Source organism: Fringilla coelebs (assembly GCF_963513975.1).
Source record: "Fringilla coelebs genome assembly, chromosome: 3".
In the NCBI taxonomy this organism is placed as follows: domain Eukaryota; kingdom Metazoa; phylum Chordata; class Aves; order Passeriformes; family Fringillidae; genus Fringilla; species Fringilla coelebs.
The window spans coordinates 60,279,503-60,423,681 of NC_140030.1; the positions used below are offsets into that span (position 1 = coordinate 60,279,503).

General features: G+C 38.8%; 1 protein-coding gene across 2 annotated transcripts; it reads left to right on the forward strand.

Moving 5' to 3' along the window:
• Positions 1 to 22,656: 22,656 nt before the first annotated feature.
• Positions 22,657 to 110,893, forward strand: SCAF8 (SR-related CTD associated factor 8). 2 transcript variants are annotated; one of them, XM_084203535.1, is made up of 21 exons: positions 22,657 to 22,820; positions 42,966 to 43,049; positions 44,538 to 44,582; positions 48,024 to 48,185; positions 50,892 to 51,048; positions 52,185 to 52,315; positions 55,192 to 55,368; positions 58,924 to 59,003; positions 59,415 to 59,532; positions 62,240 to 62,371; positions 62,497 to 62,609; positions 63,087 to 63,280; positions 65,470 to 65,570; positions 67,160 to 67,273; positions 67,903 to 68,059; positions 69,206 to 69,336; positions 70,309 to 70,453; positions 70,969 to 71,049; positions 71,641 to 71,862; positions 72,497 to 74,213; positions 109,911 to 110,893. In XM_084203535.1, exons 1-20 carry the CDS (start codon positions 22,791 to 22,793, stop codon positions 74,197 to 74,199), a joined length of 4,077 nt encoding a protein of 1,358 aa, XP_084059661.1. In that variant the 5' UTR covers positions 22,657 to 22,790; the 3' UTR covers positions 74,200 to 74,213; positions 109,911 to 110,893. The 2 variants fall into 2 exon arrangements, with proteins under 2 accessions (XP_084059661.1, XP_084059660.1); XM_084203534.1 differs by lacking the exon at positions 109,911 to 110,893 and having other exon boundaries at positions 72,497 to 74,830.
• Positions 110,894 to 144,179: the final 33,286 nt, after the last annotated feature.

Sequence of the window (144,179 nt, forward strand, 5' to 3'; positions counted from 1 at the left end):
GAATCCTCAAAAGCCGGTAACACCAACAGAAAATGTTTTTTCTACCACAGAAGTGCTCAAACTCACTTTTTTCTCAATGCTGAGGCTGAAGACAGCTATTCATTCACCTTTTTATGCAATCATATGGAGTCAAATGAGGGTAGCAAAGGCTGAAAAGCCAGAGCTAATGTTAGCACTGTATATTTTTATGACCTTTGGTATGTTTACAGAATACAGAAGCTATTGTCTGGAATACTTTCTCTCCATGCTGAGGAGGACGGAGCTAGGGAAGAGGATTATGAACAGTTCTCTGTTTGTACATAAATACATTTCCACAATGCTGGATTGCTTACCCCCAAACCAACTTAGCAGCAGACAAGAATTGTTAAATGCACACCAACATGTGATGATGAATGGGAAAGCAACATTACATTTACCAAAAAAAAAAAGGCAACAAAATAATTCTTAGCCTTCTACTTGAATTTTGACCACCATTTTAGAGCCCACACAATTCTATCTTCTCATATTCTGGACAACTCACGGTAAATGCAACATAAAACAACAGAAATAATAGTGCTTGTGCTGCTGCAACTCAGTTTTATAGTTTTTCTTTCTTCCTCATACAGTGAAAGATCCTGTAGAAGAGCCATTCCTATTCCTATTCCTTATCACCTTCATCAGCCATATCCAATGCTAACTGAATGAGGGAATGTTGCTTTTACAAGCTCTTTGGACACAGGTGCTGTAATTGAATGCTCACCCTAGTGCAGTGTGTTTTGATGGAAAAGTATTCTTAGGTCATAGAAAGGCCCCATAAACATGGAAAGGATAGATTTATACATGTTTATAGGTTCTGTATTTTTCTAGCCATTTAAGAGATAGATTGGTATATAGCTTAAACAAAGTGCTACATACAGCAATTCCAAGGCACTTCAATGACTGCCCTCCTTTCTGTCTTAGTTATTTGAACTGGAAACTTCTGAAGTCAGGGAAGGTCTTTCCCAGGGGGTTGAGGATTTTTTGGCAGAATGTTTGCACAGCAGATTTCCCACCTGGACCCCCACTAAACATCATACTTACAGACAGCAGCACTACATTATCACTATTGCTGCTACACAAAAAAAAAAAAAACCCACCTTTTTTTTCCCCCCATGCTGCAGTACTCTAGTCAAAACCATGAAAGAGAACATTTTTACAACCCAGAAAACCTCCTGACCATCAACTCAAACCCATGTTTCCATTTCCTGCCTTTTCAGCTTTTGTACAGCAGGCCGACAACGCTGCTTAAGGTCCTTAAAGCCAGAAATAGACTAACAGAATAGAACAACATATCAACCTTTGTTGTATTGATGAGTAGAACAACCAAAACTTCAAGAGAAAAAGGACAAGACTCTAATCCTATGCTGACTTATCTCGCAATAAAACATCACATTACAGGATGCTCAGAACAAGCACCTCCTGATGGACAAGAAGGCAGATTAGACTGGCCTAAAATAACATGAACATGAAGTGTCATAGGGCATACTGTCATCCCTGAAAAATTATTGCAGAGCTACAAAAAAGGGTAGAATAGAGGTAGATTAGAATTAGAATAGAGGTAGAATAAAGGGTAGCTAGAATACTGGAGAATGCTATGCTGAATCACAAGGGGAGGAGGGCAAGAAAAGTGGGATGCATCAGCACCTCAATGACAATCACCCTTGTTGTGACCTACTGGCACAAGATCAGAGGATGATGATGGAAGAAGAGAGATTTTTATTTCCAGTCTGACAGAGCAAGTCTGTTTTCTGATGTCCAAAGCAGGAGGTTTGATGTTTTGCAAGAAGCAGTTTCAGCATCACAAGGCACTTTTCTGCCCTTGTAGGTTCAAAGGGAAAATGTGACTGGCCAGGATCAAAAGCCCAGCTCAGCCATGGCTGATAAGCACGTGCCTTATGGCACCTGTCCTGTAAATAGGGTCTGTCACCTTTCAGAACACACTGTGGCTGAGGGACCACCTACAGCAGGGAGACATGGGACAGCCCATCTTCCTATTTACTATGGAAGAAAAGAACAATGAAAATATGGAACTGAAGGTACCTATAAAATGTATTTTAGTCTGAACTTTGTGTTCTTTAAATAGGCCAAGCTTGACAGGTTAGTTCTGTTAAGCCTACAAACCCTAAGAACAGGTTAGCTATAGCAATACAGTAACAGCAGTTTCACTTTTTTACTGCTATTTCTTCCTTCCTTTGCTTTAGAAACTCATCTCCAAGTCCTTCTTTTCCCCCATTACATAGAATTATCTTTAGCAAAATGTTTAAGTCAATTACTTTTCAAAAAGTGCAGATTGTTGTACTCTTTTTTTCAGCTAGTTGAAGCTACATTACATTCCAAATGCCTCTCACACAGTGCTTGACCTCCTCATTCCCAAGAAAATCCTTCCAGTTTTAGTGAAGGAGAGCCATTGTGCACAAAGCAGATGACTAGTACCGAGAATACTTGATTGTTTTCCAGCTTCTGCCATGTGCTTCTTGGGTGTTTTCCAGGAATTCATTTTACTTTGCTGTGCTCAGATCCCCATGTATGAAATGAAAATAATATTATCCAACAGCATGATATCAGAACCAGGTATTTTCATTATTGCTAAACCAAAAGAAACACTCACCGCTTGCTTTTGTGGTTTTAATGCCCTAAAAATAAACAAGGACTACGTCCCTCTTCCATCAGAAAATAAGTAAATGCACTTCATTCACAGCACCATTTTTCCACTTGGGGATAAGAACTACATTTAAAAACCTCAGAGGAGTGAGAGATGTTATTTATCATGCAAGATTTCCTACATTCAATGTAAGAAACCCACACAGAAATGGCTTGATCACAGCACTCAGCACTGTGAGCAATCTTTACACAGACAAATAAGTCCATAAGCAATCACCATGCTTTGTTAGGGAATAGAGGCTAAAGGAATCTGATTCCATAGGGCATTCTAGAGAAAGAAAGCATCAAGACAGCAGATAAGAAAAAATTATAATTTCCCACTGACCCAAAGCAAAGTCATCAATGAAGACAATCCTTGATAGAGACGATTTAAAAAAAATTATGGTGTTTCCTGAAGAATTGGAGCCTCCTCAGTGACAGAAAAAAAGCTGGACGCCATACACAGTTTTATAGAAGACATATACTACTGCCTGCTGTCCTCTTGTCCCAGGACAGCTAAAAAGTTTGTGTTAGGAGCAGCATTCATTAAATATTTAGCTTTTTTTAGAATGGACTTTCATTTCAGTGGTGATCAAGAATTTCCTTTATATGGGATGCATCTTCTGTCACTTTGGCTAATATTTCACATAGTCAGAGAAGAGCTGTAAGTTTCACTTAGAATTAATGGGAAAAAAATAGCAGCATGAGGGGAAAAAATATTTCCATGAGAGCATAATGTGCAGCTTCCTGTATTAGACTGCTCTTTCAAATCCAGCAGAAGGCAGTGGATCTCTTCAGCATTCACTGGGCTGCTAGACCTGTAAAGATGAAGCATGCAGAAACACAAAACTAATCACTGTATTCCTATAGATATGCAGGAACGACACATTTCCTATAAACAAGTGGACACAGACAATGATTTTACTGCCCGGGACAGCCAGACTTATCCCTCTAACTTTTCCTTTTCTGTGTGTGCAATCCGCACACTCCAGGCCTTCTAGGGAATGGACTGCTGTGATTCCACGGGTCCCAGCGTCTCCTGGCAGAGACATATCTGCAAAAATGGGCTGTGAAGACGGCTTGGCTCAGAACAGCTCATAGCCCGCTCCAGAGCTTACAAGCTCCCCCGCTCTGCTAACAGGTTAGAGCGCATGAGGGACGCGCACGGCAAACAGGATTACGCATTTACAACAAAAAAGAGAGTGAAGTGTGCAAGGCATCTGTCCAGGCTGCGTTTGCCTGCCCTGCAGATTCAGGGAGCCCCTCGGCGCGCTGTTGGCACTCCAAATCCAGGAGTTCTTCCAGCGCGGAGGTCCCAGCGGGGCAGCCGCGGGCCAGCGCTGCCCCCCAGCGCCGGGAGCCGCCTGCGCTCAGCCCCGGCTCAGCTGGCTCCCGGACCGTACACACCTTTCCTGGGAGCAGAGCCGCAGGAAGGATAGAGAGAGCTTCATGCTCACAGATCTACATCTGTTCTATTAATATACCTATAGAGCTATGTCCATATCACAGGACTATATGCATTCTATGAATATATCTACCGCAATATATATTTGTATTACATATAATATATTTTTATTACATATACACTCCCCTTCACAAGTAAATATTTACACTTGTTCCACACAAAAGCACCTTTACACACACAATGCTTTTGTACTTTTTTTGGTTGTAGATATCAGCACATGGGACAAACAGTACAGCAATTAATGTGTGAGGGTAGTGCTAGGTGTGATGAAGAAACATTGATAATTCAAAGAGTCCTCATATCTATAACAAATTAAGTTTCTTACGTGATAAAGGTGGTGTTTTACATCCCCATTTCATTTTCACATCTGAATTCCATATCATCAAGGAATATCTTGCTCTGTAAATACATGCTCTCTCCCTCTTCCCTCCCTTCTCCTAAGATTTTGCGATTATTTTTATTCCCAGCTTTCCATAAGATACAGATTGGCCTTTTGTACACAGCAAGAAAGTCATAATTAAGGCTTGACACTCCCTTTAGCTAGGAGTTTGTGTTCCTGAGTCACATTTTCCTCTGTAAAACCCTTGTGAGAATTTTAAATCATGCCTTAAACACTTCCCAAAAACAATTGTTAAAGCTCTGCTGAGAACAGCAAAAGCACACTGGAAATGCCTCCTGCCTTTGGCGTCCATAGGCACTCTCCAGAAAAGTCCCATTTAGGATCATAACTGGATGTGACACTGCTGCCTTGGAGTGAGTATATGGGCACTGGTGTGACTGTGTTAAGCTGACTAACATCAGCTTAACATGGTATTTCATATTGACCCTGACAACATTTACAGAGATTGCCATCTTGCTCAGGCCATGGAGGAAAGTGTTTTGCCTTCTGCCCTTCCCCAGGTCACCTCCATCCTACTGTGCAGAATCCTACAGTGGTGAGTAACTACAACCATTTTCCAAAGATATGACCTAAAGTTTTGAAAAACTTTAGGAGAACATAAAATGATTATGTTCAAAACACTTTCATTGTTTTGAACATAATCATTTTATGTTCTCCCCAAACAGGATTAACCAGAAATTTGCCATGTGTTGGCTGGGCTCCAGTGCCTCTGACACAAAACTGCATCCCCACCAGCTCTGCAAAAGGACATAGTCTGCCAGGATTTTCCCTGAGCCTTCAGAAAGATCTCACACCAGATCTTAAGGATGACTCAGCAAAGAATCCTTACCTCTCCTACATCCCCTCACAGAAGGGAAACTAGTCCAGAGGCCTAAATGAAGGCAAAAACCTCAGAAACCATGCAGTCATATAGCATCATGGAAAATCCAGACACTTGGGAAAAAAGGAAGAGCTGGAAGAGAAGGAGTAGTGCAAGGAGTTAGCTAAGTCACAGTGGGGAAAAAGATAAGCTGCTTCAGGAAGAAGACAGTGCTCTCCGTGAGCAGGCAGAGCAAATTTTACTTTCTCTGTAATTTAATTAGGGCAAAGAACAACTTCAGGGATCCCTCAGACTTGTTTCTTTAATTAGGAGATTAAATGACAAAGTATATGGACAATTGCTTTGATATCCTATAGTAATTTGGAGGTTCTGACATCACAAATTGCATTAAAACGAGGACATGTGGCACGGTGTGTGACATATTTTGAAATAAATATATTGGGGTTAGACCACTGTTTCTATGTATGCACTTCCTAATGCACTTATTAATTTTTGACTGTATTCCAATACGTGGACCAGAACATCTGATGTTTTAAGTTTATCCAAATAAGTAAAAAAATGTCCTGGTTTATGTATTGCCTGAATACAGTGAAAGAATTTTCCAAGTCAAGCTAAATATGCTGGTATACACTGTACCCTCACAAGGAACATGAGTCAACAGAAAAACTAGCTTCATTGCTTTTTTTATTACTTTATTATTTAAGTAAAATAATCTCCTAGTATTTTCTTAGCTGTTTAGGCACACTGGGTTCTGTAATAAAAAGCAAAAGCATTTTAAACTTTGAATGCTGCCTCTGTTACAGTAACAAACCAAAACCAACTTATCTAAAGCAGGATTTGGGATTTTGCTATTAAAAGACTGGAGTCCAGTCACACTAGAAACATAATGGTCTGCCACAGTTCAGTGAGACAATACCCGTATCCTTTGGACTTTCTTCAGTTAATTTTGGAAATCACTCTGCCATTCATAATGCAGCACTTTGTCTTCACGTATCCATTTTCTGCTACAGCCAGCAGTATTTAATACTTTTTGACACTCCATCCAGCTGTTTTATTTTGGTTTTGATACTGCCTGTGGAAAATTCAACATTTTAAACAAGGAGAGACTGCCTTGTGTGAAGGCAGCTCCACCAGCATGGAAATAGGTGGGCCAGCAGATGTGAAATAAGGGAGGCTTTCCGGTGTTTGCTGAATCATTTCTTCCTTTGTTATCGCTCCAGGCCTTCCCCTCAGCAAGTCAATAGTGCATTCAGAACACAGCTAAAAGGCCAGATCCTATTCACTGAGGAGCCCCAGTGAGCCATGTGATGTCAAGGGACCTTTTTGCATCTAACACAGTAACATTGTATCAAAATAATGGTTATCAACTTCCAAAGTTGGAGGAGGGAAAGCAAACTGGAGCACACCCATGCACTGCTACTGGGGCCTGTAACAGATTTTTACAGTGTGTATGTCAAGATTTGTTCTGTTCTCCCATTTTTCTCAATCAGATAAGCATTATTCAGCAGGATTTTTTCGGTTTAATTTTAAAGGAACAGAACACAGGTTACATGCAAGCCCTTGAAGAGAATAAATACACAAGTTTTACTGAGAGTAAGATGGACTGAATTTACAAGTGTAACAGCCACCCTCTCTTTGGGGTCATTGGATGAGGAGCTCCATATAACCAAGACTGAAAACCTATTCTGACCTGTTCTGTGTAAACTGCCTTAACTGACCCTCAGTAGCATAGACAGAAAAAGAGACGGGGGGGTGCTCTGGCTTAAGGGCTATAGAAAAAATTAGGCAGGCATTACATATAGAGTTTTCACTGGCAGCTGGACTTCGGCAAAAAACCCCAACTATTTGAGGGCTAACTAACTCAAGCATCCACCTCTGCTCCTTACCTGAGCACTGGTCCCTACCCCAGGGCAGCCTGAAGCTTACAACCCCAGAGGTCTGACAACCGCACCCAACACTGTCCAGGGAGCAGCTTGATCTCCATAAGAGACCAAAGAAAAAGTGCAGATTTGTAACTAAGTGTTCAACTCCTACTACTCTTAGAATGACTTTTGGTGACAGCTTACTCTCCATGAGAAAAAGAAACCAGCTCTCAAGACAACAAACCTGTCTATAAAAAATCTGCAGTGAAAAGGGAGTAACACTGGTTTTGCAAATTTCTGTACACAAAGCTCAAACTCTACAAGGAGTGCATCCATGTAATTCATCATATAGCTGCAGCTCTGTTCCAAAAGGAAGTAACTCAAACATGGACTGTATAGCTTTTTTTTTTTGTTATTAAAATCATATTTGATAACTAAACTATGACTGTATTTTAACAGATATCAAGTTTTGCTTGAATTAAGCTAGTTTCCTTAAACTTCTCCTATGTTGTAATGAACTAGATACATCTGTAGAAATATTAATAACTTTCTACATCACACTTTCACTATTTTAATTGAGATTTCAAATAAAAAGGACAAAACAACTCAAGAATCCAGGAAGTATTACCTCACGGGTAATAGAATTCAATAACACTCAGTTAGGTTAAAAACAATGCCACCTTTGAAAATAAGTTAATAATTTCACATGAGATGCTAAATTTTACATCAGGGAGAAATAGTTTTTCTCAGGTAATTTTTACTCCTCTTAACTTATAGGTTACTAAACATCAGGGCTTAAAGTTTCATTATGTATAACTCCAGACAGTCCCATCTCAGCTTTTAGAGATGACAGAACATGACAAGTACACAAAGCACATAGACAGCTTGAGCAGTGCAAGCTACCAAAAAAGCCTGAACCCTACAATAAAAGCCTACTCTTCTTTATCAAGTCCCTATAGGAATCTAAATTAAAAGTACTAATTAGAATTTTCTTTCCTTGTCACACAAGCCACATATTGATTAAACTACACAAGAGATGGCTCACTAAATAGCACAAGGTTTTTTTTTTTTTCTACCTTGAATACAAATTCTTTCCCTAGACAATCTTAGCACTTCCCTTTCCTTGTTCATTTTTCTAACATGCTCATTTTTGTAAGCCACTTCATTCATTTGTGTGAGGCTTTGAGAGAAAGCATCCACCTTGATCAGAGATGAGCAAGAAGCCCACGCAGCAGCACAGCATGGAAGACCACCAATAATACAATAGCTCTAGCCATTGCTGTCTTTTGTTTCTGTAAAAGACTTACAGAGTAACATATTTTTCAATACAGCTGCAGCATACTTTCCTCTATCCCATAACTAATTACACCTTTCAACTAGAAGTAGACATGCTATATCTTTTATTAACAGGAGCATGCACATCAACAACTCTTAGCTGCAAAACACCAGAATCAAGATTTTAATTTTTAGGGAAAGAGAAAAGATACAAACAAACAAATCTGCCCACCCCCACACTACAACAAACAAATCCCTCTAACCTCCTTACATATGGTAATAAAAACCTTTTTTAATAGCTTACCCTTTCAAATAAGTACACCCCATCTCAATAAACTACCTTAAGTGGGTTTCTCTCACCTGCATCTTATTCTCATCAAGAAGATGAAGTTAGCTATTTAAGGTGGGTTTTTTCACACTACCACCTAGAAACCAAGCCAAAAAACAAGGTGGTTTATGTACTTAATCTACTGCCTTATTCCTGCTATAATAAATACAATAAAGCTGTAAAATGTTAAGTATATATTTTCATTACAATTAAAAAAGAGCTGCTATTTTTAATTATTGTAAAATTATAATCTAAATATGCTAATAGTTTAAAGTGTTTCAATTTTAAAGAAGTTTTAAAGCATTGATACCTCTATTATAAGCTCTTTTTGCTGTTACAGAACTTGTAATTGGCTTAATTAGTTTACCATCCAATATAAAAGTACAAACTCAAGAAAACAAGGGGAACTGAAATGTAAAAGCAACTCAATTTTAGTCTTTTCTCTCTTCTGGCGGTTGCAACTCTTTGACAGGAAAAGCTGAAGCTTGTGTCAAGCCAGAGTCCAAGAGTTCTGACTCACAGTCTGCCACACTAAGGTCAAGAAGCATTTAATAGGCAGAGTTATAAACCACTACACCAAAAGGTGCTTACTTGTGGCTTGGTAGTACTTTCCAAGGCTGGGATTAATAATCAGGATGGAATTATTTTTCCTCATTTAAGTCTGCCCATGCTTATCAGTTAAGGAGGTATCTGACTGACATCACTGAATTAATTCAAATACCTCAGGTGTTTTCAGAGAAGCAATTATTAGCAACTCATGTGTCTGAGGCAAGAAAAGTGCTGCATCTGTTTTGGGTGTCAAGGTAGTGAGTTAAGTGGATTTTTTTTTTTCCTTGGTTCTCTTCTAAGAAGTAGCAGCAAGCATTTGTCTTCCATTAACACTGCTGTGCATATTAATTATGTAGAATGAAAAAAAGGTGGTTTTTTTCCTAATGGGCACTTAGGCAGAGTGTGAGCTCCTCTCTTGTTTCTTGTTCCTAAGGAACCTCTGACTCACTGTCACTTATTCTACCTTCTGCTGAGGAAGCCTTTGTACTATTGTGATAGACTGGATGAAGAAAGATGTAGCTGAAGATGTACTCAAAAAAACAGGGGGAAAAAGGCTGCCTTATTAAAGCTTTCAAATACAAAAGTAGTTCTGGAAAAGCTTTTCTACATGTTTTTTTAATTTTCTTTTTTTGTGTAAACTTTATTTATGATTATATGGCTGTGTTGCAATTTTTCTGGTGTCTGTCTCTAGGGCCAGGGTACTACAGCTCATCTGTATCAACCAGAGCACCATCTCCAATTTTCCATACTTCATCATAAATACTACTGTGCTCTAGGCTAAATCCCACTCCTTGTACCGTAGTCTAAATTTGCTAGTATTGGACATTAATTTTCTTACCAATTCTTGGAGAGGCTTTTCAGGTAAGTGCTCAGGCTTTGCAGGTAAGTATTTTTAGGAAACTGTCCAATAAGGGAATAGGAAAAAGGATAGACACCTAGCAGAAACAGAGTGATCGTCCTGTAGTGTGTTCTTTACATCTTAGGTGTAGCTTTTGTTAAAACAACAACACTAATTCTTAAAGCGGTATTTGCTCCATACCTTAATTTTGTCAGGCATTTTGCTCAGAAGGAAGAACTCTTCTTTACGTTCCTTATATATGGACAGATAAAATCCATCTCTTTTTTTCCCCCATGTAATCAATATGCCTCCTTGGAAAAACTGATATAGTATTTCTCTTTTCCACAAAACAAAGATTAACAGTATAGTTTAAAGTGAAGTGAGGACTTTTAACCTGGAAATGTAAGGTGTTACTTTATGGTTTTGAGAATCATGTTTTTGGAGAGAAAGTGCATTACTAGTAATGATGCCTTAAAAACTTGCACCACTCTTTCAAGATAATAGAATTTAGCCATGTTAATAATAACTGCAAAATGCATGCAAGCTATTTTTTTTCCTTTACTTGGTGGAGTAAAGCTTACCTAGAAGTGGTCTCTGGACAGAAATGATGCATAATTAGTGATCTAAATATCGTGATTTTTTTTTAACAGGTTTGGTTTGTTTGTATTTAACTACAGACTAATTAGTGTTAACCTGCTTTCTGAAGCTGTTTTTCTTCTGTAGCATTTTCTTCTTTCCACTTTTCTCCAGGTCATCCTCAAATCTCAAAGCTCATATGTTGTGTAGGTATTAGAACAACATGTGATAAGTCACAGCAGATGAAAACTCAATACTAATTTCTTGGTAGGTAACTCTGTGTGAAGGATGGCACTGGAAACTGACCAAAATTTTAAGGACTACATCTAAGTTGTGATAAAGAAACTGTGCACAATGGCATTTATTGTACCTTCCTTATTAGAGGAACAATAGTTGCTTGTTTTATTCTCACTAGTAACAGAAGCATGAAATTTGGCTTTGCTCATGACTGAATCCTTGTGTTCCAAGTCTAGCCAATCTTTTTTCAAATAGATTTGAAGAGAAATCCTAGGGAATTGTCAACATCAGTTACAGTCTTGCAGTCTGATCCTATAATTGGATGCCACTTTGTTCCTTTCTGTAAAACTTCAGGGGATTGCTCAGATCCACCAACTCAGACAGACGATTTGATGTTAGATTTGAGAATAATTACTGTAGTGACTTATTAGGACCAAATTTTTGTAATAAATGCTTTTTTAATTTGTTGTAGTTTGTTGGTTTTTTTTTTTTCCAGAGAGAATGTTAGTATAAGAATAGCATGTTGCATTAAGGATGTATTGTACTTCTTTTTCTCTTTCAAAAGTTAATTCCACCAGGAATTTAGGAATCAGGCTTATAGAAATTATCACCTACAGTTACTCAGCATGCTTAGAAGATCCAAATGCCATATATCACCTTTTTCCTAGTTCCTGAATGTGTAACTGTTAACTTAATTATTTTGGGAGTATTTTTGGAAACAAACATATGCTTGTTTCCTTTTTATTGCTGCCTGCCATAGCATTTGTTACTAAAAATTGTTATATTTTGATTATTGTTGTCAGTTTTCTAGCATCAACTTGGTTGATGAACAACTTGTTGGGTATTGAACATAGAGAGAAATGGAGTTTTGCTCTTTTGTTCATACTTAGATCATCATTTGCCACACTTTGAAGAGTACCTACCAGGCAGAAATGACTCGTGCCAGGGCTCCCTTTATTAGAACTAGTGTTTTAATTACAGGATTGTCAGACCTATTAAGCAAATACAGATGCTATAGCTGACAGACTTTATGCCTATGGTTATAGTGCACTTTACTCATGTATAGCTTCAGCCTAACTACATTGTATTACCAATATGCCCTACCTGACGCTAAATCAGGGTGTACAGAATTGTATAAAGAAGTCTGAAGATTCATCAGTGCTTAAAACCAGGAGCTTTGAGAGACAAAAATTAAGAATGGAGTCCCACCTCTGTGTGTTTTGTAAGAGGCAGTCATTTTCCTAGGCTTTAGGTAGCTTGTGACTGAACCATATTTACTCAGAATGCAACAAAAATTTAAAAAGAGACAACTGAGTCATTAAATTGAGAAAAATAATGAGTTTATAATGGTACTAATAAACTTCTAGGTTCCCATTTCATATCTACTTACAGTTTGCATCATTTCTCCATAAATGACCAGGAGGAGATAGTGCAGGATATCTCTAGGAAAGGTGATTCACCACTTGCATTTATTTCAGCAGAGCTCTGTATTAATGTGGTGATTGATGGGCAAAAGCTGAGTTCACAAGTTATGGTCTTCAGTATGCAAAGCGCACTGGGGGCAAGTACCTAAACTGAATAAAAATCAGCAAAAACTATAGCTGAAGTGCAAATCATATGCTAACAATCTGCCTTTGGTTTTGATGTGGCATATATAATTAGCATAGCATAGCAGCATGCAAGTAAATGGAATCTTTTATTAATATAGATTGTTAGCAGAATAGTGGGTTTTTTTTTGTTTGGTTTTTTTTTTTTTTTAATCACTTCCACCAGTGGGAAATGATAGAGTTAAAAAGATTGGGTAATGAACCAGCCCCTCTTTTCAGGTGGGTTGTTAAGGCCATGCTGTCGGGGAGGATGCGCTGATTTTTAGGAGAGCCGGGAGCGGAGGCCGCTCAGCAGCTGTGGGCGGGCAGGGACTCGCCTGCCCCCAGATTTGCGCTGCCAAGCGCTCGGAGCGAGCGCGGCGGGGAGCTGCCGGCTCCTGCCTGCGGCCGAACTGCCCTCAGTGCTACGCGTGAAGGGGGTTATGTGAGCAGGGAAACAAGGACTGCCGAGCGCAGGGAAGGGAACCGTATTTCGCTAAAATTTTTTTAAAAAATAGAGAGAGAGACATAGACGTGGAGACGGCCCGTCCTGCCCGAGGGAGGCGCTTTCCTCTTCCGCCCCGCCAGGTGGCGCCGTTGTGGCGCGGGAGTGGCGGAGCCGGCCCTGAGGGGCTGCGGGGCCGGGGCGCCCTCCTGCCGGGGAAGGCACGGGAAATGCCGGGGCGCCCTCCTGCCGGGAAAGGCACGGGAAATGCCGGGGCGCCCTCCTGCCGGGGAAGGCGCGGGCAATGCCGGGGCTCGGTCAGCCGGCTGGAAGCACCGGCCGGAGCGATGGGTGCTGGTACCGCCCGACGCGTGCCGCCGTTGAGGGCGCAAAAAGCTGAGCTCCTTGTCGGGGGCCGCAGGTCTGCCTCCACGGGGAGCCGGGACTGCATTGTAGGCTTTTGGGGCAGCAAGGGGAGGAAAAAACTTTCAGGACTGTAAATGTAGCGCGAAAACACAAGCACATCTTTCGCCACCGTCTTTTCCCCTTTTAGTGCTGCCCTCAGCGTTACTCAAGCTGCTCCTCTGCGGCTGGATGAGCGAGGCCAGGGCTCGAGATGAGGTATCTGGTCCTGATGGCTCATGACACTGTGGTCAAGCTCCAGAGAATTGCTTCTCCTCCATGTGGTTTTTGAACAAAAGTTTGAGTCATACTTTCCCAACCAAAGTTGCAAAGGGACTACAGGTCGTGTCCCCGAAAAGTCAGGAGCTAGAGCATTTTCAGACATTTAACCTGTGAAGTGTGACTGCTGGTCTAAATTTCCCTTTGGGGATGCGGTTGTAAAGATTTCAGTGAACATCGCCAGCGTGTCAGGAAAACTGTGGCTCAGAGAAAGCTTTCATCAGAAGCCACTTTCTCAGTATCTTTTATTTGAAAGACACAAGAATATGTCTCAGTATATCTTCTTATGTGGACTTTAGCACAATTAAACCAAGACAAGTTGCATTTAAAAACTTTTTTGAACTTGAGGAAAAGCTAATGCATTAATCCTTTTTATTTTTTTATGCTGGTTGTCTACTACATGCATTTGACTTATCTCTCTACCATCCTTACAGTGGTTTTATGCTGGACATTCAAGAGACTGATGTTTATGCAGATTGCAGGTTAGGTCTTCTCAATCTAATTATACCTGAATAGATACATATGAAGCTCAATACTCAGTTTGGTCAAGGTTTTCTGGCCAGCTGGCCAGCACATACCATGTTTCAGGTTGTGTAAGAGGTTTTGAATTATATAATCTTGTTCTGTGAATTTTGCAAGGTAAGCGTAAGACTGAGAAGTCTCACCTGGCTTATAACAGCAGCTGAGCTCTAGTCTGGAGAGATAAGCTTTACTATTTGCATTTTGTTCTGGGAGGATTTTGGGGAGATGTGTTTTTAAAGCACTGATGTCATTAACATCACTTTGCTGTTGAACTGCAAAGCTCCACGAACACATCCAAAGCTTGTCTCTCTGCTGTGCCCTACTGTGCTTCTGAATGTCTCATTTAGCATCTTTTGAGTTATTTGGAATTAATGGGAGCAATATTTCGACTAATGTTTTCACATCAAGAACAGATCTGATGATAACCAAATGTTCTTGGATGTTCACATTCTTGTAGTGGCAAAACAGTCTTTCAATTGAGACACAGTATAGCAGTGTTAATTTCTTAAGGCTTGCCTTTAAAGGCAGTGACCACTGTAAAACACATCAGACTGGACAGGATGATTTCTGCCAGACAAGGTGATTTCCTCTAAGAATCAACAATTCAGATCTTACAGCCACAAAGTCTTAAGAAAGCCAGTAAAGAGTTTTTGAATACCTCATGCCATAACTTCTGACCAATGTAAGACCTACCTGTTATTGCTTAGTAAATTTAAAAAAAAAATATTACACTGAGAGTCTTATAATAAGTGCATCTAAAGTTTCTTAGTGTTTCCATCCTTGTAGCATTAATTTTTCACCTGTATATCATAGTTCTATATGGAATTTATAGGCCACATACCTCTCATTATCTTACATTTTGGCTATAAATGCCCTTAGGAAGTCTACATTAGAAACCTGAAAGCTGAAGGTGGGGTATCACAGGTACATAGGGATATCAAGCATGGCAATGCAATATCTTGTTTGTAAAGGTATTTACTTAAAGAGGCCAGGTGGATTACAGGTTGTCCTGTAGCAAAGCTAAAGCAAAGAGGCATTTGGACTGTACTGTCCATACCAGTGTTCCTACAGAGACAACAGTGAACATTTTGCCCTCTATCCCCAGCAATTCCATTAGTTCAGGCACCAGCAACCACTGTGACAGTGTGCTGTTCCAAATATTATCTAATGCATCTTGGCTTTCATGCTCACAAGCAGGTGGTTATCAGGGTTAACCAGTGGGTGATTTCTGTACAGTTTCTGACTGGGCAAGCACAGTCTTTAGGAAACTGTAGCTTTAAAAGTGTTAAAATTAAGTATACTCAGATGCTGAGCATTTCCCTCCCTGGATGGAGTTTACAAATAATTTTGTTAGTTACTGTCTTGTGCTAGTTATAGGCCAAGAAATAACAGAGTGTATGTCTGTGGACTCTTGAATCTTTTGGATAGGTGAAGGATTAAGAGGTATTATTAAACAGTAGGATTTAGTGGACAAAGGATTCTGCCCACACAGGGGGTGTATTTCTTCCTGCCAAGCTCCATGTGTGCCATGCTGTCATCTGCTACACTGCCGATTCAGCTTGCTCTCTTCTGCCTATGCTTTCAACATGGTTGACCTTCATACCCTGTGATTTTATTGTTTTTTAATATCTTCTGTGCAGTTTTACTTATTAAATGTTTATATTTTCTTCGTGAGACTACACAGATAAGTCTCCTTCTTGGAGGAGGTAGAAATGGATTTGGCATCATTCCTTTTACTCAGCTCTGGTCAATAATTCTTGCAAATGGTCTAACTAATGGTTTACCTAAACTAGTGAACATGTGCCTAGCTTGAAGCATGCAGATAGTGTTGCCTAATAAGATTCAAGAAGGACAATTTTTCCTCTTGTAGAATTTGAGCATTACACTCAAGAGATCACTTTTTAAAACTTGTTTTATCCTAACCATAACTATCCTAACCTATAACTGAAAAGAGTAATTTTTTTCTAGGGCATCTGGAGAGAAATCTAATGGTTCATAGAAAAAGCTAACTGCCAGGTCAGGAACATATACTAATACAAAATAGAGTTAATAGTGTAAATAGCAAATATTGTCATTATAGTATCTATTTTCAGTAAACACTTTGAAGTGGGAACACACAAGTATACAGAAAGCATAGTTATGTAAGTTTCTCCTGCAACAGTTGTAAGTAGCTAATGATTTTAGTTTTTTTTTTTCCTGCTGGGCTTTTCCTTATCACCCCGGGTAAGGTGGTGGCTATTTAAAATTTCTTGGACTTTTGTGCTGGCCCGCACCTTCTGTGTGTATGTGCAATTAGCTCTGTTATGCTTGTTCCCATTTAATATTTCCAGTGCAAGGCTTTCATTGACTGAGCTATTCTTTTCTAAGTCATGAGCATGTTTTTAGAAAGAAAACAGGCTTTCTGTATAGTTTGTGCCACCATGGACTTCTGGTGTCTCTCCTGTTGCAGTGTAAATTGTGAATGAGCTGAGCCTCACTGTCCAAGATCTACGAGAAGAAAGTGTAAGGAAATTATTTACTTTTCTAACTGGAGTTACTCTTTATTGAAATGCAAAGGATAACACAAGAATTCAATTTCTTTAGACCACAAAAAAGTGTCAATGATATGACTGCAATAAGGTCATAACTTGACAGAAAAGAAGATCTGAAACTGGGAAAGTCAGGCTTAGCAGCTGAATGTGATGAAAGAACTGTCAGTGTGAGGGAGGCATATTTCAGCTCTGTGGAATATCTTCCTTGAAAGCCTTTTTTTATTAGTAGTTGATAAGACATTGAAGAAGTTTAGGTTTAACCAGTATGAAATAAACCCTGGCTACTCCTCCATTTCTGGGCTTCTGCAGACTGAGCCTTTGGTAGCTATCACAGTACGGGTGCATGTGGTGAGTCTGGACCAACCTCTGCAGAAAAATGTGTCCAGTTCCATATATACCTGTGGCAGAGGCCTCTGCCTAGGAGATCTGCCTATGATTGTATTGTTTTTGTTGTAGTATTTTTTGATTAAAAAAGTGATCTTAAGCATTGGCTAAAATTTTGACTTCAAGTCTTTGCAGATTTTTAATATAATGAATGTTCTAGATCTGAATTGTTGAGCTTAAAGCAAGGTAAAAAAGCTTGAACCAAAATTGCTTGTTTTAATATATTATTTGCTAGAAACAGTAAAGAGACATTATGTTAATCACTCTTAGTGTATTGTGCTCAGTTTTGTTATGCTGAATTAGCAGAAAGGGAGAAATAACTTTGCTTTTGCAGACTTATTGTTGCAAGTTGGATTTGTAAGCTGTATGGCAGGAGAGAAAAAGTAACAGTATGCAAAGGAATGGCTCAAATTGCTGGTTTTGATCTGCCCTCATTGCTGTTTGCCTGTATGTAAAAAGCCAGCTGGTAAACACTTTCTTTAAGTAAAATTGTTCTCATCTCTAATGTTCTTACTTCAGGTTTTTGACCCTACATTTGCTTGTTTCTCTACAAGCCGTATTCCAAATAAGGAGTCTTTTGATGTTTATAATGTCTGAAATTTATTAATGAATCATCCTTGAATTTTCCTTGAAATAGCTAAGTATATTTTAGAAAGTTTTAGTTTTTACTGAATTCATCAAGAATTGTTTAGATTGAATTCTTCAGATTGAATTCTTCAAGGCAATTTCAGTGCAAAAACATATATGTTTTTATAAGCATATCTACTGAAATTTTTTTTTCCTAATTTCAGCTTCCCTTAAATAATAAATGGATATGTTTGTAGTTGGAATTTACTATAAAACATTTCTTATGTCTTCTGTGATATTTGCATGCTAAAATCTAGTGGGTTTTCTATCCTTGTACTTCTGCTGTCACATTAAAATTATGCAAGCATGCTATAATTGCTACTGTAAAACCATTGTCTGGCCTTTATTTTAAAAGAAATGTCTTGTTAGGAGCAGAACGAAATGTAACTATGCAGCTGTAGGAAACAATGGTTGTTCTACCTTGTAATTGTACACTACAATCAATAAACAGGATGCCAGAGTTCAAGCTTCAGGATTAGAACCCCACACAGAATAAGAAAACATTAGTGAATGCTTTCTGGCTAAGCTTATTAGAAATGCCACGGTTGGTGTGACTTGTACTGCCAGCACGCTTTAGCATCAGGTTATCCAAACCTTCTGTGGGCAAGTCTGAGAAATGTTACTTGAAGGTAATTTCCAGGACTTTGTTCTCCTTTCCTGATTAAAGCAGTTTGCTTTGAAATCTCAACAGAGATTTATAGAGTGTGCCTCCAAGAGAAGTAGCTGGCCTGTAAATTAAAGCTCCAAATGCTTTTTACAATAAAGTTGTTTTGAGGTTGTTTCTGTGCTGTTGTGCTGAGAGAGTCTGACACCATCATGCTTGCGTAAGTGCAAGGGTCAGTCAAGCGTGACCAGAAGGAACTGCATAGTAGACTAACTGGAGCTCCAAACTGTCAGGTTATCATGAGTAACATGTGGTTACAAATGAATCAGAAGTTCTCTTTCAACCTCTGAAATTTTTAAAATTCAAAAAGGAGCTCCTTATGTGAACATATGTCTGTAACAAACTTAGCAAAAGTTCAACATAAGATTTATTTCCATACTTTTTTTGTCACAGTTTAAACTTTTAAAATGGTTATAGAGGTTAAGAGGACTGAAAATGCAAATGAAAGAGAAAGATGAGGTAGAGTTAGCAAAGAAGGACAGAGGGGAGAAATTAGTTCCATTTCAGTAAGAAAATGTAAGATTATCTTTGAAAATGCGCTGAAAAGTTAAGTAGACGGGGCAGAGGAAAAATAAGTAGAAATGGTGCATGGAGGATGACTTGTAGCTGTGCATTCAAAAAAAAATTGTGGCATTAGTACAAGGAAAACTGAGTGGCATTCTCTTACCTGAAGCTAAGTTACTAATAACAGATCTATTTTCCTCTGCTCTCTGTCAACTGGAACACCAGTTCTCCCTCCAGACACTTCTATGTGGTTTCCTCTGCTGAGAGGAAACAGGGAACTGCTTACTTGGATGACAGCTTTCTTAAGGGCATTTGCCAGTGTGACACTTGTTTGATCTATTTAGTCTCTATTTGGACTTGTATGAAATAGGAAAAAAGCAAGCATACCTATTTTACCTTCTCTTATGGTGGGGGGGGGAAGAACAGAAGACTAAAGATGTATTCAGTGCTGCTTTTCTTTCAGAATTGCAAACCTAGGTGTTTGTACCCACAGAGGAAGTGTGCCCATTGCAAATCCCACATATAATTCATTGACATATTGGGAAGCAAATGGGATTTCACCGGCAGAACTAATGTTTCTGGTATGATTTTGATCAGTTGTGCAGAGCACTGCAGAAACTTGTGCTGTGTAGGAAGCTGGCGCTTACTCTGCTGTGCAGCACAATGAGAACTCTCCTGGCTTTGGTATGTCAGGAGTGATACCGAGTCACTGAACTACAGAGCCCTGTGGGACAAGGCCACCTTGCCCCAAAATAAGCTAGTGTTTCTGCACTAACACTGTTTCAATGTTGCATGATTTGTATGTTTTCTTAATTAGACCATGCAAATATAATCTGAGATGTTTTACAGTATTCATTGTGTAGCCTATTTCTCATTCTTGGATGACAGCTGGCTCCTTTTGAGATCAGGGATGTAATGTGCTGCTCTTCTCCTTTCTACTGCTGGAATTAAAAAGGGCTGTTAAAAGGCTTTGCTACCTCAAGATTTTAAATGGTAAAAATACTTGTTTAAATGTTTATTACAGACCTACAGAAAGCAAGCTTAAAATGGGGGCAGGGGGAGGGGGGTAGAACCACTTAGTTTCAAATTCAGGCTCTGCTTGTAAGGTCAAGGCTTTGTGCATGTATCTGTAAGTGTAAATCCTACCCCTCATTCTCCTTCTTTGGTTTCTCCTTTATTGGAATAACTTCTGTGTTTCTGGAAAAAAATATTCCTGAAAAGCAACTGAGTGGGAGTTTGTGATCACTTTGAAGCCAATTTCAAAACTTTTAAAACAAAGTTTCTGCAGTGTGGAATTCCATCCATTTTGCTAGGGAAAACTAGGCTTGCTTCAATTTCACCTAAAAGGGAAGTTAGCAGATCCTGGAGGACTGTTTGTAACTGCAATACTTCAGTAAGCTTTCCAGAGGAGTACAAGATAAATAGTTACAGCAGTTACTCTTGTAGAACAATGAGTACCCTGTAAAGCTTTCACAAAAATTTGAACAGAGTTGTCTCTTCATATTTTATTTATTCTTAATTCCCACAGGAAAAAAATAAAAATAAATAATAATTAAACCAAACAGAAAAACAACCAAACCCCCCAAAAAATTAAAAAAGCCCCAAACAAAACAAAACCTTGTCACTTCTGGTAAACCTAGTGTACTTCTCCTGAATCACCTGTGAAGAGGGACTGACAGAAGGTTGCACTGAACTGTGCAGTTTGTAGAGTATCAGTGCCACTCAGTTTAGAAGGGACCTGGGGAGCTTGTCTAGTCCAGTCTCTGGCTCAAAGCAGAGTCAGGCTGTGACCTCTGAGTAGCTTACTAAGGTCCTTATCCCAAGGAACTTTATAAAGGGCTAGAGACTGCACAGTGTGTCTGGAACACCTACTCCACTGCTTGGCCATCTTCACAACCAAAAAGTTTTTTCTTGGGTTGTGTCAGGACCTCCCCTGCTGTAAGTGAAGACTACTACCTCTTGAGCTCCTGCTGTGTAGGAGGTCTGCAAAGAACTTAATTCAGTTGTTTAAAAACAATCAAATGCCATTGAGCCTTATTCAGTCATTTTACTTTGCAGGCATTGGGTGTCCTTCCTACTCCATGGCTGTCCAGGTTTTTTTCAGTCTGAACAGACACAGTCCTCTCATCCGAGCAGGGTATTTGTTCTTGTTTCCTGACCCTCATGGTGGCCTGATACTGCAACAAGGGTGGTTGCTAGAGATGGACATTTTCCTTAAGTAAGACTATTGAGGGGTAAGATGGGAGGAACTTCCAATTCCTTTTATAAAAAGACTTAGTAATTTCTCTTGTTCCTGTAAGAATGGAGCTGTAGGATTCCAGGTCTCCCTCCAGTGTTAGGTTTATCTCATGTTGCCTTTTTTTTGAATCAAGCCCACTTCAGTTTGAAGTCTCTGACTCAGGCCTGAAGAGGGATTTTCACTGTCCATGAAGAGCCTGTGTGGCTCAGGTCTGAGGGGCACTTTTGAGACCATCAAGGCACAGGCTATGTAGAGCCTGACCTAGAGCTGTGACTGGAAATAATGGAATGCAATTCAGATGGGAACTGTCATATCTCCACTGAGTCAGTAGAGTTGAAAGGACATAACCAAGAAGAGAAAAGCAGCAACTAAAGACAACCCTAAGTTTTCATCTTCAGTGCTTCTGAGACCCTTGAGGCTCTTCCTGGCAAAGGTGAGTCATGTGGTGTTATTGTGTTTGAGGGGAAAAAAAATCTATGCCCTGGAAGTAAGTCCTCCTGTTTGACAGAGCTGCTCCTGCTGGGATTTCTCAGCTGAGGAAAGTGTTTGTGCTTCAGGGAGAGGCAGGTGCTCTGCCGGTCTGCCATGGTGCTGGGGGCATGGGTAACAGCACCTATCTGAAACTTAACCTGGCAAGAAGCCCTGGGTAGTCAAACAGAAATGCCTTAACGCCTGGTGATGGGTTTGGAGACTTTTTGGCATAGAATTGTTGTAATATTCATGCCGTAAGTGCACTGAGGCTTGTGACAGATTTGATTACGATTGTCAGGGTTTTCTCCTTTCCTCTTAATAAATAGTACTGATTGTCTGTGGGCTTATCGAATTACGTTGTTTTTTGTTTTTTTTTTTGCCCTCTTACGCCTCGCTGGTTCGTTTTCCCGCTACCTTTTTTCAAGCCTGCACGCCGTTCCCAGTTTTGCCGGCGGGCCTTTGCTGCGGAGAGAGGGAGGCTCAGCGGCCCAGGCGTGAGGAGGGGACCGGTTCGGGGATCCGGAAACGGTGAAAAGGGTGCCTCAAGAACTCCTGGATTTGCCCCCGGTGACGAAACGCAGCGGCATTTAACACCTCGTTCCCGTAACCCTTTCCTTGCCGCCCGCTCCGGGAGGCGGAGAAGAGGGAGGAGAGCGGGCGGGGCGGACGCGGCGCCATCCCAGCAGCGCCCGTGCGGTGCGGCGCGGGCGGCGCTGCGGGCGCTGCCCGGCAGGGGGCGCTGTAGCCGCCTGCGCCGCTCCGGCGCTGCACTGCGAGGAGCCCCCGCGTGTCCGCCATATTGGCGCCCGCGCCGCAGCCGCCGCGCGTTGTTCCTCCATCTCCTGCCGGCGCGGCCGCCCGGAGCCGAGCGCGGGAGGGAGGGAAGGAGAGAGGGAAGGGAACGCCCGCGCCGCCGGGCGGGAAGCGGGGCGAGGAGGAGACGGAAACGAGCGGGGCCCGCGTCCCCCCGCGCCCGCCCCCTGCGCCACCCGCCATGGAGAGGAGGCCGGGCGGCCCCTGAGCGAGGAGCGCACGCACGCACGGACCGAGACTTGCCCCCGCCCGGCCCGGCCCGGCCCGGCCGCCATCAGCGGAGAGAAGCCGCCCGGCTCCTGCCTCCGCCGCGACATGGAGGCTGTGAAAGCCTTTAACAGCGAGGTGTGTAACCCCCTGCCGGCGGCCTCCCCTCGTCGGGGCCGGGGAGCGGGCGGGGCTCCGGGGCCCGCCGCCTTCCCTGCCCCCTCCTCGCAGTGGGGAAGCTGCGGGAATTGGGGGAGCTCCGGGGGGCCCAGGGGCGCGGGAGCGCTCCGGCAGGCCGGTCCGGGGCTCCCCCCCGCGTCGGGCGGGAAAGGGCCGTTGTCGCCGTCCCTGGGAAGCGGGAGGGTGGAGAGGGTAATGGAGACATCCCCCTCCCCCCCAGCTTCTTCCGCCGTGAAGCTGGGGGCGGCAGAAGGGGAAGAATAGATCTGGCGGCGGGCTGGAGGAAGAGGAGGACGCGTGAGGAGACCGAGGAAGAGGAGGAGAAAGAGGTCTCTTCCCTGCGCCTGGCCTGCGGTGGGGCGGGTGATGCCCGGCCAACTTCACGCAGCGGCCGAGGAGGCTGCGCTGGGCGGCGTAGGGGTCCAGGCTTGCCGGGCACGGGGACTGTGCCCTTCCACGCCTTCCCTCGTCGCTCCTGCCACCCTCTTCCTCCTCGCATGTGTGTCCGAACCCCGCCAGCGCGCACTTTTAACACCTCGTGCAGCTAAGCTTTAAATCTGGGGAAAGGAATACAAAGGCATTGGAGGTTCGTCTCCGTGTTTAAGAGTCATATATTCGCAGTGGTCTGGGTGGAAGCAGACATTCCCTACATGCTGCACAGAGCTCAGATCTTGCACTAAAGCACTGTGCAGAGAGCAGGCTACGGAGCCCAAGAATACATTCATACCTACCTACCTACCTACATACATACATACATACATACATACATACGTACAGGCTGAGGTGTTCATATTGCACCTGGCTTCTCTTTTGTGCTGAGAGCCAACGTTTATTTTATTGCAAGATGGTTCTTGTGGCACTCTGCTTTGTTTCTGTCATTGTCATTTGTATTTTGAAGTTAATGTCCAAGCAAGAAAAACAAATACGTATTTTTCTTACCAAGTCGTACATTTTACTAAGTAGTTTTTAGCTTATGTTGACCTTAGATAGTATCAGCACTCGTTACAATGTATACTTCTAGAGACTGCTCACATACTGAAGCTCCCACTTGCCCTCTCGCTATTCCCAGCAGGGATGTAGTACGGTTTTAATAGTTTTAAGTAATGCTGTTTCTTTTGACCTGTGATGGAACAGTGTGGCAACCATGTTGTTGTTTCTACAAGCACAGTAAGATAGATTTCTAAAATAAGCAGGTACTCTCCAGTAACACTTGTACAGCTCTAACCTAGATGTGCAGTTCTAGATGCTGCACTTAATGCAGTTTGAATTCTTAAGTAGAAATAAGCACATTGTGGCCACTAGAAGAAAACAAATACTATAAAATTTTATTCCTATGTTATTACTGGATTGGCACATGTGCTATATTGTTATGCAGGGAAAAGGAAGAATTGGGTGACAAAACCAGAAGAACATAAGTTGTTCAGAACATTTTCCTTCTATATACCTACCAGTAGGAACAGAAGTCTTCCTCTTCATGTTGAAAAACAGCTTCTGACTGACCTGCTGAGCACTTGGTTATAAGTGCTGTAAAAATAAGTCTGAGACTTAAGGTGGCAGCTGTGCTGAAGAGGAGAGCTTTAGATTATGCCTTAGATTTTCTAAATGCTTAAAAATGGTAGACAGTAGGTTGTTGGAAAAGAAAATGCAGAAGATCTGACAGTGTAATTTTAATCAACTTATCTGCTATGGTATAAACAGACAGTATGTCTGATTTAACCTCTGTATTTGAATGCTGGGCTACAATGTTGGGAAGGTTTTAAAGATGCCATGACTAAACAAACCCTGATCCTGAAAGTAAATAGTACCAGACTTGCTACAGTTAAAGAATTCTAAGTATCATTGCTAGCCACTCTTAAGGCCTCTGTACCCAGTGCAGAACTGAACTTTAATTTAACTTTGTCATTTTTTCTGGTTGAATTTTTCCTATACACACTTTGCAATTCAGAACTGTGAAATGATCACTAAGTATGTGAATTAACTAAAGTATGTGAGTCTATTTATTGCAGTTCTTAAATGGTTTTGATTCATTTACAAAATATTGGTTGTAAATATTACTTGTAAAATCCTGTTCTTTGTTTATATTATGTTTTAAGATCATGTTAAACTCCAGAACTGACGTCTGAGACCTGTTTTAGAGTTTTTTGGCTTAAAATAGATATAAATTAAATTTAGCAGCAGATGGGACAGAATAAATTGCATAAAAACTTTTACCATACTTTTTCTTATGCATTTAATGAGTTTTACAACAGTTTATGTAACTTACTGGTGACCAGATGATGCTTTAGAAGGAGCATTTCCATACATTTGAATACTCAAATTTGCAGGTTGTTTTTTTTTGTTTGGTTTTTTAAAAGGAAGGAGTTGTGTTTGGATTCTGCAGTGAAGCTAAAATAAAGGCAGCTATCCATCTGGGGAGCATAGGTAACTCCAGAATTGTATGTGAGTTGAGCAATATCTTGTATTGTGACTATCCTATATGGCAGTCAGGATTGAGGTGCTTAAGATAGGCTTCTCATTAATTTGATTAGAAAGAAGAATTTCGAGTTTATTTGAACAGTAACTACTGGAAATAATGGTGGCTGTTGTGGAAAGCTGTTCAATGTCTAGTGAAAATATGTAGTGCTGTCTGTGTGGTACCTGGTTGTATATAAAAAATTTGCCCTAACATTTTAAGTCTTGGGAAAGGTAAATTTAAAGCTGAGAAATAATCAAGCTCCTAAATAAAACATGCTCAGTATTGTTTTCATGTAATGGTTGACGTTTTCCTATTTGATTCAAACTGCTTGGCAACTGAAAATTGGAATAATATATGACTGACTTAGTATAGTGTTGAGGTAATTGGCAATGTTTTGTACCACAGAGTTTATAATTTGCTACAGTTAGCACCACGAAGGCTTACCACTGCAGAGCCATTTTCCTCCAGGCCTCAGTTTAGGCCCTGAGATTTTTCAGAAAAGCACAAAATCATATTCAAGAACAGGTCCTGACAGAAGAAAATGAATCAAGTATTTCAAATTCTCTATGTTCTATAAAATGTATTTTGTTAAAGAGGAATTGAAATGCACTAGAGGCAAGCATGTGTATCCTCACAGTTCAAGTGCTTAGATGACACGATTTAATTGCAGATGTATATCATTAAAATGCAGTATTTGTTACATAGTCGGCTCAGTGTTAAAGTCCTACTGTCATCATCAACTCTAGCTGGCCATTGTCACATTGCTTTCAGGTACTGGTCCTGAAGTTGATTTCAAGTGCTATTACTCCACAGAGTTTTCTTGCAATACTTGTCCTTTTTGCAGTGGCAAGCCAAATTATTTTTCACTTTGTAATGTGAAGACTCTGGAAAAAGAAGAGCAATGGATGTTTTAATTCTAAAACACATTTAATTATTTAAAAATTTATTTCGATGTTAACATGTAGAATAAATGTAAATAGTTTTACAGTCACATAAATAGTCACAGGATTGTAATTTATCTTAAAAGGAATGGAGATCACAAATTTTTAAGTACAACACAAACCGAATATTTGAAGTTATGCTTTGTTAGCCATACTAACTGCATCTGTAAGAATTAAATAATAGGAATCTTGAAAAGACAGAGCAAATTCAACTTAGATATTTATTTTTTTAAAAATTGCAATAGTAATTCACTGATCTGGTTCAATTAAATCTAATTGTTTAAAGTTTGTGAATCTTTACTCACATACAGGCACACATCTCATGTATGAGCTTCATCAAGTCTTGCTGTTCATTATGTTTGCTGATGTTTTTGGTTTTGCATTCTCTTTTTTAAAAAAAGCAAAAATAGCTCCTGCATAAGCTATGCATGCTTTAGTCAAATTATTGAATACTGTTTTCATTTTGAGTAGCTGAGACTGGTACTTGCATCTTTGATTTACAGCCATTTAGAAGGTTAGTAGTGGTAAAACCGATTCAGGAGAGTTAGATAGCATGTCTAGATTTGGAATTTACATTGTTGAATCTAATGCACAATAGTTGTTTTCATCCAGTGCCACAAATTTCAGGTGTATTTGTATTTGTCAGGCAATGCAGTGTATTATGGAATTGGAGAGACAATTGAGAAAAGGACAATTATATATTTTTTAAAAGGGTAAAATAGAATAAGGCGAAGTTGGTCCCTTGAAACTCAAGAACAAGAAAGTTTTGTGTCTTCTGATTCCTTTCACAAACACCTTGTTCACTTGTATGAAGAGCTCAATTTTTCTTGTCTGTACAGTTGGGTGCTGATACCTTCATTTACAAGGGAATTCAGTAGAAAACTTTAGTGTCATCACAGAGACCTGGAATATCTGCCATCTTAAAGTGCTGTAAGGTTAAGGTAGTGATTACTATTTGTTTAAAGAGCGGTGTGGGTTGCTGTGCCTTTTCTAGGGTGTGAGAGTCATAATTAAAACTTCTGCAGCATTGCTAGGTTGGTATTGAGCCGTTATTGACGATGAAAATGGTTCTCTTTACATAGTTCATCATAAAATATACTGAGCTTTTGGTGTGCATAATGCTTTTGAGCGTCAAGTAAGATGATGCATAAAGTGGCTATTGCTGCTTTTGGGTTCACTTGTCATTCTGAAATTGATCAGAGGCAGAGACGTGGCAGACACTGATCATTTACTGGTAATGCTGTTGTCTCTATACTTCATTTGCATTTCATTTTATGTTGTCCACCTTTATTACAATTCTTTGGAAGGTGTGTTTTGAAAGTCAGCAAGGAACAGTTCAGTGGTCTACAATTTCAGAAATGTGACCCTTGGAAATGACCCACATTTTAAATACTGAGCATTGGAATATGGGTGCATAAAAGTGTAGAAGGCTAAACTAAATATTCTATTTCAGACTAGTTTGTTTAAATGGCATATTCTAAGTCAACGAGGCTGGTTGTTCGTGAAGGAATGCCAGTTGATGCTAAAAAATGCTAAATGGTATGCCTCATGAAGATGCTAAATAGAGATTGATGCTGAATAGCTGGGGGAAGTGGGGAAAAAGGATTCTCTATAAAATGAGCAGCCAGGGCTTTGATTAGTAAAAGTAGATACTAGCAGTTATGTTGAGAAACAGTAAGAAGACACATAAGCTACTACCTGTCATGATATTTTTCTTGGATTCTGCTGCATGTTTCAGGTTGGCTGAAGCACGTGAAGCATCTACAGGGTTTTTTTCCTAGCTGCTGTGACAATAGCAAAACCTGTACTGTTTTCTCTGTCACTATATTTTACTAGCCATAAAAAAAGAGTACTGCCTTCTTTCATATCCTCTGCTGTTTGAAGGACTTTGCAGCTGTGATAAGTTTAAAACTTTCTTCTTTTTTGTTTATCTGCTGCCTCATTTATGGTCAGATATGTGTAAATTTTATTGTAGCAAATTGGGATGTGAACTTCTGGTTAGCTTTTGTCTTTTGTCAGAAGAAAAAGTGATATGTGCATCTGCATGCAGACATTCATACATCTGGAAAGTTGTTTCTGTGTTTCATTCTTAACCTCTGGGGTGGATGTGAAAAATTTCTTCCATTTTAGTTGGCTGTATAATCCTGTAGCAAAAAAAAAAGCATGGATATTTACATGAATACAGGAATATGTTGCAAACTAACAAGAATTTGTTCGTTTCCTGTTTACTGTCAGAAGCATTAGGGGCAATATTAGTGAAATGTAAGTATTTTGCTCTATTATTTCCCAGCAAGAATTGAACTTTGCTGGCTCTCAACAATTTTTTTAAAGAGTGTAGGGAAAGAAGTCCTTTTCTCTTCAAGATACAGTAAATATTAAATTGATGTTCACCTGATTAAATGTCTCCATGTGTGCTGAATAAATATTTGCAGTTTTAATATCACACTTTCAAAGACTGATCCGACCTTTGATTTTCATCCGCCACAGAACCTTGACTTCTGGCCTTGTAAAGACATGCTCGTGCAAGTATGTGTTAAAGGCCCAAAATGTTCATGTTAGGGTTTGGTTTTATTTTTGCGCATGTCTTGCTCAAGAACCTAATTTCTTTAGTGAAATAGTATAGGACAGACATTCATAGGTTTTCAGTCTTAGATAGATAGACTTTAAATAGATAGATAGAATTTAAATTTGTTCTTAAACTGTGATGTAGATCAGATCCTTGTGAGCTTGGAGCAGTTGTGTAGATCTCCAGATTCTGCAAACTCTCTGGAGCTGTAACTGGATAGTTACAAGTACTGATCCTACTTGCTACTAATTTTGAGAGCAGTGAGCCATTTTGCAGTTTAAAACAAATGCCCTTCTGAACTCTTATAACTTCAGATCCTTTGATTGTCACCTGCTTACCAAGACTGTACCTACAGCTGCAGTCTTTGACAGAGTACTTAAAATTATCTTAACAAGTTTTGTTTGAATTTGCCACTATTTGAGCCGTGCCCCATCCTTGGAAGTTGTATAGGCTAAGTTGGATGGGACTTAAAGCAACTTGGGCTAGTCGAAAGTGTCCCTGCCCATAGCAGGGAGGTTGGAACTAGATGACCTTTAAATTCTCTTCCAACCCAAACCATTCTATGACCAACAGTCTGTTTTGCTATGGTAGTTGTAGAAGTGGGGTCTGGTAATCCAGCTGGCTTTCTTACAGGAAAAAAGCTATTTAAGACAAAACCTTTTGGTAAGGCAGGTTTAAAAATACTTTAAGGTACTTAAATTATTCCCATAAGAATGTTTTTTCACCTAGGAAGAGGTCTTCTATTTTCTTGTCTGTGAAACTGATTCATCATTTTACCTCTGGACAGCCACCAAAAAAATTCATCCTGAGTGGCTCCTTCAGCCTTGGTTATAGCCCACATTCATGGCCTCAGCAGCCACTGGTGTAATTCCATTGTAAGGCCCAGGACAGAGGTGCATAATTGATTGGCTGTTCATATGTGTAGCCAGAGTTCAGTGAGCTTTGCTTTGAAAGTTCAAAAAAAACCCCAACATTTGAAAAAAGTTCCAAACAATATTAGTCCTTGTTCCTGTTTGGAACTTTTCGTAAGTTGCATGTGTATTTCTATTCTTCCATTTTTTCACTTCTTTGGAGCTACTTTCTGCAGTATTTCCCAGGGAGCACTGACAACAGCAGTAGTTGGGTAGGTAATTTTATTTACCTTATTCAGGGGCTGCTTCTTCACTTTAGGGTACATGTTCTTTGAGGCAAAAACACAGTGTCCAGTTACTGCTGTACTAGTACTTATTTTACCTGTTCTTGCCACATGTACTGATCAAAAGGAGACATTTTTATAAGTAGAATTTAAAATGTTAACATTCGGAGGAAGTAAGAAGAAATGAGTGCATTGTCACTGTGACCCTCTCTCTATCAGATTTACCCCTACTAGAAATGAATATTTCTTGTAATAGCCTGCTGTTTCTGCTGTTATGCTTTTGGGAAGTGAGCTGGCATTTGTACAAAGGTGATTACTATGGATATACAACAACTTATTTTGCTTCCACTTCTTTTTGCTAGAGTTTGCCTACATAACTTAGCTGGTTTTACTGGGTACAGTCTTTGATTGCGTGAGGTTCTTTTCTCCTATCCTTGGTTATATGAGTGGGTGGCTGATGCTTTGACATTCAGAAATATAATGTGTGTGTTTAATTTACTAAACCACATCTGTGGAAAATGAGGCTTGGCACCTTTGTTAATGTGTCTGCTGTTGATAGTTTTGAGTGTTGGCAGAGTGTGTTCTGGTTCCCATTTAAAATGAAGGCACAAAAGAAGGTGTGCCCCAAAGAATGGTGGCAGAGCTAAGATCCAGGAGCAAGGAGTGGTGGTTTGGGTGGATGGTGGTTGAGCAGTAAAAGAGTGGAGAGTAGCAACACCTGAGAGGTTGAAGCCACCTATTTTTGTAGCCTTGAGCTTCTTTATTATAAGATACTGTTTATAGCATTAGTTTTGAAAGATTGAAGTAAATAGTGCTTTATAAAAAAATGTAACAGCTGAACAAGGTGCACTGCCTTTATGCAAGGAAGTGAATAGCTGTTTTAAGTATTTGAATTGAAATTTATGATTGAAATAGCATGCATTTTTGGGAAAGGTAATTTAGAAGATCCATCATCTTGAGTGGTTCAGTCTGGAGCTCAGTGTTTCCAAATAATTAGTTTAGAGTTGAGTGATAAAGGTTTCCATACTTTTTTTTTTGTTCTCAATCTTCAGTATTTATTAGTTACTTTCAAAAACCTAAGTAGAATTAATTATGTGCATTCTTTGCTTTCCGCCCCTATTATTCTATAGTTTGTTTTTTCCTGTAAAGTACAAAATACTGTAAATTGCTCTCACTATAAAACTCGTGGTTTAAAAATGTTGGCCTTGTAACAGGACTTTATGGAGCTCTCAGTGCATAATTTAGAAATTAGTATGATAGACAAAAATACAATTCTAATATTTTGCTAGTGATGTGATTGAAGTTTTAAAAAGAGAAATAATCATACTTATAAATGTTTTTGGCTTTTTCAGAGGGTAAGAGCTTAGAATATATTAACCAGATTGTTGGAAACCAGTGGAAACACCTGACCAAATCAAATCAAAGTCTTTCAGAATACCAAATCTCCCATACATATTAAAAACCAAAGCTGGTTCACATGAAAATGTGTAGCTTCAGATAACAAGTTGGTCTTCATAACTTGTTACCAGATGTGTAGCAGTAACCACTTGCTTCTTAATTTTCACAAGAGTGAAGTGGAGCACTTAAGCACTTAACAGGAAATGAAGACCATTTATATGACAAGTGTATTGGTTGGAGAAATCCAATCCAGTACAAACTGTGATTACATTTAAAAAAAAATTTGAATAATTAAGTTTCATTGTGAATGCAGGGGTTTTAAACTATATCCAAGGAGATATTTTGAAATCAACACAACAAGACAGTTTTTGTCATGAGTTCTAAAAACAGTTGGCAGAAAAAATGTGTGAGTCTGATTTTCAAAATGTTTAAGATCTGTTCCTATATTTCATATCCCAGAATTGTAGAGGTATGATTGCAGTTAGGTTTCTCTAAGGCTTTTAACTCTGTGTTATGCCATACTTTACCAAACTGGTGCATTGTAACAAGGATAGAGGGTACTTCTCCAGTGTGAGCAGCCCCGAAGCTCGCATCTGGAAATCTGTGAAGACTGACATTGTGACAGGAGCTGATCCATTTTCCTCTTGATCTAGAATTAGCTATATAATAATGATAAAATGTTAGTGATGGAAATTAGCCATATGGCAGGAAAGGTGAGAAAATTGCTTGAAGTGAAATGCTCCTGTTATTTTCCTTGTTTTCTTGTGTGATACTCTTACCTGGATTTTTTGTCAATCCTTCCTTTCTGTTATTGGGAGTTCAGGCATTGGTGAAGTGCTCACTCTCACCTATTCATTCACTCTTACCTATTTCATTTGGTCCATTTAGGTCTTTCTAAGCTTTTTGTTCCCATGCAGCAAACACCCCAAGTTACTCTGAAGAGAAAAAGGGGAATTGTATTTGATGACTTAAAAATGGCTAAGAGCAAGTGGAGCATGTTCTAGAGACTATCTGAAGTAAGCATCTGTTTTGCAGTTGTGTGGAGTTCAGGAAAGTGGAGCCAAATCCAGGTGGTTTCTTTAAATTCCAGTTTTATGTTCATATTTGTACAAAGCAGACTGTACCAAGAGTACTTAGAACTCTCTTTGAATGGAGTAATGGTGAGGGTTTAAAGAAAATTGTAAATGGGCTGGTGGCTCAGATATGTAAAAACTAAAGTGGAACTTTGTAATTTCATCTCAAATTGTTTGGGTTCAGCAAACTTGAAAGTCATAATTGTTTTTCCTTAAGACAAAAGAGTAGGAGAAGCACTACACAAGTGCAGTGGTGGTAACACCTGACTTGATGTGCTGGTATCTGATGGGCTGGAGGGACTGCTGTATTACCTTTGCATCTTACTTCACTTAGTTGCGTGTGTAGTAATTGGCATGAATATTTAAATGTCCTCTTTAAACATAAACAGTGGTGTATAATGCAGCTGATGTGTAGGGAGAGGCTGAGTTTTTGACGTGAGTGTTGTTGGTTGCTTTCAAATTTTTTTTAAGGAACATGCACTTAGATATCAAGAAAATGCACTACTATTTTTATGTTTCCTAATTAAAACCATGTGTCATGCACTTTGTTTATGAAAACAGTTAGCTGTTTATGAAACAGGTAGCTGCTGTTGTCTTGGAACCCACTTGTTCTCTACTTTTTTAATGTTGAATTTTGGCAACTCATCTTGGTTGATAACTGAAATAATAGAATTTATTTTTTTTCTCTCCAAATTAAATACCGTATGCTAAAAGGAGCATCTGCCATTCTGGTCATCCTGCATGCACATCTATGGGATATATTTTAACATATATATTCTGCACTGAGGGTAACAAAGTGCTGACAGGTTTTCAGTAACAGTTCTCACAGGTAGGTCCTACTCAGCATCAAGTTAAAATCCTACTCACTGATAGATCAGCACTTCGAGTAACTTTTCCAAGAAATTTAATTTCAGGAGAGTGTTTAAATGTAACCTGATAGAAATTTGTTGATGTCTTTTTTTTTTTTAAGCAATAAATGACAATACTCTTTTCTTGTTCTCTACTGTGTGTTGATAGTAATATTAAGGAAACAATTCAATGACTATTTCTGTATTTGAAATTGGATTTGATTTATTTTAATATTATTGAAATATGAAAGAAATTAACCTGATTTATTAAGATAGTATGTATTGGCTTGACTTCTAAGTATTTATTTGGGTTTTCTGCATTGAAATTGCAGATACTTGTTAGTATATATGATGTCTGGTTAGTGTTATGTCATTACTTGATGTCTTTTTAATGTTGTGTCCTGGTAGCAGGCAGAGAAAACTTTAAAAATATTTCTGTAGAGAGATTTGTAACTGATATCCCTCACACTGATCATTATCTCATACTTAAGAGATGGGTTGAGCCCTGGTGTATCAGCATCAAAATGTTTATTCCCTTAGCTGCTGTATCAGTGTTACAGAGATTTGTCTCTGTTAATATCTGTTCCTTTGTGTCTCATGAGACTAGAGTTGTTCATAGCTTTCAAGCCTTTTAAAATTATATGGCAAAATTATATGAAGAATTATTTCCTAGCTGCTCTTCTTGTCTTTATAGGATGTGGAAGAGATATAAAAAAAGGATCTATTATTTATGAAGCTTTTTAAATTTTAATAAAGTTAGTACTGTTTTCTCTTTTTTATTCAAAATTTTGGTGCAGGAACAGCTGTCTGGCTCTTTTGCCTATTGAATAAGAGCACTGAAAGATGTTGGAATTAAGTGCTGGGCTTTGTAGAAGTGCAGTGTGCCATTGCTTCCACACATATGTGTAGTAACTTGCTGTGTAAGCAATTGCCCATCCTTGAGGGATGTTTCATGTGCATGATGTCTGGTCTTCACTTAAGAAGCTTTAAGCTGTAGTTTAGCAGCCTATAGTATGCCTTGTAAATGACAGCTGTGTGCAGTAGAATTTGCTTTTTATGGGTATTTACAGTAAGTTTCACTTCAAGTACTTCTTTAATTATGATTGTAATGATAAAAATATTGTTTGCAGTAGGGAATGATGAAAATTTGAAATATGCTGTTAAATTCCCTGTCTTTCAGTAGGGCTTCTCGTGAAGATTACTTTTCTTAATAGAATTAAAGAGAAAAATATGGAGCAGAAATTCACTGCTTCATTTATAGCATCAACCTGATCTTTTGCCTTTTCCCACGTGTAATCCCAGCATGTAATTCATATAGCTCATTAGATCTTCGAGCAAGCCTGTATTTTTTTTCCCAAAATTTGGAAGAGGACTTGGTTTATTTAAAATTATATTGGTGAAAATGAGTATTAACAATGCTATTAACCTTTATGTACACTGGAATATTGCATTGTATGTAGTGTTTCAGCTCTCCACATCATTACTTTTTGCTGTACAAATAATTATACTGTTTTATCAGATAGAGGAAAATACAGAATTGTGAATATAATTAACTGTCTTTAATTGCTGGCCTGGTCCTGATACATAGATGTGCATTTCTGTAGGAAAGAGATAGTCTTAGAAACCACTTTTAGCGCTATTACTTTGATGATATTAAGACTTCTAATGCTATCTGTATAATAAGCAGTTATGTGCTTTACATGGACATTTGGCTGTCATCTGATTCTTACTTTGCAAGAACATGACCCTCAGAATTGCTTTCCTTGACACAGATTAGGATTTGTAGCAAGTATATCTTTGTCAACTCACTTTATCCCTGAGGTGCCATTCAGATTGAAGTCTTCCCTGTACGGTTTTCCTGTGATTTATATTCAGCATTTAATTAAACATTCATATTTCTATCAAAGGTTTATTGATTGTCCCCCACCTAATTACGAAAATGCCAGCGTGTGTAGGACATGGTTGGGTGGAATCATCATAAAGGAAACCAGTGAAACAACTTCCCCCCACAAATTCACTGTAAATTTTATCTGGTGTTTTCCTTGGCTTAAATGGGTTGAGAAGATTAATGTTCATTTCTATTTTGTAGTTTCCTGTATTGTTGGCAGTGTGTTTGGAGATGAGTATGTTCAGTCATCTAGAATGCTTCATGCAGGCAGAATAGTCTTGTCCACAGGTTCCGAGAATAAAGTGATAGATCATTAAATGTTCATTGACATTGAAATCAAACGTATGCTACTGTTAAGTGTGCTGTCTTGAAAAAAAAAACAGTGGTATTTTTTACAGCAACTTGAAAGTATTCTCTTAACTTTGACTATGCTTTTTCTCCCAGAGGAAAATAAAATTAATCCCAAAAGGTCATACGGGAATCATTCATTAATGCTCTTTCTAACTTAGTTATTTAACACTTGTTTTTTCAAAACCTGAGCTAACAGTTTGAAAATGGTTTACCTTATCAGTCAGACTCCTTGTAACTTGTCATTGTGTAACTCTTTCCTCATCCCCTCTTGTTCCCCCCCCTCCTCCATTCTGTAGAATTTTAGTCATTGTTCCTTCCTTGTCCTTGTGTGATAATGCCATCTACCTTTAGACAGGAAATGTTTCATCTTTAATGTTCTGAGTAATGTGCCATAGTTCAAGAACAGACACTACAAAACAAAGCTTTGTGTAAAAATTTTAATGTATATTTGCAGTTTTGTTGTTGTTGTTGTTGTTTTGTTTTAAACCTTTCAGTTTATTTTAAGTCACTCCACCTTAACTGAAGCAGCTTTCTCCCAGGTGTTGTGTTTGTGTTGTGGTGACTGCTTAGGAGATTCTTTGTGTCAGAGTGACTCTTGGGTGAATAGGTAGGTCACTGGAGCAGTGCTCTTTTCTGGGCAAATATCAGGAGTCTGTTTCTTCTCTCGAGATGGTAGGGTAGATGAGAGATAAATTTTGGGTTGATTGAGATCAGCATATTCTCTTTTCTGCTGCAAAATCAGTTACTAAATGAATAGGAAAAATAAATTGATCCATCTGCTTGTAAGGTGGTTTTTAAATTAGGTTTTATTATGTATGTACATCATCAACAGGTGATAAGTGTTCAGTGTTTGCAAAGAAGTTCTCAATGCATATTTTAAAAAGAGGCTCCATACACTGTGGTGCTTTCCACAGCAATGCCTCAGATTTCAACAGCCAATGTCTGTATTTACTGGGTTTTCATATAAGAAATGGTGCAAATACTTTCACTCTGCAAATTACAACATAAAGCTTGGGAAGATAACTAGAAAAAACAGTTTAAGTCAGTATTCAAATATCTTTTAGTAGTAATCAGACATATAAAGATAATGATCAGTTTTTGCCTTTGAGCAATTGTTTCATATGAGTTGATGTATATCCAGAAAAGCAGTAAATGGCTAGTAAATGGAAGATTTTTTTTCGTAATGATATGGCAGTTAAGCTCTAAAGTGTTATTTTTAAGTTTACATGTGGGTTTCTGTCTGCTCCTTTCTTTGTTATTCCAGCTTGTAAATGTGAACTAGTCTGTTTCAAAACGTCTGAAACTTATGGTTTTACCTAGCACTTGAAGATAACAGTGTTTCACTTTCAACCCTCTGAAATTAATTGTATTTCTACTGTGAAAAAAGTGCAGCTGCTTGATGTGATAAGGCTGGAACTTCATTTGAATAAGACCTTTTAAATAGAGAGCTACATTTTATACTATCAGACAGATAGCTGACTGTAATTTATACAGTTATTTAAAATAGTGGGTGGGTTTCATTATGGTGTCAGGGCACAGACTTAGCAAGTTCATGGTGACAGTTAAGGTTCTGAGTCAATTCCCTGTGAGGCATGCCAGAGCTGCCCTTACAGGCTAAGGACAACCACGCTGGGCAGTTTGGAACTACATCCACCAACCAGACTCTTGCTTACTCCCTGCTCGTCTCATGTGTTGTGCTCCTTGGGTGAGGAAGGTCCTTCCCAGTTATCTTCAGTAGTGAGGTTGTATTGACATATGCCTCTCCTTAGTAATCCTGTTCACCAGCTGAAGAACCTTTGTTCTTCACTTAAAAGCTTCTCCGCAGTTTTAGTTATCCCTGATGATTTCATGCCAGCCTTGGAGATTGTACAGTTGAGACTGCCCTGTAAGTTAGTACTGTTGCCTAAATAATATAGATCTAAATGTCCATTTACTGCATTTACTACTGAGATTTTTCTGGTTTGCTCTTGAGTTGATATCTTTAATGCAATCTCTCATGGATCAGCAGATCTCTTTGCTGAATGGCAATAGCTAGCTTAAAAGCCAGTGTCCACTACTTCCTGTGTACTTACTACTTGGTAGTGTCACCAATGTTCCTCTCCAACTTTTGGCAATCTTTGTCCTCACCAGAATATAGGTGACAGTAGGCACAAGTGGGTTCTGTTGGGACTTCCCTTTGCCATGCACCAATTGACTGTTCATTCAGATTGTTTACTGGCTGTATTTAAGGAGTAATTGTTTGAGTTATTTGTCATGCACTATCCTGTTTAGGATGGCTTAGTTTCTTGGGAGGCTTTTGTGAGAGATCTTTGGTAAATGTGTTTTGGTGGTCCAGTTGGTTTTATATCAGTGATTTCTCACTGTGCTTCTGGAGTCTTTCAGAGAAGAACAGTATACTGGGATGTTGCCTTTCCTTACAACAACTGCATGGAATTATCTGTATCCCCACTAATACATTTATTTTAAGTAATATATGCAGTTTTTTTGGTACAAACATTTAACCTAACTGATCCATTGTTTCCTAATTCTCCCCTTGAACCCCTGTCAGAAATTCGTGTTCCTTTTCTTGTCTTTCAGAGCTATAAGTTTGAGGTTGTTTTAAATGAGAATTCATGAATCATAGCTATCAAGTCTTGCATTCTGGAGTTCTGTTCTAATACTTTGTTATTTTTCACATTGTATGCTTGTTATTTACCTTATTGTAAACACACTTCAGGAGGATTCTAATGTGGGATCAGTTTTTCCTTAGTATGTAGATTAAAAAAACCCCAAAAAAACTAAACAAAACTGGTGTGTGTATGTGTGTCTTTTTCTGTAGGGCTTTATCTCCTGTGAGTCCTCCTGTAAGTGCTGATTGTCCGGGACAAGCACTTGAGTAGATTTGCAATTCCTTCCCTCTTCTGAAAACCACTGATTTTCATGCTTTCTTCTGTTTGTTTCTCAAACTTGATTGCACTATCTCTTGTACATACATTGCCAGCCAGAGTTTATGGTCACTCCCACTCCTCCCCATCCCTTTGAATATTACTACTGATTTTCTCAAGTGTATCATTTTATTTCAGAGAATTTCCTTGACTTTACTATTTAACCATGTTGCTTTTTTTTTTTCTTCTGGTTTACTTAAAGACTTCTTTTATGTGAGGACAAGCAATTACCTTCTGCAGTGAGCATGAGTGTCTTAGAAAACTAAGACACTGGTCTTAGAGGGCAAACTGGTTTAGCTAAACATCTGTAGAAAAGGGCACACAGGAAAAATTAAGCTAGGATATAAACACAGATTTTTAAAATAATGCATGGGTCTTTAACTCCTCATTCTTCAAATTCCAAGTGTCTTAAAAGAATCATCTATCCTGGATGACAAACCAAAGTTTTCATTACTAGAGAGGCAGCAACCAAGTCTTGCTTCTCTAGTCAGCCTAGAAGTAAGAGAAAATGGGTTTGGTGGACAGACTGTTTGATGGATAAGGAGCTGGCTGGATGTCAGCATCCTGAGAGTTGTAGTTAATGGCTACAGTGTCCAAATGGAGACCACTATGAAGTGATGTCCTGCAGGTGTCCGCACTGGGATTGATATTATTTAGTATCTTTTTTGATTACATAGACAGTGGGATAGAATGCAACCTCAGCAGTAAGGTGCAATTGATACATTTTTCAGAATGCAATGTTTTATAGTAAATTAAAAGCTTCTTGAAGATAATTAAGGAAAAATAGATTTTGAAGAAATTTCTTTTCTTGGTGTTTTGCATGTACTAAATTTGGGATCTGTGTGTTTTTTAAATGGCTGTTAAAATCTGTAACAGATGTAACCATTGTCCAAAAAGTACTGTTTTACTCTTTTACTGATTCCTTTCCACCACCGCCTTTCCCCCTTGAATGATCAGTCCTTAATGCTAAATTTGCCTGTTTGCTACCTCGAATAAAGTATCGAGATGTTGGCAACAACCCAAGTTGTCCTGTTGGCTTTTGGCATATTCCTGATAAGTGCTGCTAAGATATCGACTGCACACAGGATGTCTCAGAGTCAGTTGTGTGCAACTCTTGCTTGTTTCCCAGTCCTGTGTGGTGGCTTCCTTGATACTTTGAACTGCCCCATTGGGGCCCAGATTATTTTGAAGCTGATGGCCTGGTCAGGTGTGGTCCCTGTGAGTATCTGTGTGTGTCAGTCGTTCTCCTTCCTTACAGCTGTGTGTGTTGTAGGTAAAGGAGCTCCTGTGCCAATCTCATCTGGGACTGTTTTTAGATTGACAAGGTTGGCTTCTTGAATCTAGGCTGATTTCACATTTGCTCATGTACTTGTAAATTGCTTTTACTGATTAGTATTTCAGGCTTGAGAATGCTGACCAGGAACTCCCAAAATGACACTGCTAAGAAACACTATACAAACAAAAAGTTTCTGATGCTGTAGTGTTCCCAGAAGTAGTTTAATTGTAGTTGCACAACATTCAGCCAAACAGTAGCCAGGATGAGTGATTACATTTTGGTAATTACCTGTGAGCAACTGGAAGCTGAACAGTGAGCTGCAAAACTCACTGTCTCCCACAGCACACTACTGGAAAAGCTGGCAGCCCACAGCTTGGACAGGAGCACTTTTTGCTGTGTTAGGAAATGGCTGGATGGCTGACCCCAGAGAGTAATGGTGAATGGTGCTGCATCCAGCTGGTGGCCAGTCACCAGTGGTGTCCCTCAGGGGTCTGTACTGTAGCCAGTTCTGTTCAGTATTTTTATTGATGACATGGATGAGGGTATTGAGTCTTTCAACAGTAAATTTGCAGATTATACTAAACTGGGAGTGTGTGTCGATCTGTTGGAAGGTAGGAGGACTCTGCAGAGAGACTTGGAATGGTTGGATGGATGGGCAGAGTCTAACAGGATGAAGTTTAATAAGTCCAAGTGCCGAGTCCTGCATTTTGGCCACAATGATCCCCTGTAATGTTGTAGGCTGGGGATGGTGTGGCTGGACAGTGCCCAGGCAGAAAGGGACCTGGGGGTACTGGTCGACAGCCAGCTGGACATGAACCAGCAGTGTGCCCTGGTGGCCAAGAAGGCCAATGGCATCCTGGCCTGTATCAGGAATAGTATGTGGCAAGCAGGAGCAGGGAGGTCATCCCTGTTCTTAGCACTGGTGAGGCCACACCTTGAGTGTCATGTCTGGTTCTGGGCCCCTCAATTTAGGATGGATGTTGAGATGCTTGAACACATCCAGAGGAGGGCAATGAGGCTGGTGACGAGCTTGGAACACAAGCCCTGTGAGGAACAGCTGAGGAAGCTGGGGTTGTTTAGCCTGGAGAAAAGGTGACTCAGAGGTGAGCTTATCACTCTCTACAACTTCCTAAAACATGGTTGTAGTCAGGTGGGGCTTGGTCTCTTTCACCAGGCAGCAACTGACAGAACAGAGGACTCTGTCTTAAGCTGTGCCAAGGGTTGGATATTAGGAAAAAGTTTTTTACAGAAAGAGTGATAAAGTACTGGAATTGTCTGCCCAGGGAGGTGGTGGTGTCACCATCACTGGATGTGTTTGAAAAGAAAAAAGACTGGACATGGTACTTGGTGCCATGGTTTAGTTGAGGTGTTAGGGCATGGGTTGGACTCGATCTTGAAGGTCTCTTCCAACCTTGTGATTCTGTGAAAACAGAGAAGAAACAGATTAGCAACTTGGGGTTTTGCCTCTCTTCTCTCTTTTCCCTGTGGTGGTGAAGAGCATTCATATACCTCCATTTTAGAAATGTATTGCTTTTGCCGTGTGAGCAGCAGTAAATAATTCAGAATATTTTGCAACAGCAATTAGCATTAGCATTAGTGAGAAGTAGTAACAGTTGTTTTAAAAGTGGATGTCTAGCTGTGAAGTGGTTTTAATTTCACAGTTTTAATGGAGATCCTTTCAAGCTGAGAAGACAGACACTTATGCTTGGACAAGCCTTTTTTTTTCATTTTGTGTTTTGACAGCTATAGGAGGTTTTGGTTAAAACTGGTTTTGACAGGGAAGGATAGAAAAAAGCATCTCATGTTTACAAGGAGAACAAATCCCTGTCTCTTGGAAACTCAAGTATGATGAAAGAATATCTACTTATTACCTTCAACGATAAATTATTATAAGCAACTTGGGGAGCATGACCTAAATTTAAGATTGTCTAATCCTTTCCACTGTGTGATCCTGTTCAGTTTTACAGTTTGCTTTATTAAATATAAACAATTCTGAAGTATGTTTTCTGAGCTAGCAGTTTGACACAAATTGAGAAAATATTAGGAAGTTAAAGATATTGTAAATATCTGTATGGATAATCTGGTTCATTATATTGCATTTCTCAGGCTGTATAGGAAGGGAGAGGGGTTTTTGGCTTTGTTTCTGTTTCAATTACTATTTTATGGAAGAACTGTAATTCTTCCTGTTTTCTAGGAAGGAAATAAAAATTTGGTTATGGATGATCATTCCTGTTACCAGAACTCCATTTTTGAACTGACATGCTTCTAAACATGTGTTATATACAAAAATAAAATATAAGTTAATAATGTCCTTAAATCTGGTTTGGCACTTTGTGTCTGATCTTTTTATGTCTGGAAGTAGCAAATATCAGCCAGTCCCTTCTCTTATAACACTTAGACCTGAAGGAGAAAATAACAGCATTTTGTTCAAAATCATATATTGTGGATAATCAGAGATTTTTCACAACAAGTAAACAGCTTTGGGGAGGAGTTACTTCTAATTACAACCCATCAGTCATAGCTGTGAATTTAGTTCGTGTAAAGTTTCACTGTGCAGCAAATTTCTGATGAATACCTGTCATGCTGGATTGTTTCTGCTGGGAGATGTATGTACCAGTCAAATGAACAGAGTTAATACTGCATCCAGGGAGAACATTGTTGCAAAACTATACTACCTGTGTGCTCTGTTTTTTTTGCTGGTTAGATATTAGTGAAGTTAAGATGTTCTGCTTGAAATTGAGAACACAGCTGGATTTTTGCTTAAACATTTGTAATACTTTCAATATATTACTTTCCTGGGTTAATGCGTGAATGAATTAAGTCTATTCTTTTTACAGTCTGTTTTACGTGCCAAATTGCTACATGCTCATGCTCACTGGGCTTGATTTTGTTGTTGTTCGTTTGTTTAATGGGAAATGAAAAGACCAGATTCAGCAGGCATATGATGACGAATATACTAAGTTCAAGTTTTGTTATGCTTCCGTAAAGGTATTCAAGTGTATCAGTGTCTTTACCCTGGAAAACTTAATAAGAGCTACCGTATTTGCATGTTTTAAGCATTTATTTTGTAACTTCACCTGAAATGCCTCCAGTATTTAGTGCTGGTAAAGCTAGGTGTGTATATAGGGACCATTGCAAAGAAGAACCTGCTCTCCTTTAAGCATTTTGAATCTTACATTATATGTTATATGCATTCTGCTTACAACTACAGATTATATTTCTGATAATGTTTTTTTCTTTTCTTGCAGTTGTACTCGCTAAATGATTATAAGCCACCCATTTCTAAAGCTAAAATGACACAGATCACCAAGGCAGCAATCAAGGCTATAAAGGTATGAAACCAGTTAAATTCTTTTGACCTCTTTTACATTTCTCATGTATGTCAAAATAATTTTGTGAAATAGTCTAAAGAATTTGCTTCAGAACTTTCCACCTCCCTTGTGCTTACGATTTCCAAGTTATGATCATACGTGATATCTGGGAATGCAGTAGAAGCCTAAAAGTGCTGTGTGACTCTCATTTGCTGGTTGTCATATGTGAGAAAGAATTAAACCAATTTGTCGCCATCTGAATTCCATCAGATCTGAAAGACAGGGTTTTTCCCTCAGTTTACAAAGTAAACACTGGCATGCCTGTTAGCAGATGAATAAATAGAAAATTACAATTCACCCTTCCTTCTCCTCTCTCTCCCTTCCTCCCTCCTCAAAATTTATGCATGCCTTTGGATCAATACAACTGTTCATTTTTCTGAATTCCTAGCATACCTTTTCATGGATATTGTTCATAGATTCCAGTTTTCTTGTTGCTTGGATACAAATTGTTTTTACTTTCAAGTCTTAGTGCACTCATTAAAGATTATTCCTGCCACAAAGTAAAACTAATTGCTAAACAACAGCACAGCAGAAAAAGTCACTGAAAAACGGTGACAGAAAGAAGTATGCCACTAGTGTTAAGCATTAAAACAAACGGAAACTCAGTGACAGCTAGAGAGGTAGAAAAGGCGACAGACCAAATTTATGCTTTTCCTATCTACATTCCTTTGCTGACAATGCAGATACGTTCTCAGATAATGAAATCCATATTGGTGTTTTGTGTAATTGGGAAAGAGTAATTTGGTGACTGAAGAGTGAAATTCAGTGGCTTCTTAAGTATGTCAATTTAAGTTAAAGCCTGTGTGTTGCTATATAATGGAAATGCTGAAAACTTGTATTGAACTTAAGTAGTAAATCATAATAGATGGTTCTATTAATTAAACGATTAAATTATACACAAATGTTTTATTATGTACTCAACTTGGAAATCCTACTTCCACTCTTACCATTTCAATGACAACATTTAATTGTGCAAGTGTTTATTTCAATTACTGACATGATTTAGAGCCATTGTGATTATATGTGAGATTTAAAAAAACAACTCCATGAAAGACAGGCCAACTTTAAAGAAAAAGTATGCAGTCGATGCTATATATTAATGAAATGCAGAGAAGTTGTATGTTTCGTAACATTAGGTGAACATCTTCAGTCATGTACAGTAAAATAACTATGTGTTTTGGTGGAACAATTATGTTATTCCCCTATTCTCAGTAAATAAGCTTGCTTTTCAAAAAATCCAGTGTAAAAAACCTTCAGGAAAAAGAAGAAACACTCTTTTATAGGCTATTAAGTATTTTAAGAAAAATTGCATGTTCATCTGTAGATATTTGATTGCCATTTAATAATCCAAAGTTTCTGTTTCTGGTTTTGCTATCAATATGGCAACATACTTGAACAAGTATATGCATTTTCATATTTTCTCTATTGAAATACTGCTGTATTTTTCAGTTCTACAAGCATGTCGTACAGAGTGTTGAGAAGTTCATTCAAAAGGTAAGTCAGCCAAGTGGGGGTTTAGGTTCACATATGGTTTAATATTTTTACACATATTAGTTGATCTCCATTTTTAGTCGCATTTAGTTTCTGCTAATAATCGGCAGCAGATCATATCCCATGATGCAGAACGACAAATACTTTGTTCTCATTTTATTCTTTGATCTGAATCACTGTGGATACTGTTTTAGGACTGCTTCTTGTGTATTTTTTTAATGTTCAGAGAGACTGTCAGTGAACAGCTAACAGCAAAACAATTAACAGTTTGGCTGGTGGCAGTTGCTTTTGCTTTTCTGCCAGGTTTTCCCATTGATTTTAAAGCTGACGGGAAGATGACCTTCAGCCTCATCTTTTTTTGTAGCAGGAGATGTAGCATTTCAGTTGGTGGTTCTTGCAAGCAAATGAAAACAAAAAAAAATTATATGGCTAGACTAGAATTACTTTTTGGGAAGATGGTAGTATTAATTTAAAGATTCTTTCTAGCAAAGAAATTTATAGCACTTTCTTTTCTAGCAACAGTTAATTATTCTTGGGTAAAAACTGCATTTTGCTTCCAGTTGGAAATGCATGGATTCAAATTTGTGAGTCTTCCCTGCTTCTCTGAGTAGTACCTAATTGTCAGTTGGTCATTTTGGTACTGAATTTCTTCTTTCTTTGTAAATAGCAGTAAATTATGATCAAATGGAAATTTAGTTTTGACAAGCTAGAGAAGTTAGGCTGTTAATGTTGCAATGTTGGATGCAATTTTCCTTCTCATACACTTCTTACAAAGCAGTCTGTATTGTTCTGTATTAGTAACCTGTCATACTCATTAACTTTTTTTTATTCTTTGTTGTCCAGTGTTTTCCACCACTCTGTGGTGCCTTTTGACAGTGGCTGGACAGTGTAAACAGGTTTCAGCTTCAGCCTGGTGTTTTTATCTGTCTTGGAACTAGTTATCAGTGAAATATTTAGGTACTAGTACATTGGTCTATGTGGAAAAAGTGTCACATATGTGTTTCAAAGCAGTAGTGAAGACCCGTAGTATACTTTATTAACACTGCTAGTTTTTTGTCAAGTAGTTGTCTTTTGGGTCCTTGACTCTGACTTCTTCCATCTCTGAGACAGGGATCACTATCCTCTGATCCCTGTTCAATGCTGCAGGTGAACACAGGAGTAGGAGAGCAAGAATACATCTTATCCATCTCTGACCAATAACACTTTGCAGTTCTACGTCCTGAAATTAGCTCAGAATTGTCTGAGTTCCAAACAGTGCTTTTTAGTTACAGTGGATGTGATTGGCAGTTCAGTGTTCATAGGCACAAGGGAAGTTATTCTCTCTGCATGACTGAATGGCAGTTTGTCAGGGTTGGGACTGGTTGTTCATGACCCTTCCACAAGCTACTCTGAGTTATCTTTACATGCCTTCAGTGTCCAGTACTGCTCGATGAGGAAGTTCTGCATTGTTCATTGCTGGTTAGAGAAGGCAGATACATGTTTTTATTGATAACCTTGTTAATGATTGCCCTGGATTAGATGATTCCCCTTGATCATCTTGCTGAGGGGTTTTTAATTATTTCATGAACAATTTACTGAAATGTACAACTTATTAATAACTTTAAATAATAACTTTTTGCTAAGCAGATGAAAGCTAGGTATTTGATATTAAAGGGCTTAAATTGTATGTTTGGAGACTAATTGGATGTTTTCTGCAAGCAGTCACTTGAAGTTAAAGCTCAAGATGACTGAATCTTCCATTAAAATCTGCTGTAGACTTGACCAGAATGATGTCAATGCCATCTCAGATAGTTTGCTCTTATCCTTCGCAGCTCCGGTATTTTCTTTTGTAATTTCATGATGTTTCTGAAACTTCATATAAAATAATTGCCTCTGACATTCTTAATTTTGTGCCACGTAACTCACTGGTCTATTGTTATTTTGGTCGACTGCTTTATTCTTTGGCAAATGATCACACTTCATATATGTAAGGTTATTCCATTGGAGAGACAGATTTAATTTCTTCGAGCAATCAAATTACATTACTGATTACTCACCCAGAAAATAAGTAAATATTTGTGTGCAAAGGCTGTTCCATCTGAGATTAGGGATATGCAGGTTAACTGCCCCAGTTTTAATTTTTATTTAATTTTTTACTTGTATTTTATTGCCTTTTCCATACAATCTCTATTATTACACTATTATCATACTTTGCTTTCTTTATGTGCCATGTTTTAAAATACTTCAGCTAATACATGTCCTGTGTTTTCTTTTTAAATTTCTGAGAGCTTTATTAATTTGAATATTGTGAAAAGTTATATACCTGTCTGTTCTGTATGCAGAATACTCTTGTTTAATAATTTAAATAAAATTTCAGAGGCTACAATACATTGAAGTGATTTTCTGAAGACAGTGTTTTAAATCCAATTTTGGCTTAATGATGCACATATATTCCTAAAACGATGTCACACACATTCTAAAAATAAAGAGTGCCATACTTAAATACATTGAAACATGTTTAGAACCTAAAGAAAGGTGGCTTTCTAAAGGTTGCAAGTATTAGTAAATCAACACTTTTCAAAACAGAACATTTGTATCTAGGGCATAGTAAAATTAATATTCTGAAGTGTTTGTTTGGCACTTTATTAAAGATTATTAACTTAGTTGCATAATATGTCTACAGGACCAGAGAGGAGAAGGGTGTCCTTTTCCATGTTTTCCATAATACCTTGTGTGATATGCGCCCAATATTTATTAAATGAATCCATAACATAATATGTTCTGATGATGACTTCGTTATACTTTTTGGATCATGTTTTGTTCTGTGTTAAAACTGGTTGTAGTAATGTGGTGTAATTACTTTGCAGTTAAAAGACAAAAATTTTACCATTAGTTGTTAAGGAAGTAAAATTACATAATTAATTAGTATTTTGTAAATTATGCAAGTTTTCCAGAGTTGTAAAATAGATATTGTTATATTCTCAACCAAACAGATGTCCCCATAAATGTGTTTTTCTGCTGCAGGGGAGGATATACCACACCCTAATTACAACAGTGTAAAATAAAGTAAACAAATTTTAACTTTGTTTGCTTTGATCATAGAGATCATAATTTGGTCATGCTTTATGCAGTACTTTTAAAATAGAGTGTACATTTTAAAAGGATGTGGTTTGTGTACTATTTTTTTTAATAGATAGATTTTTAAAAGTTAATTCTTTAGCAGTAAGAAATTGATTTTCTACCATTTACATCTCTTCATAATGCATATAGATGTGATAATTTAAACATTGGAGGTTAGATGTTACTTGAGAAAGCTTCATTTTCCAGGACAGTTTATAAAATAAAGAACATTTCAGTATACTTGGACCCACTTAAAAATTAGAGAGGATTGTTTATATTTGCTCTGCCATTAATGGTTTTGGTTATTTTTCACATATGTGCTTTTAAAATTACTGTTCTTCATAGTGCAAACCAGAGTACAAGGTGCCTGGTCTGTACGTCATTGACTCCATCGTGAGACAGTCCCGGCATCAATTTGGACAAGAAAAGGATGTATTTGCGCCAAGATTCAGCAATAACATCATCAGCACTTTCCAGAACTTGTACCGTTGTCCTGGTGATGACAAGGTAAACCACTTACAGATCTTTCTAGTTAAAACAATATTTAGCATATCATCTATAAAGAATAAAGATTTTCATCTGACTTTCTACTTACTGGAGGGGATCTACTTATAAACTTGCCCTGTGTATGTATTTCTTAATGATGCTTGTCTTAGTGTAGGGATTGGAAAAAATACATCCAGGGAGATTAATTAGAGTTTTGAAAAGGTTGTCTTTCTCTTGATTCCATGATTATCCAGCAGCTAAATAAGGTTTAACTTGTATAGTTTGACTCACTAGTTCAGCTGTTCCCTTGGACCACAATAGTTGAAATAGCCATGAGATTCTGGCTGGAAATAGCAGAGTGCAAGCAGTTTGACTTCCTTCATATTTGTCCCTTAGTTGTAAAATAGATAATGTTTCTTCTTATTGAATAACTGCAAAAAGGTGGAGGATTCTAGGGGTTTTGTCTTCAAAGAAATTTGTGTAACAGAATCATTAGGTAAAGTGGTAAGTGAGGCTGAATGCTAGAGGAAGAGTTGTATTTAGAATAGTTACATGCATTCCTAGAGCTGTATTTTTCAACCAGAGATACAAAAACCCAAGGCATCCATGGAAGGTGATTAAGGCACGTTTAGCCATTGTGCTATCTTAGGATTCCTGCCTTTATAGAGTAGTTAAGACCGCTGCAGGAAAATGTGTCAGGACCTGGAAATTTTGCTTGGTTGGATAAACTTGGCTAAGGATGTCTGTCTTCTCTTCTGCAACTCAGTTCTGAGGTGTTGCTGAACAGGTTATTTAAGTTAAATGACATTTTTCCAATCTGGTTTTAGATTATGTGTGTGATTAACTTGTGCTGCTTCAATTCCATAGTGTTTTACTATGGTGTTTTTTTTTTTTTTATAAATAGGCACAATTTTTTAACTTTTATTTTTTAGTGTGTTTTGTAAACTCATTTAGCTTGCTACTTTGGGAAATATACTAATACAGAAAGACCCTGATGTATTGAAGAAGGAGAGGTTGGAACAAGGATGGATGCAAATACTCAGTTTGTGTCTAGTTTAAAGAATACATAATAAATTTATTGGCTAAGAAATTGCACTATTTGCCTGTGATATTTCAATGCATGTCAATTCATATATTGCATTAGAGGTGTTTGATGTGAAGATAGTAAAACCTAGTCTATTTAGGGTCCACAAAAGCCCTGTCAGGTTCATTTCTAGGATATTTTTCACCTTAGCATAAAACTGTACTTTTCAATCCTAAGTCCTGCTGCTGTGCTGTGTATGAATTCAATATTATAGGAGGGTCTTTGTGCTGTGAAAGTAGTTATCCTGTACATTGCCTAGCAAAAAACGGAGCTGTCAGAGACCAAAATATGTACCAAGGTTTGTAACATTTTGATGTTTAATCTGATTGAAAGGCATAATGGAGAAACACAGCAGTTATCCTAAAATGAGCAAATGTAGAATTTGTTTTTAAATCAAACAGAAATGCAGTAACATTTCATTTAAAGTAACAACAAAAACACCTCACTGATTCCTTTGTCTGGCCCAGAGAAAGTCCAAGGTGTGGGTAGATACGGAGCCACAGTAACAGTTTTATATTCCTGTTCTGGAGAGATGAGGGAAGTTAGAGCCTCTGATGGACTTGACAAGGACTGCTGATAATACAGACTTTAAAGAAGAACGGCTCAGATACTGAAATGCTGAGTGGAAGCCGTCAGAAATTTCTTTAAGGGAACTCTAAATTGCACTTCCATGCAGTGAAAATTCAGCACTTCTTTATTATAGTTGAGGATCCTCTTTAGTTCTGGACAAATAGACTTCTTTTTCTTTGTTTTGAACACTGTGGCTAAGTGCTCTATGCTCTTGTTTTATAGAACTCAAGTAATTAAACCACCTTGTGACAGCAAACAACAGATCCTATGAAGAATTTCCTGCTCTTTGTAATGCAACTGATTTTTTTTCCCAAAATAAAGCAAAATCTTTCCTTTTGGTGAAAGTTAAGCTTATTGAAAAAAAGACTGGAAGCGGATCAAAATTATGATCTGTTTGTGATGTAATAGAATGCCTCTGTTGTAATAGAGAAAAAATGTAATAGAAATGTAAGCTGAACAATGAGTTACAGCTAATGGAATTGTATGAAGCCTTAATTTTGGGGTTTTTTTCCTTCCCCATGATCCACCTTTTTAAATATTGCTATGTATTTTCAATAGGCAGATAATTGTGTTCTAGTTTAATCTTTTAAATTCCTCACTTTGTCAAGAGAGCTTGCTTTTCTAATAAAAATATTTAGCAGTCTTCATAGTATATGCCCATTTTTCAGTGCACTTAAATGATTTTGGTTCACAGGCAGAACAGAATTGCATTTATAAATGTTAACTATAAAAAATGAGCAGACTAATAATTGATTATTTTAATTATTAGTAATGCTTTAAGATGCTTCCTTAAAATAATTTTCCTTCCATGTCATCCTCCAAAACGACAGTCACATTTTTGGTTGAGAGAACATTGTCACCTGTGTGTAGTAGCTCTTTGCTGTTGCCTAGGATCAGTTTCAGGTTCGTAGTTAAGACATCTCTGGTGCGAACTGATATAACTGTCCTTACTGTTTGCAGACTTAAAGGCTCTTTAGTCTAGACAGATTAAAGTTGCTAGCTAAGAATTCCATAATCAATAACAAGAAAAATGAGCATGACTCAGATCTTTTGCTGTCTTTTCTTTATTTTAGAGTAAAATTGTTAGAGTGCTAAATTTATGGCAGAAGAATAATGTGTTCAAGAGTGAAATTATTCAGCCTCTCTTGGATATGGCAGCAGGAATTCCTCCTCCCGTTGTGACCCCTGTCTTGCCCAGCACTACAGCTGCTATGAGCAACAATACGCCAGGTAAACAAAACCAGATGGAAGTCATACTTTGAATCAAAACACTTCTGTCAGCTTTGGTATGTTGCCTGTTAACATGCTGAAATATCTCACTCAGATGAATGCTAGAAAGAAGTATATTGCAAACACCATCAAGATCAGGGAAACAGGAAAACATTATTATAAAAGTGGGCTTGATCGTTTTGTGCTCTGAGCATCTGCCTTGCTTGTGTAGGTACATGGCAGGAAAATGGATTTTTAACTTTTCACTTCATCAAAATTTTTTCTTTTGAGGTTGGGATATATGGTAAATTGGCCAGATAGGAATCCTGCTTTTGAATCCTGCTTTTGTAGCCTACCTTTTGCTGATCTCATGCTGAAAAGGAATGAGACGGACAAATTCACCTTAGCTTTCATTGGCAAAGCAAATATGTGAGATTTTCAGATCTTAGATTGCATTTTCTGCATCTTCCAGCTCAGTATTTTTTATTTTTATATAGTATGACTACATTAAATTGACTACACTAAATCATAACTTTTAAATTCTGATGCAAATTGACTTTTAAAACAGTAATCTAGTCATATTTAGAGTTCATTGGTATACCTCTGTTTCTGAGCTATAAATACAAAAGTATTTGTGGCTATGGAGGATTCTTCTGGATTATGGCATGAAACTAATTATCAGAGTGCTGATTTAGTCTCAGGATTTCTGTTGAGAAAAAACAATAAAACAAGCAATCCTCATTAATCCAGCTGATGCAGGTTGAAATTTTTAGTAGAATCTTTAAGACTTTATTTTAAAGGGATAAAGTGCACATCCAGTGAGATTTGGGCTAGCTGACAAGTAGATGGCTAACAATTATCTTTTGGTATATGTAGTTTCCACTGAATATTTTGGAATACTGTGTGAAACCTATTTATTTGCCTTCATCAGCGTTTTTGTTAGTAGTCCCACAAGTCCCAACTGTCACTAAGTAATTCTGCTCCTTGAGGAATGTTGATGTGAGTCTGTATTGTTTCTGTGTACTCCCATGTATGTTAGAAAAATAGTTTCAATTTATCTTTTTCTCAGTGTTTAATAACAGCAGTTATTTCTTCTCTAACACTATTTTTATTTTCTGTGTAAAATATTTTGGCATATTGATTTTTCTCTTTTTTAGGTACACCTGTGACTCCAGTTACTCCAGCCAATGTGGCGCAGAGTTTGCCTGATCCTTGGGTATCACAGATTGCTAACACAGACACCCTTGCTGCTGTTGCACAGATTTTACAGAGTCCTCAAGGCCAACAGGTAATTTTGTGGACAGTTACACTGTAGGCACTGTAGACTGTCTGATACTTTGTGACTTTAAGGTACAGGTAAGGAATGCTTTCATGTCTTTATATCCGGTGTCCATGTTAACTTTCCCATGAGGTTGTTCATCACAAGTAAGTTCCAGGTCAATTAAAACTCCATATTACTTTTTGTAGGCAGCCCTGTTTAAAGCCAGGACTTTTAAAGATGTAAAGGTCTCAGAAGGTGATTTCAAATAAGATGGTGTGTAATACATGCTTGTCTATATAGATGACAAATACAGATCTATTGCAGATGACTAAATCAAGAGCAAAAATAGATATAGATGTAGACATGGATATAGATATGAAACAGAATGCCAGTTAAAGCATATGTCTCTGTTTGATGCCTGAAGAAAAGCTAAACATTGTACAGAATTACAGAATGGCAGCAAACTTCTTCAGGAAGTGTACTGTGTATTGATTCCATTTTTTATCTTTCCATCAGCTAAACATAGATTTTATTTTGTAGCATTCAAAAATAAGATTTTGGAAGTTGCTATGTTCTTCAATCTTTAAGTGCTCAACTCCAAAAATATCTTGATTTCCAGCATCACATGAACTGCTTGTCCTCATAACCTGTGGTTACATAAGTTAAGCACACACAATTGTCTTTCTGTAAAAATGTAGATAATTTTTCAGGCTGTTCTAGAGCTATGGCACCTGCATAACTTTGTCATTATGATTTTTATTTGGACTGAGGTTGTTTTACCTGCTGGCATACTAAACAAAAATCTCACGCAAATGAATAAGAAGCAGCGGCCAGTGAAAACTCTGGTCCTGGCAATAACAACTTTACTTAGGGAGAATGTTTTACAGTATTTAGCTAGCTAGAGTTGTCTGTAATTGTTCAGAAGTCAAGTGGAGGGAATATTTTTATCTGATTACACTGGAAGAAACTGAAAAGCAGAGCAAAATGAGTTTGTGGGATACTTTGAGAAATACGAAGGAAATATAGTGGATTAGCTCTTAAAAAAGCAAAGGATATGAAATGAGAATGGTAAATATGTGGAAAGTCAGTGAGGTAATTTTAAAGGTTGTTGCTTAGAGAATATAAAAAAAGGAAAGCAAGAGGAAAAAATGAAGATGAGAAGGGAATTAAAATTTTAAAGACAGCGGATCACAAAGAAATAACATTTGGATATTTAGCTCAAAATAGTCTTAAGCAGAAGAGAAGAGACAGACTGGGCACACAATAAATATGTACATGCAGATGTCTAGGATTGGTAGAGGAACTGTGATATTTACTTACATCCTGTCCGTCTCTTTTCTTCTTGTTCTCCAAACCAGTCCTTCTGCCACAGCCTCTCCCCAACTCCCCAGCTCCAAAGACCTTGATTTAATCCTACAGTTGTGTTTTATAGGTGAGAATGTGTGCAGGTAAATTGAGAGTCTAGACATAAGAGAGGGCTGACTAAGAAAGATGTGACCAGCAAGAATGTGAAAACAGCAAGAATGGTGCCCACCCAGGATTTTTCCATTCTAGGGCCTCCACCTCTGCCTCTTCAGTTTGATTCCTTCCTACTGAGAGCAATGCACAGGCTGGACCAGCTGTATGAGACAAAAGGGGATGAAGGGAGAACTCTTCAGCTTTGCCTATTGCAGTAATCAGGGAAAGCTCCTGCTGAGGTAGAGCAACAATTGAAGCCTTTTCAGAGGCTCTGCTGTATAAGAAATCTGTATAAATGTTTTTAAAAGAATAGGGAAAAGGGTTTCACATTATCAGAAAGTAACTCTAAAACTATCTTGAAAAAGGGTCACACATTTTTGATGCATCGTGGAAAAGAAATTCAGTTTCTGAAGTTTCTAGTGAGGCTAGTAAGAAGGGAGGGATTGAACACTTTAAGAGTTTAGTGGGGAAACTTATAAGGGGTTGGAATATTGAAGATAAGGGTAATCAGGGACTTATGTCAGCAAGTTTGAACTACCTGAATTTGCTCAGCCTTTTTTCCACAAATATCTAAAGATAAGACTTTAGAGATTTATCTTGAGGAATGTCAAAGAACTGCTTCCTCTAATTCCACAGTGGTTTAGGAGAGCTTCTTTCAATAGAGTTAATATTTTTTCTGAAGGCAAATTGCACCATTTTGTGGGAGCATCCCCATTCAACAGATAAATTGATCTCCACATGAGAAAGTCTTTTATTTCCTCATTAGGACAGCTTCTCTAAAAGATTATATACAGATGGGAATTTGAAGTAAGGACATCAAGATAGACCAAGTGATTGGTTTGTTCACTGGCTTTTGATGTTTTGTTAACATGGCAGGAGAATTGCTTCTATCAGACCACACCTGAGTTTCACACATGAGATTTCACTTGTGACTTTTGCAGAGACACGGGTGCAAGCTCTCCCTATGAGGGAGGTTGCACTGGCATAAAGTGGAGCTTGCCACAGTGCAGTTCTTTTCTCTGTACAAATGCTGTTACAGAACACAGATTATCCTAATATAGGTGGGCCCTTAGGAAGCTGGAATAGGCTAACAGATTTTTTTCAGGTCAAAAGGAATCAAACTGGAGAAACAGAAGAGGGGGAACACTAGAAAGCAGGAAATCCTGAGTGGTGACTGGCATCATCATGCAACCTGTCAGAGCAAGTTAGGAAGAAGAAGCATCTGCCTATCTTATCAGCCCCAGAAAACAAATTAGCCAGTAAGTGGGAACAAAATTTGCTGTAAATGAAAACAAATTAAAGACAAAATAATAGCCATAGGTTAGATGATACTTCATTCCTGGGAGTGTTTTTTTTAAGTGGAAGGGGAACAGTCTATTTTGTACTTTGTTTTCTTGTTTTTAAAAAAATCTTGTTCAATGTATTTTTTATCTTTTCTCTTTTAGCTTCAGCAGTTGATACAGACGCTGCAGATACAGCAGCAGAAACCTCAGCCTTCACTACTTCAAGCTCTGGATGCTGGTCTTGTCGTCCAGTTACAGGCCCTCACAGCACAACTCACAGCTGCAGCTGCTGCTGCTAACACACTTAATCCACTGGAACAGAGTGTCTCTTTTAATAAGGTAGAAGTAGAATAATTGAAAATTGAAGAAGTATTTTTTATTTAAGTATATGTGAGAAATTCTTTTGGATTTTATTGTTTGACTTTGGACATTTTAAAAATGCCTTAATATACTATAAAGTGATACAGCTTAAAAATAAAAAACAATGTCTAGACAGTAGTGTAAATGAAAATATTAGTTTTATATGAGTTTAGGGCTAAATAGCCTATTGTATAATATCTAGTGTTGGAAGAGACCCATAAAGGTTTTTGAATATGGTAATGGATTTGATTTATGATGTAGCAAAGTTAAGCCATATGTTTCCACACCCTTTGTTGCACACCAATGAAAATTGTTTCTTACAAGGTAATAAATGGAAAATATGCAGGAATTAATACTCTCAGAAGAGTAAAAAGTTGGAATTGTAATTTTCTTGCATTATAAAGTATGTGCCAAGAAAACTTTAATCTTTGCCACAAAGTGATGTAAGTGAATAAATAAGCCTTTAGGTAAAGTAACTTTCATTGCAAACAACCCAAAACCAACCAAGAAAAAACCAAACACCAACAACCCATCTGCCCCCTCCCCCCCCAAAAAAGAGGCTAAGACCCCCGAACCAAACTACAAACAAAATCAGAATGCAGGAATCTAAGAATACTGATATTATTGCATGTCAGGTAGCAACAACCATGCAGGCAATTGCAGTCATAATAGTATAATACCTATAATAAAGAAAAGGAAGAACTTCTGCTCAAAGAGTTATAACTAACTAACTAAAGAATTAAATAAATAAGCATTGTTCTATTGTCTTTGGAAGAAATAGTTTGTGTGTACATAATCTCTGTAGGATTGTCCTGGAGTGAATAAATAGTAAGAATAAGGAAGTTGAAAAAGAAAAAACCCCTTTTTTATTCTTCACTCAGATATTCTCTTTTTATTGAAAGTAATGCAGCTGTAAAAATAAGCCAGGAAAAGAATGGCCTGTACTCTGCTATACCACAGCTGTAACCATCAACTTGAGAAGGGCGTGATCCCAGGGAATGAATGCATCAGTTAATAGGGACTGCTGTAATATTTACATACAGAAAGTATTTTATAGTACGGCATTATTCTGCAACCTGAATTCCAGCATTTCCATGGATTGGTTTATTTGTAGGTGTGGATGTCTTGAATTCTGGACAACTTAAATTGAAGCAAATTGAAGGAATTCGCATCCTGATGAGGTGTTTGCATACAGACATAAAAGAAAGGGCAGCTTTTATGAAAAAAAAACCCAAACATTTATTAGTATTGTGATCCAAAGGAAACTGTGAAGCATAGTTTTCCCTCCATAACATCATGTTTGTGAATTGGATGACAAATAATAAATAGTGCAAGAAAATAATTTTGATGAATGCATAAGTATTTATCTTTTATTAAAAAAACTATTTGGCAGTTCCTCCAATCCTTTTTTCTCAGTCTCTTCAGTCTGTAGTATCTTGTGTTACTTAATCGTGCAAAATAATCTGCATTATGTGAAAAATTCTTTCGGCAACATCAAATGTGCATGTTTTCTGATCTTGCTATAGAACCAAATACTTGTATTACATTATTAAAAAAAAAATTATCAACATTACCTATGGATTTACCCTACTCCTTTTATTTTAATTTCCAAATAGAATATCCTGATTCTTACGAAAAAATTAGTTTCATTTCTAATAAAAACCTGTTTTCATGTCTTTATTCCTTTCTGTTGCTTTTTCTGAACACATTTTATTCTTACATAGTTAAAGTAACATGTAGCATAAGGGAAGGTTCTGCACCTTTTATATGCATGTGTGTGTAACATTAAACTTGGTATCCTAGTATTTAATTTGATTTAATTTCTATTACTTCACTGTAGAAAGTATTCTTCTATAAACTATGTAAAAATCAAGATATTTCAGTTCAGATTTTTTGCTTCAGTATGTACAATGTTACTTAAACCAAATGTAAGCAAAAATCATGCTGCACATTTACCTGTCTTGGCTGGAGGTTATCTTGTTTTCTCTGGCCTTGGCTAATCTAAATGTTTGTTTTGTTTGTCATGAACTGGTGACTAGTTTCTACTTATTTATTTTTTCAGCCATTTAAACAGTACATATTCTGTTATTTTCCCTTCTACTTTGTCATGATGGAAGATACATGATGATTAATAGTGTTTTAAGTTTGAGGTTGTTTTTCTGAAATGCACAGTTTTTTTCAGAGCAGCAGCATTTTATAAGTCACTCACTGGAAAATATTCTATAATACAAACAAAAAAGGTGGTCACCTTGCTGTAAATGGATTAGATATATATGGTGAAAGTTGTTCTGGGTTTTAACATCCCATCCCACATAAGCTGGATGGTCTGTGTTTCTACTGTGTTTTCTCAGAGACATATGCAGTCCTGCTTTCTCATAAATATCATATTGGGAAAAGTGGTTCTAAAATTTCTTGATTGATCAGTGATTGATCGATCTTCTAGTTAGCTTATGCTTTGTTCTTCTTACTGGACTCCAGTAATTGAGAGTAAATAGAGCATCTTGAGAAAGAAAATGGAGTACTGAATCATCATGGCTTTTTGGTGAAGATGTTTTTGCCTTAGTATTTCATAATTACTGCCATACATTCTCATCCTCTTGGTTTTTTTCTTCTGAGATTAAGGTTTGAGAGGAAGTTATGCTGATTAGTAGAATAGCATTAGCTCTGCTTTTCAGAAAACTTCCAAGGTGTGTAACGATGCATGGACATGGCTTTAATAGCATGGTTCTTTCATTAAACAGTGAAAAAAGGCAATCTCACTGATAAATAACATCAGTTGCATTTCTTTATGCTTGTTCCTTAGTTTTTCTCTTCAAAAGTAAGGTGCTGTTAAAATACTTCTGAATCTTTTAAAATTAAGAGGCAAACTTTTTTGTTTAAGCAGAACTCCATGTAGACATCTTCACAGATAACAGAGGAAGTTTATCCAAGTTTTTCTTCTTGTCATATATCTTTCTTTTTATCCATTAGAACGATTATTCCTCTTACATGAAAACTGCTTGCTTTGATTTTTTTTTGCAGTCTACTGAGAAGTTTTTTTCAACTTCAAGGAGCAGTATCTTTGAAGGAATTCAGGTTGTCTAAATGATGTGTGTGTGAAAATACAGTAATTCTTTGTGAAGTAATCAAGCTGTAGGTCTTCTCTTGATATGAGCAGATTGATATGATTGGTATGATTACCAAAGGATTGAATAGTAGGCCTCTTTGTAGTAATTTCTTCTAATTAAAGGTACCATTATAAAAAATTAATCTTTATGTAAGCTTTACTCCAAAGTAGCTCTAGTTACTGTGGAAAAGAACATGTGGTTGTACTTGTTGCAGCAGAACTCAGGAAAACTAGGCCAAAATTTGATGCAGTCAAGAGTTTGGTAACAATAGCAGTATGACACTTAATTTTCTATTCAGGTTATTTGCCAAGCAGTTGTTTTTTTTTTTTTAAAGTTGAGAAATGAGAGCATCTTCCTAAGGAAAAGGAAATATAGATAAAGGGACATATAAGGAGTGTTCAGTAATGGTTATTTTGTTTTCTCCTAGAAGCTGATGGACAGGTTTGACTTTGGGGAAGAATCTGAACAAAATGAAGAGCCTAAAAAGGAAACTCCCTCTTCCCAATTGTAAGACTAAGCTATGTTTCTTATGGAAAATGCTAAAATTTGCCTGATGCTAGTTGAAAATTAGGATTAAGTAAGGAAAATACTTATTTCAGAGCATAAGTACACTAAAACAGTAGGAAGAGAAAAGACAGTTTTTTGAATTAACATACACATTTTACTATAAGTCTGTATTCCAGAATATGTTTTGACTTTAGGATAAAGTTAGCATGTTCTTTGTTTTTTTATAGTTACATTTATACAGTTGATGGAATAGTGATGATATTAGAAGATGGAACTAACTCCATTGTCCTCATTATTTTACATTTTAGTTAAACTTGAAACCTAGTTGTGAAGATCTATTTACTAACTGTTTAAAAAAAACAGAAAAACTGTAGGCTTTTTTTTTTTTTAATTTAAGTTATTTCATTTTAGGCCATTAGTACCAGAATCTGTGAACAACTCACTTTTTCACCAACTAGCTGAACAGCTACAGCAGCAAAATTTAGAACATCTCAGACAACAGCTTCTGGAGCAGCAGCAGCCTCAAAAGGTAAGAACTCCACCTTGTGGCTATTGTAGTAATTTATGTTCTTCTCTGATTAAAAAAAGAATATTCCAGGATACAAAAATTGTGTTGTTACTGACAGTTTTCATATAATTAAAGTCTTTATCACCAGCTGACCATGTTACAGAAACTTGCCGAGTAAGTGGGGTAAATGCTTAAAGCAGAAGAAAACCCACAACCAAATGTGTGGGGAGTGCAGTTTGTTTCTCTTAGGAAAGAGTGCTCATTAGGTGAGTTAGCCATGACTGTGCTTTGGTTGTTCAGCTCTTTACATGGGGAAAAAAAAAGCTTTCCCATGCTTGCAGAAGGAATAAGGTGAGCAATTGAGTGATTATGCTCCTGTCTCTGAGGGGAGGACAGAATAGAGACTGTGGGTAGCTTTAATTTCCCCAGGTTTTATGTCTTGACTGATGAAATAATTCTGTTGAAGAATCTGAGCTAAAGTATAGTCACATATTTCCTGAGAAATTATTCATTAAGAACTAGTGCTTGAGATAACCCAAGGTTCCTCTTAACTATATGAATTGTGTCCTTTCTACACTGAAGTAACTGGGCTTATTTCTACTGAGATTAGTCCTCCATACTTAAATGTTCTTTTTCCCTCCTGATCCCATTTAAAAAAAAAAAACAAACCAAAACAAACAAAACTATTTTGCCTTGATGCTGGCCAGGTATGAAGCAGACTTCGTGTGCAGTATTTGGATCTAGTTTCACAGGAAAATAGAAATCTCAGATTGAAAGAAAAGACAAGGGATCACAAACTTAAGAAACATCTGTTGGAGACTTTAGTTCAAGCTGTGCACAGGCCAAGTCATAGAGCCATTGAGTAGTCAGGGTAGGAAGGGACCTTAAGATCATCAAGTCCAGCTGTCAACCAGCACTGCCACTGAACCATTAAACCACATCACCCAGCCAAGATCCAGATACCTCTTAAACTCCACCAGGGATAGTGACCTCACCACCTCCCTAAACAATCTATTTCACTGCCTGAGCCATTTGGCTCAGCTTTCAATCAAGAATGCCATTTAAGCTTTGAATTTCTGACTTTATTAATTTAATTTTTACTAGATACTGTTTCTTTACTGCTTTATTTTACTGATTTATTTTCATTTTTCATTGAAGTGTAGTAAATGGAAAAGAATATACAGCATAGCTGCAGACTAAATAGTTTTGAGTCTTGGTGGATATCTAGCCATTTCTGTTTCTAAGCACTAAAAATGTTGTAAAGGAATAAAACAAGGAATGATCTGTTCAAGGAGTTTTTGATGTATGAAAATAAAAATATTGAATGCCTACCTTGTGAAATCAGCAAAATCAAAGTTTACAATAGATTTATGGGTAGAACATTTACTTGACTCTCCTCTTACTATTTAATTTTCTATTACAAGACCTGATGAATTTTTCCCTTTAGATCCGGTATTCTTGTCTAGTCAGTATGGAAGAAAGGATTTTTTTTTCACTGTGATAACAGCTAAAAGATACAAACTGCTGCTGGAACTACTTTATCATGGCTATAATATGTTATGAGGAATATTTTCTTTGTTTCCCTGTGTAAGTTTCATTGAGAAAGATCAAAGGGAAAGAGAAGGAAAGATAAAGCACAAAACAAAATTATTAGGTATCTGATGAGGAGCAGAGGGAAAGGGAGGAGAGGACAGAAGATAAAAACAGAAGGAGCAACAAGAATTGTAGGCATTGAGACCAAGAAACAGATGGTTGAAGAATAATTAAATATAAGGAAAATGAGACAAAACATTCTGTCAGAAGGCAAATAAATTCACTGAATTATAGTAGAATATTGTTTTACAAACTTGTTGTAAGATGTTTAAAAAATATAAAGATAAAATTGTTACTACTAGTCATTCTGCTAACTTCCTGTCATTCTCTGGGCAGATAGAACATGTAGGATTTGTTTAATTAAAAACTAAAATATAGTGAGGATCACTGAAATGTTTACCTGCAGTAATGGATTATTGATTTTAAACTGCTTTTCAAAATCGTTCCTTATATGATTTCTGAATATTTTAATTTCATTTGTTCTAGTTCTTGAATATTTGTACCTTAGAGATATTTTTTCCAAACGTATACTTTCAGGCAATGCACAGGCTGTTATAGCTTTTTCTCTAGCAAATCATCAACACCTTGAGTATTCCACATTCATTAATTTTGGTGTTTTTTCAGATCTGCTTATTTTGTTAGATCTCTTGAAATTGCCATGTTGACACAAATGGTGCAGCTTCCTCTCTTATTTTTCAGTAATTGCTTGTCTGAAATCATTCACTGTAAAAAAGTTCAGGCCTAGTATAAATTTTTTAACTTGTTCAATTAGTATTACAAATATTTTTATTATGTTAGTATCAACATTTATTAATGCATATACATGGCAGACAAGTGGGTGTCTTTCGGTACGTTTCGCTATGTTTTTCCTGTGAATTTCTGTTTGGAAGCCGTAAATTTTTACTCTGTGTGTACTGCAGTTTTGTTATTTAGCAAATAGATAATAATCTTTTGTAATCAGAAATATTAGTTATTTCAAAGTTTTGTGTTTAAGGATGATGCCATAAAAAAGGAATGAAATAGATTGATACCCAGTACAGCTTTCATATTAATGAGAAATGGGAATATTATTTTCATATAGTATTACATTTGTAATTGCAAGGGGCTTTACGGTATATTATTAACTGTTATTTAGGCAAGTCCTGAGGAGAATCAAGAAGGAAATTTTGGTTCAGAGCACTCTGCATCGCCATCACAAGGGAGTAGTCAACAGCAGTTTTTAGAAGTGGAAGCAAATGTAGATGATTCCATGGATATTCAACAACAGGTAAAACTATTTAAAAATTTATTATAGAAATTGAAAAGAAAACACAAACTAACATGATTCCAAGTCATATGTATTGTGAGTAAATTTATTAAGTGTTATTGAACATCTTTTATGTCTGATCTCAGGACATGGATATAGATGAAGGTCAGGATATTGCTGAAGAAGAGATTTTTGAACAAGAAGAAAAGAAATCAGCTGTTCGTTCAAGATCAAGAACTCGTTCAAGATCTCGTTCAAGGTTTTGTAATTACCTTGCATTAAGTAAAGGGAGTTTTTCTGAAAAAAAGTTGCAATTTGTGATTGTCAGTCTTAATTCTGTGTTTTCCAAAATTATAATAAGCAGTTTTTGGCAATGAAAAGACATGTTCATTAAATATTTGTGTGTTAGATGCAGACTTTTGGTATGACAGTTCATTTGCCATGTGGGTGATTTAACTGAAAATTTTAAGATCTATTCAGGTTACAGAGATAGCTAACCAGCCAGCTGGACAGGCTTTCTGTGGCAGAGAATTAGGTACTGTAGATACAGAACATTTTGAATGTGTTTTGCTTTAGGGTGTATGTTCTGTTCCTCACCCAAATGGCACTATTTCCAGAAGCAGTTTTAGTGAATATAATGGAAATATCTGTGTAGTGCCTAAAGTTTATAGTTAAAAGACAACTAAATCAGAGTATTTTTTTTTAACTCAGCATACTAAAATTAGGTATTTTGTAGGTCACCAAGAAAACGAAGGTCTCGATCACGTTCTGGTTCTCGTAAGCGGAAACACAGAAAACGTTCGCGCTCAAGATCAAGAGAAAGGAAGAGAAAGTCATCTCGGTCATACTCCAGTGAAAGAAGGGCTAGGGAAAGGGAAAAAGAACGTCAGAAAAAGGGATTGCCTCCTGTACGGTCAAAAACACTAAGTGGTATGTAGCCCCTTTGTAGTGCTTTAATAATGTAGGATTAAATGGAAAAAAGACTTTGTTTTCATTGACAGAACAAGATTTATCTTGACTACTTATATATTTATAAGTTCAATTTCTGATGTTTCTTGCAGCTTAGGTACATCATGTCATCTTAGACAAGAAAAAGTATCATACTCTTCTACTAATGTTTTTAGTCACACTTGCATCACTGATTATGCTTCTTAACAGAGAGCAGCAAGGGCTGTCTCTAAGTTACAATCTTTTCTCTTTAATGCTGTCTTTAACTTGGCATTTGAACGTGTCCAGCAGTTAGTCTGATAATTGTTAAAACGTTAAAGTGTGTGGTGCACACTTCGAACACTTTGATGGAGATCTTAGAGGCCTGGGTTTTAAAACGTTTACATTGTTTTTTAAATAGATTTTCAGTGTAATGTAGCACCAAAGCAGGTGGAATTTGCTAGTGTAAGACAGACCATAATGGTGGTATCTTAAGAAATTATTCAAAAATCAAGTGTATTTCAGCCTCTGCAGAGTGCTGCTGTGTACTTCTTTCATTTCCACAGAGAATTTACATACTAAAAAAAGGAAGGTAGTAAGGAGAAAAATAACTTCCTCCACCCGGTTGCTTAAAGGGAATGTATTATGAGAATTTAATTTTGTTTCTGATATAGTTTTCCATTTATCTTGTGAACTATATGGTTTATCTGGCAAAAAAGCAGCTCACAACTCATTTTTGTAAAGGAAAGAATGTTCTGTTCTCGTCACATTAATATTTTATATCATTGCAAGGTGACTTTAAACTGGGGACTGTGTTACAGTTTAGATGCGCTTTTTTCCCCCTCTTCTTCTCTAGTTTTTCACATGAAAAGAGACAAATTGGTTTTATGGTATAGATTTCTCCCAGAAGTCTACAAGGCAGGGAGCCATAATCAGAATGGTTGGGAGCTGAGAAACAGAGATGTTAAGTAACCTAATGAACAGCAGCAGCATTTGAGGTCCTGTGAAATTTAAAGGAGATATTAAGTAGGCTAAGTGAAGTGTGGAAACTTTGGGGGCAGGTAAGTGATTAAATAAGTAATTCACCTGACAAGTGTTCTACTTCATGAAATTTGTTCAGTGACAGCCGCTATTACCTGTTGAGACGTGAAGAGTTGTTTCCTAGAGCCTAACACCATGAGATACAAAAGGGATCTCTACAAGCATGTGAGGAACAAGTTTTGTCCAAGAGAAATCTTACAGCTGGTCATTCTCAGCACTACAGAGTACTAATGTCAGTTAAAAATGTCAGTTGACAGAATGCACAGCTCTGGTTTCTATTTTGGTACACCAAGATTAGTACAGAAAGGAGATGTGATGTATCAAGATAATGATGAAGAAAGAACGTTTCCTTGGTAAAGGATAAGGCAGGCCAAGAAATCCAAGCTGCACATATAGATTAGGCAATATTTGGAAGACAGAGGAATTGGAACCATGTACATATGGGAGAAGGAAGTCTTAACTCATGTCCACTTAACTCAGCAAGTAGTTGTGTTTGGCGAGGAGGATGGGTGGACATTTGGAAGACCAGGATCTGGGCTTGTGTTGGAATTGACAAGAATCAGAAGTATCATGTGTGTCTTCAGCCTGATTGGCCTCAGATAAATTTCTTTACAGATTTTTGCCCATGGTAAATGAATAGTATTGTTGCTATTTTCAGATGAAAATGCAGTGCATAATACTGCTGCATTAAGTTCCTCTAATACACTTTTAGCCAGTAATCTGTAATACACTTTTAGCCAGTTAGAACTTAGTCTTACTTTGTTAAAATTGACATGAGTGCTAAAGGCATGGGTTTTTTAATGGAAAGTAGAAGAGAAATGTTTTTTTTCCAGAAGTAATTTATAATTCAGTTTGCCCTAGCTGCTAATCTATAGAATTTTACAGTTTTATTTAAATGAAAACAACTATTTTCTTTAAAAGAAAATGAAACAAGAAGAATAAATGCTTGTGGTGAATATGTTTGGTGTTGTTTAACCTTTTATCATTTCTGTTAATGTACTTACTCTCTATATAGTAAGTAATAGATTTACCATTCTTGGGTTTTCAACAGTGATTCCTCGGTAGTTTTAAAACCTTTTACATTCATGCTATAGAGTATTTCATAAGTTAACATTCAGTATTTTGACTGATGGAAATGTGTCTCTTGACAGTTTGCAGTACTACTCTTTGGGTAGGTCAAGTAGACAAGAAGGCTACACAGCAAGATTTAACAAACTTGTTTGAAGAATTTGGACAAATAGAGTCAATTAATGTAAGTAAGCCTGTTGCTATGCTTTTTCAGAAATGTTAGACTGGAAACTTAAGAATGCTTATGTCTTTGAATTCTTTACAGCTGCTTAAACTTGTATTTAGGAGACTTTTCTATCACACTTAAAAATTGTGGCCATGATATTTGCCACCTGGTTTTGATCTACTCTGTTTTGAAGCACTAAAGACAGTACACTTCAAGGTAAAAAGGCTCTTCCAAAGCTCTAGCACTTTACGCAGTTTTTAAACCAGGGTTTAACCAAAACGTTATGGTTGTTCTGGTTTAGTGATGTGTCATGGAGCAGGTGTCATTTTTCCTTGGCCTAAGGACACCTATGGACGTGTAGCCGCATTGTTCTTTGTTACTTTCCAAACAGAGGATTCCTTAAGTTGAATCCTTCTCGATAAAACATTTAGAAGAAAAGAAATTGTACTGTAAACAAACCTTTATTCTAAAATGGGGCAATTAAAAAGATGCCTATAATTTGGACATAGAATTCTCATTACTTATAGTAATTTAGAGTCAGGTGTTTAGAGTAGTACCTTAGTTCCCTATAATTCAGCTTCATAAGGAAGTATTTTTCTCCTAAAACAGCACATCTGCATGTGAGAAATCTGGGTTTTCCTCTTGCTTCAGTAGTTTCAAAATGCTCCTTGTGCAATTTCATTCATTTCAGATCAAACTTTTACTGTTTTTCTATTTTTGTGACTTTACAGAATCTTTTAAAAAGTTTCACAAGTGAAAAAGCCAGCCCCATAGCCAAACATTTTAACCTCATATTGATTTGCAGGGGCTATCAATTAAGGAAAGAAATGTAAGAACTATACGTGTCCCAGTGCCTGTTTGTTATACTTCAAAGGCAAACCATATTGTATATAGTTCATCCTACGCATTCCACAAAGCTTAAGTACCTAGAATAACAATGTATATCTTAATGCAGTTCTTAGAAAATATGTTTACAGTCTCTCATCTTACTTGTTTTTTATGTTACTATGTGCATTTAAACAGTGTAAAAGCACACCAAGATTTTGACTGAAACGGATGTAAGCAATTGTCATACGTGACAATTTAGCTAGCCTAAGCTTGCAAGGGTTATGTGCTATGTCATACAATAAATAAAACATGCTGTGCATACATAAATACAGTAAATCGTTAGAAAAAAAATCACATGCAGGAATGAGGAGTCTACCCTTTAAAAATGCAATATACTTTTAATCACTGTTTTTCTCTTCTGTGAGAGGTTATTGCTCAGCTCACAGAGAATCTGGAGCTTAAGAAGAGGTAGCAACCTTTGCTTTTCTGATGTTGTCGTAATGTAGCTCCCTGTCTGCTCCTTGTTCAAATTTTTCATTTTTTTATAACACTCATTCTTCAGCTTGCTGCTGCTTCTTGAAAATGTTGTAATTGAAGTAGCCTGCCAGTGTCACTCTTAAGTTTTCTCAATGCCCAAACTTGTTAATATGGCCAATTAAGGTAACAGTTGTTTACAGTGTAAGCCTTTCTTTCTATAGTATTAGTATACAATTAGTGTTCTTACATAATCTGAAGTACTGATTTTCCTACTTTTTAAAACCACTGCTGTTTTTCCATAGATGATTCCCCCAAGAGGATGTGCTTATGTCTGTATGGTACATAGACAAGATGCATATCGTGCTCTTCAGAAACTTAGTTCTGGGTCATATAAAATTGGATCTAAAATTATTAAGGTAAGGTGATTTCAATCTTAAGGATGCTGTCCATTTCAGAGTACAATTCAACTATGATGGTTTGTCTTTTAGCAGTTGTTCACTCAAATGTACAATGTGGAGAAGAAGAATGAAGCAATGAGGTGTAAACTGCTTTTTCTCTGTATAAAATGCAGCTTCTAACAAGCAATATGAAAGGTGGAAAAATTACTTGATCTTTAGGAAACAACTGGTCCATAGTTTATGTGCATACAGCCTAAGTCCTCTACCTGACCATTTGGGTCACTTAATATTAAATTTTATAATAGTCTTAGAGATAAGTATTTTGTTAAATGTTATAGGGGTTTCTTCTACCTGCTTGATACTTTAGGGTTAGTCCTTGAAATGCTGTATTTTTAATTTCCCCATATATGTGTTAGAATTGATGTAGAACAAATTTAAGCTTTCTCATGTAATTAATCATACATGTAACTGTTGTAGAGGCCAAGTAATCTTCTTGTAGGTCCATTTAAAATCAAAACAGTGTTAAAACTTTTAATTAATAGACGCTGAGGATTGATGTGCAGTGACAGAAACTTGAAGGAAATAATCTGAAATAGTCTGTTCCCAGGTTATACAATTTAACCAGACTGATTGGGTTTTATTTTCAGATTGCTTGGGCTTTGAATAAAGGTGTGAAAACAGAATACAAGCAATTCTGGGATGTGGATCTGGGAGTTTCCTATATTCCATGGGAGAAAGTGAAATTGGATGATTTGGAGGGCTTTGCTGAAGGTGGCATGATTGACCAGGAAACAGTAAATACAGGTACAAACATTAACAATTCTGATAGACAATGTGTTCATTTTGGTAATTGCAAATTCTCAGAAAAACTATTTTTAGGAAATACATAGTCTTTTTTTCATTTGCTTAGATTTTTCTAGCTCTTTGTTTACAATATAAATGGCACTGTAATAATGAAATCTAGATTTTATTTTTAGCTTAATCAACTAATTTTAGATTTAGTTGATTGTCATGACAATGAAGAACTGGTGACAGAGGATAATTAGTTTAGGCCAGTTAATAAAGGTTAGCACATTTTAAGAGGTTTGAACTTCTTGTGCACTGGTATGTGAAATATTAATTTGTGTAGAAATTGTTATCTTCTTGTGATTAGGAAAGTCTTATATTCTGGTAAAAGATTTAAGTTGAAATTAGAACTTGTCCTGATAGGCACAGCTTAGCAGAACCTTATTGTATTTTTTCCATAAAGTCAGAGAGAAAGGAAAACAAGTAGTGTTAGCCCTTAATCTGAAACCCAGTTGAACAGTTTGTTAGGTGTATGAAAGATTTACTTGTACTGTAATTTCTTGAAACAGATTATACTGAAATAAATAGTAGATTAAGACTTTCACAGTAGTGATAGTGATTCTTCAGGTCAAAATACAATCTTGCTTTGAGTGAAAATTGAGTATACATGACAAAAATTAAAACATGTAACATAACTGAAATACATTCACTATGTTACACTTAAAGTACAAAATTCTTGAAGAAATGACAGATGGAAGAAATGGAGGTTGTGGTGAGGTTTGTTTTACATCAGGATTCTTTCTCGTTGTACAGTTGCCAAGTGATAACATACATATATTGGCTACAGGAGTTTTTAGAAAACAGGAGCATACTCTATATTGCAAATTGTTAACAGAATGATTGGTAAAAAAAGGTGGCAAGTTTTGAAAAATCAGTTTGTATACAGGCAAAATTAAACAGCATTGCAGGTAGATAAAGATGTTTTGTTCTGTAGAATACACAATAATAAATAGTTGCACTCGTTCTTTTCAAAATAAGTTTGAGGGCTATTTGTAATGAATCTATGTAGATACTAGATTCAAATCTATTGTTTAAGAAGGAAGACATCTAAACAACAATAATACATTAATTATCTTTTTATAATAAAATACATCATTTTTAAAGAGTGGGAAACAGCCAGAAGCTCAGAAGCTGCTAAAGAAAATACTCAAACAACGCAGAGTGCTACAGTTGATAAGAGTACCGTTATTACAACACAGACAGAAGCTTACACACAACCAGTCACTATGCTGCAGGTTGGTATTGTCTGAGTTTGCCAAAGCCCCACAGAACTGGTGGGCAGACTTCTTATTCAATACAGGTAAACTTTAATGCTGAGTTTAAGTGATAAAATATTTTTGATTTAAGTCCTGCATCCATTAGTGTTCATCTCTGAAATATTTTAGAATAGTTGCCATTCATAATCTTTAGTTTCATGCAGTTGCTCAATAAGTTTTGTACTTATTAGTGTTTTGTTTTTCTAAATGTGTATAGACATTTCCAGTTGTTGAACTGACATAAAATTATATGAATATTAATATATTTGCACTTACTTGAATTGAATTCTGGGCTTTTTCTTCTTTGCAAAAATTGTCTTCAGTCTTCCTATCTCAGCCATCTCCTAATGTACACTGTGATCAGTATATGTTTAAATATACATTATAGATTGCATTTATACTGCTTCTAATTACATCTTTGTAAATACGATGCACTGTAACACAATGGCGTAACTGAAACAGAAATTCAAGAAATAAGAAATAATTTTCAGAATTTCATCAGTTTTATCAGCCTTATAATATGCACACTAAACTTAATTTTCCAGTACTATTCTAAAATACATAAGTTTCTCTAGACACTAGAATCACTGTTTTCAAAGTGCCCCCAAATTGCTACACTATTTATATTTTTCTTCCTTTTCTCTTTCTGCATTTCTGCATTCACCCCTCTGCGATAGGTATATTTTTATTCTTGAATAAACATAGTGCTAGACTGTATTTTTGGCTGTGTGAGAATGAAGTAAAGGTAAAATAGGATTCTTCCAGTGTTCTTGTTTGTTCATAGTGTACCATTTCAGAATGCAATCTAATTCTTCAGTGTTTGAAATATATACAAAGCCTTTGGTACATTTAGTGCTTGATGTCAATTGCAGTTAGATCAGTTTATCCCTTTTAATGTCCTTGAATACTCTTAAATATTGAAGCTGCTTGTTTTTCTTTCCATGAAAAAAGATTCCAGTAGCTCCAGCTGTGCCTGCTGTTAGCTTGGTTCCACCTGCGTTTCCGGTCACAATGTCTGTCCCTCCTCCTGGTTATAGCCCAATTCCTCCTCCACCCTTCTTGAGAGCAAGTTTCAACCCTTCACAGCCACCTCCAGGTAAGTCAGTAAAAATGAAATGCAGTGTGTAATGAGCATAGGCAGTTAGAGTGCCTCTGTGTACATCAAAGTTTTCTGTCAGCTACTGGTTACTGTCTGAGTGAGTTGGCCTTTGACTCCTAAATTATATACTAGATTAAAATTACTTCTATCTAACTTGGTATTATTTTTACCAATGTATTCTGCTGAGAATAAGGATCACAGCTTTCTAGCCCTGTGAAAAATTAAGATTTAAAATTACTTAAAATCAATCTCCTTTGTTTTGAAAGGTTTGAAACTCTTGATTTTCTTCTTTGGATACTACTGGTAGATATCACTTAAAGATGTACCTGCAGATCATCTGTAGTGAAGATGGGGTTGTTTTTAAAACAATAACCCCTGTTGCCTCTTCCTATTAATATGTTGTTTGCCAGTGTACAGTGGCACAACTTTTTGGGATAAATAATGTAGGCAATCTTTTACTGCAAAAGTCTATTTGCTTTTCATGTAATCGTTTGTCATTTTTTTCTGTATAGGTTATATGCCTCCTCCAGTTCCACCGGTTGTCCCACCACCTGTTGTCCCACCACCTGTTGTCCCACCAGTTGTTCCAACACGTAAGTTTGAGTGCTCTAACAATTGTTTGTCTGTGATGAAAAGTTTACTTTGTTTATATATTCCTTGTTATTTAATCAAAAGCAAGTTAAGTCTGTGTTATGGGAAATAGCAACACAGAAGTTGTTGTTTAGGTGGTTTAAGCAGGCATTGAAAAAGTCTTACTAAGGTTATAATGTAGACTGAAAAATTATACCTGACATGGAGTTAAGTTGCAAGTTGTTAAATATTTGTATGCATAGTTCAATATTTAGACCTTTCTAACGCATGTAGCTATTACTGGAATTATTTGGTCTTAGTCACTGAATAATATATAATAATTTATTTTAGTTTAGCATTCTAACAGTATTCATTTAACATTTAAAGATATGTTAGAGTACTGATTGCTTAGGTTTGCCTGTAGCTCATAATCTCTAGGAAAAAACCCTAAATATTACATTGCTGATTGAGGATAAAAAATTTATTATCAAAAAATGTACCAGTGAGGGTAATTAACTTCACTTCTTCTGATTTATCAGCCTGACTTCTACCAAACTAAATTTGAAGGTTTCACTGTATGATTACTGTGATACACTTCTGTTATATCTCTACAGCTTTAGTACAGCCTCCATTACCAATTGCACAAGAAACAATGAAGGATGTTCCTTTTACTGGCCTTGTTCTACCAGTTGGCACAGTTACTAGCAATCTAGCTACTCCAACATTATCTGCTGGAAGTGTTTTTAATCCCCTGCCAATCAACAAACCAGAATCAGATGACAAAGGACCACATCTTACAGAACTTCAGATTTCTTCCAGTGAAAACAATAGATCTGGTAAGAAATGTTTTTATTATATGATATGATCCTGTACACGAAGCATAATAGTCAGAGATTTTTGCAAATCATAGTCCATTGAGCTAGTAACTACAGAAGAGGAAGTTTTGTGTTGGGTAGGGTATCATTCTGAATTTAATTTGGGGAAGGAGTGAGAATCATCTTTGTCATCATCAGACCAATGACTTCTAGCAGCCTATGCTCAAGTATGTTTTTCTTAGAGTCCCAAGAAGTAAAGCTGAATCTGGGAACTCATCAGAAAACTTCTTAAAAATGCAGTTTGATTATACAAGTAGCAATGGGAAGGAGCAGGAGAGGGTGGGATAGTATAACATCTATAGAACTTCATCAAAGATCTTAATAGTTTTATTGCATAAATAAATTGGGTGATGGCTTTGGGGGTTGTTAATTTTAAGCTACTATACAGTCTTTACCATGTAGAGACATTCATTGCTGTGGCATACTGTCTATGTATCACCAATGTGATTGAAATAATATATATTAGTTGTAGAAACTAGGACAGACCTTGTCAGCAGTATCATCACTGCATGCATTACCTGAACATGGATTAAACTGCATTTTGTGTTAACACTGATATTTTTTGTTAATTGTTTTTCTTGTCACTGCATTTCAGTGCAAAGTGATGTCTCAAGTACCTCTGGACTTGTTGGAGGAGTGCCGCCACCCAGTGTCTCAAGCAATTCTGGGCTTACTGGAGAAGGGCCACCATCCACTGTCTCAAGTAGCTCTGGGCTTGCAGGGGGAGTACAGCCACCCAGTGTTTCAAGCAGCTCTGGACTTGTAGGAGGAGTGCAACCACCAACTGTTTCCAGCAATTCTGGTCTTGCAGGAGGAATGCAGCTACCTGCTGTCTCCAGTAGCTCTTCTCTTGCTGGCGGGATTCAGCCAACTAATGCCTCAAGTAGCTCTGGACTTATGGCTGGAGTGCCACCACCAAATGTCTCAAGTAGCTCAGGGCTTCTAGCTGGAGTTCATCCACCTGGTGTCTCAAGCAGCCCTGGCCTTCTGACAGGAATGCAGCCACCCAGTGTGCCCAGCAGCTCAGGAGTTCTGGCAGGAGTACAGCCACCAAGTGTTTCAAGCAACTCTGGGCTTCTCATAATGCCACCACCCAATGTTTCAACTAGTTCTGGACTTATAGGAGTGCCACCACCAAATATTTCAAGTAATTCTGGACTTCTGGCAATGCAGCATCCAGCTGTAGTTCCAAACATGCCTCATTTAAATATCAGTAATCAAAGAATGCCAGGAATGCCTCTTATAGATATCCGTCCAGGCCTAATGCCCCATTCACCTGGACCAAGGTTTCCTTTAATGCAGCCAGGCATGCCACCACAGCGTGCTATTCCTCCTCCTGCAATCCTTGATCCATCTCTTCACCCACCACCACCTCGAGGTCCTTTTCCTCCAGGAGATATTTTTAATCAAACAGAAAGACCTTTTGGAACACCAGGAAGACAAAATATCGATAACATTTCTAATCCAGAGAAAAGGCTACCACTTGGAGGTGATAACATTCAACAGGAGGGGGACAGAGATTATCGCTTTCCTCCGGTGGAAAACCGAGATAATCTTAACAGACCATCTCCAGTGGATGTCAGAGATTCTGTTGGACGACCACCAGTTGATCCAAGAGAAGGTATAGGAAGGCCTCCAGTAGATGGAAGAGAACACTTTGCTAGACCACATATAGACATGAGAGAAAATTTTGGAAGACCAGGTATAGATAACCTTGGCCGAAGAGAGCATTTTGGTTTCAATTCAGACAAGCACTGGGGACAGAGAGGAGATTATGATGAAAGAGAGCACCATGCCTTCCCTATTTATGGTGGCCCTAAAGGCTTCCATGAAGACAGAGAGCGGTTTCGGCATGTAAACTATAGGTTTGATAGTAGAAGTGGTCCCACTTGGAATAGAGGATTTGAACAAGATGCTCACAGAGATTTTGATGACCGCAGAAGACCCTGGGAAAGACAGAGGGATAGGGATGACAGAGATTTTAATTTTTGCAGAGAAATTAATGGAAACAGGTTTGGAAGAGACAGAATGTCAAACAACTGGATCCCGCCTCCACATCCACGGGTTTTTGAATATTTTGATGGGGCCACTTCTCAACGCAAAGCTGATAATATGCCCCAGGTAAATGGTGAAAATACAGAGACAGAAAGTCAGCCACCAACTGCACAGGTGCAGGATGATCCAGAACTTTATGAAAAACTGACGTCTTCTGTCGAGATAAACAAAGAGAAGAGTGACACAGAAGCTGATATAGAGAGTGAACCAGTGGTAGAAAGCACAGAAACTGAGGGGACATAATCATCACTCAGTAGGTAAAAGATACCTTTTGTAAAGTTGTCATCTCTCTGTAATAGATAAATGGCTGACTGGACCGTAGCAGTTCACTTTTGTCTGCCAGAATTAAGTTAATCTGATGTTCATGTTCATCTTTCACTTAAATAACTGTACAACTGACTTGTATAGAACACTGTTCTTAATTTGAACATGGTAGGTAAATGTTTTTTGCTTTTGGGTTTTTTTTTAAATTTTATTTTATTTCTTTGGTAAAGCATAAACTTGCCCCCAGTTGCTTTTAATTTCACAATGATAAATTAACAGCTTGTCAAACAAAGACTTCCTATGGAAGAAAATGGAATTTTTAGATACTACCCTTAGTTTGGCTATCAAAATTGTTATACTTGAAAACAGGTGCTGGTGTATCTTGTCCGTGTTTTTAGGCTGCTGCAGAATTTTAAAGTATAGATAAAGCTGTGATATTTTATGTTCCTACAATTCGGCAGAAAAAAAAATGGCCCATGTTACTTAAGGAGCATAACACAGAGATTAAAAGTGATTTTGTAAAATCTACACTATAGTCTCTGTTTTCTCTAAAGTAAGTGTTTGTGATTTGTTCCTCGTACTGCAGTGGGTTTAAAAATGAAAAAGTACATTTTAATGTTGGGTGCATTTTGTTTTTAGATGCCAATAAAGCATATTTGTTTGATAACAGTGTTTTAGGTATTGTATTTTTTTTAAAAACCTGCAAGCTCTAAAAACTTGGAATCAGCTATGATATATGCTTAGCCAGTTGTTGCAAAAGGTTTATATTACTTTTGTAAAACCAATGCAACAGTTACATGTGCAAGAAGCATATGATTTTTACATCAAAGATCATGCAGTCATACTAGTTTGTGTAAATAACATGTATGTAAATATCTGTGTAAACTGTTTGTAGATACCACTTTTTCTGTGCGTGCCTGTGTATGTGCAAGCACTCACAGAATACTGTAGGCACTTCAATAAAATTGAAATGAAACTAGGTTGTGAAAATTTGTCTTTCACCTTCTTAGGTAGTAAGATAAAACTTATTTCACTGCAGTGCTCTCAAGCTTCTATTTATCTGCTCATGCTCATTGTTACAATGTTCTTACTACTTCTAGAAGGTGGAATATATATACTATAAGAATATGCAGTAGTATTCCAGCTTACTTTTTAAAATGCAGATATGCATGAAGCGAAAACTTAAATGAGTATTTGCATTTTTTATTTTGTAATATATTTGGTGTTCTGGATAGATAGTGTTAGTGTTTGAGTACTCTGTGGTTAATTGATTTTAATGACTCAAAGCTCAGAAATGTTGCATTAAAAGTAAGCTGATGTTGGTCTAAAAACCCTACATGTTTTACAGAAATAAGAGTTGGGGGGTTGTGTTTTGATGGAATAACATTGAAGTTGAACCTCTTTTTAAATTGTTGAGATGAATTGGCTGCTTAGGTAAATTAGTACTGCTATTCTCTCCTTTTTCACCTACTTTGCTGCTTGTGTATCCTTTCAATTGGAAAGGTTAAGCTGTAGGATGATGTCAGATTTTCAGTTCCATTCAAGTGCATTTCACCAACTTCTTTCAAAGTAAGTTTTGTTAAAATTCTGTGTCTGAAAGCACCCTTTCACTCAGTTTTAAGAAAGTTGTTTTCCTCTTGCATAATAAGATAATAAGGGTAGATTCTCTTACATGAATGCCCCTTTGGTAAAAGAAACGTTTTTAGCTCAGATTAGACTTTTGATCTTTAACAATAATGCATCAGCATGCAAGTTTTATTTCCCCTTCTGCTTCCGTCAAAGGGGTGAAAGTATCAAAACATCACATGAGTGTACAGCATTAGCATGCCTTTGAACCTAGAAGCAAGTTATTAATGAGTGTAGTCCTCTTCCTCTGGATGGTGGGGTATTTTTTCATGCTGTGTCATGGTTCAATTTTTCAGTTTCAGGGACTTCTACTGTGGATAGTAAACAGACAGCTTAATGAAGGTAGCCCTTGGAAAGAGTGGACTTGAATGAATTATTATCTATTGTGCAAGTAGTAGTCATTAGGTATGCATTAAATAACCACTGCTTTGTAATGGACCTTGCTGATGTGTTTATTACCAGAACGTGTCTTGGGAATTGCGATGAACAATGTTGAAGGTAAATGTATTGTCACGGGCAGTCTCTGGCTCAAAGAGCTTGACTGATGCAGCTGCACCAGCTACCTGTAGTGTTCTGGTCAGGCAGATTTGATTGTGTGAGAGCCCAAAAGCACAAAATAGCTCTAAGGATATTTTATGAACTTAGGGGGTTTTATTTCATTTTAATATGTTAAGTTTGAAAAGGCTTCAGTCATAGGCCACAGAAATACTCAAAATCAAACACATATTGGCAGTAGCTTTACTTTTTAAACATTTTGTTAAAAACCTCCTGAAAACTAGAAGTTCATCTGTTGTTCTTCTAAACTGGGACTGGCAGTGTGCCAAGTTGTTCATAGTATGAAGATTTAGGTAAATTGCCAGGTGACAGTTGTTAAACAATTTGATTGGTAGTGGTATAGAACAATGCATTTAATGAATCTATTATCTTTGTTAATATCTTTCAAACATGAATAAATTGGCTACTGTACATATGTGTTACACCACCAATTTCTAAATGCTGTTTTTTTGTAGAATAAAAAGTTGTTGTACAGTCTTCAGTTGCATTATGTTTACAGCTAGAACTGTTCTATTTCTTATTTAAATAATGTAGCATGCAAATATGTATTACCAAAATATAGCCATATTTAGAAACTTGAAAGGACTTTATATAAAGTGAAACACTCTGATTTCTTTATCTTGCCAGTAGGAAGTTTTAAATGTTTCAGACCTGGAGTGAAGACTTTCCTTTTTTATTGTAGATTAAGCCATCATAAGCCAATGTGTGCACTGAAAGGAACTGTCCTGACACCCAGACCAATTCTTTGATGTGATTCATGGGAGTGACTCTTAATTTTTGCTTTTGCAAAGGAGACAGTGAGACTGGGACAGAAAGAAGATGGGGCCCAGGCATTGGAGTAGCAGTTCTGGCTTACGCCAGTTTAAAGCTTGCTGTAGTGATGAAAGGTTGTGGGTTCTAGCAACTGAAGAAGCTGATGTATGTTTCACGTAGGTAACAGATACATTGAAAAATATTTCAGGTAGCTTTGCAGGCAACACATTGTATTTAGTCTTTCACATTTACTTGAAAACCATATGCATCCATAAGATGTTTGATGTATTTGCCTTTTTAAATAGGCTGTGGTTTTTTCACTGTAGTGCATTTGAGTAGAGCACTATATCCATAAAGGTGACATGTAGCCTTTGTTTGCTATGAGGACATGATTTCTTTGCTGAAACCTTTTCCTGTGAAGTATTGGTGCTTTCTTTGCTTTCTTTGTATGTGTGGTACTTCCTTTTGTTACTCAGGGGAATGTATTCTGTTAGATTCCTTTGCTTCAGTAGAGCTCTATAACATACCTAGAGGCACTTAAGTGATTTAAACAACTTTATGAAGTTAAGGAACTTTTAGCCTGAGTAAGTCAAGATGGGAGTACTGTAATCAAACCTGTAGTGAGGCATGCATGGGCATTCCTTAAGCACAGTTGGAAAATTATAAAATAAACTTAGGTATAGAAGGTGTTTATAAGATAAGCCAGTTTATTACAGAAGTCTCTGAATATACAATTTGAGCAGTTTTGACCATGTGCAAGGATATTTTCTGCTGGTCAAACTAAAAGTACTCTTGACTTTTTTCCTCACATCTTTAACTCACATCTTTGGGTAATTTGGTTTGAAACTGATAAAAATGGATCCTAAATTTCATTCTCTGTCTTTTCAGTAATGGTGACTTTTTGTTGCTTGATAATGGAAGAGCTGAACAGTCAGAATCATCGAATGGTTTGGGTTGAAAGAGACCTTAAAGATCATCTAGTTCCAACTCCCATGCCATGGGCAGGGACGCTAGACCAGGCTGTTTAAAACTGCATCCAACCTGGCCTTGAACACTTCCAGGGATGGGGCATCCATAACTTCTCTGGTCAACCTGTTCTAGTGCCTCACTACTCTCACAGTGAAGAATTTCTATCTAATATAAGCATGCTGTACATCAGTTTAAAGCCATTGCCCCTTGTTCTTTGCTCTTGTAAAAAGTCATACTCAAGCTTTATAATTTTAAAACCTATTCAGAATATCAGGAGTCATCAAGAGTAACTGGACAAATATTTGTTATTAATTCATGTTATTAAAGAACCTTTCCCTTTTTTGTTGTTTTTGATTCAGGTAATTAAAGGATCTTTCTTCCCCTGTTGTGACATCTACTGCTCATTCTTTTGAATTTTGCAGTAGTCAGATTTTTTTTCAACTTCCTTTCCACAAGTAGGCATGCACTGCAAAACCATTTACTGGTGTAGATGAGAGATTGTTTTAAAAGGCATAAAGGCAGGATTTTTTTTTTTTATTCGAAGCTGCTTATTTGAATAAGAATGGCAAAAGTATTTTTCTTCAATTGTAACTAGTCTAACATTTTTCATTGAAGGGCTGTCACAGTGATGGTAACTTAATTGGTACAAGTTCTTTGGGTGCACAATAAACAAAATTCAAGTAGTGTATGTACTTGATATTTCATAGTCAAGAAAAGCCAAGTAGAACTACTAAAAAGAAAATTTATGACAGCTCTTTGAGTAATAATTCACATATAGGATCTGAAAAGTGATTCTTGTCAGTGATGAGAGTTTCTTAATAGGGTTCTTCTTGAAGTTGGTAAGCTGTAAAATTGTATTTGCCATTATTTTACTCCTGTCTTGAGAGAACTTGGTGAAAAAGGGTTGTCTTATTGAATATCCTACTCTTAATATCTTTTAGATGGTCTGCTACCAAACATTAGAGGAGGTAATTCTAGCAGTCTAAGCACTCTTACAAATGAAGAGGTTCTTAAGATATATTATACAGTTACAAATGAATGTGTTTTTTCTCTCCAGGAGTTTAAAGTGCACATTTCAGCACTTGCATAGTAACAGTGATATTAGTTGTATCACTGGTTTACTAATCTTATTCTGTATGCTGTTATTTTTCTTTTAAGCTAAGTCACTAGTGCTAATTTTAAATTTTCTTATCTAATGAAATTATACTAAATCCCTCAGACAAAGGACTATTTTGTGCTTTGTAAAGAACAGTATGGTCAGAGATCATTGTAACTTGTAAACGGGCTAGCTGAAAATTGTTTTAATGCTACAAAATTCCTCTTACATGATTTTCTGTATGCATATCTGTTTCATAATGGATATGTGTTCACATTAGTGTGTGTTAAGGTTTCTGTTGAAATGCAGATTCTGTAAAGCAGATGACTTGATGTGTTTCTGAAACACTTCACAGGTAACTTCACAGCCGTATCGATTTGCATACCAGAACATTACAATTGTGTGCAAGCCAGTGCAAGAAACCCTTGCTAGATGAATAGGTGAAGAGTGCTAAATGGATCTGGAATTGTTAACTCAGATGTAGGTCGGTAGGATTCATCTAAGCCGTAGTTGCAGAGACTTTGGATCTGAATGTCACTTCCACACCAAATAGAGATCATATTGGAAGTAAAGTAGCCTTTTCTTGACAACAGCAAGAATTAAGTAGAAATAAAGTGTATTTCAGTGTATAAAGTCCTCTCTAAAAATGCATTCCCCTTCATCTAGTCAATGAAAGCTCTGTTACTGCCACCTCAGTTGATCAAGGGAAAAAATATTTTGGATTTATGCTGTTTCTGAGGTAATCACATCTCATTCAGCAATGCAGTGAAATGCAGTTTTAAGTGTGCCTTAAGTTTGTCCTTTTGAAAAGGACACCTATTTCAAGCTTCAGACAAAAATGTAGAGAAAATCAATAAATTTTTTGTCTGTAGAATTTGAAATGTAATTTTGGTTTCAGTGATTTTCTTCCAGAAAATCTTTGTCATTTCAGTTGTGCAAATACATAAATAGTAAGTGTACACTCAACTTTTAAAATGTTTACTGAAAGTTGTGGTAGTTTGTCGAGTTCATTTTCATTTTTTTCCACATGCTTGCATTACATTATTTTGTCAAGTGGTTCTATAACAGAATTCCTGTTACAGTAAGTTAGAAATACCTTTGAAGTATGTCATTCAGTTGCATAACTGAGATGTTTAAATCTAGGACAACCATAAGTCATTATCTTGAACCTCATGGATCTTTTGTGCAGTATGGCTACCAATGCAGGTAATTCACTGTTGAGGACCCTAGTGGTAAAGCTGTCTGTGATTAAAATTAAAATACAGACAGCAAATTAAAATGCTTGCTGATTGTTTTGGGATTTTGCTATTTATTAAAAGCAAAATAATGGCATCTCTCAAATTCCATGTTGATTAGAAAACACTGTATTAAAACTATGAACTTGGAGAGCTGAAGTTCTATGAATTGATAAAATGAGTGAGGCACCCATTATTTTTGTTAGAATGTAAAACTTTCAAGTGATTAGGATAAAATGTTATTTTTACAAAATATTGAAGTGTAATTTTTAAGTTCTGTGTGCCTACTGCTGGTAGTTTCTGTGTGTGCACTTCGCACGTGCTTTGTTCCTGCAATCCTTATTTCATGATCAGAAGCACTGTGGAAAACAGGAAAGTGGCATGAAATAGCATATTCTGGCAGACACCGAAAATACTGTACAGAGCGGATCTATATGTAAACCACTGGACAGATGATGGTTTTTCAGCAGCAATAGCTTGTTAGCCCAATTTGAAATGAGAAAAAATACAGCTAGAAAGCATGAATAAACCTTTTTTTGTTTTTTTAGATTTAGTAGAAGTTAACGTGTGCATTCTGATTAAATATTTACTAATTAACAAGCAAGCAAGCATCCAAAGAGTTTAAGTACTCCTGAGCATTTTTATTAGTATTGCTCATACCTCAGTTAAAAATGAACACCTCCTTGCCCTGTCCAAACAACAAAGACCCCCCACAAAACTCAGGTAGGTGTAAATATTTGTAAGCTTACAAGGTTCTTGGAGGTACAACTTGACACAGATGTTAATATATTTGGGTATCTTTAAATAGTAAATACTCTAGAACCCACCCAAAAGCATGACGAAGAACTATATCACTTGCAGGGAATGCGCTAAGCTGAAGATCTGGTGCAAAATCCAAGATTATTTTGTTCCTCCTTTGTGTTATCTCCTATACTGCCTTTGTGTTATCTCCAAATACTGCCCTTGTTCAGGGTTCCACTCTGAATGCTGATTAGAGAATGTTCTGATTAACGCCTGTGTAACCTGTTCAATAAGTAATACATTCTGTGTATTGCATCACTGTGATACAGACACTAGTGAGAAGTTGGGAGTGATGCTGTTTAAGGCAAAGCTATCACAGAAGAAAAAGGGAGATTACCAAATTGTGTGAATCACCAATCTCAAACATCCCTATTGAGGAACGTCTACTTAGTAGAGAGATAATTACTGAATTCTTGTAATTATCTCAGTAGCTATAAGGGTCCATTTCACAATAGTATCCCAGTTTGACAAGTGCTAGCTGCAGCATCTCTTGCATTCTGCTATCTGCAGAAAAAAACCTTTTCTTGATTAAAGTTGTTACATTCTTTCATGTTATTGCAAGAGAATTTAAAATAATGCTGCTTTAGTCTAAATCAGTATGTGTTACACAGCCTCACTTGTTTACCAGTGGGACATGACTATTTCCAGGATTTCAAACTCTGTCTTGGGTGTCTCAGTTTCTTTTTCAGGGGCCTTTAGAAGAGCAGGTGATAGAAGATTGTATGGTTCTAATTTCTTTGATTTTTCTACTGCTTTTAAAACAAAGGCTTCTAGGGGAAAACTTTTTTTCCCTTTCTGATTCTCTTTCCTGTGCAAGTATTTATGAGCAGGCAACCCTAGTAAAGATTTTATTGGGATTCTAAGAGTATGATGAAATAGATTGTATAAAATGTTTGAAAAAAATTGCAAGCACTATACTTGTCTAGTCCTGTGCTAGGAAATTCATAGAGTTCATAGAGAAAGAAAGCAAGCAAATTAAAGCCACTTAAATGCATTGGTCTTATCTTCTGGCTCTCCCAAAATGATTGTACTTTCTAAGTAGATCTTTTCACTGTAGCATGTAGAGCATCCCTTTAATACATGGCCACTGTTCTCTGTTCAAAATCCATTATGTCCTCCAGCTTTCTTTTCTTCATCTGCATACTGCTTTTTTTTGAAAGCTTATGTTTTATTTAAATAACTTTTTTTCTTCAAAGGATTTTGAAAAATGAATGCACTAGGCTAATAAAGTTTTCTTATTTCATTTTAGAATGTGTTGCTTAACTCTCCTCAATAAATTTCCTTCTCCATGAAAAGTTCTTATATTTCTGTATTAACCAGAATAGAAGTAATGAATGACATGTAAAAAAAAAAAGAGAGAAATAAAAAATTTATTCAAAATTACATATATTTGTCATGATAGTCTGGTTCTAGCATGTTCAAGAATGTAACTAAAATGGCATTTTTCACACGTCCTAGCAGATTATCCTGTCTCTAATATGCAACTTGAAACAAGCTAGAGCAGCCTCAGGAGCTGTCCCACGCAACTTTTGCATAGTAGTGAATACCAAAGTCTTGATTTTTCCTTTTCCATTCCTCTCCTTGTCCCCAGATATTCTAAGTATTCTTACTCAGAGGGAAGAAATTTAAGCAACCAACAGATTGGCTGAAAGCTATGAAGAATTTCACTTTTCCAGCTTGGAGAATTAATTTGTTCTAAATGTCTCTCATCTTGATACATTAAAGTAGACAAACATAAGTCCAAAAGGAACAAATTGTGAAAGCAATTCTGTAAATATTTCTAGCATTTTTAGGGTTAAAAAGTGTGCTAAAGAACTGGAAAGATTGTAATTAATGGGCTGCTTTACTTAAAAATTACATTTTCTTAGTGGCCCTTCTTAAGAAATTTCAGAATTATTCTTTTGTCTCACCTTTTTTTTTTTTTTTTTCAAAACTGGGTCCTATTAAGCATCCTAGAATGCAGCTGTGAAATTACACATCTTGTCTTACAGTAACAGTCTAGCATTGACTTGAGCTACATACCCCAAAACATGCAATGCATTAAATTTATTATTGTGGAACTATCAGTGTATTTTTATGTATCCATCTTACAGAAGCTTATGGAAAGCTTAGCTGGAGAATTTACGGTCTACACTATGGAAGGAAACACAGACTTCAGTATTCACTCTTCCTTTTGACCCTGCATGCTACACTTAAGTTCTTCCTACAGCTGACACAGATTTGTTTTGTCTTCCATCTTTGTTGTGTCAAAGGAGTCAGAGTTAGACATGGGAGTGTTCACATACAGATTTAACTGCACATCAGCTCTGAAAATCAGTTGAATATTTAAAAATCTAAATATTTAGTTGGTATTCTAAATCTAGCTTGCTATGAAACATTTGGTTGGTTAGACCAGATATTTTACACTATTGGTGTCTTATTTATTTAAAGTAAAGCAAAACAAAATATTGTTGCATATACAAGAAAGGTTCAGTCTTGTTGGTGGTTGATTTTATTATGAGAGAATACAAGGTTCCCAGTCTTATACTATAGAAAATGATGTCCTGGTGAACTGTAAAAGGCAAAACCTTAAGTACCCTGACACTTGGCTAGAAAAATACCAACCACAACCTTTCATCTCAGGCTGTGAGGTAGCACAGGGAGTGCAAATATGTCCAGGCAAACTGCTGTGTTTTGCCAGGTGCACAGGCTTAGGAGTGGAATATTGAGCCATACAGACACAAGGCCTCTGCTCATCCAGAGATTAAGATTGTCTTTTCTACCTGAGCCAAAACAGTGGTATTACTACAGCAGTCTTTTTATACTGAACTTTGTCATGTGTTTAATATTTATAAATAGAAGTATTTAAAGTTAGGATGTTTTTCAAGATAATAATTACTGCCAAATCAGGTTTGTGAACCAGGGGCTCTTCTTGAAGGGAACCCAGTTACAAGCAAGAAAGATGATAAAACCACTGTAGGTGCTTGTTTGGATTGTTCTGGAGCAGAATTGTATCTGAAGATACTATAGGCAGGTGGTTCCTACTTCAAGGTCTCATTTGCTGGGAAAAAGCCAAAAGTTAATTCTGAAACTTTTTGTGGTTCTGACTTTCCAAAATACTCTTAGTAGGCTGATACCTCAAATGCACCTTACATCTGCATGTGTTTTCCCATTCCTCGTGTAATCTTGACCATGCTAGGTAACAGCCAGCACAAACATATTACATCTCATGATCATCACTGTTCCTAACAAGGATGTTCTTGGGTCTCCTCCTGTGCCCTTTTGAATCCTTCAGATGCCCTTGTTAGCCATTTCTAAAGACACTGAAATAGGAAATTTAGTGTTTTTCTTTAGGAACAAAATCTCTACTGGAGTGATGAAATACTTCCCCAATTTTTATTTTCACCCTTATTTCTTTGGCAAAAGCACTTCACAGTGACCATTTCAAAGCTGCTTATTATATTATGGTTTCCAGTGTCTTCAGTCTGAAAGTGAAGTTTTGATGGATTTTGAAGGAACATTTTCTATGTACTCTTGCCATTCCTCTATGATTTTCCTGCCTACACAGAGCAGTAGTGTCTAGCCAGCCACTGCATCCTATTTCCTCACCTTCTTAAGAGAGGAAGTCCAATGTGTCCCCAAAACATGCTGACACTTTCTGCAAAGGGCACGTTCTCAGGCTGTGTGCAGCAACAGGAGCATGCAAAAAGAATAATCCTGCCTTTCCAGGACACCTTATCCAATTTTTGAACCCTTCTTTACAACAAGTCTCTGGATTTAGGAAGATGAGAATAGCAGCTGGATGAGTTGCTCCCCTGGTTATTTATCATCTGTACTGGTGCTCAGGGGCCTTACATGAATTGCAGGGTGAGCAGCTGGTTGTGCCTTTTGTGAAGGGTGGCCACTTCTGCTGTGTTTGTTCTGAGCACTTGAAATACCAAGCGGAGCTCTGAACTCTACTGACACCTGTGCAGGACAGGAGTTGCTGGGTCTTGTCTGTGACATGTGGCAAATGCTCCCTTTCACGTGTGCCTTTTTCTGTTGCTTCTTTGAGAACAACACTATTGCTTCTCCACTATTTAATTCTCTCCTGCCTAAGGTAGAGCTTGATGAATGTCAAAGTGGTGAGAGGAGTTCATACCCCTGCTTATGGATATGTTGAGGATTCTATACTCTGCATCAGAGTTCCATTAAATTTGTTGCTTTCCAGTGGTGAAAAATTTAACAAATTTAACAAATATTTCTTGGATCATGCTGTTTCTATAAAACAGCATATATTTTCTGGCTGTATAGACTGCAGAACAAGAAATTTGAGCTGGTTTCTTTTTATTCTTTTATCTTTTATCTTTATACTTTGTATCCTGTGTACCTGTACATTGATTCTGTGTACAGTGTGCTCCTTGGCAAAATACATTAGTACTTTATTAACTTTCTTCTCTAAAAACTTATGTTTTTTCCATCTGAATATATCACAACCTAATGGACTTAAAGGAGGATGCAAAAATGAGCACCTAAACAGCACAGGAACTGGGAAATCTCTTCCAGTGGGACTGGGGAATGGATTGTGGGCAAAAAAAGGAGAGATCTTTGAAGCTCAGTCATCTTACCTGTGGTTATTGATATTTTATTCTGCATTCTAAAATGCTGAACACTTTTGTAACCAAATCCATAGGACATAGCAAGTTATCAAGTGTCCGAGTATCATAGGATTTTTCTTCTGAGAGAACCTCTTTTTGTGAAAATTAAGCTATATGGCAAGGGTGCCATACCTTCTCACAAGGGTTCAAATGTTGCATTTGAGAAATTTTCTAAGCACTTGCTGATTTTGTTACTGATGCAACAAACCTGAGATTTCATATTACTTTCTTTATTGCTTAGGTACTGATGAGAATGTTTTTAGAAGTGTCAGCAGTGACCAAAGGGAGATTACTGTGGTTTTGAAGAACTGTGAAACTGAAGGATTGGTGAGGGATGTTAAGTGAATTTACTGGGATTTACATATGTTTTCACTTGCTTATAATGTAGAATTGGTGCCTAAGTAGCTGGCTGCTGCTGAGGGTTTACACTGTTATACTTTGATATTTTGTTCTGCTTTTGGTAAATTCAAACGTGTAAGAGTTTTGTTTATGTCGGCTTTGCAGACCATGAAGTGTCACATGTAACCCTGTCAACACTCAGGCCTGAGTCTTGTAAACTAAGGACAAATTATTGCTAGCCATGATGTTGATAAAAGTTATGTTAAAGGGGAAAAAAGTGATTTTCAATGCAAGAAATGCTGAATGCTTTGTTTATGAGAGTAGGATGTCTTTCTTAGTTTGATAGAAACTGTAAGGGGAAACAGCTAAGATAGCTGAGTTAAAATCTAAAAAGTTCTGGAGGTGTTTATTTCTTTAAATTTTTTGAAGGACATTCTGATCCCTCTTTTTTTATTCTTGCTTGTAGTTAAGATGTTTTTTCTTCCCTGGATTTTGCTCACACGTCATTATATTTATTTCCTAAGCCTGGTGACTTGCTGCTCTGAAACCAGCAGAGGGTGCCCAGCACATGCATAGTAGTTGATGTTTCTTCCCAGCCCACTGTGGTGCGGCTCTATGGAAATCAGAGAGCTGCTTTCTTAAGCCCTGTACAGGTGAGGTGCCGTGTATCTTCAGTACAGTTCTCAGAGTCATTCAGTCTTGTGCCTCAGTGCACCGCTTTCTGTACAATTCCTGTGTGTACGTGCTCACTGGGGTAGTTTTCACCCTCTGGTGTACCCTCTGTTGTACACTAGTTGGATTTTGTATTTCAGTTTTTTCATGTTGATTTGTACTCAGTGCATTAAGAGGAAGCTAGAGGTTTGGTCTTAAAATGTTGAAATGTGAAAGGAAATCCCAGAAAGCTAGAGATTTTCATGTGATAACCTTCTTCATGAGTGACTAATTTCTTATTCATCTCTTTATTATGATCTTTCCTGGTTTGTCTCTGAAGTTTTAATTTTTTTTTTCTCCCCATACTACAGTAAATATCTTTTCCCTCTATTCAAGAACAATGTGATTGTAGTATTCTCTGCAGGTACAGAATATGGATTAAATTATTTTCTTTACTGTTATTTATAGGAAGGAAGTAAAGAAAAATCTGGTTTTATTTTGGGGCTTGTACAGTATAAATACCCTTTCAGTTTTTACATGGACATGAGGTTTTTCAAACACAGATTCAATAAGCTGTTTTTAAAAACCACTGCTTAAAAAGAAAACAAGCTAATAGATTTTTTTCATTGCATCTGATAACAGAAATTCTAATTTGTCCCAAACAGTAGGAAAGAGGCTTTTTTTGAGTTTTATTTATATCAGCAAAGAAAGAAACATCTGTAAGTCCTTTTTCTCATGTTAGAATCGGTTGTATGAACAAGGATCAAAGAGTGGTTTTCACATCTCAATACCCAGATTTGATCCCATAGAAGTTAAGCTGTTTGATTGCTGCTTGAATTACCTTTATTGGGGTAGCACAGTAGGTCCAGCACAAAACTCTGCACAGGTCTCCCTGTGTGTGGAGCCAAGGGCAGCATGTGTCATTCACAACCTCATGTTGTCCCTTGTCTGTCTTGGATTCTGTCACTCCTTTATCAACTGGCTGCCATCTTACAGAAGGCATGGCAGTAAGTCTCCTGTGGTCCTGTAAAGAGCTCCACTTGTGCATTCTTCTCCCAGCAGAGAAAAGGAAAAGTCTCCCAGCTTCCAGATTTCTAGCTCAGGCTATCCAGCTCCTGGTGAGATGAAAGAGAAGCTTCATTTGAATGTTCAATGAGTGGAAGGGTGGCAAGAGAGATGCCTTGGGTGGAGAAACACAGCAGGCACGTTTGTAATAGGAACATAAAGGCTGCTCTCCACAGCAGAGCCAGGGCAGGAAGGAGATGGATGGGCTTTTGTAGTGTCCCGCTGTTCCCATGGCAGATGAAGGAATACTTGTGAGTGTACCAAAGAAAACCATGTTGTACATATAAAGTAAAAGCCAAACTTCATTGTGTAAGTGACTGCAAAACAAAGGAAATATGATTAGGTCTTCAGATGTTATTTGCAAATTATGACTGCCTATAGACTCAAAAGGGTGAGAATTGAAGATAACTAAAAATTGTCACTTTGAAAATAAGATACATAATATCTATAATTCTGTTTATAAGAAATCAAGATCTGAATATATATTAAACTATATCATTGCTGAACAAATTTTTGTTGATATACTGTATTCTCTTATCCAAAAATGTAATGATTTTATTTAATTCTAGATCAGAATATTTAGGTGGTCATTTTAGTAAGGGTAAACCTAGCTACAGGGAGAAAAAAACCCCCAAAATTGCAAATGAAAAACTAGATTAAATGAATTATCATAATACTCTCCTTTTTTTTCTGGTTTAAACAACTTGAAAATAAAAATTAAAATGGTTTCCACCTAAACAGCTAAAGGTAATTTTAAGTTTTCATGTTTTGTGCTGCCACTGTAAATGCTGGACCGGTTCCCTGCTGGGTTTCCAGGCCCCTATGTCAGCCGCAGCACCATGAGGAGCTCCATGTGCCTGTGCTGTGGTTGTAGCTGCTCAGCAGCTGCCACCCTTGTTTGGTACAGGCACTGTCCCAGGAGAAGGCAGTTGGTTGGATCATGGTGCTGGTAACACCAAGGTTGGGGATTCAGTCCCTCTGTTGGCCATTTACTTTAGAGTTGGATTTGACCATCCTTGTGGGTCCCTTCCAACTCTGAATATTCTGTGAATCTGTGTGAAAGCTGCTGTAGCAATGAGGTGGGAAAGAATGAGGAAGCCTTCTGTCCACCTCTTTGCTGGCCAAGTAAATGCAGGTGCAGAAAGCTCTCAATTCCTGTCTGAGCAAAGTACAGGCTTTCCTTGGGATCTTCTAGGGGAGGATATTCTGCTGGGTGAATAGTATCTGTTTCCAAAGGTCAGCTTTATTAAAGATACTTCAAGTATTAAGAAAATAGTTTTTTTCACATGCTCATGTCATTAGGTTTGGGCCACCCACCCTACTGTTGCTCATCCCCAAGTGGGCATGCCTGTAGCAAGGCAAGGTGATGTCTCCCAGAGAAGTTGCTTGAAACAAAACCTTAGAGTCATTCTGCTGAGAAGCAGTTCCTTGGGCAGCTTAGCAAACCTTGAAAAAACTGCTGCTTCTCATTTGATTTTATTTTATAGCTCTTCTAGCTTTCTTTTAAGACGCTCATAAAAGTTTGAGAGACCTGGGAGAAATCGCAGCATCATTTGGAAGTAGTCAACAAAATTACTCATTGTATCCAATTCTCAACCTCCAACATGGCAAACCTTTCCCTGCCTAGAAATGGGATGAGATTTTGAGAGCAGAAGCTGTGTATGTATTCTATTAAATGTTCCGAATTTTCCTAATTTATTCTGAAAATTTATTTCTTTTCATTAATTTATTCTAATTTCACTTATTTTAACTAATTTATTCAGGATATTTGTGCTTTCATGTGAAAATATGAAAGGAATTGACACAGAAAAGGGTCTGCATTACTCAGGTTTTTATGGTTTTCAGGGCATTGCAGTTCCCCACTGTTGCTCCAAACATGCTCTATATCCTTAAATTTTGTTATTCTAATACTTATCTTCAATATTCAGTGCTGACACAGCCAGAGACACTAGCTTACATTAACTCAGAGACCACTGTGGAGTTATGAGAGAACCTGTTCCTAGACTGGCAAAATGTCTACCTCACCTTTTTTCTTAATTCCTGCCAGATGTCAAATGAAGCAGTTGGTGATTTCCTGTGACACATGGGATCATCAACTGTGATGTCAGGAGCAGATGCTTATCCTGTTCAGCAGCTCCCTGAGAGGGTGAGGAAGGCACCCTTCAAACTGACCAGAGAGCCAAGTCCAAGTGGTCACCTCTGACTCACAATCAGTACCCATCCATACTCATTTCAAAAGAATATAAAGTTAGTTTTAGTAATAAAAAAAAAAGTATGTTGCCCAAGCATATAAAGAGGTAGATAGGAAAACAACCTTGTGGTAGAATTTAGTAAAAATTAAGTATTTACAGTTAAATTAGATTCTCCTCTAGTACAGATAAATTAAAAATGTCAGGGGGGAGGTCAGTTTAAGAATGCTTATCACCAGTTCCTGACAGTTCAAATTATGCTACTATTACAGAGCAGATAGCATGTTTTTTTTCCTTTTGTCTCCTGTGTAAGTGGATGAGATGGGTTCCACTTTAGTAGCTATTGATCGCACATTGCTTTGTACATCTAAGGTCTCAGTAGTGACCATCTGAAAGCAATAATTAAACATACTTGAATGTGCTATGTATGTGGTATGTAAGCTCTCCTGCCTTCTTTTCTGCCTTTTTATTTCATTCTTGGCAGCCTTCAGGATCAAAACACATTTGAAGAGGTTGAAGGGCAACACTGCCAAAAAGATAAAGCATAAAAATAATCCACTGGAATATGTCTGTTGGAAACATGATCAGCTCCTGAGATGAGCGCAGTGGGTCAGAGTATGATGCTAATTACACCAGTGCCATGATCCAATGGGTTTGGTCCTTGTACAGACTATTCACGGAACAGTTGGACTCACTGATCCTTGTGGGTCCCTTCACAGCTCCGTGATAATCTCTGTGAAGCTGTGAGGGTGCTCATTTACACACTCAGCAGTGCTTTAACTGTTATAATTATAATGTTAGAATTATAAACACTTTTGATTTCTCATACTTTGAAAAGTGCATTGAATTGCTTCCCTTGTTGATTTTAGTCTCTTTTTTATTATTATTATTCTGAAATTTTAAAATCTAGATATTAATCCATCAAAGCACAAAAAATACAATTAGTCTGTTTAGAAAAACCAGATGTGCTTACATTTAAAGCGCATGTGGGAGCATCATTGCTTTAGTACCTAAAGGAAAAGGAACAAATGAGGCAAAAAAGGAGAAACAGAAAATAATATAACACTTACATGAACTTGACCATTTGCTTACTTGATTGTAAGCACATTTGATAAAACAGTGACAAGTTTTAAAGTCTAATATGTTAAAAAACACCTTTGGTTTGTCCTTTTGTTCAATTTCTATTTATGTTTCTTAGTTTTTTAATTTCATGTCATTGTGGTTCAAGGTAGATGAGCTTGTAAGATTATTCTGTTCTGTCTAATGAAACAATTTTTTTATCCTGGAATGTGAAATGTTATTCAAATATTTTTAAAAACCTGACATTTCTTGAAACTTGGCTGATTTCCCAAAGTTTTATATTAAGAGTTAGAGAAATATTACACAGAAACTGTCCTTCCACCAGCAAGCTCTTACTTGATGGTGTTAATTACCTTTAATGTATTTCAAAATAATTCACATAAAGGAGTTTAATTCTCTGAAATATTCTGTGTGATATCTTTAACAAATAATTTGAGATTCTCCTTCTTCCCATCTGCTTTCAGTGGTACTTCGCATTTTTGATAGGAGCAGGCAAGAGATTTTTCCTTAGCACTGTGAGATATGTTACCTTCTTTGGCTTTTAATTAGGTTTTCAAGAAGTAAGTGTGTTTGCCAGGGTGCAAGATTTTAACTGAGACACACTTTAGTGAAGTTTTACTGATTATTAAGCCATATTTTAATAACTACAAATGAGTGTCCATAAGCCCAGATATAAATAAATATCTTGCCACCAAGATCCTTGAAGTTTCAATTCTTCCAGATATCTGACTGCTTTTTAATGTTTAGCTTGACTTTTTAAAACAAACTAGAATTTACAGCACTATTAAGTCCCTGTTGGACACTCAGGATATAGATGTAAATAGCTTTGCATCCTTGATTTGTCTCCTTATCTGCTTTTATTTTACATGAATATTGAAGCTGTATTATTAAATTACTTGCACTGTTTAAACATAAGGCTCAAACAAAAATAGGTTTGTATGGAAATTGCCATATCAAATAAAGCTGTCTTGTAGTTATATTCAAAATTTGATGTGTCATCACATTAAAAGAGGTCTTGTCTCCCATAATAGATTATTTTTTGTTTTGCAGGAAGTGAGAGTGACAGGTTATTTGTGAAAAATCTTTTTTTTTTCATCACAGGAAACAAATGCTTCTAACTTTATTGAGTCTCTCTAGTTATATAATTGTATAACTATGGAAAGTAATCAATTAGAAGACACAGCAATCTGGCCTGAAAGTAAAATAACAATTTTAGTCTCAGAGGTTACCCAAGTCCATCATTCCCTTCCTTTGAGGCATCTGTTCATCCTGTGTGATACAGTGCTCTGCATAAAAGCACAAGTTGTCAAAGACACAAATATTGTTCCCCAGCAGGTGGGTGTAAATCCTGATGGAATTGCACCTGGAAAGTAAAAGTACATTTTGAATCCAAATGTTTGATGGTTCTTGGTAATTGTTCTGAAATCAACCTACCTAGGATTAGATTAACACAGAGTAAGAATTCTGTGGGTTATAAGTGCTTATAAATATGCACTTCCATAGTCATATAAATATGCTTATAAATATGCACTTCCATAGTCTTTCATGTTGGATTATCCTGTGTTTCCCCACTCAGTGTAATATCTCTTATGTTCAAGCTTCCCTTCTTTCTAGTACTGCCCAGCTCTTGCCCACACCATCACCTTATTTCTCAAGATACTTAAGCCAGGACTTAACTTTGTGTCCAAAGATTTTGACTTGGCACAGTTAAGTACAGTACTGAAAAAGGCTATATTCTTTGGAATCATGGTCAGTTGTAAAAATGTGCTACTTTTTCCTTCAAGCTGTCATGCTACGATGTTTGTAAAATAAACCAAGTCATGAAATATGAAATTTTATGGTGACAACTATTATGCCTGCAAATTGCCTGTAAATTCCTTCTTTCTTCTGCTTGTTTTGTGGAGATCAGAGGAAAGTATCATATTAACTTCCATAAACCTTGATGTCTCATTGCAGCTTTTTCTCCTTCTTATCATATCTAATTACCTGAGCATTTTGACTAGCATGCTCCCATTTCCATGCTATGCTTTCCTTGTTCCAGATGAGGTGTCCTTGCTTTATTACTTGTTGGAGAGGATCTGGAGCTCTCATACAAACACATCAATGGTAAAATTTGAGAAAAGTCAGAGGAATCAGGACTTTTTACCTCTGTTAATGCCCTATCTTATATAAATGACTAATTCATATGGAATATGATCCATTATGTTAATTGTAGTTTAATGAAAGTTGGATTGAGGGCTCTAAAGTAAAGTTCTCATGTGACTTACTGTACACCTATGTGATAGTGAACAAATTGCTTTATGTCTCAACATTTTGAGTTGTTGGGTTTGTTTTTTGCTAAAGGGATGAAGAAAGAATTTGCTTGCTTTTATTTTTTTTCCTCAATTCTTTGTTTTACTTGTTTTGAGTGTGATCTGTTGCCTGAGGAACATTCTTGCCTGTGTGTGTTAGGTTTCATAACAAAACAGATTAGGAACAGATTTGGGCCATGCTGGTACTGGTGGTAATGGGAAGTTTTGTGATGCCTTTTCCTTTAACAACCTGTATGCTTTCAGGGAGAGTTTGACTGAACTGTTTGACAAAGACAAGGATGCTTTCATGTAATTAGGAAGTTACAGACAACTCTTCTGTCCATGGAGGTTCACTATTATTTTCTGTATCCTCAGTCCCTAGTTGGCATAGTTTCTTCAGAGTCTATGCTACCATAAATGTCTGTAATAATTGTTCAACATGCAGGAACTTAAAGATGTCATGTTGCATAGCAGAAAAATAATATCTACTACATTCATAGCACTTAGCTGGTGCTGCCGTTCCATGGCAAGACCGAAGCAGATGCCCAATAGGGCAATCTTATAAAATGAAGGAAAGCAAGTATTTGCTGAAAATTGATGATATCCCATTTAGTTACACCATCTGATAGTAAAGTCACCTTCAGATTTACTTTACTTTATAAGTCATCCTTACCCATGCAAATATGGTCTGCAGAGGCTCTGGAATGACTGTGAAATCAAAGGAGGAAAGTGCTCCTTCCCACCCCCTCTCCTCCTCCTGAAGAAGTTAGAGGTGCAAACATCTACTAAATTTAAATGAATTTCAAAGGGCATTGGGCAATGAAATGTTAATGCTCCCTCAGTATATTTGGAAAATAAAACGGGAGTAATCAGGATGTTGCATTTCAAACATTTCTGTGTCAGTATTGTACTATTTCTTTTACTTTTTTTTTCCTTACAGAGATCATTAAAAAATTCAAATCTGGGTGTCTGTAAATTGTACAGTCTCCTTAGTTGTCTACATTTATAATTAAAAGCTAGTGTAATATGCAGTAATTTTGACACTGTACCAGGAAAATCATGGAAATCATAATTAAAAATGGTTGAAGCATGACCTTTACCTGCAGAAGTTTTTCAGAAAGCTATAAGGCTTATCAGGAAAGGAGAAAGAACAACTGAGTAATTGACAGGATCAGTTTAATGCCATTTGTCAATGATTTTGATTTTGCCAGGACAATAGTTATGGTCTGTGTTGTCATGTAAGAAGGAATTTCCAACATAGACAGTACATTATCCAGTCTTAACATGTGATTGAGCATAAGAACAGACCTTTCCCTGTGTTTGCCTTGCTCTCCATTTTATTATTGAAATGGAGAGTAGTTTGTTTTTATAGATAGTTTTGTTAAAGGTTAAGAGAAGAGAAGTGGGAATGTTTCGCTCTGCACTCTTTGCTCACTGTAGTTTGGAAGATGGATTTGCTCCATTAGAAAAAGCATCTTCAAGAAGAGGCAGGGCACCTTATGCCAGGGTTGCTATAATGAGGCACAGGGTGTTTGACAGTAGTACAGGGAAAACCCCATGGAGGGGCCTGGCAACAGTGTGCAAGACTCAGCACACCCAAACTGCTCCTGCTGGCCATGCAGCTTCTTCCTCTGTGAGTCAAGGAGCCCCACTTGCCAATTTACAAGAGAATTCTGTTTTTGAAAATTCCAGTTAATATAAATTAAATTCTATGCTTCTCAAAAAAAAAAAATTAATAATAGTAAGAGACGTGTTGTGAGTCCAGTAGTGTACAGGTGAAGCCACTTTAGGGTCTGCATGCTCAGGCTTGCCCTTCTGTGAGGGACAGGACCTTTTACAACCTTTCTCCCTAATCTCTACTCCTCAACTCTTCTAAAAGCAGCACAACTGGCAGGCCTCACTCCAGATGTTCCTACAATGGAGCCTGTCTTTCCCTCTCACTGTTATCCTGGGGTTTCAGATCCTATTTTCTCAACCAGCTGGGAACAGCAGTCCTGTTGGTGGCTGGGATGGTTGGCCCCTGCAATGCAGTGGCCTTGCACAGCTTGTCCTCCCTGGCAGAGATTTGGCACTGGTGGCTGCCAGCTGCCCCCATGGTGGGAATCTCTATGGTGCACCTTTTCCCCTGCATGCCATTTGCCTTGTCTAGGTACAGCCTTGGTGACCAGGCAGGCAGCCTCAGCCCTGCCTATTGCTTTTAGAGCTTGTTCAGCACATTCTAACTCATTCACTAACTCATTCCACCAGTGGCCCCACAGCAGTGTATACCTGAATCCTCTGGATAAACCACTCCTGTGATAATACTCCTGTAAACCTCTGGAAAGGGCTATGGAAAGCCAGAATGGGGTAAAGGTATGACTGAGCATGAGCACGTTAAACAAGTAGAAGAGCATCCAGTAGTGACTGAGTGGGTGCTCTCTGCTGCTTCCAGCCAATTGAATTAACCAGCTAAATGGATTTGAGAGATTTATCCCTTGTCCTGCAGGCTCCATCCTTCCTAGCAAACATCTTGAGACAAATGGCAGTCATTTGCATCATAGTATTCAGTCTCTGTGATGGAAAGCTCTGATCTGTGCCTGGTTTCTGTGGCTGAGCATGAGGCTGGACAGGTTCTTACAGGGGATTACTTGAGCTGTCTGCCTGCTTTCAGGGAGAACCAAGCACACTTCTCATCTCCACATGGGTTTGTCTCAGCCACTGCCAGCACTTCTTGTGACACCAGTACATGCAATACCTGTAGATAACCTGCTGCCAGGCTGACTGGCCTCGTATTAGAAAGCTTTTCTCCACAACTGCATACTAAGTCTTGTCTTCTGCATGATGAACATGGAGAACAATTAGTTGTCATCCTCCCCTATTAACAAACCTTTACATATTTTAAACATGTTGTCATGTCTTCCCTTAGTCTTCACTCTTTCTAGACTAGACAATCTATTTCATTCAACCTTCCATTCTTCTACACATGTTATCAATTTTTTTGTGGCTTTTACCTGGATTCCCTCCAACTGTCTCTTTCCTTCAACAGCTCAGTAGGCAGAGTTGGATATAGTAATGCAATCAAGGCCTCGCCTCTGGTAGTAGGGGAAAAATAATTGTTTGATTTGCTTACAGTATTACTCTGACTATATATCAGGCTCCTTTTTTCTGCAAGTGGATAGCATCCTGACTTAGGGTTTGCTTATAGACCACTATAATTCCCTTCAGATCTTTCTATGGAATTTGCCCTTCTCATTGTGGATCTAATGCATTAATTTCAGAACATTTATCCAAATTACTGCAGTTATGGTGAGTTCTAGTCCAATCTTGTAAACTGCTTGCAACCTCACTCAGTTTAATATATTGTGTCAGATGTTACAAATCTCCTTTCCACCAAAGTGTGAGGTTGTCAAATATAAAAGGCATCAGATTTACAACTAGCTTGTTTTGAGAAACCTCATGGAAGACCTTTGTATGATTGCTAACAAGCAGAAGTTATGTAATAGGATGGAGTCAGACTTTCCTCTGCCTGTTACTGTCACAGCGTATGATGACCTGAGGTCACTGGCATTTCAGCCACCAAAGGCAATGTCCAGGTGCTAAATTGATCTCTGCTGAACTGCAGGTGATGGCAGCAGTATTCTCACTGGCAAAGTTTATTTTGAACTAGCAAGATTATTCAATGCTGCATTTCCTTTTCTAACACTATTGCAGGATTTTTCTTGCATTCCTCTTTCTTTCTTTTCCCTGCATGTTTTCATGGTGAATTCTTTGCAGTTCTCCCAGCATGTGTACTTACTGATACCTCTTAAATTACTCCTATGGGGCTTTAAGGTAATTAATTATCTACTGGTATAGCACACTGCTCATTTACTGTGCACTGGGTTAATTTGCTGCTGTGCTTTAGAATTGCCCTTCTGTAAACTAGTCCCCTCTTTTGAACTCTTTCCCCCTCTAGATTGCCTTTGCCTGGGGGTGTCCTTGATTAGTCTCTCAAGCTGGCTGTGGCTGCATTCCCTGTGCTTCTCTAGCACTGGTCTTCTCTTTCCTTCCTAGGAATGATGAAATCTCTCATTTTATAATCACTTTGGTTTGATTTCCTTTTCATCACTAAATTCTAAAAAGTTCTACAAAACTAGCGTTAAAACTAGAACACCCTCCCATGTCTTTTATGGCCTGCCAAATCACTTCTTCAGCAAATACTTGAGTATGTTTTTCTTCAGGAGAAATAAGAGGTGTTTAATACCAAACTTTCTCCATATTCTAATTTTGAAAGTCTTCTGAGTTTTTGTATACTTCCATGGAGGAGTTCTTTCATCCGAGAAGCCAACAGAAGACTGTTTCAAAGGTTGTCTTCACTTCTTGACATAACCAGGGGCATACTCTTATGACCTACAATCAAATCCTTTCTACAAACAGTTGTAGCTGAAAAACACAGCCTGATCTCAGAAGCCAAATACTGTTTTAAAACATATTCTGCAGCTTTTTTAAATATTTCTGGAAAGTACTTCCTGAAGAAACTACAGGGGATTCTGTGCCTCATCAATATAATGGCAACCACAAAGTGATGAGATAGAACCAGCTGTTGTGTCGTGTATACATATATGTACATATGTATATATATATATCTCACACTACCCTGGGGACAGGTTGTCAACATGCAGCATAATACATATAATCTCTCCTGAGCAGTGACCAAAGCAGAGCTAGACTGGCAGGATCTTCTACAACCTATATAAATATTTTAAAAAGAGGTGAACAAGATCCATCTTATATTGGTACATCACACAGTGAGAGGATTGGTGTCAGAGTGAAGACTTTATGGTTATTCTGTCTCTTACAGGGTAGATTAAAATCCTGCATCTGCAGCCCTTTTTTCCTTTAGGGAAGGATCTCTGTGGTTCAGCTATTTGAGTATGTTTCTTATTTTCTTTGTTTAAAAAATATTCTGTAATAGTTATTTCAGACCTCTGCAAATGGATGACAAATAGCCACATTTTAGTTAAACCAGAATGTTCTTTAAAACCATTTCTTACCCTGCTTTCAGTGCTATTTTAGTAGCTCTGTGGGTAACAACAGCATATTTCTTTCTTTGGAAGTTCCAAATATTAGAAATACTTTAGGGGACTGATTTTGGTTCAGTTTGTATTCGTACAGATAGGTTATATATCATGGGTGTTATATAATGCCTGTAATTTAAGAGCCCACAATGAAAACAAAACATTTATTATATTCAGAGACATTTCCAGGGAGTGAATAACTATGATTAAGTGAATAGGCCATTAGCTACCACTATTACAGCTCAAATGCAGCTGAAATAGCATTTATTTAGTGGTAAAAAATATTTGGCAGTGCTGCACTTGCAAAAAAATCCCTAAAACTTTACATTTGGAAAGTCCTCTACATTCCAAATAATCTCCAAAGAAATGGTATTTAAAGGCACCAGACTCAATTTTCCTAGGCTGTAACTGTACAAGAAATATACTAAGTATATAATTTAGGGAATGTTGCATTTTAACAATCTCATACCAACATATGTAAGAATTCAATAATCAAAGTAGCTGTGGGCATGAAGTTTTCTGTTAATTGATTAAGCCTTCTCACACAATTATCTCCATTTTATTGTACACATTTACTTCTGGTCAGATGCATTTGTTCTCTGCAGTACTACCTTTTCACAAGTATTTGGATCACTGAGGAAATATGTTCTGCAATTAAAGAAAAAAATACATACCTCTTCATTTTAGCAATATTACTAATGAAATAATGATAGCAAGACTTTTCTGTTAGTGATATGAGCTAAAGAGCCCAACCTAACAGATACTAAGTTACTTACAGTATTTTACTTACTTTTTTTTTAATGCTGTCTTGGTATTGAAATAGATTGTTCTTTTTGTATATCTTAAAAGCCTTGTATTGCAAGGGCTACTGAAAGCTTTGCTTACAGTAAGAGAGTTTTCCTTTGTGATGAATTTGTGTTCAAAACAAGAAACAGAGTATTTCTTCAAGGTAGCATTAAGGATCTTTAATATTAAATTTAATATTCTTGGCAGTTGAATCTGATCAGAAACCAAAGATCCTCTGAAGTTTTTCTGTCTTCTCTGCCTCAAACAACTTTATTATTTCATTATTTCTATAATGTCAGATCTCTTCAGAAATGCTGGTGGTAGTTACAGTAACAAGATATTATGGTAATTTGGAGAATATTTCTGGTTTAAATCCTTTAGTGAACAAGAATTATATGAATTTGGCTGTGTTGCTCTCTGGAGATCCTTGGAATCCAGAACAGGCTACATTACCCAACTGACTGATTCTGATGGATAACTTTCTGTGGATTGAGTGGTCCGTGGTGGAGGGGCAGACTCTAGCTCTAGTGATTGTCTTTTTTTAGAAAAAAATACTGTCTCTTCACAACTGAAGTTGACTTTTTTTCCCTATTTCTTGGAAAAAAATAGTGTCTTTTGACAATCGTACGCTTGAAAAAGCTAAACATTTTGAAGGGTCTAATATCGAACTTCACAAGATTTTGGAAGTGGACATTTGCAAAAGAGATCATTTTAAAAGCAGAGGTATCAAGAGAATGCAAGTACCAGTCTTTAAAAACAGATCAGTCTTTGTCAGAGATAATGGAGAATTACGGTGATGGATATGTTTCTTGATATGGAGAGTTCAGAAACAAAAGATGGGATCAGGTAAAATCATAAGTTCTTGCTGATTGTGGTAATTGTTTATACAGAGCTATTCTCATAGTTTTTTGCTAAGAGGCGCATTACAATTTTTTTTTGAGACAGATTTAAGCACACCAAAAAGTCTAAAATGTAATATGAGAGAAAGTTAAAAAAAAGCAAAGAGTTCATCCAGTTAACCCGCCAGCATGGACTTAATAGTAATAAGTCATTGGGAGACCATTGCAGTCTGTAGTCTTCAACAGGTGAAGAGCCTTGGCAGTGCTCTGGAGCTCTGTCCCATAATGATTATCTGAGGTATTTTTAATGTGTTGTGGCATTTGGTTGGAATAACTGAAATGAATGAGCAGTAACTCAATGTAGGTTGAGCCAATGTTTTTAGAATTTGCAGAGAGGCAGCTGACTAGAAAATGGAGTTAATCATCTGAAACAAAATGACCCACAGGAAGATTATCCTCTGCTTATTTAATGCTGGACTGATCTACCATCAACACAGAGACATTTATAGAATAACAAGACTATGGAAGTAAGAGGCATTCTGCTTACATAATCTATAAATTTTAATTAAGTTGCCAAAATATTTTTAGTTCCAGGCCCAACAAGACAGAATCAGACTCGAATTACTGACTTTGTGATCAATAGCAGTTGTGGAACCACAAGTAATGGCAAATCATTACTTGGACCTAAAATAAGATTATTTAAGTCATTAATTTAAGCTAAATATGAATAATTTGCATTTAAATGTAGACTGATATTTTCAAGCCATTTTTAGGATCCTTAAGAGAAGCTCCATGTTGAAAGATTCGCCTTTACTGGCTATTCATGCATTTCTAATTCACCAGGGACATAATTCCTGTACTGCAGCAATTGGAAACAGTACTTCCACTGCAAAGTGAGAACTGTGAAGGGCAGGTGGGGAAGCAGGTCACCAGTACATGGCTGACACCGGGCAGAAGATGCAATTGTTAGACAGCAGAGTGCACAGAGGAAACGCATTCATTCTGCAGATTGACAAAACAGATGGGTGGGTACCTTTCATCCAAAGGGGATGCTGCAAGATTTGGATAAAATTTAGTAGTACAAGTATGAAGTTGGGTGTTCAATGAAGTAAAGTTTCTACAATTACTTTTTGGAGATGGAGACAGCAAAACTAGTGAGAATAAAAAGGTTATGTTTATTAGTTATGAGATATTTCTGAGCCATTGGTGCAGTTGCGTTTAAAAAAAAAAAGTGAAATGCTATCTTAGGACATATCAAGCAAGGTAACTCCAGCAGAGAAAGTGAAGTTATCTTAAAATAACTCAGGTTGCAAAAAGGCCTTTAAGTTCATCAAGTCCAACCATTAACCCAGCTCTGCCAAGTCTACTACTAAACCACGTCCCTAAGGACCAGTTCTTCATGTCTTTTTAAATATCTCCAGGGATGAGGACTCAACCACTTCACTGGGAAGCTTGTTCCAGTGCTTGACAACCCTTTTCATAAAGAAAATTTTCCTAAGATCTAATCTAAACCTTCCCTGGCACAACTTGAGGCCATTTCCTTTTGTCCTGTCGCTTGTTACTTGGGAGCAGAGACTCATTTGACCTGGCTACAACCTCCTTCCAGGAAGTTGAGAAGAGTGATGAGGTCCCCTCTGGGCCTCCTTTTCTCCAGGCTAAACAACCCCAGCTCCCTTAGCCACTCCTCACAGAACTTGTGCTCCAGACCCTTCACCAGCTGGACATGCTCCAGCACCTCAGTGTACTTCTTATATTGAGGGACCTGAAACCAAACGCAGGACTAGAGGTGCAGCCTCACCAGTGCCAAGAACAGAGGGACAATCCCTGCCTGATCCTTCTGGCCACACTATTGCTCATCCAGGCCAGGATGCCATTGGCCTTCTTGGCCACCAGCTGGCTCATGTTCATTTTCTGTTGACCAGCACACCCAGGTCCTTTTCTGACGGGCCACTTTCCAGCTTCTGTTCCCCAGCCTGTAGCCCTGCATGGTTCTGTTGTGACGCAAATGGAAGACCTGGCACTTGGCTTTGTTGAACTTCATACCACTGGCCTCAGCCCACTGGTCCAGCCTGTGAGACCATCCCTCTGTAGAGCCTTCCTGCCTTCCAGCAGATCAACATTCGCACCAAACCTGGTGTCATTACAAACTGACTGAGGATGTGCTTGATACCCTCCCCCAGAACATCAATAAAGATATTTAACAGAACTGGCTCCAACACTTAGTCCTGGGGAATCCCACTTGTGACTGGCCACCAGCTGGATGAACTCCATTCACCATCACTCTGGGCCCAGCCATCCAACCAGTTTTTAGCCCAGTGAATGGTGCAGGAACTCCTGTCCAAGCCAGAAGCAGCCAGTTGCTCCAGGAGAGTGCTGTGGGAAATGATGTCAAAGTCCAGGTAGACAACAAGGACCTTTCCTCGTCCACTAAACAGGCCATCTTGCCATGGGAGGAGACAAAATTGGTCAAGCAAGACCTGCCTTTCACAAAGCCACAGTGTCTGAGTCTAATCCCCTGGTTGTCCTGTATATGCCATATGGCATGTACAGGCACTCAAGATGACCTGGTCCATGACCTGCCCTGGGACCAAGGTCAGGCTGACAAACCTCTAGGTCCCTGGATTCTCCTTTTGATCCTTCTCAAAGTTGGACATCACATTTGCCAACTTCCAGCCATCTGGGACCTCACTGGTAAACCAGGACTAGTGATAAATGATGGGAAGTGGCTTGCTGAGCACTTCTGCCAGCGCTTTCAGTATCCTTGAATGGATCCCATCCAGCCCAAAGACTTGTGTCTGTCTAAGGGGTGTAACAATTTCCCCTTGGATTAAGAGGCTTCATTCTGCTCCCTATCCCTGTCTTGCAGCTCAGGAGTCTGGGTACCCTGAGAACCACTGGTCTTTCTATTAAAGACTGAGGCAAAGACATTAAGTACCTCAGCCTTTCCCTCTTACTTCGTGGCTCTATTTCACCCCACATCCAGAAAAAGATGGAGTTTCTCCTTAAGAAGCATTTTTGTTGTCTTTTATAGCTGTAGCCAGGTTAAGTTCTACTTGGGTTTGGGCCCTTCTAATTTTCTGTCCACATAACCTCACAAGATCCCTGTAGTGATCTGGACTTCTGTGCCCCTTCTAAGGATTATAGACTTTTCATTTTCTCCTGAATGCCAGCTGAAGCTCTCTGTTCAGCCAAGCCTGTCTTGTTTCCTTACAGCTTATCCTTTGAGATGTGGGGATGGCCTGCTCCTGCACCTTTAAGATGGTTTTGGTTTTTTTTTTTTTAAGAATGTTCAGCCTTCCTGGATGCCTCTGCCCTTCACAATTGCCTTCCAAGAGACTCTGTCAACGAGTCTCCTAAACAGAACTTTGTAGTATAAAATCTCATCACTCATCTTCCAGCAAGATTAAATCAAAAAGTGGAAGACACTGAGAAGCAAGCTAGGGAAAGAACAGGAAAGCCAAGAGGCAAGAGGATGTTAACAGATGTTGACTTAACCCTATAAAAGGAAATTTGGGAAAAAGATTACAGTCTCTCTAACCACTTCCAAGAAGAGCACACCCAAAAAAAGAGAAAATATCTTTATTGTAAACACAAACCTCACAATTATAAATTGATCATAAAAATGCAGGCTTCAAATCAGGAAAAAAATATTCTAGTCATCAGAGCAATGAACTTCAGGAACAGTAAGTAAAAAGATGTTAAAAAAAATTAGGATAGAGCTTGGCCAGTTAATGCAGTTAATAGAAATGAATGGGAGAGGCCTGCATGCTGAAACCTTTTGAAGTAGTACCCCTACTTTGTACCCCTCCTATTCCACATGGTAAAGGGCTTTGGAGACTGTTTTTGCATACTCCAGAGTTTGCTGTCAGGAACCAGAAGCTCATAGCTATTCAGTTAAAATTAAAGTTAAAAATATGAGGCTTCAGTTGTGAGAGAGAAGAAAAATCTTGGGGCTTTGGTTTGTCTCAGGATTGCCACAGGCCATCAGTGTGTTACACCCTGACAGACACCCAGAGAGGTGTAAGATCTTCCATTCCATTTCAGGGTAGAGTTACTGATTTGGCTTCAGTGGGCTTCAGCTCACTTCCTCTACGCTGCTGGAAGCCCAGCCAGGAGTCACTGCTTTGAGAACAGTACAGGGAATTGCTTTGTCCTGCTGGCATACAATTTATTAGCCAATTCCAGCTGATACTCAGTGATTGTGCAATGGCTTTTTATTTGCCCATTTATAGGAACGCACCAGCCCCACAACCAGGAGGCAGCGACATCCAACCCACCCAGCGACATCTTGGGTGAGAGAGGCGCTGGTGCCGAGCACTTCCCTCCCAGTGGCTCACACTGGGGCAAAACAGCACTTAGGGACACTGCTGTTCTCTGGGACCCACCCTGACAGCAAGCAGCTCCCTGAATCAGTCACAGGCACCTGCAGGCTGACCCAGCTCCTGCAAACTGAAGAGATCCCGGTTATTTTGAGGCTTCTCCTGCAGGACTGATGCAGCCTGGCTGCAGTCACACTGTCGGCTCCCAGTTCTCCCACGGAAGCTGTTGTGGCTGTTGTGGGGATGCTCTCTCCACGCCTGCCAGCTCTGGCACCAACCCACCCCGAGCTTGTCCTCACAGCTTCACAGCTTCAGCACATACCAAAAGGGTTTGCTTGAAGTGCCCCTGCTGTGTTTATGGACGTGCCTTTGCCTTGAAGCAAACCAGAAGCATTCCTGCAGTCGAGCTCAGCTGTGGGGAGATTAAGGCTGTTCTTCATTAACACCTTGAAGTGTTGTTTGCAGTTTCCAGCTCACACCATCTGCCATTCCGTAGCTGCACCCATGAACACCGTTTGGCTTGAATGTAGAAGTGCTCTAGCAAGTATGTCAAGAGTTGGCTCATGATCAAGTTTCAGTCATGTAAGTGTGTAGGCATACCCCCAAACAAACTTAAATCTTTCTCTCCATCGTGGCAAGGCAGAGCAGGATAACTGCGTCAGCCAGCAAAGCTGGAGGACAGTATATTTGGATGTTTCTTGTCATGCAAATGCCAAATATTCAAAAATTGTGCCCTCCAAGGTTATGAGATTGGCTTTAAAATAGTGTAATCTTAAAATAAAGGCTCTAGAGATCCCTTTCATCTTCTGCTTTTTTCAGATTCTTTTGAGACTATCAGCACCTAAAAATCACATTTTTTCACCTTTTCATCTATGAGCATAGAAAAATGAACTAAAATATGAAAACTCCTATTCATGCAGGAACAACTCTCTTCAGAAGAATAAGCTTTACAGAAAAACATCACATCATGGAGCTCACTCTCTGGAGCTGATAACACTGGATTTCATAAAGCCAGGGACTGAATTGGCCAAAGTTTGCACAGCTGTAAGAATTATATAGTTCAGATTACAGAAGATACATATGGAGTGAAAAACACCAGATACAGATTACCTGAAAGGAAGGGAAGAAAGTAAAAAGGCCAGAAGGAGCTACAGTTGTTGTCTTGTGCAGTGCAGTACAAGCATCCTCAGTCACACACCAGGGAAACTGCTTCAAGGCTGTGAAATTCTTCCTTCAGCCCAGAACTCACCCACTCCCATAAAAAGTTACTTGATGCCAGCCTGGATTTTGGAGGACTGGCAACTGGATTATCACTTGGTACCCTAATCAGGTTTTACCTACAGAATGCAGTGTGCCACTAGACTGTTTGTTTCTAACTGATATCACATACACCACCATATACAGTGTAGAAAATCTTTGAAAGTCCTTCAGATTTTTGAATTGTGTTAGGTAGGATTTTTTTCCAATGGTTTTAAATTGTTTTAAATGATACACTGCTTGTGTTTAAAGTATACACTACTTTTTAAAGCAGGTTCATGTGGTTATTAAACTAGCAAATTCTTGTTAGTTTAAAAATACACTTCTAAATAAATTCTCTGGAGTTTTAGAGACTTTGTTAACCATTGTAATTAAGTATAGTTTAAATATAACACGTTGTATCTTCACTTTAGTCTTTTATCTCCAATAACTTGATGATATCAAGACTCAAAGGTATATTCTAACACTTAATATTTGCCCTTTAATTTGTTCAAAAATTTAATTGTAAGAATCTTTTTGTATACAGATACAGAATAACAGCAGTTCAAATATTGAGCATTACTGCAATTTCTTCCCCTAATACTCCTTAGTCTGAGTCACAGAAAACACTCTGACAATTTTGAAGTTTCATACTGCCTCATCATAAATGATAGCCCAATATATACAAAACATCATGTGACATTCCAAATGTTATTATTATCTTGATAGAGGCTTCTCTAACATCAGGGACAAGGGCTTCATAATTTAATTCAAGTATTGCAATGATCAGCATTCCCATAGTGTAAAGCTTAAGACATCTGACCTCAAGGAACAAACAGATTGAGGTATGTCATTATCAGCAATCTAGTCTTTAACCCCAAACTTTCACTGAAATTTAAAGTCAGTTAAATTATGTAAGTTCTATGCTGCTTGCTAAAATGATGAAATTTTGCACTTTCTATTAATCTCTGTTTGATAACTGCAGTCTTAATTACACTGAGTGTTACTACTTTTCCCCCTGTCAGCCAACACAGGAACATTGCACTATTTAAAAACGGACTCCTGTTTTTCCTTTTGAGAAGAAGGCGTGGGACTCATCTCCCTTTACTCTTGCAGTACATCTACACTGCAAAGCTGACTGCTCTGTCTCTGTAGCGCAGAGTGAGCGCTGTGCAGTGCGAGTCACACACCCACACACCTCTCATGGCTGCTCCCGCCGCTTGTGTTGGGCACTCGGGCAAGCAGGGCACAAATTCTCCTGCCATAACTGACTGGCTCCAGGTAACTCTGGTTGGATGCTTTTGCTTGCCATGGATTACAAAGAGAAAAACAACAATCTTTTAAGACAGGAGTCACCATGACACATCTCTCCATGCCAACAAGCTATCAGCTCTTCTTGTCCTGAGCAAGCTTCTGCCTGGACTTTGAGTAATCCTTCTGACTGAACAGTTTGTCTCTCTTTCCCTGTCACTGTTAGAAAAGTCTTGACTCTCAAAGATCCTAGCCCTTTTGACAAAAAGACAAAAGTAATTCTGGTATCTGTATGTCTAAAATTCCTGATAAAATCCCCTAAATCTCTGTAATTTATAACCCCTGGAGCTATTCTCAGTAAGGAGCAGACATCTGCTTTGTCTCATATTCAGGAGTTTTGACTTCCGGTAAAAAGCAGTCTTTTTGTGGGGTTTCCTCTCTGCCTTGGCAGTCAGACAGCAGGCTGTACATCATGAGCAGTCAGGTTGTCTCACCTGTCCTTTATCCTATTTCCTTATTTTCCACTGCAGGAAGGTGGAAGTATTTGTGTGTACTCTTTATGCTGCTGTCTCTGTCACCACATATTTTTCAGAGGAAGTGAGGCTTACTTTTCTTTCACTGGAAATCCAGTGGGATATATCTCTAAATATAAAATCAAATTTTGTGTTAATTGAAGGTGGGCTTTGTGTGGTATTTCAGCTTCTGCTGGCCTCCAGTTCCTCCAGTCCGGAAGGAGCTGGAGACTGTTTCCACCCTGGGAGAGCAAGTTATTTATTTCACATTTCTGAGTAGCACAGATGGCACAAACAAAATATATCATAGAGTGAAAAGTAGAAGAGGTCTGCTAATAGTCCAAATTAGGTTAAGAAAAGTGATCTGTGCCTCCTGTATTTGTGGAATTGTCTTGTATCTTCATAAAGATTAATATAAATGATAACGTTTTCTTTGCAAAGCTCAATATGACTGCTCCTGTTGGTCTCAGCAGTCTTTTTCAGTATATATCTGATCAAGATATCTTTTGCAAGATAAACAGTAAACAGTAATTTTGTGGTCTAGAATTTTGTGAAGTTGTGCAACTGATTTGTTTCTAAACTGTAGTGTTTTTTATTTTCTCAGTGGAATTTTCATTGAACAAAATACAATTTTAAAAGGTTGTGAAACAATTCCATTAGTCTAAATAGAACAATATTTCAATAAAGCACATACTTCATAAAAGTAGCCATAGAGCTGTGAAATCAATTGTTAGGAAGACTGTGTTATCACTTGAAACCTTCTTTCCACAATGGTTCTATTTTTCTATTTTCAAAGTCTATATCATTCTTCTTAAAATATGTTTGCTAGATTAGCAGCTTTATTTAAACAAGACTGTATGGTAAAATATTTCAGTTATTATTATTCTTCTGTGCTAGGGAAACTGGGCTAGAATAAATTATCATTACGTGAGTACATAAATTTTTTGGAAACTGTATACAAAGAATAGTTCTCAATGATACTCCATTTAGTAGAGTTTTTCAAGTGTTTTCTCCTTGTTCCCGTAATATTCAGTATTTTCACTGATGGCTTGGATGAAAGGTTAGAATGTGCACTTTATAAATTCATAGAGCAAAACAAGCATTTTGGAAGTAAGGCTGTGGAAAATGACAAAGTAAAGATAAAATATGCTGATGGTTAAAAATAGGTTAGACAAACATCAGCAGGTATTCCATTCGTCAGGGGTGAGCAGAGATCTCTCACATCACCTGCTACCTCAATTCCTTTAGTGATTTCTATTTATGTGATAATTATAAGAATAATAATTATGCATAAAATAAGTATTTTGTGTAGCTCCAGAAAATTGCAGGGTATGTAACCAAAAACTTAGCACTGGTTCTGGAATTCATTACATGGCTTTTGTACTTTAGATTGAAGCAATTATACTTCTTATCATTCTGCCCATGTCAGTACTGATTGAAAATTACTAGGGTCTGATGGCTTTGTGAATGGCCTTTGTGAACATAACTATGTGAACATAGTCAAATGTCTGTGGTAGGATACAATGCATTCATATTTGTAAGAAATTTTGGCCTTCAGCCTACTCAGGGTCCATTGAAAAAGATGGACACCTTCTTGAGGTTACTGAGGGAGTGGGACAATCACCTTCCAGAGGCACCTCTGCCTCTCCTTCTACATTTTCTGCAACAAATGTATATTGGAGGCATATTCTTAGTTTTTCCTATCTTAGTCTGTGATACTAAAAGTTTGATTTTCTTTGGACTTCACTGAAAACTATCTGAAAAAATTGTAATTGTCAGAAAATCAGAATAGATAATGCAGAGGTCTGTTTTGACCCTTGGTTCTGTGAAGCCCATTCAGTGAGTCATTTATGAAGCTTTTATAGTTGTTACCAATAACGTAGAGGTCTGTTTTGACCCTTGGTTCTGTGAAGCCCATTCAGTGAATCATTTGTGAAGCTTTTATAGTTGTTACCAATACATAATGGACATGACTAATATGTGTAAGAAATAGTTCTACAACAAACTCTATAAGCCACTTATTAGCCTGTTGGATTCTTGCTCATTGTTTGCTAATCCTTTACTCTGTACCTCGTGTACAGTGTGTGAAAGAGACAATACAGGACTTTAATCCAGAAAATCTGCTATACAAAAATAATTTTTACAAGGATAATATTATACTGACATTTTAAAAGTACTAAGCTACTGGACATTTATTTTTTACATAATGGTATGTTTAATCCTGGATAATGTTTAAGGAACCATATAGTAGTATAAGGCCTTTCTCCCTCATAGGCATTGTGTGGCTAACAGAGACTGTAAACTTCATCCCAAATCATTTCCTAATGAAGCATTTACTATTGCATGGCTGAAAGAAATAACGAGTCTCATTTGTAGGACTTTTTAAAAATTGGAATTAAACTCCAGCAACCAGTGATGACTAGTTATTGTTCCTTTTGTCAACAGGCAAGATGAAGGAAGTTCTGGCAGCTTACTATGTCCCGGGCTCTGCAGAGCTAAGTGAGAAGTGCGCCCAGTTCTAGCACGCATCACATCCCATCGACCTTGGGTCTGGAGTGCCAGAAGGATCCCAGCGCTGCGCTCTGAGACGGCTCTGAGCACCTCAGTACCCCGTTCTTGACAGAACCCAGGGATGGCAATATTACACACCAGTATTACCTGTCTGGGGCAGGTTTAATTTTATAAATTAAAACAATAAACTCTATGAGTTTCTAGACCATATTTGTGCTGTAGAGGATGATCTGCTCAGATGAACAGTTTTGCATTCATCGAAGAGACAGGTTCTTCTGCTGGACCAGAAGATGACAGTGGATTGTATATTGTAACTAATATCATTTGTAGCATCTCCTAGTGCAAATAATTGAAGAACAGGTGGCAAGAAAATCCTGCGGGGAATAAGACATGCTTTGTTTTGAACTACAGATTTTTTAAAAAGTTTTGTTTTTTTTAAAGATAACCACTTTTAGATAACACTATGTGTGCAGTCTATGTGCAGCTCTTCACTGTGGCTATCTGTATTCCAGAGATGATGAATGCCTTGTAAGACACCTCAACCTTTTAAAATTTGTGATTAATCCTTAAATTATGAGATTATAATGAAAAACTAGAAGGGAAAACTTCTAGGGCTTTTATTTGACTGGATGTCTCCAATTACATCCCATTACTTCTCCTAAAAAGAGAGGGAAAAGGCAGGAAGTAGAAATTAAATACAAACCCCCCCATATTGCATTTCTTCTTTTGGCATATGCACCTATCTAAATGTGTGTTTGATCTAATATCCAATGAGAGAGAAACAGCTAAAAGTTAGCTGAGCCATCACACAAAAGGTCTGTGTTTTTGGGCAGTATTTGCTTATTTTGTCTCTTGAATAGCTATAGAAAAGAAGGAATATGTATATGCCCCAACATATGTGAAAAGGACATACTTGCCATTCCTTTATTTATTTTTGCTCTTTCAAAAATTAAAGTGTCAGTTATTTGGAATGCTGTAGTCTGTGGTCTCTTTACGTTTGTTTAGTGAGAGCCTTTCAGCAAAATCATTCCCATTACAGTGTAACTGCATGGTGACCACAGCTTTGGGCCTGTATAATAAAGATCTAAATTGAAATTTTTTTTTTCTCATCATTTTCTCTATTTTTATGTTGTATCTGCAAGTCTTTAATTGGAGTCCTGCTCATTGCTGTGCCTAGAAGATTTGGCAATATTTTTAGGAAGGAATGTATTTGTGTGGTTGAACCTTGTTCTCCTTTGTATTATTATTTACAACAGATTAGAGGGCAGATACAAAAAGTTAACAAATCAAAAGAGATGCTTAAATTCAATTTGCACATGGTCCCCCAGGATAATAATGAGATCAGGCTCTAAGCATCCTTGATTTAAGACCATGCTCAAGTATTTGGCATCTGGTCTCTATTAATTAGTAATCCTGTAAAGGTATTGGAGGAAAAAGCTGCAGAAAAGTTGAGTCTAAGCTGGCTTTGATTTGCTGTGTGTATTATATTGTGCTGAACACACAGCTGTTCTGTACAGCACAGTTCAAAAGCCAATCAGATTCTTTTTACTTCCTCCTTCCTATTTTCTTCTCCAAAGACAAAATTTTAAATTATAAAACTGTTCTTCATGTAGCAATGAAGTTTGTGTGAGCAAAAACTGTTCATGGCATTTCAAAAATGAATGTGGTCCTGACAAGGCAATCTTAGCCATGCTGCATTATAGCAGGGGTTTGCCCCACTATGGTTAGCTCATAGCAAATACCTGAACTCCTACCAACAGAACATCTCTGACCTTCAAAATCTTTTAGCTGGACATCACTATTATCCTGTATCTGAGATAGCTGCATATGGATGGTGGAGTGCTCACTGCAGTGGCATCCATACCAGTGCGTTTAAACAGAAATAGGGGCAGAGAGCAGCATCTCAGAGCTGCTGATCAATTTCAGCTCATCTAAGGCTGAGTTCCTGCTCACCTTCTGCCCTGCTCACACCTTGCCACGACCTCCCTCAAAGAGCTGCACACCTAAGAGGCTTCCTGGTGTGACTGAAAACATCCTTGTGTGAGAGTTTAGCTCATGTGCCAGCTCTGACACCAGGGAGAGGGTGGGAAGGAACACCTTTTAATCAGCAGTTTAGTTTTAGGTTGGCTTACACTGATAGAGGACCCATGTCCTCAGGTGCCCCTGTGAATTAACTGATCTTATTACCTAAACTTTCTGTTTCAGGACATTGCTTCCCTATGGGTAAAAGGTGTTCCTTGATTCAGTGACACCACAAGGAAAATAAAGTACTGGAAAATCCTTAGAAAATAATATTAATGGTGTTTTTAAAACTACTTGTGCAGTGGCAGTATTTGTGGTACCAGAAAAATACAGTGCCACAAAAGGAATATATTCTTGCCATTCAAATTACTTTGAATATCAAAATGTTTTCAGAAAAACAGAAGTGAAAGCTGTGGCCTGTAACAGTAAGAGGGCAGCACAAGCCTGCTCTGCTAGCAGACCCTGAGCTATTAATGAGGTTTATGCTCAGTATGTGGACAGCTGGACCCACCAAAACTGTACATGCTTGAGCTTGACCATGGCACCATTTGAATATGAATGACAAGAATGAATTGCCCCAAGAGCAGGGCCTTATTTTGGAGAAATGGCTTTTTGTCTGTGCCGGAGACTGCCGAAGTTTGACCATCCCGTTTAGTGAACTTTTCTGACGAGATGGTGACTGTTGCCCATCTGTTGAAGGAGCGATTGAAAAACAAAACACAACAAAACAGGCAAACCTCTTGGCACTCCAGTAAGGGCAAAGGTTGAAGCTTTTTGTTCTTTGGATGAATCCCCCTTTGAGATGCCTCTCCATGCTTTTCCTTGGCATCTGGACAAGCCCTTCTTTGTGAAGGGACATGAATATGCAGAGGCCTGCAGTGCACCCTCTCTTCAGTCTGCTTCAAAGGAAAGTTTCAAAAGTCATTATTTTCTGGCAACTTTAAACATCTGAATGGGGCTGTGCTATGTAAAGCAGTGCTGGCTTTACAAACAGTATTAGCTGATTTTGATGACTTGGAACAATTCAGTATTTGCTCAATTAGAATGGATACTAAATGTGGACTGTGTAGCTCACTTCTTCTCAAATGAAAACAGCAGCTTAGCAGACAAGAATGTTGGTTTTGCTGACTGAACGTAATGTGTGAATATGGACTTCACATTCAAATAAGATGAGCTTAAGTAATTTCCTTAGCAGAAAATAGTCCGTTCAAAGAATAAGAACATCTGTTCAGAGCCCAGACCTGAAATAAATTGTAGGTTTAGAGACAGGTCTTTTGTCCAGCATTGTTTGGGCACTAGACATGTAAGAAACAGTTGACTCTCCAGGTCACAGCTGGGGTTTCAGGGACATGTCTGCTACAGCTGAGCACACCAAATCTTACCTGTGGCTGCAGTTCTGTTCCTGCTGCCAGTCTGCACTGCTGTGATAGCACAGGCTTTTACAAACATCAGCTTGCTTTAGATTGCTTACAGTTACATTCCCTTGGGTTTGAACTATGTGTGTGTGTATATGCTACTGTTGATTCAGCCTGCACATAGACAGAAAACCAGAAGTAGTCATCAAATGATTATATTTGTTAGCTGTTACTCAAAAAAGCCCAAGTTTCTTAGAAACTATGATCATATTTCATAAGAAATAATGTTCCTTACTTTTTAAATTCTCTGTTGCAACCTTCATCTAGTAATCAAGGTTTAGCTTGGATATTAGGAGAAGGTTCTTTACTGTGAGGGAGGTGAGGCAGAGGAACAGGTTGCCCATTGAGGTTGGTGATGTCCCATTCCTGGAAGTGTTCAAGGCCAGGTTGGATGGAGGTCTGAGCAACCTGGTCCATTGAAAATTATCCTTGCCCATGCAGGGGATTGGAACTAGATGATTTTTAAGATCCCTTCTATCCCAGGCCATTCTATGATTCTGTGAAATCCTGTCAAATACTGACTAAGGGAGTCTCAAAGAAGTTTGCAGGCAGAGTATCATTTATTCTAACATGTAAGTAGATAAACCAAGTCACCAGAAAGCTAAGTAGCTTCATGGACATTTCACAAGGAGTTGCTTCACTGCAATCAACAATAAAAAAATAATGATCATGTAAGGAATCTTACTTAAGAAGTCATCACATGATTTTTGTCACTCCCTGCTGTGTTTGCCTTCACCCTAGGAAAGCTCCTCTGTCAACAGCATCACTTCACCTCAGCTGCTCTGAGAGTTCTGCACCCATGCCCTCTACATATTGCAAGAAATAATTAGGTTGCATTACTCTATATGATAACCTTAACTGCCCTCCAGGAATTGCTGTGAAGGGCCAGATTTTATCACTGTTTTCTTTATGTCAGAGCTGGAAGTTCCACTTTTCACCAAGGCTCCCTGTTGCCAGCACAGAACTTTAAAATATTTTGTACCTTTGTGCTACTACCACCAGAAATAAACAGAAAAATATTTGATCAACTTCAAAAGAAAAACCAGTCTGAAAAGAGCTTCCACCTTCCAACTCAGAAGGAAACAGGTCAAACTGTTCAGTGGAATGCTCCTGAATGTAGAAGCAGGAGGCAGTGGTTGCAGAGGGCTGTGGGATCTGTGCCCTGCCTGACCTGCCTGCAGGTTACATGCTGCCAGGGTTGCTGCGAGGCAGAAGGCACTGTCCTCCCATGGCCCCACAAGGCACATTTCATGGCAGATGAGCTTTGGCAGGAGAGGGGAAGCTTCTTCCAGCTCATCATTACTCCTGGGGACAGCAGAGCCATCACAGTGATAGCAGGTACTGAATGAGAACTGGGCTGAAGCTGTCTGCATTGGCAATATGCTGCATTTTCAAAGCAGTAGTTAATTATTGTACTGAGTTCCCAAGGCATGTGGTGGATTCACTGTCTGTGGGAATACTTTAATGGTCAAGCTTCTTGACCATTCAAAGGGTGGTGATGTCCTGGTGCAGGCAGAAGGGATGTGCTTGATGTGGAGCACTTGACCTGGAGCTCTCCGTTACCTAATCCCAGACTCCTTTCATAGCCACCACTCTTTTTTGACACCAATATTCACTTTGCCTTCAAACAAGAGAGTTTGTGCTCTGTCTCCATGGGGATCTGGCAGTGCAGGTCTCTAACCATCAGTGGGTGTCAGAAAAATAGCAATTTCAGTTGTATCTTGTAAAAGTCAGCCAAATAATGACATTTTCTTTAAAATCTCAACTGTGTAAGTTCAGGCTGAACAACAAAAAAACCTCCTTACTCTTTCTCAGGCACAAAGCTTCCTATTAAAACCATTTTTTTGAAAATTAGCAATTAGATATTCAAAATTGCTGAAACCTATTGCCCTCAGTAAAATTTTGGAAACTAGCCAAAACCAGGGGTGTGTTTGCTTGTTTGTTCACAAGAAGTTTTGTTTTGAAAAATGGCCAAAATTACATGTGATACCCAGATCAGATTCCTACCCCAGAAATCTTGCTTTTGCTGCAACACTGGAGTGTCGTGTACAATACAGATTTGGACACTTTCAGGAATTCTTTCCCCAGAGCTTTATGTATAGCAGATTTTGTCAGGTGAATTTCTTATCAAAAGCCTTCATGAGACCAAGGTTCTGCTCTTTGGTTTATTTTGGTTTTAGTTTTATTGATTGTCAACCAAAGAGCTGCAAAATAAACGTCAGAATGTAAAAGTGAGTCCAGGTAAGCTAAGGCAGAGAGCTGCATGCTTTCCAGCTGGGAGACCCTGTCTGATGTCACACAGCCCCTCCGACTCCCCAGCACATATTGTGTGTATTAAGCAACTCACAAGGGCTGTTCTGAAGTTTGTCTGTCAAAAGCCCTGCCCCAAATTGTGCTTGGTTCTCCATGGCTGATGTGAGGTGCAAATAGCTTGGCTTTCTGCAGCTTGGGTAAGAACTGAAGCACTAGCAGACCTGGAGAATAGGCTTTGTGAAGAAGTTGAGCCACAAGTTGGCAGAGATGGGACCAGTCATGTTTGTTTCCTGAAATCACTTCTTTCCTCAGCAGGGGAAGCAGGAATGGCCTCTAGTATAAGTAAAACCACCCCTGCAGAGTTTGAACAATAATTGTCATCTCTATCTGGAAGACACTCAAAGGAATCTTTTTTTGTTGTTTTTAGAGGGTATTCTTCTTTTTTGGAGTGCATGTTGTGTACATCAGCCAATTCTTTTTCCATGGGCATTCACACAGTGACACAGTAAGAGAAGGGCTTGTTAGCATAGCTTTGAAATTGTCATCTCTTCACTCACTAATGCAACTTAACTTCACATAGCTGATTTCAAGTGCTGTTACAATAAGAAAAGCATGACTTTTAGTTAGCTGTTAATGTGATGTCCAAAGAGAAGGGTATGCATTCCTATTCCAGCTCCACTTCTCGGGCTGTTTTACAGTCGGCTTCTACAGGGAATACCAGAGCAGTGATTCATCATTAAGGACAGTCCATCCCATCTCCAGGCCAGAACACTGGATTTCCCAAATGCCACAGTTTATAAAATACAGTCAGTGATGAGCTTCCATTTTCTGTGCTGTCAGTGTTCTGTGTGTGTTTTTAAGGATTTCCAACCCCGAGATGGTGATTATTTTTTTCTCGTTATCCATAGGCATAAATTCAGGAGCTCCAGAAGCACTAAACTAATATATTAGGTGATAAATCAAAGCAGTCTTGGAAAGCATCGTGTGCTGTGGCAGAGACAATCAATAGGAGAACTTGTACATAGCAAATTAGTTCTGTAATGAATTGCATTCCAGGCCCTGGGCCCTTCTTGTGTGCAATCACGGCATTATCTCTTCCTGTAATTGTACAGAGTATGTGCCTGCACTGATTTGTAGGATACACTTGTGCTAAGAATTGCACACTGAATTCCTGTAGTTGAATTGCCTCTTGAAGTTCATGGCAAAGCTTGCACAAACTGCAGTGGGACAATGATTCAGGATGATAAATACCTATCAGCGCCCAGCAGAGATACAAACTGCTATGCAGAAAAACATGGGTATTTGCCACACATGGAAAATCTCATCTCATCGTGATGGCATCCCTATGTAACTGAACTTGATGGGAGCCAGTGTAAACATAGAAATTCAAGGGACAAAATAATGTCCTGGATGGTGAAGATATCCATCTCCTGTGAGGGTGTACAGTTACATAGCAGGTTCTTTCCCTAGTTAAGTCAATAGGAATCAATTAGTCTTAAATATGCAATGCTATCAATATCTGAACCCAAGAGACACAAGAAGCAAACACGGAGATACAGAATGGCACTTTTCATTTTTTCTGCAATAATTGTATTTCTAATCTTTCTGTATCCCAAAAGGAAAATTCAGTTGTTACCTTAAATAAGTTTCCAGCAGCTCCTGGGGCACATCAGGCTTTGAGACCAAACAAAAGCTCTCCTGGCCCCAAGATTCCTGGTCGTTACTCAAGAACAGTGAAAAATAATAGAACTACAAGGAGGCCATTTGAAAGATGAAGCCTCTTCAGCAGTGGTAGCACTTCAGATGATGAATGCTGCCATTCCAGTTTGGAAAAGCGACTTCAAAGTCAACATGTTTACCTGGCTTGGTGCCCTGTAGGTCTTTCCTCCCATCCCTGCTGTGTTTCTGTGCACAGGAAAGGTAAAACCATGCTCTGAGTCACGGCAATGCTATGAAGTTGAAGTCATTGACCAGTTCTGCTTCATTAAAACTGTAATGAGTGTTGCTGGCCCTGGAATTGTTGGTCAGTGCTTTGTGGAAAAGCTGTGTAGGTTCTTTTGGGGCAATTGGCCCCGGCAGGGTCGGTGTGAGTATGTGGCCGCCTCTGATCTTTTGATGCCCACTCCTAGCAAAGCAGCTGCCACGTTCCAGGGTAAATCAAAGAGCAGCCTCTGAGGTCAGAGCTCCAGCAGCACAGAAAAGCATTCTGTGATGTAGACAGCTATTGACCTGCTGCAGTGGGGAAGTGTGGGCTTTATAACTTCCAAATGCAAATGAGAAGGGTCTTGTAATGAAGTTTAACTTTAGTCTTAGGCTATTCAGATTATAGCACCATATAAAAAATACAGATTCTTTGCTGTTCCCTTTACTATCGCATATTCCATTTAGCCTAACTCTTCATTCTTGTTCTTAAAAAGTCCAGGTTCTTAGGAAATATTTCATATTTATTTCAGAACATCTTTGTAAGTTCAGTACATGCTTTTAGAGTGTTCTTTCCAATGGCAGCTCTATGTTCTTATGGATGAGGACTGTCACTTAGGTGAGTTTAAAAGCAGTTCTCTGCTACGTTTGGCACTTTGCATCTACAGGGTCTTTCTAGGGCGCTTCATGCCCACCCCAGCCAGGGGCAGGATGGTGGAGCTTCCCTTCCTTTCTGAGCTCCAGCACTTGCTATTCTTCCTGCTGAGACCCATGGCCCGTGGTGGCAAGGCACCCTGCGAGGCCAGGAGGAGACAGTGTGTCCCCATGGATTTGCTGAAAGTTAAATGGCTGAAGCAGAGCCTGGGAGCTGGCTTGTTGCCACTGTGGACTCCAGACGGGAGGGATTTTTGGCAGCGTTCCCCGGCTCTCTGAATAAAAGTAAAGGGAGCCAATTAGTAGCTAAATGAAATTATGTATTCAGTCAAAGTTTAGACAAGAAAAAGTAACTGATTGCATTCATTGGGAGAGTTGAATAAAAACACCTCTCAAAAGAGCTCTTGCTCCAAAGGAAGGGCTGTTTTCCCAAGTCTATTTTCCTTCTAGCTGATGTAAATCTACCACTTTTTTCACTTTTTTCCACCCCCCTTATTTTCCCTTTTTTTCCCCCCCTTTTTTTTTCCAGTCAACTGGCACTGTTGAATCTTTTCATACTTTGGGAAGTGACTTTAGATTTGTTTGCTTTCCCTTTACTTTTTCCTGGATCACTTTTTTGGGGTCTGGTTTGTTTGGTGGGGGTTTTTTTGGTTGGTTTTTTTTTTTTTCGGTTTGGCTTCTTTTTTTGTTTGTTTGGTTGGTTGGGTGGTTGATTTTTTTTGTTTTTTGGGGTTTTTTGCCAGGCTGTCCGCCGCTGCCCAGCGCCGCTGCCGCGGGTCGCTGTCCCGGGTCCCGGCCGTGCCGGGGTGTCCCGGGCTCCTGCGGGAGCCATCCCGCCGGCGGCGGGCGCCTGTTGTGGCCCGCGGCGGCCACGGGAGGGCGCGCCTGGCCAGCCGCGGGGCGCTGGCTCCGGTCCGCCCTCACAGAGCGGCGCTGTCCCGCCCCGAACTATTCCCAATAACTCCAAGAAAAGGGGAAAATACAATCTGGGGAGGCGAGGGCTGAGGGAGAACAGAGGGGTTTTGAACACTTTTGTGCTTCTGAGGCGGTCTGAAGGCTTTCATGCTGTAGTCACATCATCCCTTTCCCTTGTTACATGAGGAAGCCTGTCACGCAGCCACATGGAGGGGGAAAAAATTGAAGAAATAAACAGAAAAATGCCATTTTAAATCTGTATTTTACAGCTCATTCTGTCTTTGCTTCCATGGGAAGTGACATATTCTCCTGCAATTACCATCAGCAGTTTTATTGCAGAAATTTTCTCCATTCCTCGGGATTCCTCCGCGGCCGAGCCCGCCCGCAGGCTGCCGGCGGAAAGCGAACACCGCCCGTGGCCCTGCTCCGCGGCTGGGCCGGGCATTAGCGGCCAGCGAAGAGATCATCGGCTTTTGATCGGGGCACCGGGGCCTGCAGAGCCATGGCTGCTGGAGCCAGCCTGTGCGGGTGCCGCGGAGGAGCGGCTTGATGCCGAGACCTAGACAAAGAGCAGATAAAGGAGCCCCCGGCTCTGCACAGCAATCCCTGGGAGCCCTGACTCGGCTGGCTTCAGGCTCTGTCTCTGCCCGAGCAGACAAGACCCGCACGGAGCTTCCAGCTGTGAGCAGAGTGCCAAAGATGCTTTCCTGCAGGATGGCTGAGCCCAAGCTGGGCTGTGCATGAACTCCCTGCTGCTGTTCCTGGTCTCTCTGGGCTGTCTGAACTGACTTAGCCTCATGTAACTTGACAGAAGAGCCTATTTTGACCTGTTCTTTATACATTGAGAAACTGAAATGTTTCTTGAAATGGCCAATAAAGAGTTGAGGTTACCTTTGAAGCATCTGGTAAAGGAAAACTGAGAGGGGATGTGAAGCCAAATCTTTCACCCAGCTCTCTGAGGTGCCACAATATTTAACAGTTGCAGAGCACACAAACATTTATGGGGCATTTGAGAATGAGCAGAGATGTTTCCTGAAGCAGAGGCTATGGATCTGTATAGAGACCTTTTATTGTCCCCTTGCTGTCCGTGTGAAGAGTGGGAGGTGGAGAACTGAGAGGGGAGTAACTCAGCTGTACCCAATGGATAAGAGAAAAGAAACTTGCTCAAAAGAGAAACTTCATTTTATCTTCACACAGCCTGGAGACCTTCACACTTGAAGAAGTAGAAGTCAGTGTGAATATTCAAACTGGGCAAGCTGTAATGTGAGCAGTGAAAGAAAGTGCTGCAGTCAGGCAGAGACTGAGGAATGTGGGTCCCTGGCACACTGGTTAGAAACTGCTTTCAGGCAAGGTTCAATCCAAAAATGGATTGAAATAGCAGACCATCCAATTTGCTTGTAGCAGGACACAGAAAAGCACATGAGGAGATCTATTACAATTCATCCAGAACAGAAAGAAATACTGAGATCTCCTCTGTCAGGTGGGGTATTTCAGATAGAAAACCTCTACCTTTGGCATTAAACTTGAAACACAGAAACATTTAGCTGTTGAAGCTGAAGCAGCTAAGCCTAGGTTAAACAGCTAGCAGAAATGCCTAGCTGGAGCCGGGGAGGCAACCTGGGTAGTAATACTCATTCTCTTGGAAAAATTTGTATTTTCTTCCATTTAATCAGTGCTTCTGTCTACTTCCTTGTATATTCCTCGGCTGCTGTAGCTCTCACTTTCCACACTGGGAAGCCAGGGACAGGCCAAGCAGTGAGAAGGCAGTAGTCTCCTTCATGCCTTAGCAAAACTAAGACCTTTCCCCTTCTTGTGTTCATTCTTCTCTCTCCTCTTCGACACACTTCTCCTTCTCTTTCCAGCCTTTTTTACCATCCTCTGACATGCTCCTGTGCCTCCACCTTTATACCAAATCACCACATTTAAAACATTTGGAATTTTAGTTGGCCTTCCTCTCTCTCTCTCTAGAAACAGCTTTTCTCTGTGCCTTGATTTGTGGGTCTGTGGGCCAGCTCCAAGGAGAACTCATGAGTAATGAACCCTTTGGTTGCTTCATGTGGCTCTTGTACAAGCAGATATGTTTCAGGAACACAGTTTGTGTTGTGCTTAGTGTAGAGAACCGTTTCTTCCATCAGTGAAAACACAGCCCCTGTGCCTGACAGACTGGCTCCGTGGCTTTTATTGCATGTCGTAGGAGAGAGATGGCTGCAAGCACATAGGCATGAAGGCAGGTTCAATGGGTTTTCAGCTGTGAAAATATATCTGCTGTCTCCCCCAGACACAGAAAGACTGAGTGCAGCCACAGAGTAAGTTCTCTTCATGTAGGTAAAACCCCTGGAGCTCCCCAGAGCTCAGTTTTCCAATGCAGGAGCACTGTAGGGATCTCCTTTACCTAGTCCACAACTATTTTTGCAGTCCCACTGCTGGTCTGCCTCCAGTGGCCCCAGCCCAGCTGTGCTTTACCAAGCCTCACATGAACCTTCTCTAAATGTTGCCAGAAGGTGCCTGCAGCCTCCTTTCCAGCAGAAGGAAAGGGTTACATGCGTCATTAGCAGGCAGTGTTTACCCAGGAAAACCGAAACCCCTCACAGAATGTGACGTATGCACACAGGGAGGCCAGCTGCCTTTTTTGAAAACACAGTGACACACTTGAAGGCTGCCAGATTCTGCAACTCTTTCATGGGGTGCAGATGGTGAAGCTTTTCAACAGATTGAGAAACCTGGGGAAAAAAGAAAAAAGAAACAAGAATTAGGAATTACAAAAGCCAAACACAAATCCTCTGACAATTGTCACTGCTTGGAGTTACAACACATGCAGAGGATGGCAAAACCACTGTCAGTGAATCACCACAGAATGTGTTGATGTGCTTAATTCCTCGGGAGTCATGACACGACTCATTCCCAACCTGAAGACCAAAGGAAGGTTTTAAAGGAAAAATGTTGAATAAAGCAGGCTCTTTTACAAAAGAACAAGGACAGTTTGAATTCCAGCCTTTGATATAATTTCATTAATGCTTCATGATCTGATTGCAAAACAAGGCCATCCCCGTTTGGTAACATCAGGCACTCATCTTTAGTGGAGCAAATTGGCTACATGTGGGACGGACAATGCTGAGCAAGACGTCTCTTCTTTCACTCACAAGTGTTGTCTAACATCCTGATGTGTTCTGTAATGCAGTTTTATAATTGGTGTCCCTGCTCTGCAGACAGGGTCCTAAAGAAGCGAGGTGCTGTAAAAATAGAGAACAAGACAACAAAAGACAACATCCTTCTTTTTCAGTGGGGATACGTCAAGCCTTGCATCTGATTCACATGGGAAAAGAAATTTTGATTGTATGAGTCATTTCAGCCTTTGGATACTTAACAAAATGTACAGTGTGATCTGATGCATGACTAATGTGTTTGTGTATTTAAGAGTCTGTGGGTGCTAATGGAAGTTACAGAGGCATATCTAGAAAAGAAGACACTTCTGAGCATATTGATTCATTACTTTTCATCTATACATAATCAGCTGCTGTTTCATAGATCTAAAAAAATTCCTCAGTGTTTTGTGTGTTTTAGGACTGCACTTCAAAAGTCCCCTACATCAAGTCTTTGTTTAAACATCCCACTCATCTACCATTAACCATCTCATTGTGTTTCATTTCAGTTCATTTGCAAAGCCTGTGCACTATCTAATTAACACAAATTTTGTTGCTTGCTGCAAGCTTCCCTTCTCCAAGCTGTCACTCCCAAATATGTTCATGAGAAATTTCAGCCTTTGTTAATTGCATTTGCAAAGTGACCTTTATTCTCTCTGGGTACCTTCATTATTCACAGGTAGTTACTAAGTAACCTGTAGGAATGCTGCAGGCGTGCCATCTCTTATTAAGAGTTGTGCTCCCGGGCTATTGAGGGTCCGTGTTGTGGGACTGAGGGCCCAAACCCTCTGGTATTGGCTCTACCCTCCATTTGGGAATGATGTTCATGAACCAAACTTCTTAAAACTTTTTAATTATCAGGCATTTTCTCATGACAAATTGAGCTTGAAATAGCTAGAAAAAAATGTGGAGAAAAGTCCTGATATTTGTCATTCCCTTTAACCAACAGTTTACATATAATAATTCAAGCAAAATAATTAGTTACATTTTTAATTAATACCACCATGACAATTAATATTAAATAATTTCCATTCATCCTAGTTGTGGATTTCTGTGGTGAGGATTCATTCTAAGGACTGCATACATTGAACTTAGTGAAAGCTTGTGAATAGTTTTATTTATACCTTGCAGCACTCTGAAACACATTGCCATTGGATCTTCACATTTAGATCTTCACATTCTTTGAATTGGTGTTTATAATGGAATCATAGAATGGTCTGGGTTGGGAGTACCTTAAAGATCATCTACTTACAAAACCTCTGCCATGAGCAGGGGCAGCTTTCACTAGACTAGGTTCCTCAGAGCCCTATCCAATCTGGTCTGAAACACTTCCAGGGATGGGACTTCCACAGCTTCTCTGGGCAACCTGTTCCACTGCCTCACCGTTCTCACAGAGAAGAATTTCTTTCTAAAATCTAATCTAAACCTATTCCAGTTTGAAGCCATTCCCCTTTGTCCTATCTTTGCATGCCTTTGTAAAAAGTCTCTCTCCACATTAGGTAACTCCAAAGCCTTCTCTTCTCCATGGCCGGTTAAGATTTACTTTACACACATGTGTTTTTCAGCTCTCATGAGTGTCCTGTTGACCCATCGCCTTTCCTTTCCTGCTTTTAGCTGTGTTTTGCACAGGCACTACCATGGTATTTGAACACCCATCACATTGCTCTGGCACCACACTGTAATGAGGTATGTGAGGCATGTAGGCAGAATGGACCAAAACTTAATTTTAAGCTCAGAGTGTAAGCCCATCTCAGTTGAAACAGGTAACATTATCTCTGTTTCATCCTTCTGCTGTTAGTATTGAGCAGAATTGTCACAGCATGAAGGAATCAGGACAATCAAAAGTACCTTCTGAGTCTCTCTCAGGTCAAATACATTGTCACCCCAGTCCTGTGCTGAATTTAGAGCAGTTCCAGTAGTGATGCCAGACAGTGACTCCAGTACCTAATTCTGCACCTAACAGAGAAATGACATAACACAAGAAGAAAAAAAACACTTTGAACCTGTCTGCCCCAGGACAGTAGGAACAGAAAGCATTTTCAGTGATCCCACCACTGGCTTTAGACACAAAAGAAAGGAATGAGACCTCTCTGTCAAGTTTCCAGTACTATGTCCAAGTGTTCTCACCCAGTGACAACTCCTTTAGGTGTTCAGTATTAACCCATTAGCAGGAGGATTTGACAGCCACTATCACTTGAGACAGTTAAAAACTTTTGCTTCCCTCCCTGGAAGTGTTTCGGGCCAGTTTCAGTGAGGCTTTGAGCAATCAGGTCTAGTGAAAATTGTTCCTGCCCATGGCTGGGGGAATGGAACTAGATGGAAGGTTCCTTCCAACTGTGATGCTATTGTCTGTCTGTTTTTGAACAAGAGCAAAGGCCAAATGCATGTAGCAAAGGAGACACAGAGCTCATCCTCTTCTGAAAATGCACATGCTATGAACAATGACCTCTGTGTCAGCCCACAGCGTTGTCTTAGAACTAAACTGTCCTTGGTAATGTTACAAAACACCTGTTCCTTTCATATTTTATTCGTCATGCTATTATAATCATTACTCCATAGAACAGCATTGCCCTTCCTTTCCCAGAAACTGTACGGATCCGTACACTCGTGTCGCAACTGCACCACTCACAAATTTGCTGCTCAGCAGTGTTACAAATGCCAGGTGTATTGCAGTATTTTTCACTTTCATGCTGTGCATTTATCAAACACTGTTTTGGGATTACTCTGTTTCCCCATAATAGGTGACATTTATGTGGCTTGCAGAGTTGTGACATTACCTTGGCTTTTGCCGGCAGCTGCCTGGTGCCTTTCTTTGGCAATGCCACTGATTCCTGCAGCAGGCATGGGAGGATTGACAATCCTGCAGACTTTTCAGGGGTCTGACTCTCTAACAGTGATGTCCAGCTGCTGAACCTAAGTGAAGGGGAAGAGGTGTTGATATAGAAACGTGCAGGCAGCGTTGCAAGATCTGCCAAGCACTTATTCCTTTGGGAGCCAGCTGTGGAGCTGTGGTCTGGATGCAGGCCCTGGCATACAGCAGACATTGAATAGGTTTACTCCACACTTAAATCTGTTTACCCCTGATAAGAAGTTCCAGCAGATTTTTATTTCCTTTTTATTTTGTATTTTGGGAAAGCAAATTTATTCATGTGTCCATGCTGTGGCTTTATTTAGCAACTTGAGTGTCGTTTTTCATTTTGCTTAAGCTGCTCCCACCTGCTGCACTGTTTGAACTAAATGGACAAAGAAAAGGGAGATGTGTGTGTTGGGAAAAGAGTAGAAAAATTGTGTCTGGTTTGATGAGGTGATTCCCTGTCTGAGACCAAGGGAATCTCTTACTATTGTGCCAGTGCTGCTGGAAACTCACAACAGCATTTGATATTGAGAAGCCTTGTGTGCAACTTGGAGTTAGCAGTCTACAGATTCACTAGCAACAGGGGTTTCTTTTCTTTGTTTCTGTAAGCAGTCTGGTGTCTGATATCTGCTACCAGATGCTGTGACAGTACTCTGAGTAAAAAATATACCCCTAGCCAGGCAGTGGTATCAGGGGCAGGAGCTGACAACGCCCAATCCACTGCTGCTGTTGGATTGGAGAGTCACCTCAAGTGCTCAGAGGAGACTGCTGTCCCCGTGAACATTAATTTCTTTGCAAGTGCCCCAGCCTGCCAGGTCACAGGGAATGAGACTGCAATAGTGCAATTTCAGGAGGGATTTCTCCAGGCTGTGCTTCACCTTGGTTAAAAAGAAGGCGAGCTTCTGCCAAAGGATACAGCTGCAGCTCACACCAGGTGTCTGAGTAACTGTAGCAGAGTGACACATGGTGAACAGAGTTAAAGTCCAGATCACACTGGTGAGCTTTCCATCTTGCAGACTAAACCTCACTGGTCTTCCCTTTCACCATTGGCTGACCACTTGTCACAACAGCTTTCTGTTTCTAGGACAAAAGTATTTAAGAAAATTTTATGTCCTTTCTCTGTAGCGATATAGAAGCAGGAGTCCTTCCCTTGCATGTAATCCTAAAGCATGTCACTTTGTGATACAGAGTCTCCCCATTACTCATTTTGTGAGCTTTGCAAAACTTTGGACTTTTGGTGTATGACTCATACCACTAACTCTGTTCTACCACAGGCAGAAGCTACGTGAGAGGCTAATGGAAAATCAGAGCTTGCAATTGTCCAGGTTTAAAATGCAGAGTCAAAAGGCGCTGCCAGTGGTGAAAGACTGTATTTGTGTCATCGTGCCAGTATGCTGATCCATCAGTGCTGGAGCATGTGGGATATCTCTGTGACAGCTTTCACAAAGTCATACATCAAATTACAGGCACATGCCAGTGCCTTTGGAAAAATGGGTTTCGCAAAACTCATTTCTCCCTGACTACACATTCAAATTCTGTGAATGAATCACTGTAGATAGAAAATAAGTAAAGAAAATAGAGTGGAGTAGTGTAAAATTGGAAAAAATACTTCAAAGTGTGTTCAGGTGATGGTTTATAGTGAAGCAGGTAAACAAACATGTCTCTCCAATCTCTTCCTCTTCCATTCACTATTACAGTGCTGCAGTGGTGAGAAGCTGTAACAACCTGGTCATTTCTAAAATTTCTTCAAAATGATACAGCTGTACTTGTCAGGAAAAGCAAGCCAGTCAAGGAGAATTTTGCCAAAAGCAAATGTTACTGTTTGGGCAAAGAGATTGGATTTGGCTTTGGATTTGGCTCTAGGGCCTTATGAAGACACAAAAGGCAGTGTTCATTTTTGCATTCTGCCACATTCACCCCAAAAGGATGGTGAGGACCACAGATAACTGTGTGCATCCCAGGGCAGCCAACTCAAGGGGATCTCCTGAGCTCTTTTTTGGCAGATATAAACAGCCAGTGCAGGGGACAATGTATGAGCATCATACCAGTGACACATATGAGAACAGACAATGCCAGAAAGACCTGAGGTCATTCTGGCCAGTTTGATGTTTACTGGCTTCCGGCTCCTGTTTTAATTATGTTACTGAGAACATGGATTTAAAATGTGTTCCAAAATCAAGAGAGATGAGCAGTAAAAAGACTGCATGTAGCAAGTGCAAAGTGAGAAGTCTACTGGCTGAGTAGTGAAATTCTGTCACCACAAACCCAAAGTTAGCCCCTTGCTAGCTGAGTGTGAAGGGTTTCTCCAGAGAGCACTGATACAGGTATCTGGGCCACCAAGGGGCACCAGACACAATACTTTAGCAGTACCAGTTCCTTACATACCATGAGCTACAGAAACTGCTCCTTTACAACATGGACCTGGAAAGTAGAAAGGTGAGGGTGGACATCTGTTTCTTGCAGTGTACCAAAATGAGTATGCATAAAGCTTAGAAACTCTATTTTTTCTCTGGCCATGAGACTTCAGGAGGTTTGGAGACCCCAGTTTGCATGTGTGGTTCTGAAACTGTGAACCCTGATGTAGATCTGATCCTGCTATAGATACAATGAGTATTGATCATTATTCTCACATCAAACACTGCAAGGTCAGTGTTTGGGAATGGGTCTGTTTTCTTGCATATCCTGTAGCAACAACCAGACTGTCTCAGTTATCCAGACTGATGGATGGGTGTTAATTTCCACTTCCTGAGGACGCATGACACCCAGAAATAGGAACTGTGAACCCTGATGTAGATCTGATCCTGCTATAGATACAATGAGTATTGATCATTATTCTCACATCAAACACTGCAAGGTCAGTGTTTGGGAATGGGTCTGTTTTCTTGCATATCCTGTAGCAACAACCAGACTGTCTCAGTTATCCAGACTGATGGATGGGTGTTAATTTCCACTTCCTGAGGACGCATGACACCCAGAAATAGGAACTGTGAACCCTGATGTAGATCTGATCCTGCTATAGATACAATGAGTATTGATCATTATTCTCACATCAAACACTGCAAGGTCAGTGTTTGGGAATGGGTCTGTTTTCTTGCATATCCTGTAGCAACAACCAGACTGTCTCAGTTATCCAGACTGATGGATGGGTGTTAATTTCCACTTCCTGAGGACGCATGACACCCAGAAATAGGAATGACAGTAACTGCAGAATTTTTATCAATTCAATATATAGCAGAGAAAGATAATTGCTTCAGATAATAGATAACTGGGCTATAATAGCAGTACACCTGGTGTGAAACTGCACCGTATAGGCTTTTCCTCATAATTTACTGGTGTCGAAAACTCAAATTGTGAACAACAAATGGTCTTCAGACTTAATGTGATAATACTTGGTAGACTCTGTATCAGTGAAGGATTACTAAACTGCAGAATCATAATTTCTCTTTCTCACATTCTGTTGACTCCTCTCTACCATTTGCTAATCCATCATTATTCTTTACATCCTAGTCCTTTCTCTTGCTGCAAATGATCCCTGTCTTAAAAAAAAAATCAGAAGAGGCAGAGATAATGTTTTCCTTCATTTGATTACTTCTTCTTCATGTGATTTTTCTCTCCGAGTGTGTGTTCTGTAGCACCAAATTCATGCTGGTGACATGTGCACACACGTAACATCCCAGCTCATTCATGGTGGAAGGACCCAGAGCCTCAGCAGGACCATATCTAGGTCACCAGTGTGCAAATAAGTAGGTCAGTAAGGAGTGGAAGTAGGTTATCCAATTGTGATGAGGGGTGAGGGCTTCCCATCCACTTCTAGGGTGCGTTTCCAGAACACAATAAGGCAGCATCACAACTGACATTGACATTGATTGGTGTCCCCCCTGGGGATATCCACGGAGATGCCAGGAAATGAATGGACAAGGAAACAAAATCTACCCTGTCACACGGGAGAGGGCACACCCAGGTCTCAATGCAGGCATATTGGGAGAACAGCACGTAGCCTGGCTGGTGAACCTTTTGTTTTCCCATCCATTCTGTGCCTGATTAATGGACAGAAAAAGGACTTCACTTTCCAGGGCTTTATACTGACACATTTCATCAGCTCTATCACTTGAGAGCACATAGAAGACAAATAGTTTTATCCTATTATGTCAGAACAAATTGCAGCCTGCAGGCCTGATTCTCTGCACCATTATACCAGTTTTACCCTGGTGCAATTTCACTAAGCACTGATGAGCTCCACCAGACTAAAACCAGCATGACAGCATGAAGATGCAGGTTCTTCATCTTCCAGAGGATGGAAGATAGAGCTCCAAGGCCCTGCTGCATTAATAGCAGTGCTCCCAAGTACAGCCTCGATGAAAAGTAGAGACAGACTGCACTTTGAAGCATGGTTATTTCCAGGGCAAGGAACAGAGAGACGTAGTCAGTAGTTGTGTTAGGGCAGATCCTGGTTTGGCTCTCAATTTTCTGTGGGAAGCAGAGGTTACAAGAGGAACCACTGGCATGTTCCCAATGGCTGGTGGCAATTTAAAGCAATGTCTCCCCTGAGCTCTGTGTCCATTTACCTTTCAGCCTTGGATAAAAGCATTTCACAAAGTGTTTGAAAGAAGGCGCTTCTGCAGTATCGTCCTGTGGTTTCCCTGTAAAGAAACAGGTGCTCAGAGTGAGGTGGAGGGAGGATGCAAAACAGATGCCATGTGGCAATTTGTAAGAGCAAAGACTCTTGTAGAGTACTCCCGGTTGTTTTTACACAAGGGTCCCCCAAAGCACCTGAGGATGAGGAATGTCTTGTCCAGAGTTTGTCCTGATTTCTTAAGTTTCTCCAGGCTGGCCTCATGCAGCCAGTAAGCTAGAAGAAGGAGGGAGAAAGGGTCAGATCATTTCCCACCTGGCTTATGTAGCTTCTTTGCTCATCTTTCAGTGTTCTACCTCCCTATCCAGGCTGGTGCGCATGTAAAACCAAACTGAAGGAAGGAGGGAAAGGAGTGAAGCCTAACATTAATCTGAGTAAATCAGGCAAATTATGTATGTTCCCTGGCCTCTCTCCAAGAATGAAGTCTGTGTCCATACTCCAGCTTTTAAGTGAATTATTTTGAAGTACAAAGGTATGTGAGCACTAAGCCTTTCAACACCTGCAATGAGCTCCATCTCACCCATAAAGTCTTCTCTGATAGTTTGACAAGAGTAACACAACACATGCAGAAAGGGGGAATGACAGACGCTGTGTTAAACAAAGACAAAATATAAATTACTACAGTGATCTCAGCTATATAAAAACTATGCTGACAGGAGACTAGGGAGCTTTTTGGCATAATTTTAAATGGGAATTTCTCTAGTACCCACCCCTGTAATATCTGGTTGCTCTGTTCAAAGGTTTTCCCCATGTTCCCTCTGCTTTATCCTAGCCCTATCGTAGGGCTGCAGAGCTCTTACAAGTATCAGGAGCACTACTATTATCTGCAATTTCCTGGGTGCAGCACAACATGTGATCCAAGAACATCCTTCCTCTCCACTTCCCATCTCTGTAGATAACAGCGCTCCGCAGAATTCAGTTACTATTCACTGCTTCCAAAAACCCTACTTTTTGCTTTTCTGGGAGCTGGAAACTGCTGATATGTGTAACTTAGTATGTTTTCCTTTGAGTTTATAAATTACCTGCAGGCTTTGTTACACATAGTTCTTCCATGGTAGAAAAAAAAAGGAAAAAAAATAAGAACTCACTCAAATGTAAGATAAGCAAGTAACTGAGCATGCCTGCTTGGAAATGGCTGGATTTTTATCAGGAAATAAGCATTCACAGAAACCTTACTTAAACAGCATCATGTGTCATTCCCTTTAAGGCTTTCACTTAGGAACAGGTACTATATTCTATAATATATGTACATGAAATAGATTTGAGGACAAATTTCTGCTATTTAGTTCCAGATAGAAAATTTCAGAACACTTGAATAGATTAGATCCTGAATTCACTGTAAGCTAGGTAAGCAACATAAATCTCACTACAGAATCACAGAATCAGGTGCATTGGAAGGGACCCACAAGGATCATTGAGCCCAGCCCCTGCACAGAACCATCCCCAAGAGTCCCACCTGAGATCATTATCCAAATGCTCCTTGAACTCTGTCAGGGAGGTGCTGTGACCACTTCCCTGAGGATCACATTTTTACTCTTCATACTCACTGATTCAGGGGGCAGGGGCCACAGCTATATTAGTAATATAATCCCCAGGACCACTGTCTGGACTAAAGCCAACAATGTCCCTGGTCTTAAATTCTCCTGCTCCCAAAAACTGCCTATGTTGAGTGGTACTTGGCCTATCCTACATGTGCCCAGAAATTGTTTGGAAGGCAAAACTTTGCTGGTCATGACTCAAGTGACCTAAAAAAGTCAAGCTCAAGCCCCACCACCAACTGCAGTGGAGATTTTCCTGTTGGTGTTTAACTTAGGCACGTAGTTACAACCAGAGTGAGCTTGTGCCACAACAGAGCAGAGCTCCTGATTCCCAGTTGTTCTTTCCGTGGCCCGAGACCTTGGGTCCACTGTAAGTTTTAGGATATGCTTGCTGTACTCTGCAAACCCTGGTGTCTATTCAGAGCAAAGGAAGCAGACATTAGGTAAATAAACCAAATCATGGTGCTGTATAACTTTACAAAATGCATGTATGTGGCTTTAGGCTAGATTATTCTTGTACTTGAGCAGCTAAGTTCACCATCACTAATGTATCAAAAAGGCATTGAGTTGACATTTGCAGAAAAAGTCCAAGTGTGACTGTGAGTCACATTTCACTTACACTTGCATTTCTATACAGCCCTTTCACAGTGTTCCTGCTCTAGGCAGAACTCCCTATGATTAGTCATCTAATTCAAACTAATTATTGTGGCAAGAGAAGTCTTCTGAGTACTTGAAGAGAACGCACTGATTTTTTGTGGGCTGTCTGCTGTCGTGACATTTCAGAAGAGACAACAAAACATGCAGAAGAGGAAGAAGGAACAGAGTGTAAAGGAACAAAACTAGGGAAATATTTTGATTGCAGAGGAAGTTGGCCAGTCAAGGAGTCTCTATCTGTGCATGATGCTGTTTATTTTCTGGTTAATTTTAGATAGTGGCTATTGGACAGCAAGGCAATTGTGAAGGCTTCCTAGCGGGTGGGACTGGTTTTATGGCCCATTAAGCTATTGCAGAATAACCATAAAGAGTGCATTAAATCAGTACCTTCAGCAAAGGTGGGCAGAGTTTCATGCTCACATGTACATATTTCATACACTTACACTCTGCCCTTTTGCATTGAAGGTATTTGTGCATTTCCTTTTGCTGAAGACAGAGTCTGCATTAAGGATTCTCAAGCCAAAGGAGGGGCAGCAATAATGCAAGTCAGCACAGAGGAACTTCAGTAGGCAAGGGAGACTTAGACCTTCCTTTCAAGCTGTTTCAAGAATTTTGAAAAATAAAATGGCTTTGGAAACTTTATGCAATTTTACAGGGTGAGAGAATTAGAAATGTGCCCAGTGTACAAAAACAGGTATACACATTTTTCTGTCACCATGAATAAATTTACTGGAAATCCACAGATTGTTATTTTTTTAATTGTTCAACCCTCATGGGGTTTAGAAATAATAATAAGTGACCAAAAATAATGATGCTACTGAACCAACACGAGCATACCAGAACAACAGAAAAAAATTCCAAGCTAAGAAAAGAAATATTTTTATTCATTTTTCATTAAAGTTAGGGGCTTTTTTATCCATCTTGAGGGCTTTACAGCATATTGTTTGGACAGAGCAAGGATCTGTTCCCAATCCTACAAGGTAAACAATGCTAAATATCAGTTTCTCTTCACACTATTTCTGAGTTGAATCCCTCTCTGTCCAATCATATATTGGCTTGATTTTTTAATGTCAGTTATGAGGGTAAATTATACATTTGGGAAGGACCTTTCCTTCCCAAACATGGCCAAACCCCTTCTCAGAAATCCACTGCGTGATCACAAATGGCACACAAATCTTGGAGGCCTTTATTCGTAGGTAGTCTGGACCTTAGATAACACTTTGCAGCACCATCTACTTGAGGCTTGGAAAAAACCCAATCACATAGGTTGATTGTATTCCCCTATAGCTCATTGTGACAACTGGTTATTCAATGTTTGCTAAGGGATCTGATAACAAAATACACTTCAGGCTGCTTGTGTCCTGTGCAAAAAGCATTAGATTTTCTTAATGCAACATTAAAAGGCTGCCTATCTCCAGGGACTGTTCCCCCTAGATATATGCACACCTGTCAAATGAAAGCACAGGAGGCACAATTACAGGCCATTGTTTTTGCAACTCCCCGGAACAGCACAAAGTCCCCTCCTCCAGTGAGAAGAAGCAAAGGCCCCCAGAAATAGGTAGGGGTGTTGTGTGCTTGTTTCCTACTTCCCTTACCATTCATGTTTTATCTCCATAAATACTCAGAGGCTGTGGCTGGGGTTTTCTGGAGACAACACTCATCAGCCTTTGCTGTTCTTAACGCAGAGACTGTACCCTTGAGGAGGCCAATGCTGATACACTTGATGTTTCAGTCTTTGCTTCAAGCTGTCTCCTGTCAAACCAAACCTCACTCATGGATGTAAAATGTGTGCAAACCAGTTCTCTCCTCCTGAAACCATTCAGAGCCACATGGAGGGGTGCTCTTGAAAAAAACCTCAACCAATGCCCTACCTATCTCTAATATTTATATACATATTTATATTTATATATATATATATATATGTGTGTTAATGTAATTAACAATCATCTTAAGAAATCTACAGAACTTTCATAGCAAAGTACGTAGCATATACTCATTTGACAGTTTATTTTCACTATGTGAGTCTGAGAGAGTGGGGGAAGAAAAGGCAAAAACCCCAAAGGGCCTAAACTGCTCCTGGGTTTTGAACTCCAGCCATTATATAATATTTAAGGCTGAGGCTTTTCAAGAGCTTCCAATAGAAGCTCTTGAAAATATATAATGGCGGGAGATGGAAAATTAAATAAAAATTAAAAAAAATAATAAAAAATTAAAAAAAAACCCCAAAAACCTGACAGGTTTTTTTTTTCAACAACTGTAGCTCCTACCAGTGGTTGTGATGATGCCATGCTACACAAATAAGAAGATTTTTATGGAATTCTGCAAGGAGATGAATCTGAGGCAGGTGGAAGAGAGAGATTCTCTGTTCTAGGGGGTTATTTTTTGTGTCTCTGCTGTATCTTCTCTATAAATTTGCATCATATTTTCCTATATTCAACTCCACCTCCAAAAACAGCATGACCAGATCATTTTGTGTCCCCTTCACGTCCACATCCTTGTATCATTAACAGCTTTCTTGGGCCAATTCTCCACTAACTCCAGCCCCTTTGCAGGTTTTCTACCTTTATTTATCCCAACAACTGAGCAAAAAACAGTGTTTTGTGACTTTCTCAGAAGCTATGCAGAAATTGCTGTGTAGGCAGCCACCTACATTACTGCTAATTGGCCAACTGCTCTCCTAAATCCCTGCAGAGCAAACAAAAGACAGAGGTGATGATTGTCTTTCCATTACTAGAAGGATTAATGTGTCCACATCTCCATCTCCTTAAGAGTCTTACACTAAATGTGGGGAGTTTTTAAATATCTCTCACTATATTTGTTTGAAATTGGTTAAAAACGTCAAAAGGTGTTACAAGTAGAAGCAGGGATGATGAGGAAAACTGTGGACAGGTAGATAGATTTCAGTTCACATAAGCCTTGTTTCCTTAGGAACCAGACTGAAAGCAAGTTAGAAATGTTTCAAAAATGGTTCTTGGTTGTGCATTGTGGTTAACAGATCTGGGGTTTATGCTGTTGTTGCTATGGGTACATTGCTGTTGTGTACCATAACATAATAGCACCAAAGAGGGTTAGTGCCAAGAGATAAGACTTAGGTCTGTTGTCACATCAGCTTCCATGCAGTCCAGGGGAAATGATGCTGTGCTCTAATTAATGCTGACTTCAAATGCCTCAATCTCAAATTAACATGCTCAACTGACTCGTGGTTAAGGGAAAGACAAACAATGTGTTCTGATCAGCCCATGAGAAACACCAGCACAATCCAGTCCTGCTAAATCCAGAAATTTTTTTACTCATCTTCATCTTAACCCCAGCCCATTCTTCTTCCGTGCTCCCAAGAAGGAGCAAAAAGGAGTTCAAGTCCTCCTCTCATTCACACTGTCCAGGCTCCTCTCTCTGGCCAGCCACTTGTCTAGTGTCCCTTTGGGTGTGCTGGTGCTCACTGGGCTCTGGGTGGAGCAGAGCAGCAGTGACCTGCCTGCTCACAGGAAAGCCCTCAAAGGAGCCTGGGAAGCTCGCTCAGCCTGGGGTACTTCTGCTGGAATGTCATAGGCACAGTGGCAATGCTCATCCCTACCACATCAGGAAGACAAGCAAACTGCAGCTTCCTGGCAATGCTGATCTTTCCAGAAAATGGAGAAAAATTCACCTCACCCAAAGAAAACTCTTTAAAATTCCTCTCTCTGAGGAGCGATATGTTTGTTGTCTGTGAATATGTGAGAAGGAAAAGACCAGAAAGGAAATTTAATCTAGAATGCATCACAGTCAAGAAGAGATAAATACTAGCTGATAATGAATGCCTGTACCCTTGCTATTTAAGGTTTCCAATTGACAGAAGAATGAAGTAATGAATGATTAGAGCAGCAGAGGAGACAAAAACCTGGTAAATTAAGCTCAGTGAACATAAAAGATAAAAGGCAGTTGCCTACCAAAAGCCTGTGTCAGATGACCTAGCAGCACCTTCCCTCCACACTCCTGGGGACTGCTCCCACAACAACTCCTCCTCCTAGCCCAGAACTGAAGGTGCAATTAGCTGGCAATTGTGGGTTGTGTCATTCCAAGAAAAACTACCCCCTTCGTGCAGACTAGTGAGCAAAAAGGCTCACAGGTCACCTAACACAAGTGGTTGGTGTCATCTCTTCCATGGTGACAGGACCTTCATTTGTGGCCATAAGCATGATCCACTGCTGCTGCTCAGGATGTGCTTTAATTACAGCATTGCCTGTGGCTTCCAGCTTGCTCCTAGCTTCCTACCACGTGCTCTTCTCTGAACCCACTCTCGGTCCTTGTCTCCCATCAGCTCTTCCTCTAGGAGCTCCTTGTGCTGACTCCATTCAACTCCCTACCAGAATTAAACATATGCCCCTCTCTTCCTCTGAAAGTCAAAAAGGAAATAGGTCCTCAGATTTCATGGTGATGAAAACCCCTAAAAATCCCTAAGAAGGAAGGGAAAGAAACAAACCCTTCAGTCCTCTTTTTGCTACCCTTCAAAAGGATTAAAATGACAACTATATTGTGAATCCAAAATGGAAGGCCATGAAAATTGGGTGTCTGCCTTAATTCTGGATCACTTGGTTGTAACTGATGGCTTACCAGAGTCATCAGCTACAAACAACTAGACCCTTATTTTTGTGCTCCATGATTGTCTGCAAAGCATCTGCACAGAGTAGCACAAACTTTTTAGAGGCTCTGTTCCACATCAGGATTTAATTGTGAAAAATCTGTCTTCTGCAGAAACTTTGGTCTGGGATTCAATGGCACAGGCTCACTATGTAAAAGGTTACCAGCCTGCTCACAGGCACATAATGCTGACCCTTTTCTATGCTCAAGCACCTTCTGGAGCAACTGCTGGCAAACAGGAGGAATAAGTCACCGCTGGGCAGCTCTATGAGTCCAAATGCTATAGTACATAGAAAAGAGCAATAGCATAATTTTCCTGTTCTGGGAAGAAGTTCAGTTGTGTACAGTAGGTTAGACTAAACATGTGGCCTACCTAGAACTCCTCTAATATGTGCAATCTTGCATCTCTCAGCCTGGTCTGTATCTGGCCAGGGTGTTTTGGTTGGCCAGGGTTTTTTTAAACTTTTACAAGCAGCCATCAGCCTTTGAGATGCACACAGCCTTCTACTTTCCATATATAAGCGGTCAGAGCATTCAACACTTTTCCTACTTTTTGCATTTCACATGCTAATAAGGTTCAGAGACAGTTAGATTAAGAGGCCTTCAAAGAAAGTCTCTGTGTGTTGGACATTTAGGGCTGGACTGCAGATGACATCTTGGTTCAGGACAACACGTAGGCACATGTTGTGGTTTATTAAAATCTGAAACCTAATTAGAACACACCCTGTTTTTGTTTGAGCCAGCAATGAATTGATGTAAAAACCAAGTCACAGCTGCCTGACTGTGAATGCTGGGACAGACAGGAACAAGGAATGAAAACCATGGAAATGAGTGATAATGTTACAGTACTGTGCCTCAAAGTTCATGCCAAAAATCTTGGCCAGATATGTTGATTGTATGAAAAAATGAGACCTTGTTCTAGTCACAAGGCCATGCCTATATGAAGAAGGATATGTTCAAGCAGGCATTGATTATCCATTTTAAAATAATATTTTAAACATACTTTGGCAATATTGAGGAGTCATAGGAAAATTATCTAGAATGTTACTCATATAACATTGCTTATATGCTTTCTTTGCAGATAAACACGTGTGAAATTGTAAGGAAGAAAGCACCTTCACAAATTTCTTTTAAGCACATTTTAGTTTTATAAAGTTAATGTGTAAAAGAATATCATATTTCTGTATAATAAATCTGCCCCTTCATTCTATTTGCTGTCATGTCTGCTGGTAGCAAGGGAGAGAGCAGAGACTACTCTTCTTTTTCTTAGCAATGAGGAGCTAATAATTTCCAGGGGAACTGGATTTATACACTGACAATGTAACATTAGGAGTCAACGGAAGGAGAAGAAGAAAAGACCAGAATGAGCACAGAAATGAAATGCTGACACTAAATGAAGTGATGGAAAGCACAGTCACTTTTAGGAGCTGTCTTGCAGGTTGGCATGTGCTAATACAGTAAGGCAAGTGAAGAGTCTGTAAACACCCTGCCCTGGAAGATAAGATATGATGTGACTGTGGTATCTTTTGTACCAGTGATGGTATCAGCACCAGCTGGTTAGGAGAGAGGGGGCTGGGTCAGCTGTCCTGGTGGTTCTGCCACTTCTGACTTGAAAAATGATAATGTCAGAACATGATAAAAGCTTGAGAAAGACTTTGATACAGACTCTCACCAGTCATCACTCCAATGTTTTGAGAATGTGCTTTAACTCTCAAAGTTTTGGTATTCTAAAGTGAAATTGGTATCTTGAAGTGAAATTAACATTTTGAATTAGCTGGGGGGCCCAGCTTTGCATTGCACATAGGGAGCATTTAAGCAGAGCCTTTGGAAGATGTGAAATTGGGGATGACTTTGTGTTTTCCAGAGGCTGCCATTTCCAAACAGGGCAAGCAGTCTTCACCAGAGGATGCAGTCACGTAACAGTCATTTTTGAAATTATGTTCTTTTTTGGGCTTGAGATGAACATGACAATTCAGCATAAAACTGCATTGGCTTTACAGGCTTCAGACAAGGACTTCTGAGGGGGGATTTGTTATGCCGGAAAAATCCCAGATTGGCCTTGGAGCACTGGTCTGTTGAACACTTTGGCCAGGGCATTTTCTGTGTGGGTGATGGGGTTTTGAGGAGAGAAGGACCTGACAGGCTTGGCGAGCCTCTCCTGCCCAGGGCAGGACACATGGACTTGGAGGTGTCGTGCAGGGGGGTTCTCTGAGAGACTCCACATGCCTGCAGTGCCCTGCTCCCTGGCTGCCCTGGCTCGGGCAGTGGCTAGAGGACAGAAAAAATCCCATTTTTATTCTTGCATTGTTTGCATGAATTAACAGCAAGAGGTTCTGAAATAATACCAGACTGGTGATGAGCTGAGCCATGTATGCTGCAGGGTGAGTGCAGGGGAGGAGGGGTTGTGCTTGCAGGAACCGCAAGAGACTTTAGGTCAAGTTCAGCAGAATTAGCCTGTGTATTGCTTATTTTAGAGGTCACAGCATCATTGCTTTAATTTGCTTTATCAATGCAAAGAAATGGCTTTACCTTCCAGAGATATATTCCCGGGTAGCTAGTCATGTGGAAAATATTTCCTGCGAATAATGCCATGGCCATGGGCCTTGTCTGAAGTAAGTCTCACATAGGGACATCAACAAGAGGAGTTTAGGGAGATTGCTCATGTGGGAATCCATAAAATCAGAGGGTTTTGGGATATCTGCAAAAGACAGGCCTCAGAGACAGCAGAACTGTGGTTAGAGCTAAGCAGTAGCCATGAGATAGGTCAGCAGAAAAATTATTTAAAAAGTAGAAAAGCAAGGACAAATAGAACAATGGTCTGTGTATTAATGCTTGTCTAGCATAACCCCCTAAGCTGCAGAAAAGTATATCTAGTGAGATATTAGAAAGCTTTAAGCTTAATAATGAAGCTCTGTGCATTGTGTTTTAAGGCTTACAAGCAGGTATTGTATTCGAAATAAGCAAACATTGTTTCAACCGAAGGTACATGTGCTTATAGTGGTTGGCTAAGAACTACAGTCAGTATGCTTTTGCTTTGTGTGATTGGTCAAATAACTTTTAAAGTAAGTTGTAACATTAAGTTCTTGGTCTGCTGGCCTGGGATGTGAGCTGATGGCTTCTTCCCATTGTCCTAACCATGTAATGAGACTGATGCTGGAAAATAAAACAGCTCAAGGTACATTCCGAGCAGTCCCGTCCCGTTCATGATTGGTACACAGCCCCCGGCCGGTGATAGCTCATTTTCCTTTCAAGGCCATCAGCTTTCTATTTTCCTTCTAGTTTTTCTGCTGTTTTTAAAATTACAAAGCTGCAGAACAGCTACCTCCATTTATGTACATTTTTCAATAAACATACCTTTTGTTCTTGACATGCAATATCTTGAATTAAACTGTATTTCATCTATTTGAACAATACACATCTTCTCTTTCAGTAGTCAAAAAAAATCGATGAGTGGGACAATCTACTTTTTTCTCTCAAATGTCCCAGCTCAAACTCTGAGATCTGCAGATGTTACTCTCCAGTCCTGTCGGCCCTGCAGGACATCTCTGGTCCTCTCCCACACCTGGAAACCTGGGCCCAATGGGTCAGCAGGGCTTTGGACATGCTTTGAATGGCTTTGCCTTCCTGTTCAAATCTTCTGCCTGGAAAAGCCCAGTCTCACTGATGTCAGTAAGATCTGTGCTGGTTTCAGTACAGGCCTTTAGGATGCTGAGCATGGCTCTAGTGGAACTATTATCTAAGTTTTATGCCTTCATCTGTTTCCCTTTGTACATGCTTTTGCCTGAATCAAATATTTAATTTTATCTCTCGGTATTTTTTTATCATTTGTCTTTGAATATACATAGGCATATGTTTGGATGTATATAGCATACAGAGCTATGAATAAGTTTACATAATCTGTTTTTGATGGGGAAAAATACAAAAGGAGGAAGTTTTTACATCAAAAAGTTGGGAAATACGAAGAAAATTAATCCAGCCTCCCATCCACACACATCTGTGCTTTGAAGATGGTCTTATCTTTAGGAGTTTTTGCATGGTTCTGTCAGCTTTCAACATCTCTTATCTTAACATTTTGAAATTGAGTGTGAAAATTTATTTGGAACAAATAATTACGAATTACCATTCCGCAGGATTGGTAAGGGAACTTATTCTTTGCAATTCTTTTATTAGCGTGGCCAATTTTTTTAATGCTCCAGCATCACCAGTAATTTCAATATAATGTTTTGAAGTATGTTTGTTAATACAGATACATAAAGGGGCCAGCCAGTAGAGGGGGCACAGAAGCCAAAACGCTGTTTTGGGGATGTATCAGAGATGGGCATTTTCCCCTGCGTGTGTTTGTGAGTGTTGTGTGTGTGTGCGCCCGCAGAGAATAGGAGAGAACTTTTTCATATTCCTTAATTTACCTTTGCTAATTTCCCTGCAGTGAAAATGTGTTCTGTCCTAATTATAAACACTCTTAGAGACTGTGTTTCATTAAATATGTTGAAAGAAGAGCATTTGCAGAGGATGTAGAGCGTTTGCCATCTGATGCTTTGCATCATGTATATAATTTTTCAATAACAGAGATAGAAATTGCCTGTGTGTGTCTTCTGATGAGATAAACAGGAGGGATAGAAGGATTCTAAATATTTGGGGGCCCCAGGCCCCTGACTGGCAGAACACCATGTTTTAATGAGTTGAAATTTAGGGAACAAGCATCTCCATAGTCTGCACCGCTTGTGCTGGGGGTGTGGGGTGGCAGGAGCAGTCAGGGTGACCGGCAGAGGCAGAGCCAGCGATGCCCAGCAGCTGCTGCCGGATGGAACACGGACGGCTGCTGGAGAGCAGAGAACAAAAGTAAAGCAGATGCCCAGAAGCCATACATGCAGGGAGGTCAGGAAGGGACAGATAAAGAATTTCGCTACTTAAAAGGGAGAGAGAGAGACACTTGGAGGACAAACAGGAACACCAACCACAGAGAGGAAATCCATGCAAGCACTCAGTCAGTCAGACATGCTGCTCCACAGCAAACCAAAGGCAGGAGGATGAAAGTGGTTAAGATCGAAGAAACTTCTAATGTAACACTTCCTTGAGAGGGAAAGCCAAGGAATACAGGGGCAAAAGGGAGAACTTCATATTCTTACACAAATAACACTTTACTGTGTGCCTTGAGAACCTGCTGTGCTTGAGGAAAAGCCACAGATGGTGTTCACTAAAGCCTGCTTAGTGAGGTAGACTCGCCGGCTGAAGGTCCATCGGAAGTCCTCCGGTAATCTCACAGGAGAACTAAGCCATGAACAGCAAACTTTGGGTCTACATAAGGAATCCAACTGCCTTAAAAGACCAGAGTGTTTCCATCCCTGTTTTGATTTTGGCCCATCTCCATCTTTTTTCCTGCCAAATTCCCATTTACTTCAATAGATGTTTTGCTTGAGTGAGTCATGAGGTAAGGGCTGGACCTGAGACCACAAAACATTGTAATAGGCAAGTCTGCAAGGGACGTATTATTTTGTGCTGCTTTTAGGAATTTTAATGGTGGCCTTAAGAGTAAATTTACAGTGTGTAGCATGTGACAGTGACACTGGCTTTAAATATTCATGACAGCAGATGATAGTTTCTGGTATGACATTTTCTTGTGTCTTTTTTGATAGGCAGCTCGTTCAGCACTTTGCAATTGAAAAGATTTTAATCTCTGGAGTACACTACAAACTGGATTTACCACTAATATAAATTTACTATAAACATAATCTAATACAGCAAAACAAAGGTGTATGGCTGAGAGGGGCAATGATGCCTCCCTCACCACTTCTGCTGTGCTATCAGTGCCACAGATATGAGCATTTTTAATGATATTTAGCTTGTTTTTAAATTCCTGGTTCCAGAAGTTATTTGAATATGAGATAATTCAAGCTTCTATTTCTTTTTAAAAGTAAGTAGTTAGCTCTCAGGCCTGTGCAAAATAAATCGGGAACACAATCCTGGCACAATCCTGAAAGTTTGAGAGCTAGCTGTTGAAGAACAAGTACTTTTTAAGAGCTTCCATATGACTTTTTGTATGACTTTTTCGTGTGCCATGCTAGCAGTACTGCCACTGATTATTTCCAACAGCTCTCCATGGATTTGTTCTGCTCCATCTCCTGCTTGGTGCATGGAGCCAACACCACAGTCACCAGCTGATAGTCTGTCCCTGGAGTCTTTATTGAGGGGTGCTGCATGAAGGCAAAGCAATATTCTAATTGCACTTGTGCAAAGGAGAAAAGCAGTCAACAGGGGAGAGAAGGTGATCTGGAACCGGATAAACACCCCAACCCCAAAGTAAATGTACTAATATGCAACAGAGCCCCCAGTCCATGGAGACATTGGTTGAAATAGAACCTAGTACAGACGGCTTCCTGCATAAACTTCAGCAGACTTTTTCCACCCTGTGAGGAAAGTCTACTTATTTCTGAGTGATTACATCAGACACAATGAAGAAGCCTACTTTTTGACTGATACTTGACCTGATACCTCTCTTTTACCCTAACATAATAAAAAATTGCTTATAACAGTTTTGCAATGTTCCTCTGCTACCTTCTCTCAGTAATGACAACCAGGTATATTCCTAGTTCTCTAGACACTACATCTAATTTAAATGCTCTCTGCAAGACCAGTAGGAAAAACCATACTTGTGGGAGTTGCCACTCATTTTAGTCTTATACGGATCTAGTGTTTCATATTTAGAGAGTTCATAGTCACAAGATAGATTTCTTCATTGAAATGTCACAATCCCAATTGGCTAAGCCAGGCCGTGGGGCAGGAGTGCTGTCAGCATCCCTCCCTGACAGTACACATAGCTGTGCTGTGATGGACTGGTAGTGCTCTCTGAAAGAAAGCACTTGTTGGCCAGGAGAGTCTCTTCTGTCCTGACAGACTACGATCCTGATGACTCCATCTCTCACTACATTGCTGAAAAAATGTTGCAGGCAGGAAGCCAGCAGTAAACTCTAACATAGTGTATTGTCCAAACAGCTGAGTATACCGCGAACACACATCCTCTGCTTCTCAGTTCGGCCTCCTGCAGAGATTCCCTTCACCCAGTTTTGCTATCCTGATGCACAGGCCTCTCTGAAGACAGGGTGTAGCCTACTGAGGAGGAGACAAAGCTTTAAGGGCTGGCTGTGGCACAGACTAGCTGAGGAACAAAGGACTACCACAACGTTCTCCACAATGCTGTCTATGGCAAAGAACTTTTTTGATCTAGTTTTCCTGGAGAGAAACCAAAATAAAAATTGTCAGGGGAACAACTGACTACCCCAACATCAAGCCTTCCTCCTCATACTCACAACTGCCCCGCGGAGAGAATGACAGGGTCACCAGCATAACAAAGGTTAATTATGTAACATGCATCAGAGCTGTGCTTGCACGGTGCAATAGTGGTAATAAACACACCAGGAGAATTGAAGGCAGCAGACAACTGCAGGCAGTGTGCCTGCCCCTCTCTGCTCTCACACCTCTGCTGTGCACAGAGAGGGGCCTGTTCCAGCCTTCCTAAATATCTTCAAGAATGGCGACTATGCCGCTAGAGCAGTTCCCTTTGGAATTTGTTTTACTCCAGAAGGGCTCCCCC

Coding starts and splice junctions, on each gene's coding strand:
- SCAF8 (XM_084203535.1), top strand. CDS start 22,791: ATGGAGGCTGTGAAAGCCTTTAACAGCGAG. Junction 62,372..62,496: donor CCATGGATATTCAACAACAG/GTAAAACTATTT, acceptor GTCTGATCTCAG/GACATGGATATAGATGAAGG. Junction 69,337..70,308: donor AACCAGTCACTATGCTGCAG/GTTGGTATTGTC, acceptor CCATGAAAAAAG/ATTCCAGTAGCTCCAGCTGT.